Below are 115,759 nucleotides of genomic sequence, written 5' to 3' on the forward strand. Positions count from 1 at the left end.
AGGTATTTTTCAAGTGTAGGCGAACAGAATTTTGGCACCCCCCCCCCCCCAAACCAATCACTGAAAAATAAAAGCGTTGGATAAGCGAAAATTTTGGATAATAAGAAGGGATTAAGGGAAAGCCTATTAAACATCAAATTACATTAAGATTTTACAAATTAAGCACCAAAACATCATGTTTTACAAGAAATCAACAGAAAAAGCAGTCTCGACTGCGCCCCCGTATGTTTTGCGCCCCAAGCGACCGCTTAATTCGCCTTATTGTTGGACCGGCTCTGCTTGGGGGCATTGCTTTGGCGTGGCTCCCCTCCTTCCTGAGTTTAAGCCCGAATACTTCCTGTTAGGAATTACTGACTTCCAAACAGATAAGAATACAGACAAGATGCTCTTTTACCTCACAACAGTGGCAAAGATAAGTTTGGCCCAGGTTTGGAAAACAAAAGAAGCAATAACCACTGAGAAATGGCTATTGAAAGTACTAGACATTATGAAAATGGACCTACTGACACAGAAACTCGCACAAAATAGAAAGGTATCAAACACAAAATAGAAAGGAATCAGTGCAATTCAATCTGGCTAAACAATTATTCTCCTACAAAGGAAGTAGCCAGGCTTCAAAGAAGCTCTTTGATTGAGGGTGCTACTCCAGAAAACAGCCAGGCTTTGAGGCTGCAAGGCTATTCACTGCTATTCCACCTGGCCAATAAATGATTCCCATAAGCCACAGCAACGCGTGGCTGAGCAAAGCTAGTTCTCAATAAAAATGAATTAAAAAACGATACCAGTGGCAGCTGGATTCATGTAAAAGAACTCATTCTTCTAAATGAATCCCACAATAAGGGCTAGAGAGCATATAGCCCTCCAGTTGTTGCCCTAACACCAACCAAGCTAGTATCCTGAGAAGTGATGAGAGCTGAGTGAGAACTATTTCAGTGGCTGCCACTAAACGTCTGTACCCAGAAATGACATACAAAGCAACAGATCTGAAGCAATGCCTTTGCAGTGCTATTATAACAGAACCATGCTGGGAAATCAATTGTGTCTATCAAAGCAATCACACTTCTTGGATCAGAATGTCAGATTCATCATACTCTGCAAACTCATGTGCCATATTTCCCATTCACACTAGAAGGCATTGCCACTAAATCCTATGGAGGTGGTCACAGCTGGCACCACTGTACGTTCATATGAGGTTTTGCAGAACTGTCCAATAAGTATTATGTGATAATAGGTACACAAGATGTGCACTTAAAACACATAGCAATCGTAGCTTATTACCCTACATGGGATTCTTCCATTGGGAAAGACATTTATTTGAAGAAGCCAAAAACAAGTCCTCTAAAAATAAAAAGAAGCTGCAAACAGAAGTATCTGTCTTAGGGCCCTTCCATACAGCCATACCACACAGCCCTATATCCCAGAATATCAAGGCAGAAAATCCCACAGTATCTGCTTTGAACTGGCATATCTGAGTCCACACTCAGATATTCTGGGATATAGGGCTGTGTGAAGGGGCCCTAGGTTCCTTCCACACCGCTTAATAAAATCCCATATTATCTGCTTTGTGGAGCCCCAGTGGCAAAGTGCGTTAAAGCACTGAGCTGGAGACGGAAAGGTCCCAGGTTCAAACCCCGGGAGCGGCGTGAGTGGCCGCTGTTAGCTCCAGCTCTTGCCAACCTAGCAGTTCGAAAACATGCCAATGTGAGTAGATCAATAGGTACCGCTCCGGCGGGAAGGTAACAGCGCTTCATGCAGTCATGCCAGCTACATGACCTTGGAGGTGTCTACGGACAACGGCTTAGAAATGGAGATGAGCACCAACCCCCAGAGTCAGACATGACTGGACTTAACGTCAGGGGAAAACCTTTACCTTACCTATAATAATAATAATAAAAAAACTTTATTTATACCCCGCCACCATCTCCCCAACGGGGACTCGGGGCGGCTTACATGGGGCCACGCCCAAAACAATACAATGTAAACAGCAAAGAACAGCAGAACACAATACAATAAACAATACAGTAAATAATATCCATTAAAAAATAAAACAAGGAGACAATAAAAACAAGGGCAGACCACATGACCATTAAGTTAAAACTCGGGGTGAGAAAGACATAAAAATAAAAACCACAGCGAACAGGGTCATAAGGGAGTGGGGTATTCTGGAGGATAGATATTAGGGGGAGCAACGGAAAAGAAATATAAAATTGTTACTCTCCAAAAGCGCAGCGAAAGAGCCATGTTTTCAAGTCTTTCTTGAAGGCTGCTAGTGTGGGGGCTTGCCTATTATCTGCTTTGAGCTGGAATATATGGCAATGTGGACTCTGATAACCCAGTTCAAAGCAGAAATCGTGGCATTTTCTGCCTTGATATTCTGGGGGCCCGTCCACACAGCCATATAACGCAGAATATCAAGGCAGAAAATGCCACGATATCTGCTTTGAAATGGGTTACCCGAGTCTACACTGCCATATATCCCAGTTCAAAGCAGATAGTGTGGCATTTTATTCAGTTGTGTGGAAGGGGCCTGGGTTACAGGGTTGTGTGCAAGTGCTCTGAGCCCACACTGCCATATAACCCAGTTCAAAGCAGACAATGTGGGATTTTATACAGCTGTGTGAAAGGGGCCTGAGAAGCCCTTCGAGAGCGTGTGGGGGAAGCGCTTCCCTCCCTCCCTCCCTCCCTCCCTGTGTGCCCCGCCCCAAAGCCTCCTCCTCCTCCTTCCTCTTGGCCCTGGAAGTGAGACGGGGCCTCAAAAGCCTTGCAAAAAAAAACTCCAGGCAGCAGAAAGCATTGCAGAAACATCCAGGCGGCGACTGCAGAAAGAGGGCGGCGCGCGCGTGCGTGTGCCACCCTCCGCGAGCCCAATGCCTCGCCTGGGGCCATGGAGATAGATCCCAGCCAGCGCGCGACGAGGAGGGGGCGTGGCTTAGCAGGAGGGCGGGGCTTAGCGAGAGGGGGGGAGGAGGGGGGCACCTCGGCCAAACCATCTTGAGCTCCGCGAGGGAGGGAGGCAGGGAAAGAGGGAAGGAAGGAGAGAGACTCGCTGGCGGCTCGCCTGTTTCTCTCTTGTGTTGAAAGGGGGGGGGGGGTGGCTCGCGAAAGCAGCTGGGTTGCTGGCATCACGTCATCGCTTCCGCCCCGCTTCCTCCTCCTCTGACTGCTGGCGCTAAAGAATCCAACATGGAGTAAAGGCAGCGATGGGGCTCGGAGGGGGCCGCCGGCTGCTCCTCCTCCTGCTGCTGCTCCTCTTCTCGGGCCCCCGCTGCCTCCCCGCGCGCTGAGCCTCCCTCGCGCGGAAGGACAACAATCTCTCCCCTCCCGCCGCCTTTCTCCTCCTGCAACAGACGAAGCGGCCTCTCTCTCTCCACCCCCCCCCCCTTCCCTCCGTTTCCGCGCAATGTGAGGCTCGGGAGAAGAAAATGCGGGATGAGCCGCTGCCAGGAGGAGAAAATGACCGAAGACAACCACCCGGACGAGTAAGTGGAAACGAGGCGGGAAACAACACCTTTTGAGGGGAGCGTTGGGAAGGAATGGAGGGGGAGGACTCGCGACGCCCCCCCCCCCCGTCCCTCATCTTTGCGTCTTCCATTGCGCGCACGCGCCGGGCGAGGGGGGGGGAGGAAAGAGAGTTGAGGGCTTTTTTTCCGTCCGCGAGGCCTCCAAGTTGCAAGCGTCTTCTCCTCGAAAGGCCTCATGTGTGTGAAGGAGTGTGTTTTGGGGGGGGGGGGGGGGTAAACACACACACATATACACGCCCCCTTTGCCCTCACATCCGCCATTTCTTTCTTCTCTCACCCCCGTCTTCCTTCTCCCTTGTTTTTTTTCTTCTTTTCTTGAATCAGCCTCATTTGCATACCACATTTCCATTCATAAAAAAAAAACCAACCCAGGAGAGGCCCCGAGGAGTTGGCGCGCGCGAGAGGGAGGGCTTTGCTTCGCGTTCCCTGCCCTGCCCGGGGGGAGGGGGAGGGAGAGAGGTCGGTTTGGCTTTCCAGAAGGGAAGGGGAGAAGGTGCAGGAGAGGGTTAAAGGGTTAGGCGCGCGCCCAAACTTTCCTCGCAGTCAGTCGAGAGGCCCTGCGTCGCGGAAAGCGCGGAAAGGCCGAGGATTCCGTGTTGTTTGGGCCCCGCCGTGGTCTCCCTTTCTCCTGACTGGTTTCCAGGCCTCTTCGCTCTCCCCCGAGTGCGGCTTCTTGGCGGGGAAAGGCCCTGCTGGGCTGGCTGTGTCTTCTCGTTCATAAGAATTCCGCCCGTTCGGCGGCAGTGGCTCAGGCAGCTTCCCGTTATTGTCACGTGACGCTGACATTCATAAATCCGGTAACCTTCAGCCTGCTGCCTCCATTCACTGACTTACTCGCTGCCTGGCTGTCGCCGCCCTATATCCACACAGACCTATATCCCAGAAAATCAAGGCAGACAAATCTCACATGTTCTTCTTTGAACTGGAATATATGGCAGTGTGAGATTTTCTGCCTTGATCTTCTGGGGTATAGGCCTATGTGTATGTTCTCCCGCAGTGAGGACATCGGTTTCCAGGTGGAAGGCGGTTCCGGTCAGAGTTGACTTGACGGTTTCTCCCTTAAGCCCTCCATTCGTGCCTCTTCAAACTCCGCAGCACTGCTGGTCACAGCTGACCTCCAATTAGAGCGCTCAAGGGCCAGGGCTTCCCAGTTCTCAGTGTCTATGCCACAGTTTTTAAGGTTGGCTTTAAGCCCATCTTTAAATCTCTTTTCCTGCCCACCAACATTACGTTTCCCATTTTTGAGTTCGGAGTAGAGCAACTGCTTTGGGAGACTGTGATCGGGCATTCGGACAACGTGGTCAGTCCAGCGGAGTTGATGGCGTAGGAGCTTCGCTTCAGTGCTGGTGGTCTTTGCTTCTTCCAGCACACTGACATTTGTCCGTCTGTTTTCCCAAGAGATTTGCAGGATTTTTCTGAGGCAACGCTGTTGGGAATGCTCCAGGAGTTTGGTGTGATGTCTGTAGACCGTCCACGTTTCGCAGGCGTAGAGCAGGGTTGGGAGGACAATGGCTTTATAAACAAGCACCTGGTATCTCAAACACTCTCTGCTTCATTCTGAAAAATGCTGCGCTCGCAGAGCTCAGGCGGTGTTGTATTTCAGTGTCAATGTTGACTTTTGTGGAGAGGTGGCTGCCAAGGTAGTGGGAATGGTCAACGTTTTCTAATGTTACACCATTAATCTGTATTCCTGGCTTTGCAGAGGGATTAGCTGGTGCCTGTTGGAAGAGCACTTTGGTTTTCTCGATGTTCAGTAAGAGGCCAAGCTTCTCGTATGCTTCTGCGAAGGTGTTTAGAGTGGCTTGTAGGTCGTCTTCTGAGTGTGCACAGACTACGTTGTCTTCCGCATATTGGAGTTCTATAACAGATGTTGTGGTGACCTTGGTTTTGGCTCTTAGTCTGCTGAGGTTAAATAGCTTGCCATCTGTCCAATAGATGATTTCCACACCGGTGAAAAGCTTCCCATCAACAAGGTGAAGTATCATAGCGATGAAGATGGAAACTAAGGTAGGGGCAATAACACATCCCTGCTTGACACCTGATTCCACCTTAAATGGGTCACTTTGGGAGCCGTTGCTGTCCAAGACTCCCACATCTACACATGGCTATTATGTCTCCTCTCAACCTTTTTTGCAGACTAAACATACTCAGTTCTTTAAGATGCTCCTCATAGGAATTCATGGTCTACAGGACTTTGATCATTTGAGTTGCCCTCCTCTGGACACCTTCCAGCTTGTCAATATATAATCCATATAATGTGTTCTGAAACAGCCTTATAGGGCAGTGTAGTTCCAGTCTATGTTGAGGGTGTTGGGAGGCCACAAGGCTGGGTCCGGAGCTGGGCTTTTTCCAAACATGGCTCATTCCAGGCCTTTCTCTACTGGAAATGGGAAGTAGCTGGTATTTTCCTACTACCACTTTTCTCTTGTGATCTGAGACATCTATTCAGAGGATTTTGCCTGGTACACATTCAGCTGTCTGAAAATGGAGAAAGGGGAGTAAGTAATTCCTCTCAAAATGTCTTAGGCCAGGCATGGCAAACTCCCCCCCACCCCCACCCCCGTGTTTTGGACTTGAACTCCCAGAAATCCCAGCCAGTTTACCAGCTGTTAGAAATAGAAGTCGATAACACCTAGAGGACTGAAGTTTGCTCATGCCTACCTTAGGCAAATTATACCTGAGCATGAGAGAGCCCATAAAAAGACCCGTTTGCTGTACCTGCAAGAAGTTGAGGCCATCAGTTGTCACACAGTTGCCAGGGCTAGATGTTAATTGACTAAAACATCAGCCATTGATGAGGGATGATAGGAGTTGCTGCCCCCTTGGCAAGTGATCTTTTTTTGAATCTGGATTTGTCAAAATAAAAACAAAGTGGTCGTTGACCACAGTAAGGGCATTCTGTGCAACAGCAGTAACATCAAGTTTTTTGAATTTCAACTCCCAGAATTCTTGAACATTGGACAAGCTATTTTGGGCTTCTGGGAGTTGGGAGGTCCAAAGCCTGGAAGGTCTATGCATCACTGGGCCAGAATAATCATTTTCAGGCTACATTTTTTGATTCTTGAAAGATTTGGCAATTTCTTGTTACAGAGATAAACTGAAAACTGCTCCTGGAGTCACAATATGTCTGAGTTGGTTTTTTTTTTTAACTGAATATCTGAAACACCTAGAAGCCTAGCCTCGGCTAGAAAGTTGCTCTTCCCCTTTTTATTGCAGACACTTTTGATATAAGGAGAAAAATACTGTAAAGAGCAGTCCAGCTTTTTTCCACTTGGAGTAGTTGTCATTCCAGTTTGGAAGCGGGAGGATTGAAGAAAGGGTATTTGTCAGCTAAGCAACCTTTTAAAAACATCTGTTTACAGCATAGAAGGGAGGAATCACTTGGACTCCTAGATGTTTGTTGCTTGACAACAAGTTCCTGCAGTCATAAGCAGCACAATGAAGAAGACTGGGAGGGACAGACCAAAAACATCTGGAGTGTCACATACAACAGTTCTTCAAAGTCTGCCGTTTAATAGCACTGTATAACACGAATTTTGTTTTTGGGTTATAAATTTCATTTCTTAATTGGTTCTATCATAAAAACATGGAAAAAGTTTATTAAACTGCCAAAGCTTTGTTTTTGCGGGACATCCTGTAGCACATTTTGCTATCATTTTTCAGTGAATATCTCATCAAGTCTCAAGCAGTTCAACATAGTTTGTGGCAACCACAAAAACAAAGTTTCTGGAGTATAACAACTACTTTCAAAGTAAATACCTCATAAGTAAACAGGAAATATCACTTTCAAACCAGGAACAGAATTTTTTCAACTTTTGTTACATTGTGTAATATGGGACGATCATCTTTTTGAGGCATCCCTAGCAGGTCCTAGGACCAGACCCCCGCAGATCCATAGGGCCCACTGAATTTCCCACAGCTGATACATAACATGCAGTAGTGAAAATAGCTCTTTCTACTACTAGGCCTGGTAGACGATTCTAAATTGGGATGGCCAGTCTTTCAGTACAATACTCTGAATATTATTTCTGTAATAGATGCCACACATTCTTTTAAAAAAATCAAATATTCATAGTATCCACAAATTTATTCATTTCTGTTAGGTTTGAAATCTTACAGCAATGGAATATGATTTAATATTCTTGCTTTTGATGTTTGCCTGTAACCCCTCTTCTTTATTTGAAAAATTATTTCTCAAACCATTTGTCTGGAAAATTAGGAACTGGTTTCCAAAATGCTTTGGGAGTTGCAAGACATTCCATGTCAGGCAACTTGGCATAATGAAAGAAGAAATGTATTGGTATAGCTGAAGACTCTTTTCCTAATAGTGTTTTTATATTTCAGTATTAATCAGTATTATTGCTGATAATAGTTTAGATACCATTGCCCAGTTGGACAACTGACTTAAACATTTGCTACTGGATTCTGTCTGCTTAAATTCAAACCAGGGTAACTTCCTGTGTCCTGTTACATTAATCAACAAAGGGGTAATCAAGACTATTCTCTTTGGTGCATTATGTTAACCAAGGTTGAATGGGAATTAAAGCCTTAAGTCTTTAACACACAGCCCTCTGTTACCAGTACATCACGTAAATACAGTAGAGTAGGAGCCCCGGTGGCGAAGTGCATTAAAGCACTGAGCTGGAGACCGAAAGGTCCCAGGTTCAAACAGAAGCAGCGTGAGCGGCCGCTGTTAGCTCCAGCTCTTGCCAACCTAGCAGTTCGAAAACATGCCAATCTGAGTAAATCAATAGGTACTGCTCCGGCGGGAAGGTAACGGCGCTCCATGTAGTCATGCCGGCCACATGACCTCAGAGGTGTCTATGGTCAACGCCGGCTTCTTGGCTTAGAAATGGAGATGAGCACCAACCCTCAGAGTCGGTCACGACTGGACTTAACGTCAGGGGAAACCTTTACCTTTAGGAAAAACTAGGTTTTCAAATTATTTTAATATAGTTGCTTATAAGTATTGAATTAACTGATTGCTGTTAGCCTTTATTTCATTTCCTGTTTAGAAACCATTTAGTTTAGAAAACATTTTAGTGACAGTTTTCAAAAGTAAATCATACTATGAGGATTTCTAGCCTTAATGGGTTTCCCAGATATGAAAATCTTTTGTATCTTCATGTAGATGCTTATTTGGGAATATAACATGCGTTGTAATGTTACTGTATCACTGGTGATACAATTAGCTAGGATGGCTTAACACTATACAATGTGTCAGAAAGCTCAGAATAATTACAGCTCTGGAAATCCCTGGAGGCCATAAAGGTTGAGCAATCCAAAATCTAAAACTGTCCACATGAATGGCTGGGATTGTGACACCTTTGCTTTTTGATGCTTCGATGAATACAAATCCTATCTCATGCCCTACATTACTTCCAGGCTACCTAAATTACCTGCAGGCTATGTGTATATGGTGTATATATAAGCATAAATGAATGTCATCTTTGGACATGGATCCTCACCTTCGAGATATCTCATTATGAACATACGAGGTGGAGGGGTTTCAACCAGGAATGGCCCTTCCTCTCCAGTTTCATACTGTTACCTTTTTTAGTGTAGGCATTAAAATGAATTTTAACATAAATGCAACAGTTAAGTGGTTTGCTGTTGTTATGTAAATATAACTAAATAGGTTTTAGAACCTTATTAATGATTAGCTACATTTATTAACACTTTCAGTTAAATACCCTGTCTCTTGAAGTAAATCCCATCAGAATGACTGTTAAATATGCATAAGATTACACATTGTCTTGAGTAATAAGCACCATAAAGGTGTCTGAGAGGCATCCATAGGAAGATACTGGTTAATTACTTCTCTGAACATTTGCTTCATTTGTTTTTTGCTGTTGTGTGCCTTCTCTCAAGGTAACCATCATTCAGGTTTTAATTTTTGAGAACCTTAAGGTGAATACATCACAAGGTTTTGTTGGCAAGATTTGATCAGAGAAGATTCGCCATTACCTTTCTCTGAGCCCCTATTGCAAAGTTTCTTGATGTCAGGTCAGAATGATACATCCAGTCATGAAATCAATGGTGAGGGGGTAGCATAGTTGACCTCCTCCCCCGCATTAATTCTCTGTCAGAGAGGTGCTTGCTAGGGAAGGGAACATTGGTGCTTTGGTGGCCCTGAGGAAAAATACTTTTCAGTGGTGAGGGACCGATCTACTTCCTCACCACCGATCTACTTCCTCACCACTGATCTCATGCATGGCAGAACTCAACTGGGGAGTGGATGGTAGTCTCAAGGATTGAGAGCAGGGGAAAACGGGAAATCTCTTTTGGGAGATTAAACAAATAGTTATTTTTTTCAAAGTGTCCAAAGGAACAGTGGAGGTCACTGAAAGCTTATTAGTAGGACTTTGGGAAGATGATCTACAACGCTGGAGAAATATCCTGGAAATAACAAGTTGATGTTTATTTGACTGCTTAGAAGAAGAGCTGTGATTCATTTTGCCTGTGGTCTTGTCAGCTCTTGGCATAAATTGTATGTGAACCCTAAAACACTTTTTGGAACCATCTAACTTTGGCCATTGAATTGATATGGAACAGGCTCCCTACAAATGTCAAGTGAAGACTAAATGCTGAGGCCATATGCAAAAATACTTAATAAAAATTATTTAAAAAAAAGATTCCTCAAAATCTGAGTGGATGAAATCTGAGTAAATCCACAAATATGGAGGGCTGAGGATATAACCTTTTCCTTCAGCCTCCTTCTTTTGTGCCTTCTAGCAGTCTACTGCTAGCATTCAACACACACACATATATATGTATATGTATATACAGTAGAGTCTCACTTATCCAACATAAACGGGCTGGCAGAACGTTGGATAAGCGAATATGTTGGATAATAAGGAGAGATTAAGAAAAAGGCTATTAAACATCAAAATAGGTTATGATTTTACAAATTAAGCACCAAAACATCATGTTGTACAACAAATTTGACAGAAAAAGTAGTTCATTACACATTAATGATATGTAGTAATTACTGTATTTACGAATTTAGCACCAAAATATCACAATGCATTGAAAACATTGACTACAAAAATGCGTTGGATAATCCAGAATGTTGGATAAGTGAGACTCTACTGTATATATATATATGCAGTAAATCTTTCACACTTTTAAACAGTACCTGTGGTTTTAGCTGGCCTTTAATTTTGTATTTTTATTAATATGTTTGCAATGCCTTCACCTTCTGACTATGAAAGGAAGATTGTGGGAAGGTAAGGATTGCCATGTTGTGATAAGTTGTCATTTAAGATAGAAATTGCAGTTTCAGTTCAGTAGAGTACAAAGTTCAATGGGAGTGTGTTAAGGTTGTTAACTAGTTTTAGTTTGTGTGCTTATGCTACTCCTAATTTGTCTGATGTGCACATCCTCAATGACTTTTATGAAAAAGTCAATTGTTCAGTAGGAAGAGTTTTTGAACAAGTAATGTTGAATTATACACTGGCTGAGAATCATGAACAGAGCCACAGATGTAAGATTTGTGTTTGTAGCAAGTAGGTTCTTGCCCAAGGGGATTTCCCATTTGATGTAAAAGAAATATGAAAGACCAGGAGGATTTAGAGAGTCTAGTTTGGTGGCTGAAATTAGTCTTGAAATTGAATGGGAGATCACTCAAGAACCATATAAAATATATGTCTCTTGGAGCTTTTTGGAAGAACTAAAAGAGCAGGTTGTATGTGTGACAAAGAAATATCTAGGGTTAGGAGTAAAAATGCAACCCCCTTCCCCAATGCAAGATACTCCGACTTCTCTGAGAGATTTTACTTAACTTTTTTGGCAAGTAGATTTTGCACACTTCTGAGCAGTACTGTAAAGTGTGGTCATTGTTGCATGAGCTATTTAAAGTAGTAGCATTTGGGTGTCTTGTGTGTTTTTCTTACAAGTCAGGTTAATTTATAGTCCTTGGTTTGTGTTTATGTGTATTTACTGTCAGAAAGGGGAAGGTCACTTGTTTTGCACAGTATTCAGTATCCCTGTTCTAATGAAATCTCAGTCTCCGAAAGGGATTTCTGAATGCTTGAATTCACTCTTGTCATTCCAAAACAAACAGATTCATGTAATTTTTATGTCGATAAGTTCTTGTTCTTCCTACAACCTTAATGCATATTATAAAAAATAAAATGGGACTTGAGCATCCACAGAATTTGGTATCCATGAAGAGTCCTTGCAGCAAACCTCAGGGGACATCAAGGACCCACTGTAGATTTATCATGATGATGAGATAATGATGGTTGATGCCCACTGGGTTATAGAAAAATGGCCTCTCTTTAAAGTGTATTGGAAAATTGAATTTGAACTATTGTGTTCTTACATCTTTTTAAAATTTGTTTTGTGTTGTTGCTGCTGCTGCTGTTCCTTTTGACTTCTGCTTTAAGTTTCATGCACAGGTTTTATATCCAGAGTGGAAGACACATTTACCTACTGGTGTTTTTGCATTTTTATCCTAAATGTTGTCTTTCATATGTTATACTGTCAGGTTAATAAAATTTTGGTTATGTTATGACAAATTGTATAGATCCCACCATGAGTGCCTTGTGTAATGGAGGCCAATGCAGAACTATAAGAGCTAGCAAGTATCAGGAGCCCTTATTGCTAAATATTTACTGAGCTGGTTCTTCATCATAGTTCTTATGTGTCAACTAGTTTTACAAATGTTCACGACCACCGAGTTGTGGTGATGCATGTCCCTTTCAACACAGCTTTTGCAAGACTCACAATTATCTCATGGAATGTTTCCCAAGTAGTAACAGGAGTTTCTCTCATGGCTTGCTTAAATTCCTATTATGGCTTTCCTCCATCATGTTTTTAGGGTTTTTTCTGAGTGGCTATATAAAGTTGCAAATACGACTGACTCCATTTTCATTAGTGAGGTGGGTTGCACTGTATTCATTTGTCAAAAAGTCTCATTTTTAAGACTTGTGGGTTCAATCCTGTGACATTATTATAAAACATCTCTACCTGTTTGTCATGGCAATAGGTCCAATAACATAAGGTCTCGTCCTCTGAAATTGGTTGTGTACACTAAGGAGGGCCCTCAGGATGTGCGCCTAGATTTACTTCTTTTTTCAAGTGCATTGATTTTAATGGTTCCACATAGTTGGATATTTGATACCACCTGCTACCCTAACAAGCACATAGCTACCCTATGTTCCCTGGGTGCTGTGTAGCTCCATATGTTCCCTGACATCGCAGCAGTGGCAGCTTCATGTAGACTAGGTGGGTGTAATATGTACAATTCTGACAGCTCCATAACTTCATTTGAAACCCTTTCTGTATCAAACTAGGGAAGGCTGGCTGCATTTACTAGTGAAAGACTAGTGGTTTAAGGGTGATCCTGTTGCATTGTGCACATTATACTGATTAGCAACAAACTGCAGTTAGCAATTTTGGGATCAAGTTACACAGATAAACATTTCTGCCTCTTCCTGTGTCTCAGGTACATTCCCACCCTCCTGAATTCCTTGGCTTAGCTGTTGTTTAGTATTACCTGTACACTAATGTAAACCACAGCTAACACAATTAAGTTTCCTTGTAACTAGGACTTGTAAACTCTGTCCTCAACCCAGGCTTAAAAGGAAATCTCTGGCTTGCATGCAATTATTAATGTCAGGAAGGAAGCCCCTTTGAAAAGGTGAGAAGGGAAGATTTAGTAACAAAGTTGACGTCAGATTTGCAGCCCATGATGCCAGAGTCCCAGTGTTGCACGTGCTGAATTATTAGTACTGTATTATAAAAATATCAAAACTGCAGTAGATTTGTCTCAAAACCCCAAGTAGATCCCTGACTGCTGGTTTCATGTTTGTGGGGTGGCGAGGGAATTTCAGTCTTTGACTACACACTTTCCTGGAAGTAACTGAAGAGAAAGGACTGGCAGAATAAAGGTGCAGTACAGTAAGCATGATGTTGACCTACCAAAATACAATTTCCATGAATTTAGTAAAATTAACTTTTTTGGATTAAAGCACCCAGTCTCCCTGGCAACATGGTGCCTTTCCCAAGCTCTGCATTGTTTATGCTCATGCTGCATTGGGGTTAATCTTTGTCCCAATAAATAGTCACCAAAAGCAACTTTTTATTTTTTTTTATCATTGTAAGAGGTTTGTTCCAATTAAAATGTAAGTGTGTGCTTAGTGTGCTGGTTTGAGAAACTTATATCTGGACATGCATCACACAGGTTTACCTGCTAGGGACTCTGATTCAGTCCTTGTAAACTTTACTAGAAAAGCAAGTGTAAGTTGGCTTACAACTGTGTGATGTGTGAAAAAGTCCCATGTAGCTTTTTATGTGCTTATGGGTTCTGTTGCTGCACTTCATGTTGCTTTTAATTATTTGTGTGTTGGATTCTTTGAATTTTCTACTGGCAAAAATGGAACTATAGTTATTAAAATAAACAGAGTTAAAATGGTTATGTAATGCCAGTATGTTTGTCTGATATGTAGAATACTTATACAATATGCTTAGATGAAAGGGAATAGGAAAATCTTGACAGCAAGCATATTCGCCTCATCTTGGTAGTTTCATTTTTCTGTAGGCAAGTTCGCAGTACATACCATTTGCTCTGATATGGAAAGAATGAGTTTTTGTGTGTATTCCTTTGGGAATGCCTTGCTATTTATTGATTGATGAAGTTGACTTTTTGTTCTTGTGATTTGTACATAAGTCAAAAAAGCATTATAGTGATGTATGTTTTTTCTCCGTAACGGGTATTCTACTTGGTTAAGTCTAAACTAGATGTGATGTTTATTGTTTATTCATCATTACTATGACGAAAAGGAACCATATAATTACATTTGAGTATGTGTGTTTTAATTAGGCAATGAAATATTTCCTGTTCAACATTTAGTACAGAAATAGAGTTTGAATATTTCAGCTTCATGTGATTATTACTGAAATGCATTAACCAAATAGAGATAAATTGGTGGTGGTGGGGGAGGTAAAAGATTATACATTTATGTGATATTACAGACAAGCTGTTTGCACTGAAATACATAAAAAAAACCTCCCTGCACCATCCTGAGCATGTACACTCCTCTACTACCATGTCTGTATAGAGTCCAGAAGCATTAGTTTTCATATCAGGTCAACTGCAGTTAGTATGACACCTGAATCCTGGTTAGTGAATATAAGCCAGTCTCATAAACTGGTTTACATAAAATGCAGCTATACCTAACTGTAAACTATTTAGATTTCAGCAGGAGAGTAAACTGCTGGTAATTAAAGAAATGGAAGCAATCTCCTTCCATGCTCCTTATGGCCATACCTGGGCAAAGGTTCCTATACTGTAGAATTGATGCAGTTTGACACCACTATACCTGCCATAACTCAATTATATGAAATTATGAAAGTTATCATTTGGTGAAGCACCAACACTCTTTGGCAGAGAAGGCTAAAGACCTTGTGAGACTACAATTCCCATGACTATAGCATTGGGCCATGGCAGTTGAAGTGGTGTCAAAATACATTAATTCTTTTTCAAAATAGGTTTTTATTAAGTGAGTTAATAGCATACAGAATATGAGAAAGAAAAACATTTAAAAATCGGATACAGATAATATAGGTATGCCTTTTCTCGAAACCCCCTCCCCCCACCCGTGAACCCATAATTTCTGACACCACCAGTGTGAAACTAATGCCTCAAAAAAAAAAAAACTACCAGTGTCCTACATTAATAAATTCCCCTTGTCACTACTTTGAAGTCTATTTTGTCATCTTTTCTAGATATCCAAATGCAGGTCTCCATTTCTTAACAAAATCTTCATTGCTTCCTCCCCTCAAGCCATTGAATAGCTTGGCCATTTGGATATATTCTAATAATTTTTCTCTCTAGTCCTTTAGCAAAAGCTCTTTTCTCCTTTCCATGATGTTACTATTATTCTCGTTGCAACAAAAATTGCATTAATTTCACAGTATAGAAGCACCCTAAAAGATAAACATGCAAGTTGTAGTTGCAGGACCCATGACTCTCGGGCTCACTAGCATCTTATAGTTGCACTGGTCTCCCCTGTGTTGTATGCTAAACAGATGTGAAAAAGTGGAAACTTTATTTGAAATAATTTGATTAGTTTTAAAGATATCACAAGATTCCTTTTTTCCTCCTTCCCTCTTCCCCTCCCATGTTCTACCTTAGTAATTCTGAATTACCTACATACATATTCTTATTACCATCTTGAGAATGTAAGGTTTTGCTGCCTTGCTAAAAACCATTCTTAGAGAGTTCTTGGCTGAAATAGTTTAAAGGGGTGATTCCACTATCTCATATCTCTTCGGTTCATACAGCCATCTAGTTTGGCCATTATGTTGTCATACCAGCTCTTCTGCAGTACTTTAAAAGCAAGCACTGGTATGTCTTTGATGCATATGAATTCAATGTTATGTGGGTAGAAGGACATGGGGTTTTGCATTGCTTCTTGAAGCATTTTAATTTTGCCTTTTTTCCAAGCAAGAGAATGTTTAATGAATGGCTTTGTACTTTGGTTCCAGTGTTTGTCTATGCATAGCAATGGGAACAAGTACCACAAATCCAAATACATTATTTTGCTCCATATGGTTCTCAAAGATAGCTCTGCAGCATCAGTATTATCTCCCTTTCACAGACAGCACTTATTCCTTATGAAATGTTATCAATGACTTTAGAATAGCAATAACTAGCCAACTGTATTTGTCATCATGAACGCTGGCTGTGTAGAAGGAACCCTGCTGTGTTCTTCTGTCATGATACCAATTTGTACTTTTAAGGCAGGAAATGTAATCCTGGGAAACATGATTGATTTACTGCCTTGTACACAAAATAAAAAAGAAAATCCCACTCAGTTCTGCTTCAGTTGTTAGCAGTGTGCAAGAACAGGATCCACTTTCTTCCTAATACTGCACATGAAAATGTTTTTCTTCAGTATGAAAAGGTGGGGTTCTTATTCTTAATATTGCAAAGTGAAAAGTGAGCTTTGTAGTAAGGAACCGGTGGTGTGTGCCTCTGCTTAGGTTGCTATTACAATACTGTAATTGCCCATAACTTGCTGCACTGACCAGCATGCTTACCATTTAAAGGTAGACAATGATAAAATTATTATCAGGAAAAATGTAGAGTTATATCATGTCTAATGCTGAAAAGAGGGAAATTCTGTACATATATGGAGGAGGAAGGAGAGGCATGCATGTCTTGAACCAGACTTTACCTTGGTGAAAGACTTACAGCTGGTTAAAGGTTTTGCTGAACCAGAATGATGCCTCTCCTAGTCAACTGCATTCCTGGCTGTTGCAGGTGCCACCACTGATACCAGAATGGGGTGCCCACATGATCAGCAAGAAAGAGGGGAGAACATGCTGAGCCCAGGGCTGCCATGGGGCAGATTTATATCAGGCTAAACTGTCTGGTGTAGATGAGTCTTAGGTGGCACAAAAAACAAAACTTCATAAAGTTACATAGAGGTATTTAGATTTAAGCATGCTTACAAGAAATTCAACTGAAATAATTCTAATTATTTTAATTAACTGGGTTGTGGTTTGGACTAGTAGGTCTTATGTAGGGAATAGTCAAAATCCATACTCCAAAACCTCCCCATAACTTATATATGAGGTTGACTTATATATGAATATGTACAGTAATCCTTTTTTCTGAAACATTAAGGCCTAAGAACATAATTTTAAGTAGGTTGGTATTGTCATTATCCAAATTTGTGTTTGATGCAACAGATAATTTTCCTCTAGCTGATTAGCTGAAATTGTACAACTATCCTTGAGGTTATGTTTGCATGAAAAGGGAGGATTACATGATCTTTGAAGATACAGTACTTGGCTACTGACTGAGATATTGTGTACTGATGTAACAAAAAGGGAACTTCCCACTTCCATGAAGATAGCATCACAGCTTGCAGCCTCATCACTGCTACTTTAGACAATGACTCCTTCACGTTCAGAGAGAGTCAAATTTTAAAAATTACGAAATGCCCATTTTCGATGAGGTAGTAGGAATATTGGGCTGTTCAAATATAAAGGAAGATTTTTTCAGAGGAAACAAGATGAAGAGTAGTAGATCTTCCAGTGAAGAATGTGTGATAGGCCTGAGGTATTTGTGGAGCTGTTGATACAGTTCAGGGATATATTCTTTTTTCTAAAGCTCTTTTCTGACTAAGGCTTTTAAACATTCTCTCTTTACCCTCTTTATGTCCTATAGTTATCATTGGTTGAGTAGCCCTTATCTGAAATGCTTGGGACCAAAAGTATTTTGGGTTTTGGAATACCTGTATTTGTACAAACACACATAGCGAGAGATCTTTGGATCTGGGATCCAAGTCTAAACATGAAATTCATTTCTATCTCTATTATTATTGCTACTATTATTACTGCCATGTTTTCTTTCTGAAAAGAGACTAATATAATCATTATATTCATAGCTTTAAGGTAATTATATGCACAATATTTTAAATTATTTTTTGCATGAAACAATGTTTTTGCATATTGAACAATCAGAAAGCAAAGGTGCCACTATCTTAAGCCACTCGTGTGGACAATTTTAGATTTTGGATTTTCTTGGAATTCCAGATGAGGGATGCTGAACATGGACTTTATATGACCTGTACAAAGATTTATTGAGGATTCTGGATGAATGGATTCTAATCTTGGACATGCTTAAAATTTTTATATAATGTGATTTTATTTTGCAATGGTATCTGTTTTATATGAATTGTTGTTTTGTAGATTTTTTTATATGAATTGTTTTTACATTGTTTTTAGGCATTGAATTTTTGCCTATTTATTGTAAGCCGCTTTGAGTCCCCTTGGGGAGAAAGGCGGGGTAAAAGTGATGTAAATAAATAAATAAACTGGATGGTTCAGAAAGAAAGTAACTGATCTCCTTGCAATTCTGCATGTGCTATTCTCAAAATGGGCTTATGCATGTGGGTGTTAGTTGAATGGAGATGGCACAGTGTAAATCAGAATTGGCACAAAATAAAGGTATTTCCAATGTATTGGCATGGAAGACTGAAACAGTCTCAAAATGGATGGCCACTTGGGATGACCACTGTGAAGATTTCAGGCTGACCTGTTCTGGGTTCCTGGCAGATTAGATTGGCAAAGGTGGCATTCCTGAGCAGAATAAAAGTTATGAGCAGAAGGCATGATAGATCAAATTGGTGCTTTCAGTTAAAGCTTACCGAATCTGAGGAAATCCTTTCTCCCTTGCTCTCCCCTCCCACCATCACTTTTTTGGAATATTCAAAGGAATGTTCATCCTAGAGCAAGGCTTTTTTGTTAGCTCTGCTTTCAGCCTCTTTTCTTCCACAAACATGTTTTAACAGTGTAATCTTAGAGTTATTAGGGAGGCCACCGGTGGGGAAAAGGGAGAAGATTCACTGCTTGTATTAACACTTGGTAAAAGCATCTGCCTGATGATGTAGGCACTGTGAGTAAAACGTTGCACCCCAGAGCAGATCTAAAGTTACTAAGAATTCAAGTTGAGATATATAAAGCAGTACATATGCACAGAAGTCTTAAATTCAAGCAAAGCACCTAGAAGCTATGAATGCATTAAGCTTGAACTATTGGATGGCAGAATGAGTGCCCACTGCCCAGTATGCCCTGGCCTTTGACTATAGACCTGATATTTAGTGTAGTAGAGTAATAAGCGACCAAACTTTTGAAGTTTCAAACCATCCTGCTTCTTTAGCTCTAGCAGCATCAATTATTGAAAAGTTTCTCCTTGTTTTCAGTTACATTCTTGAAGAAACATTTATGAAGGAAGCTTCTGTTTGTTTTATCTCTTATGAGATATTTATTTTTAAAGCCAGAGGATTGCCAACTATAAAACAGAAATTTGGGAGCCCCGAATTTCATCTTACTACTGTATTTTTCCCCAAAATTGCAAGATTATATTTTTCTGCAAGTATTGGAATCCTTGCTTCAATTAGATGGGTGCTGGGAAGGGATGAAAACTGCATCAGCCCACTTCCCACTTAAAAGTCTAATGTGATTCTGCATTCATTTTCTCTAGAGCTGTGAGCTTTAATCAAGTACATCTTTAATCACAAATTATCATTTACCTCTCTTGATTATTCAGTTGAGCTAAAACCGAAAGCTTTAAAACTTAGAAGCAAGTAGGGTGCTGGCTATCTCTGCAAATTTAAATTGTAGGGGGAGTAGACTTTAATGGTCTTCATCTTTATTTATAATCTCCTCTTAAAGCAGATATTGTGTATTTTAGAGCAAACCCATTAAAGGTCTCCTTCTAGCAATTGGAAGCACAATTCTATGTGGAAATCAATGGCAGCACTTCCTTTTAAATGTGGATATAGTGCAGTATTGTTGCAGGTTATTTATTAAATATGAAAACTAGCTTTTCTGTCTGGGTGTAATACTAGAACAGATGGTATCCTATATATGAAGTTGATAAAAGATTTCCCTAATATTATCCCATACTTTTCAATCATAACTATGTGGAAAAAATTAATGGACTAAACTTCACATCACTTGCTTTGATAGAGAGCTCATGTGGTAAAGGCATGGGTTGTGATGATCCCTCTCCAACTTAATGTTTAAACCTGTCAAAGAAAAGGGATAGGCATGCAGGAAAAGCACAATCAATGCATCCTCAACAGATGGCCATCCAATAATAATAATAATAATAATAATAATAATAATAATAATAATAATAATAATAGCATAAACCACGGGCCATCCAGTTAAAGTTTCTTCTGCCATGCAGGAAAAGTACAAAGTAGCCCCAACAGATGGCCATCCAGCAATAATAATAATAATAATAGCAACCCCAAGAGCCATCCAGTCTATAACCAAAGCACCCCTGGAGCAGTGGGAAGAAAATAGGGTTTTGGAAGCAAGCAAGGTGAAAGGGAAAGGATATGGGTGGTGAGGAAGGTGAGGAGAAGAGGCTTTTGACAATAAGGGAGGTGGGGGGGAGGAACAGGGAACCTCTCAGTATGCTTCATGGATCCCTAAGGGCTCCGTGGAGCATACTTTGAGAACCGCTGGTGTAGGCAATGCCACCTCTCTACCAGATCAATTAAAACAATACTTTCTGTCCAGGATTATTCACCATAGGATAGTTGAAATTCAAACTTTGGATTGATGTCTCTTTGCTGTCCCTTTGACTCCCCATGGTCTGCAGAGAAGTAGAGTACTTAAACTTAAAGGTGAATCTTGTTTTTATGTGGTAGAACCATACTGGGTTTTTCTTGGTATTGGAAGAATAGCCAATATTTGTGCCTGATGTGTCCAGGATTCTCGTGTTGTGCAGTTAATGCTGAGTGTTAGAGTCAACAAAGGAAATAACATCTAACAACTTCTAAAAACAAAAATATTCTACAGTATCTCACAGAGGTATTCATACAGTGTGTGTGGACATGGAACAGGCATTTTCCACAAGTAAAACCAAGAATGGATACCCAGAGAATCTTTTGAGAAAGAACAGATCATACAAGACTGCAGTCGGCCTATATCTGAATTACATGGTACCATCAGATTAGATTTTAATCATTGAGTGAGCCATACTGAACATCTAGAGCAAAGTCCTTCAGAAGTTCCTGACACAATTTTTTTTAATTATTTGGTAGTTAGTTTAGGAAGTGTGGAGATGGTGAACAGGGATTTTTTTTTCTTTGCAGCTACTTTCATTGTGTACAATGTGAATATTTACCGTATGTTTTTTCTCATTTCTCCACCCATCCACCAAGCCTTTACCAGGAAATGGGAGTTGTGACTTCCCAGATCATGAGACCCATTCACAGGTTTGGAGATGGTAGTCAACCACCTCTCTGATTGGTGCTCATGTAACTTTTAGTCACTGTCAGGTAGAATAACATTCCTCTGTATTTACCAAAGCTGTTCCTGCTAAACGTTTAACAGCCAGAAACTTTAATTTTGTTGAGGATAACCCTAACATGCAGTGGAGGTCTTGCACAAAAGGTCAAATCAAAGACTGTGCAGATTTGTTCTGTGTTTCATTTATATGTGTAAATCCAGGATGTCAAACAAAGTATGCCAAAAAGGAGAAGTCACTTGTCACTGAATGGTGAAGGTTGGTTTGTCTGAAAGAGAAACACCTGTAAAATGCATTTCGTGTCTTAAGAAGTTTCTATTCTCAAGTCACTAGAGTTTAATACACCTGGTTTGTTTGTTGCCTGAACCTGTGTTCCCTCTGCCTTTCCTGTATTAATAAATCACAAATTCAGTAGACCTTCAATATCTGCTGGAGTTTAATTCCAGCCCCTTCCCCCTACCCGGTGGGTACTCCAATCCTGTTATGTACTGTGGTGTAGTAAAAATGCTGTCTTTATATAAGGTGGTAAAATCAAGGCTTGCCTTTGGATATTTTTAAAATCTTATCAAGCTGACTTGATAAGATTTCATGGTTGACTCCATGGATACAGAAACCATGGATATGGAGGACCAACTTTGTTGGAACTTCATCCTATCTGTTTTGAAAAGGGGCCGTTGTGCTCTCGCTGTCTCTCAACCCCCTCCCCTGCCACTTCCTGCCCAGCTTCTCCACCCACCAACCATGTGCCACTGGAGCAGGCAGTAACCATAGCAATGTAGCTTGTTTCCATGGTACAGTTCTGCAAACGTGGCTGTTTTTGTGGTTCACTTTATTAATACTACTCTTAAATCCAGAAGAGAGAGCATATCTAAATGCTTTGATGGCCAGGAGAAAAATAGATAGCTCGGTAGGCAGTGAAAGGTTAATAATTTTTACTGTTTTATAGTGTATTGTACAATTTTTATATATGCGTTTTATTGTAAGCCGCCCTGAGTCCCCTGTTGGGTGAGAAGTGCGGGATATAAATATTGTAATAAATAAATAAACAAATAAGGTTAGTTTTCCATTTTGCTGTGAGCCTCAATTTATTACTCTCTATGGATGGATAAACAGGGGAATAGCACTTTCTGTGGCTCTTTTCATGTTGGAGACTTGACAGGATTGCTTAACTTGAGACAGCATTAACATAGTACCTGACATTTCGGTCAAGACTCAACTCTGTGGACTGAGGTTAAGACAGAGATACTGAATCCTTTTCCTTTAATAGTAAAATAATCATGGCCAGCTTGCAAGTGTCTGTTCTAGGCCTGCAGGTATTGTCAGATAGTGAATTTATCTTCTCATCTATGCATCTCAAGTTGTGTTGATCCAATGTTTTCCCGGTAGCTTGCATGAGCTGACCAATAAAGGAGAAATTATCTGTAAGTTGTAGATTGCTTAAACCCCACTTTCTCTTATCTTTAAACACATAGGATCAAAAGGGATAACACCCTCTTCCCCATTAGTCCCTCTGGTGGAGCTAATTGTGATGCCAATGATTACTAGAACAAGACTTTGAGCTTCTCTCACAGATGTGTAGATTTTGAAAATTGCTTTCCAAACACCTGTTATGCCGTAGACTTCCAAGAGCATCTTTGGAGCCATTAATCAAACAGATTCATGTTTTTGCAAGTTCTTGACATGCATCTATGCAATTTTTATCTTGCTGAATTTTCATTCAGATTCCAGAGGTCAGCACTTCTGCTGTTCTAGATGCACTCCCAACACTTTTAAAAAAAAGCCATTCAGTTGAAGAACACTACCAATAAATGATTGAAAATGAATGTTAACCATTGTGTACATAGGTCATACGTAAACTATGTACATAGAGTTGTAGTAAGTTGTAGTGAGTACGTTTGTTGAGTGTATTTTTGAATTGTAGTGATTTGTTCTTAACAAATATTTTAAGTATTTTGATGTGATATATACGCTGATTGTGAATCTGAAATAGTTCAATTCTGTGCAAAGGTTCTGTGTAGGAATTTTTGACATTTCATTTGCTCAGCTATTATGTGTAGCTTGCTTTGATGTTCTGATACACCCATAAGAAAGGAGTGTGTATGTGTGGACATTTTAAACACTTATTGGAAAGATGCAAACATCTAAACAAACTGAATAGGAGTGGAGTTTACCTAAGGTTACATAAAGCTTATCAAAACAGAGAGGAAACCACGTGGGTAACATTAGCCTAAGTGGTTGTACCCTTTGAATCTGACCTACAGTCTAAGATGTCTTAGAGAGAGGATGTGAGCAGCAGAGGTCACAGACTGTTGTCATAACCTTGAAATCCAAAGGCAGCATTGTAGGCGATCAGATTGTATACATGTAGCTGGTCTAACTGTCATTCTCAATATTTCTGTGGGCTTTCTCTCAAAGCTAACTCAAGATTCAACCATTTGTAATCCATGTTCCATATGCTGTAGTTGACAGCAGTTTATCAACCTCTCTCTGACATAAATTAATATATAATTCAAGATCACATTTAGTTTTTTATTAAAAGAAGCATGACTTATCTACTCTTCTAGAAATTAATTTTGTAGAGCTGCTGAAGCAACAGCAGCTGGTACTTAAATGGTAATATTTAGAGATAACATATGTGTACAGTCCCTTGGACTGCCAAATAACTCCCTCCAAGGCCCCTTCAACACTGCCATATTACCCAGATTATCAAAGCAGATAATCCACATTATCTCCTTTGAATTGGATTATCTGAGTCTACACTGCCATATAATCCCATTCAAATCAAATAATCTGGATTTTATATGGCAGTGTAGAAGTGGCCTAAGAAGCACCTGGAAATGGTTGGGTAAGCATCTGCTTTGGTTTTGCAAAATAGGTCTTTTTAGGGTAAATTGCTTTCCTTTAGGGAATTTTTGTCTGTTTGTTTTTGTCCAGATTTGGGTGTGGGAGGAGCCTAGGAAATCTGGAAAAACTGAGAACCACATAAATAGTTTTGGGAGCCACACTTTCCTTGACCCCATTTAGAAATAAACATTTTAGCTGTCATCCCAGTAGTACCAGGAATGTGTACAGAGAAGTAATAGCTTTGAAATATATGTGTTCTCCTCAACCCATTCATGTAACCAGTAAGAAAAGCTTCATATCAATGACTTCATAAGAATAAGAAATAGAAACACGCATTTCTTACAAATTATCTTCTAGAATGGGGAGTATTTGTAATATTATCAGGAGACAGTATGACCAAAATTCTCAGCACACAGCAGAAGGGAGAACTCTTGGTGAATAAACCAGAAAGCAGTTTGAATTGTTAATCCTTCTACGTGGGAGATTGGGGAGGCTGAATATATTGTTATAATGTTTTGCAAATGGCATTGTACCAAGAGACAATTTAAAGTGGTGCAAAATGCCACCAATTGTCCTGAAAAAATATGACAAAAATAATTATTTCATTGGTAAAAATATGTCAAGTGGGTGGTATGGGAGTGGTTTTTGTGAAAAATGCTGTTGCAAAAAACACAAGCTTAGCACAATATTTCCCAGTTGTTAAATTCAACATTTATCATTATTTTCTCATGAGACTTAATAATTTAATACATTGGCCACTAGCTGAGAGTTAGTTAATGGAATATTTTAATTTTTTTTTCCGACAGCAAAATGCATTAGGGAGAGGATTTTTTGGTATGAAAGTCCTAACCCCTACATTGTTCTGACATAAATCCCTGTCACCTAAATGGGACTGATTTCCAAATAATAAAGTTATAGATAGGATTACAATCTTTTACATGATGTGGCATGGTTATAGATGTAGAAGGATATTGTTGAAAAACAAGTTTATTAACAGTTTCAAGCTTGTTGTAGATTCCCTCCCCCCTTTCCTCTCCTATCTTTAACTGGCATTTGAGAAACATCTATCATTTAGATAAGCATAGTACCTTTGATGGAGCATGTGCTTGCTGAACAAAACATACTGACATTCAGTATTTCCCTAGAAATGCTAATTTACTTGGTTTCTCTTCTTATTTCATATGTTAAAAGACGATAGGTTGATAGACTTCATGTATTTTACTCCTGGAATAAAGAAGTAATCTTATAAGTAAATAAACTTATAAGAAATCTCTGTTAACCATACATAACAATTTGTTTCCAGAGTGGGGCATTCATGATGAATCATGTTGCAAACAGCTGTTATAGAAATGGTCCAGCCATTTAGCAAATCAAAGATACACAGCTATCAATAATTTTTAAGGCATAACATTTGCATGTAACACATTATCCCAGGTGTTAATGCCAGATTTGGTACAGTGTTTGCTAATAACTGTGGTTCTCTCAATTCATGTCTTGCTATGAGTCAGTTTGCTGTGAATCAGTTAGGGTTATAACTCCTCTAATTTTATTCTTCCAGATGGATGTACAGTCAATGAATAGTAATAGTGATTATTTTTCATCAGTCGTGTGCCTGGAAATACACTGATATTTCCTGAATCTGTGAATTTTTCTAAGTGAAACTGAATAAAATAGAAGTTAGGATATGAAATAGTCCACTGATGGTTGAGAATAGAAGTTATATTAATGAAAGAGAGAGGCGTCAAGCTGGAATGCCGATATATCTATACAGAATGTTGGCTTGCATAACACATGTCTTGCAATCTGTACATTCAGTTGTTGAATGGCAGTAGTGTATATGACTAATTATTTGTCATTTGTTCATTTTATTACTTGGTGAAACAAATTATAAATCCAAAGGACTGTGTAGTCTTAATCTTCTAGTTTTAATTTTAATCCCTCTATGAGTGTAAACTTCAACCTTCAACAGGCTAATACAAACCAAGTAAATCAAATTCAGCCATGGATCCCTTGGGGGATAGGTTGGAGGGGATGATCTCTCTTTTGTATATCACAATCACAAGGCTCAATTTGGGTGCTCCATGGTATGTTGACAGCTTCAGAAGGGATCACTTGCCAGTTACACATGGTTTAATGAAGATTATCTGCTTTTATAGGATGCTTTACATTTCTTTAACATAAGACTAAAGTTGCAGATATTTTGAAAAAGCAGATTACGTGGAACATGCACATTTCCCTTTGCAGCTACTAGGGTGGTCCTGGCATGTATTTTTTTGAAGTCATGATAGTGCATTTTCCTGCCTCATTCTGAATTGAGTGCGTGTGAGTCATTTCCTGCTACTGTTGAGACATACATTTGGGCACTCCTAATCTGCAAATAACCTTTATCAGGAGAGCCTTTCCCCTTTGATCTTCTTTTTTTAAAACTGTGACCCTTATGTCTCATTCTCCACACTAGAAACATGATGTATAATACTTTGATATTTTTGTAAAAGACTACCAATTTTTCCACACAATTATCCTCATGGATTTCACCCTATCTCAGTATACATAGAATATAGCCTTTTCGTCCTGACTAACCTGTCCAACCATAATCTATAGATCATATATTTCTGCTCAGTTCTTCTTCAAGCATCTTAAGACAGGCAGTCCATCACTGGAGTTTTATGCAGTAATTCAGAAGTAAGGTTTTTTTTCTGCCCATTGTAGCCTAAGAGCTTCAAGTAATCCAATGCAATAAGACTTTATTAGCAGATATAACAAGATAGTGTAAAATGCAGTATACATTATATATTAGAAAACTTCACGTTTGTCATACGTTCAGTTTGCAGACTTCATTCAGAAACCTTGCCACTGTGAGGCAGCAGTTAAAATCTTGGGTGTTTAAAAGCATGATTACTTTGGCTGGCTCTGTTTGGGGTTTCATAAAATCTATAACTTGCAGTAGCAAGTTTGATCTTAGTTCCTGGTGGAGTGGGCAGTGCAGAAGAATATTTGGGATGGAGTCCAGCTGCCCTGAGCTGCAGGGACAGAGCCTCTTGTCGCTTGGAAGGCCATTGACTTCCTCTATGGAGCAAGGACGGAATAATATTGAATCTAGCCAGCATATAGGCTCTCCTGTATATGGGGTTAGTGAGTGCTGCAATATAAAAAGCTGGGTTTCCCTGTGTGAATGGAATTACCATGTTTGTTAGTGAACAAGATTTATTGGCCAAACTCAGCAGTTGTTGATGGTCCATTTCTAGCAACCTCTCTTTAATGAGGGTAAAAGTCTCAGTGAAAGTTAGTATGTTCAGGGAATCACTATCAATGTCCAGTTTCCCGATATTTGCTAGAACTGTTGTGCACCATTTTGAGTGGTGGAATTCGCTCAAGGTGAATTGAGTCAGTGAGTTACTGGAGCTTGCCTCATGGCTTTTAAAAAAACATAAATCTACATTTGTCCACTACAATGGAATTCCAAAAAAAAAATCACTGGATGCATTATTAAAGATATTTTAAAGAGATTCCTAGAAGATTCAACATGTTTTTTGTTTACTAAGATTTTTGTCAGATATGTTATGCTCAGAAGCACATTAACTTCATTAATTGAGGTGTACCTATATTGCTGAAAGTTTTCAAGACTATCCTTTGTTTTGCATTATGACATTTCTTGCTCTATTAGCCAGTATTTGCATCTTGTCCTTGTTGTAACTTGATCTTATTGTATCCTATTTTGTTGTAATGACCTTTAGCTATGTAGAATAAAAGAGGTCATGTCTTTCTGAAACTAGTGTGCTGCCAGAACTCCAGTGTTGTCCCTTGGAGTCTCTGTTGCATTGGGAATATTGTGGAGCCTATGCTCAGTGAGTGTTCTTATATTTTTAAAATGTGATATATATAAGAAAAGGACAGAAATATTATGTGGGCATGGAGGGAAGTGTGAATAAAAGTCACCTGCTGAAGAAAAGAGTGGCGAAGAGAATAACAACCATATTCTCTAGCAGTGTCCTGATTTACCGTATATACCCAAGTATAGACCAAGTTTTTCAGCTCTTTTTTAAGGCTGAAAAAGTGCCCCTCGGCTTATACTTGGGTGAGGGTCCTGGCAGGAAAGTGTGGGGCTTAAAGACCAGGACCCTCACCTTGAGAGAGGAGGAGAGGAAGGCCTCTCCATTCCTCTTGACACAACAGTCACGCGCCGCCCTTCTCCTCCCTCGTCCGCCACCCTTCTCCTTCTCTCTTGCTCCCAGTCATACTGGGTGCGAGAGGCATGCTCCACGGAGGCTGTGTTTGCTCCCTTCCCCCCCTTCTCTTCCCCTCCGTGGCCGCTCTGCTGCTTGCCTTCTTTGCCTGCCTGCAAAAGAGAAAGATGAGGCAAATCTTCTGAGCTCTTTCACTCCTTTTTTCTCCTTCCTTCTTTTCCTCTTCACTTCCTCTTCACTTTTCCTCATTCTCTTCCTCTCCTGTGTTGTCGCTGCTATCTTGGGTGAGAAGCAGGAGGGGAGGGTAGCGAGGGGACCAAGGCATGCTCCAGGAAGGCTGCCTTTGCTACCTCCCCCCCCCTTCCCTTCCCCTCCATTCTCCTGTGTTGTCCCTGTCATACTGGGTTGAGACAGGAGGGAAAGGGTGGGGAGCAAGGGGAGTGAAGGCATGCTCAAGGGAGGCTGCTTTTGCTCCCTCCTCCCCCCCTTTCGCTTCCCCCCTCCATTCAAAGCCTGGCTTTTTTCTCCCTGGGGGAATCCTTTGTTGAGAGGTGTTAGCTAACATCTCCCAACAAAGGATTCCCTCAGGCAGAAAAAAGCCAGGCCATGACGCTGTAAGCCCATTCAATGCTAATTAAGGTGACCAATTGCAACATTCACACTTACCTCAAGCTGACAAGAGTTCTTTCCCCACCCTGAACATTCCACAGATACATAAACCCCACTTACTGATTGATTCTTGTCTGGAATTCCCCTGCTTTTTGAGTCTTGCTCTTTATTTACTGTCCTGATTTTAGAGTTTTTTAATACTGGTAGCCAGATTTTGTTCATTTTCATGGTTTTCTCCTTTCTGTTGAAATTGTCCACATGCTTGTGGATTTCAAGATGTCCACATGCTTGTGGATTTCAAGAGAAGGCATGCTCCACGGAGGTAAGAAAAGAGTAGGAAGAGACCCCCAAAGGCCATGCAGTTCAGCCCCCTCCTGCTCCCATACAGGAAAAGCACAACAAAAGCTCCCAAAAGTGGCAACCCAGCCGATGATGATGATGATGATGATGATGTAGGAAGAGACCCCCAAAGGCCATGCAGTCCAACCCTCTCCTGCTCCCATGCAGGAAAAGCACAATAAAAGCTCCCAAAACTGGCAATCCCAGCCTATGATGATGATGATGATGATGATGTAGGAAGAGACCCCCAAAGGCCATGTAGTCCAACCCTCTCCTGCTCCCATGCAGGAAAAGCACAATAAAAGCTCCCAAAACTGGCAATCCCAGCCTATGATGATGATGATGATGATGATGATGTAGGAAGAGACCCCCAAAGGCCATGTAGTCCAACCCCTTCCTGCTTTCATGCAGAAACACCACAATAGAAGCCCCAAAAAGTGGCAACCCAGCCTCTAATAATGAACTTCCTTTTGTTGGTTTCGGCCCATCTCTCTAATCTGTTAAGATCATTTTGAATTCTGCTCCTGTCTTCTGTAGTATTAGCTATCCCTCCCAATTTGGCGACATCTGCAAACTTGATGATCATGTCTTCTAACTCTTCATCTAAGTAAAGAAAAATAAAGATGTTGTACAGAACTGGGCCCAGAACGGATGAAGAGGAACCAAAGCAAGCACTCAGGAAGGAAAAAAGGAAAGAAAGAAGCAGAGACCATTTTTATTTTTGAACGTTACCAGTAGCTGCTGTATTTCCCACCCTTGGCTTATACTCGAGTCAATAAGTTTCTCCAGTTTTTTGTGGTAAAATTAGGTGCCTCGGCTTATATTTGGGTAGGCTTATACTCGAGTATATACGGTACTTGATCCAAATGCAGCCAGATACAAAACAAGCCCTGTCCAAGCCCTGAAGGTTGTAAGCTATCTTAACGGGGAAAGCCGCCTGAAGTGCAAAGTTTATAACAGAGGCTGAGATGGAAATGGAAGGGCAGCCTGATCCAGTAGCAGATTGATGATGTGTAAAGGCAAGCATGGCACCATGAACAACATCAGGCTGTAGCAAGGGAAACAGGAATAAGCTAAAAGTAAATGCTTTCAATTGTATCCATTGATGTTGTATACACCACACTGAGATCCTTGCATATAGATCGAGATATAACTATTCTAGTAGTCATTACTTAGAATAATAGAATCATAGAATTAGAAGAGGCCACATGGGCCATCTAGTCAAATCCCTTGCCATGCAGGAAAAGTACAAACAAAACACCCCTGAAAGATGGCCATCCAACCTGTTTAAAAGCTTCCAAGGAAGAAGCTTCCATCACACTCCAAGGTAGAGAGTTCCACTGCTGAACAGCTCTTACAGTCAGGAAGTTATTCCTCTTGTTCAGGTGAAATCTCCTTTCCTGTAATTTAAACCCATTGTTCAAAGTCCTAGTTTCCAGCACAGTAGAAAACAAGCCTGCTCTACTTTTAATGTGTCACTTCCCAGCTCTGTCTCACTATGCAGTTTGCCCAGCAGTGACAAACTTGTTAATGTGTAAACAAGTAGTGAGGTGGGGTGGGGTGGGGCAAAATTTTGTAAGTTGAAAATCTGTTTGAAAGTAGGTCCCTTCCTGTAACATTGTTCATGTTTTTAAAAATGATCACTTTGCCACCACTGGGGAACCCATCTCTTAGAAACACAAGGGAATTACACTGTGGAACTTGACCCATCACGAGAGAGCCTTAACTCTGGTCTTAAAAGCACAGGGCCCCCACCACAATTGTGGAATGATATGCAATTGCTAGTGTAAGACCAGGAACTTTGGAAAAATGCAAAAGAACAGCTTCCTTTCATAATAAAGAAGTATTTTATTGTGAGTTGTGTTGGTACAGAGAAGCTTGCCAATAGCAGTTGTTAGAACATGATATTTTTTAGTATGCAAAGGTCTGGAGGGGTTTTTTTTTGTTTCATTTTCAACTGTGTTGAGGCATGCAGAGCATTTCTAAATGACAACAACATGCCCCCAGGGCATGAATCCAAAGGATATGAACAATATACAGCAGAAGAGTAGTCAAAGTTGTTTCGTACTCCTAAGACATTGTTGAAATATATTTGATGGCTGGCTCATTTCTCCTGTATAATTTTCTGGCTTGGACATTGGCAAAAACTTTACTTGAAACTCCTTCAGTGTGTTTACATTTGCTTATGCACATAACTTTTCAGTAGTCGTCTAAGTCTCAGTTCCGTTCCTGATTGCATTCGGTGGTACAAGCAACTCATAGAATTTCTTGTCTGCAAAGATACTCTTAAGAGGCAAAGGTTTCCTATACTGTATGAGTTAACTGTTTTTATATTGGACCAGCCCAAAGTCTCAGGGCTTTCATCTTATCCATCAGGTCCGATATGAATGTAGCATTTTATTTGCTTTATTATCATTCGTTCTGGTTTATTGAGTCACTGAGGTGGTTTATAGTATAAGTAAAGGTAAAGGTTTTCCCCTGACGTTAAGTCCAGTCGTGACCAACTCTGGTGGTTGGTGCTCATCTCCATTTCTAAGCTGAAGAGCTGGCGTTGTCTGTAGACACCTCCAAGGTCATGTGACCGGCATGACTGCATGGAGCGCCATTACCTTCCTGCCGGAGCGGTACCTATTGATCTACTCACATTTGCATGTTTTCGAACTGCTAGGTTGGCAGGAGCTGGGGCTAACAGCGGGCGCTCATTCCACTCCCAGGATTTGAACCTGGGACCTTTTTGTCCGTAAAGCTGTTCCTCAAATATCGAAAGGACGTCCTGGGTCTCCCAGTATCCTCATAGCGGTTAGCGTCATGGATTGTGGCCACAATAAAGCTAGCTTACCAAATGGCCAAAAAAGAACTTCCCTGTCAAGTGTCAGCTCACTTGACGAGGGCAGTGGCGACATCCCAGGCTTTTCTCAAAGGGATTCCTATCACTGACATCTGTCGGGCGGCCACTTGGGCTACTCCATTGACGTTTGCCACTCACTACAGGCTGGATGCGTTGGCAAAGAGGGATGTTGCCTTCAGCAGAGCGATGCTTTTCTCTTCCGTGGCATGACCCTGCTCCTAAGGTTAGTAGCTTGCTAGTCACCCATTTGTGTGTATTTCACAGACTACACGAAGAAGAATAACAAGTTGCTTACCTGTAACTGTGTTTCTTCGAGTGTTAGTCTGTGAAATTCACACAACACCGCCTGTCCTCCCTGCAGAGCTCATGCCTACGAGCTATAGGTCCGCTTGCGGCTATGGAACTGAGGCGAAGGCCCATCCTTGGGCATTTATAATACAAGGGGAGAGGGTGGGGCCTCTGCCAAAATCTTTCCATTTCAAAAAATGCTAGAAGGTTCCGAACGGCTGCGCAGGCGCAGACGATTACCCATTTGTGTGAATTTCACAGACTAACATTCAAAGAAACACAGTTACAGGTAAGCAACTTGTTATTCTCTATCCTTTAACTCTACGTTTGTGGCCGGATATGAAATAACCGTGTTTTTCCATTGGCTACTATAAGCCATGTGAACAAAGGAGAACAGTCTTAAATGCTTGAAAACTCAATGCTGCAGAAACTTTACAAAAAATAAATAATCAAAAGAGCATTCTTTGAACTGGAATTTCAGTAAATATTGCCAAAATGCATAAAATCCTGAAGCAATCATGTAACAGACCCATATGACTTGCAGCTAAGGTGGCTGACCTGGGTAGAAAGAACTCCACAACTAATTTTGGAAACCTGAGTTTGGAACAGTTTTTGATTAGTGTTTCTTGGACACAGCAACCATTTCCCATGCCATGTAGGGGGGAAATGAAGGGATTTTAAAAAGCCTTTTGTAATTAGACATGGGTGTGTGTTTAAAGAAATGAACATCATATCCCCCACTGAGCATGCCCAAATGTTTAGGTGCACTTAACTAAGCTCTTTGATTTCAAGCTACTGGCAGGAAATTGCTTGATAAGTGTCTGGAGACTTCTGTTATGAAGACTGGCATATACTCTTACATTCAAACAAATCCTGTCATTTGAATGTAGGATTTCCTACTCTAAAAGCTTTTGATGAGTTTTAGATCTAACGTTAGTCCCTTAACTGAGAGCAACTAAAATTGATGCGATATCCTCAATCCCAATATCATTTTAGAATTGTAATTGGGGTTGGCATGTACAAACAGGTGTATCACTATCCTTGAGGAATGCAGTGAAATTGCATGTTACAGAAAGCCTCAAGAATCTGTACAGGTGGCTTCAGGTTAAATCAATGAGCATGTTATGTATGTATCTTGAAAAGAAAGGCGTTCATTTATACAAATAGAGTAGCCAAATGGATCTGTCACTTCCCCTTTTCTTCATTGATTGGGGTTTTTTTTGCCTTTTTGTATAGAATTTGCATATGATGAATAGGAACTACTTTGTATAAAAAACCTTTTAAATTTAGTATTGGTTTGTTACACTGTAAAGGGTAAAGCTGGTTTTAAAAAATAAATCCTTAAAATCATCATTTTTAAATCTTGATAAATTGTTTAATAGTTTAGATTTTTTTCGAAGAAGAAGAAGAAGAAGTAGTAGTAGTCGTCATCGTCCCTTCGGGGTTAAGCTAGTTTAACTGTAATGTTTAATGTCCTTCATAGAACAATTCTAGGAGTAAAAAATCAAAACAGATTTCCAGCAGTTCCAGAAAAGTTGGATAAATCAGTTAATAAAGGTATTGTTATTTGCTTTTATATGTCATCACAGATGTCCTCCCAATATGCAAGACTAAACTCCCATCATCACTGAAACTCCCATCAAGACTAAACTTGTCACTGGCTGGCATGGCCAACGCATCTGGCAGATACTGGGCTGGGGACATCTTGAGCTAAACAAAAGGATCCGTAATTGATAAGCCTAAGCCAAATCAATCTCCGGTAGAATGGGAATTGTGCGTTCATCCAGCTTATGTGTCCAGCTTCCTCATTCCTCACCATTGACTGTGTGCTGAAAGCTGCAGTCTTAACAATAGCTGGACAGCCATATGCTGTTGGTCTTCCACTTATTACTACCACTCAAATAGACTTTTTTCTTCCTTGGATCTTCTTTCTTAAGCCACATATATCAAACAAGCATTAACAAAACCCAATAACAGTATTTGCCTCCATGATATTGCCTCTAACGAACCTTTTTCCTGTTAAAGAGGGGATCTTTGTAAAGGAATTGTTGGGTTGTCTTGAGTATTTGTATATCCTTAGTGACTTAGGATTCTCTACCCCAGTTTCTTAAAAATGTAGTAAAAACTAAAATCTCTTCTATGCCAGTCTGTGGCATTTATCTTCTTGCTGTTGACAAGTTTTGAGTGAAATTATACTTTAGAGGGGGGGGGGGGGGGTTGGTGTGTGTGCACACTGTGCATGTCTTCAGATCACCTGTTGACTTATGATAACCTCATGAATTTTATAGGGTTTTGTTATGCAATGGTTCCTGAGAGATAATTATTACAATTCCTTCTTCTGAAATATATACTTGACATTTTTCTTCGTGTACTCTGTGAATGCACACTAATGGAGAAGCTGCGCCTGCGCAGGTTCCGACGGAAACTCTTCCAAGCTGAAGTTCAAATTTTGGCGGTAACCACGCCCCCCTTCCCAAGGGGCATATAAGGCAGCCCCAGGCGCCCGCTCTCCAGTTCCTTTTTTTCCGCCGCAAGGTTCACTTCGGACTCTTCGCATGTCTACTACTTGTTTCAAGCGTTGCACGCAGTGTGCTGCTAAAATTCCTGACTCGGACGGCCACGCCAAGTGCCTCTTCTGTCTTGGCGAGGCTCATGTGGTCAGTACCTGCCGTTTTTGCCTAGCTCTCACGGCTCAGGCCAGAAAGAACAGAGCCGCTAGGCTTAGAGCGGCGCTCTACGAAAAATCTCTCGCGCCAGAACCGACTCCGTCGACGTCGGGTACGTCGGCGTCCTCAGCTTTGAGAGCTATGTCGGCACCACCAACTAAGCCTCCGGCAGCCAAGGCTTCCTCGGTCTCGTCCAGAGCGTCCAAGACCTCCAGGGCCGCTAAACCGGTCAAACCACCGTGTACTGTGACGACGGCGACCGTGTCGACCCGCTCCGGAAAGGTGGGACCTTCCTCGACGTCGAGCTCTCTGGCTTCGGTGACCTCGATCCGCTCTCGTATCGGTTCCCCTCCGTCCTCCTCTGCTATCAAAATAGCCTTTAAAAGGGCTCACGAGGAGTCTCGTCGAGCGCAATCCGACTCAGCTGTGGTTCCTCCCACACCTGGCAAGTCCTTGAGGGTTGCATCCAAGCAACCGCCGGCGAAGAAACGGCTAACTCAGCGCTCCTCCTCCTCGGCCTCCTCAAAGAAAGACCCGCCATCTTCCTCGACAACTTCCTCGAGAAGGTCTTCTCCTATTGTACCAGCCCAGAGGCCTAGAGATGTTTCTCAGTCTCCATTGCACCCCCTGTCTGATGGGGAGCTGCAGGACTCACCCCACCACTCTACCCAAACGGTGGTCAGGGTGCCGGTGCCGGAGCCCCTTGCGCCGCCTCGCTCGTCGCGCCAACAGCTCTTCCCTCCCACCTCGACACCGGAGCGTGGCAGACAAACGGCTCGCCTGGCTCGGGCAGCCCAGGCCTCAGCCTCTAAGGACCTTCGGCCTCCGGCCCTCTCTTCCCGCGAGGCCTTGCCTCCTCCCGAGACTGTGCTGTCTTCTCCCCCTCAGTCCCCCCAAGGGGCTGAGGAGGAAGATGTTGATGTCGACCGCCCAGACTCTGTCCTCTCGGCCTCGGTGGTCTCTCTCGGTCTCGACCTCTCTCCTCCCCACGACGCGTATGAGGCGGACCCGCCTTCTCCTACTGACAATGTTCGCGCTTTCGCTGAGCAAATGGTCAGGATGGCCGACGCCCTGGGTTTGGAGATCAAGCAAACCTCCAAAGCAGTGTCTGACCCAGTCTTCAAAAGGGTGCAGGCCCAAGCTCCGCCGGCCACGCTACTCCCCTTTCTGCCTTATCTGTTGGACGTTATCCAGGCCTCCTGGAAAAACCCTTCCTCCATTCCTCCGACCTCGAAGAGGATCGAGACTTGGTACCGTACCGACGATGATACCCTGGAGTGGCTCAAACACCATCCCGACCCTAACTCCCTGGTCGTTAAGGCCTCTCAATCCTCAGGTCGTCAGTCGAATACTCCGGCCGACAGAGAGGGGAAGCGCTTCGACGCCGTGGGTCGAAAACTTTATTCCGGAGCCCTTTTGCTTTGCCGCATGGTGAATTATGGAGCCTGCATGGGTGCCTACCAACAAATTATCTGGGAGAAGGCGCAGCCCTTCTTCGCTAAGATGTCGGACGAAGACCGCTCCGTCCTCACTACCCTCCAACAGGAGGCAGACTCGCTCGCTCACCACCAAATACAAATGGCGAAGCATACAGGTGATACTGCGGGTAAAATGATTGCCCACGCGATTTCCATTCGCCGCCACGCCTGGCTGAGGTCTTCGGGTCTCTCCTCATCTTCCAGACAGGTCATTGAGGACCTTCCCTTTGACGCGCTCGGACTGTTTCACGCCGGTACCGATGACAAACTCAAGTCTAATCATGACTTTAAAATTCTTGCGTCTAAATGTGGCGACCAACCTCAACCTCAGCGCACTCGCTGGTTCCCGCACCGTTCCCGCCGTTTCCCGCCGCAATCTTTCAGACACCATTCTTTCAGGCGGCCTTCGGGCTCGAACAATCAAGCCCATCACCAACCTCGCCGGGGACCTCATCCGCAAAAGCAACGCGGTCGATCCACCCCTGCTCCTCCGCAGCCTAATCGGCGTACCTGACGCCAACCCCTGCCAAAGCTCCTCGCCCGCTACCGTTGTAGAGCCCACGCTGCCTCGTCCCTTCGGTATCTTTGCAGACCGACTAGCCCCTTTCTACAATCAATGGGACTCTATTACTTCAGATGCATGGGTTCTCCGCATTGTCCAAGACGGCTACGCCTTAGAGTTCATGGACCTCCCTCCTACAGGTCACGTTCTCCACTCAAACCCTTCCCCAGAGATACTGGCCGAAGTCGAAGCGCTACTGGCCAAAGGCGCTATCCGTCCCTCCCCTCCCGAACTGGACCCTTTAAGTTTCTTCTCCAGATACTTTACAGTCCCGAAAAGAGGAGGCGGGCTACGCCCGATTCTGGACTTAAGGGCACTCAATATATTCATTCGCCCCTCCAAATTCAGGATGGTCTCTATTGCCTCTATCCTCCCGATGCTGCAGCGGGGAGACTACTTTGCCTCCATAGACTTACGAGACGCCTACTTCCACGTGGCAATACGAGAGGCGCACAGACGGTTCCTATGCTTCAAAGTTCTCGACCAAACCTACCAGTTTACCGTTTTGCCCTTCGGTCTCGTCACGGCCCCGAGGGTCTTCACCAAGGTTGTCGCCGCCGTAGCGGCCCACCTCAGGCTACATGGCATCACGGTCTTTCCTTATCTGGACGACTGGCTTCTCGTCGGGCCCGACCCGGTTCTTCTCCAAAATCACGTCTCTTTCACGCTGCGTCTTCTAAAATCTCTCGGCCTCCAACTCAATTCCGAGAAGTCAAATCTCTCCCCGTCAACCCGAATCCGGTTCATCGGGGCCCTCTTCGACTCCGTCGCAGAGACTGTGTCACTTCCGTTCGACAGATTCCTGGCTCTCCGCCACCATATCGCCCTTTGTCGATCTGCCCGGAGGGTCAGAGCCCGTGTCATTCAGGTCCTTCTAGGCCACATGGCCTCCACGGTTCTCACGACCCCGTTTGCCAGGCTGCGCCTTCGGACCCTGCAAAGGTGGTTTATAGACACTTTCAAACCGTTCCACCACCACAACTCCAGATACCTGTCGGTACCGTCGTCCGTCCGCCAGTCTCTCTCATGGTGGATGTCTCACCAAAACGTGTGCAAGGGCCTTCCTTTCCATCCAGCCCCGCCATCGCTAACCATAACCACAGACTCCTCCACCTACGCTTGGGGAGCCCACATGAACGGTCTAACGGTTCAAAATCTTTGGTCCCCGTCAGAGAGGGCCAACCACATAAACTTCCTCGAACTTCTCGCCATTCTCAAAGCCCTAAAAGCATTCTCCCCCCTCATCCGCCACAAGTCCATCCTCATTCAATCGGACAATCTAGTAGCAGTATTCTACATCAACAAACAGGGTGGTACGGGTTCGAGGAAACTGATGCTCCTCTCCTCTCGTCTCTGGATTTGGTGCATAGCCCACGGCGTACAGATCTCTGCAATCCACCTACCGGGCGCCCAAAACGGCTTAGCGGATGCCCTCAGCAGGATGACTTCTTCCTCTCACGAATGGAAGCTCAATCCCGAGGTCCTCGACGGTCTGTTCCGCCTCTGGGGGCGCCCTACTCTGGATCTCTTCGCGTCTCCCCACAACGCTCAGCTACCCCGCTACGGAGCGAGGCTCCCCCCGAACTCTTTCCCCGGCTGCCTAGGGGATGCCTTTCTTCTGGACTGGTCGGCGGAGATGCTTTATCTTTTTCCACCGATTCCCCTCATACCGAAAGTTCTCGAAAAACTTCTCTCGATCTCGGTCACGGCGATTCTCATAGCTCCGGCCTGGCCCCGCCAACCGTGGTATCCAGCCCTTCTTCGCCTCTCCAGAGGATCGTTTCACCCTCTGCCTCTCTCGCCGCACCTTCTCTCACGGGAGGACGGCAAAATTCTTCACCCGGACCTTTCTTCCCTTCATCTCACTGCATGGAGGATTCTTACCTAGCCTCTCTTCCGCAGAATCTGCAAGACGTCCTGCGGGCAGCCCATAAGCCGTCTACTACCAAGGCTTATTCCTACAAACTCTCTCGCTTTCATGCCTTCCTTCGATCCCGTAACGTCGACACCTTCCCGACCTCGGTATCGGTGGTCCTCGACTTCCTCATGACTCTCGTCGAGAAGAAACTTTCTCTTGCCTCTATAAAAGCTTATCTCGCAGCTCTTTCCTGGTCTTTTCAGCGCCACGGCCAGCCATCTCTTTTTTCTCACCACCTGATCAAAACCTTTCTCCGGGGCTACAATAACATCTGCCCGCCGTCGCTACCACCTACGCCGGGCTGGAGCCTCGAACTTGTACTTTCTCAACTGTCTTCTGCTCTCTTCGAACCGCTTGCCTCGACCGATCTACGCCTGCTCTCCTGGAAGTTGGCCTTTCTGGTGGCGATCACGTCGGCACGACGGCCATCCGAGCTCGCTGCCCTCAGAGTCGACGAGCCTTATCTTCGTTTCCACCATGACCGCGCTGTTCTTCGCCCGGACATTACCTTTCTTCCTAAGGTGGTGTCAGCCTTCCACCTCAACCAGGACATTGTCTTACCAGCTTTCTTCTCTAACCCCTCCTCTCCTCTCGAGCAAAAACTGCACCTTCTCGACGTTCGGAGAGCACTTCTTTTCTACAGGGACCGTACTAAGGACATTCGTAAGTCACAAAGACTCTTTGTCGCCTATGCCCAGGACAAGTTGGGTAATCCCATCTCTTCCCAAAGACTGTCCCACTGGATCGCTCAGGCCATTGAGTTGGCCTATGAACTAGCCAAGCGACCTCCCCCTCCTTCCATCCGCCCGAGGTCGACTAGGGGCCTCTCGGCGTCGACCGCCTTCCTTAGGGGTATTCCGCTTGACTCCGTATGTAAAGCGGCTATCTGGTCAAACCCTCTCACGTTTGTCTCTCACTACAGGCTGGACAGTAAGGCCCTTAAAGACTCGGCCTTTGCAAGATCAGTACTCTCATCTTGCCTCTCCTGACTCTCAGACGTTTTTTCTCTTCATATTCACCCACAGGTGACTCTCTATACCTCTCCTTCAAGTTGGACGGGGTTTTTTCCCCATACCTGCCTCTAGGGATATGTTTTTTTCCCATGATTGTATTGAGCAGTTGCTCTGTTGCTTTGTACCGCCTCGTTGGCCCTGGCGGATATGCCAAAGACCAAGATGTGTTTGTCCCTCTCCCCCTGGGAGAGCGTTTATATGCACTACGCAATTGTGTATTTTTCTCTATCATGTTTATTGAAAAATTCCTTCCATGTTATGTTCTTCTTCTATGATGCTCATGTTGCATTGCACTGGTCCTTTCGGACAATTTATTGCACTGGTCCCTTGGGACGGTTATTTTTTCTATGTCCTAATAAACATGTGTTTGGACATTCACTGATTGTCGAGTTTGCCTTGTCCCACCATCCGGGACCTTAGCGTGTTAGTCTCCATTAGTGTGCATTCACAGAGTACACGAAGAAAAAGGACAGGTTGCTCACCTGTAACCATGTTTCTTCGAGTGTACTCTGTGAATTCACACAAACCCGCCCTTCCTTCCCCTCTGGCAAACCTCTCCCTTTCTCGTTGCCTTGGCGGCGTAGGAACTGGAGAGCGGGCGCCTGGGGCTGCCTTATATGCCCCTTGGGAAGGGGGGCGTGGTTACCGCCAAAATTTGAACTTCAGCTTGGAAGAGTTTCCGTCGGAACCTGCGCAGGCGCAGCTTCTCCATTAGTGTGAATTCACAGAGTACACTCGAAGAAACATGGTTACAGGTGAGCAACCTGTCCTTATCTTCTGACTTCCTTAAATCTTGTCTCTAATATGCACATTCTAATGTGATCTCACTCCTAATCCTGACTAAATGGTGCTTTTTGGCTTTAGTTTCAAGGGATGCCTTCTTTTTTAGAAAAAGCTAGCATACTCCATATGTGTGAAACCACCTTAGGGGCTGAATTAGTGAAACCTTAGGTTGTATGCCAAACTTGTTGTTCTACATCTTTATTCTTACACTGAATTCTGTTCACACATGAGTGGAAATAGTGTTCATTTAACTTAATCAGACTTACTTTTGAATAGGGATTATTATAAATTATTCTACTTCATCCTTCAGAAGACATCCCGAAATTCGTTTGCTGTGTGCCTGGTTGAAGAGTAAGAGAAAGGGACCAATACATCCAGATAAAGTCTCACTGTTCAAAATATTATGTGATTGACTCTGCCCTCGAACCCTGGGAATTGAGAAGGCAGTGGGCCACAGTCATTCAGAGCCAGTGGAAGCAAGTGTGTTAAGTTGTTCCTAGTCCTCTGTATCAGCGTTGTCCATAAGAGGAAGACTTTACTCTGGAAAAAGGAGAAATCAGAATGGAGAGACCAGGTATACTTTGCAGCCAAATGGACAACTAAGTGAAGCTGAGTTTGTCTGGAAGAGTATAAATACCCTGTCTTTTTTTGGTCATTGCTAGAGGTTTGTCAATCTGTCTTGTATGGGGAATGAATGAGAGAACCTAGCACTGCAGCCCTGCAGGTCAGAAATGGTAAAACATGGTGGTGTTCATGTATACCTGGCTAAATTGATATTTTTTTCCATTACCATTCTGAAGCCAGTGAGAAGTACCCTGCACAGATGTATACCCCAATCCCAGCAAAGCCCTGGTGCTAGAATTCAAATTTGGAATGAGACAAGTCTATGAATAATTTAGAGCAGTGGTTCTCAACCTGTGGGTCCCCAGATGTTTTGGCCTTCAACTCCCAGAAATCCCAACAGCTGGTAAACTAGCTGGGATTTCTGGGAGTTGTAGGCCAAAACAGCTAGGTGGCCACAGGTTGAGAACCACTGATTTAGAGCGTTTGGCTGTAGCATTTTAAGTTGTGTGGTTCGGAGACAGTTGGAAATATTTTAATAAAACGAATTAAGTTGAAATAGTTCAGACAAATTAGCGAAGCAGTGAAGACTAGACTTTTTTTTGGACTAAATGCTGCTTGGGGAATTCAATGAGTTTTAGCCTGAAATTGTAATATTTCCAAGCTCTCGATGTGGTTTCAGCTCATGCTCTTCTGACTCCTATTCTGTTTCCTAGCTGCCCTTGGTCTTCTGCTAGTCTTTGCAACTTATCTTTAATTCTAGGAAACACAGTGACATAATAGACTGGGCCTGCTTTGGCTGCCACTTAAACAACTGCAAAATGTTGCTGATTTGAAAGAAGCAGAAAGATATCTAGGCTTTTTGGTCCCAAAAATCACATGTTTCTTCCTCTGCAGCAATTAAATTCTGAATTCTGGTTCCTATGAATCATGGGACTATGGTTATCAGCTTTCAGGCAAGCCATGGTGGTAATAGTCATGTAGTTGTTGCTGCGAAATGAACAATATATGTCAGTCAAATGAATTTCTCATCACTTCTGCAGCTTCCATATTTCACCAATGGGTTTATTTTCTCTTCCTTTAACTACTATGATGTTCTCCCTTCTTAAATTGTGCCATTACTTTTAGCTAACATGATTTTCTGGATTCAGATCTTTGCTTTTTCCTTGTAGTAATGAGATAAAGGATTAGATCGAGGCATTTTAAAACACCCTCTTTCCATTTTGTTAGAAGAAAGCTTATTAGCCTAGAGTCTACATTGATTAGACTGATAGTTATTTGAAAAAGATATAATTAACACTATAAAAAGTCATGAAAGTTTGTAGTTGGAGGTGTAATTAACCATAAATGTTAACCATGGTTTGAGGTTAAGTAACAGCTATCTTTAGAAACATACTGGAGAGATTTTTCTTTGTTATATGTACAGTGTGATGATATTTAATTTATTTATTTACAGTATTTTATATTACATTTTATAAAATCATGATTGGTGTTATATCTACTTGATGATTTCAGAATAGTGGGAGAATTCACAGACCTATGTCTATGCTACCTTGAGCACATTTTGATTTTTGTACTCATCTGGAGTGTAGTATCATTCTTCGTTTTCTTTTGGTGTGTCCCTCGCTCAAAAAACAGATGCCTGAAAAACTAAGTGCTGGTTTGTTTTCAAGTAAACCTCCTCACCCAAGATATGTTTGGGGGAGTATTTAATCTTCCAGAGAAGGAAGTAAACTTTTAAATAAACAGCAGACAGCTTTCAATTTTTGGTAACTTGAGAGAACACAAAATCTTTCAAACCCTTCACTCATTTTTGCCCAACTGTGCTGTTGAAACTGCTTCAAAGATGTTTCATAATTTCCCCTTTTCCACCTTGTGAAATTCAAATAAATTAAATGCAATTAGAGCTTCAAAGTCTTCTGTATTTAATAATAGTAATTGTTCCCTGTGCATCTTTCTTCATTAGTATCCCATGCTTTTGTAAACAGCAATCTGGATCTCTTCTGGTCTTTTTTTCTTTCTCTATTGGTTGTGACTAAAACTTTTGAAATGATTATATAAAGAAATTGCTGCTGTCTTCCTCTTTTATATCAGAGTTCACTGTGCTCCTTTTGATCTTATTCACTTGTATCTTTCACCAAAACCTGTCTTTTTCAGCAACAACTTTCACTACCCCACTTTATCCCCTGTAGGCTGCAGATTTAATACAGGATTAGATCAACGTTAACACACAACTGGATTTACATATATTTGCAATAGTAATGAACTATGTTTGATTCTCCTCGGGTTCTTCTCTTGGCCTATTTCAGTTAAAATCCTAGTTATGCACATTTTGCAATGTACCTCATATATATCCTTGCCACTTATTCTGTTGGCTGGTCCAAGCATGTGGAACTCACAAGTCCTTATTCTCAGCCCCTATTCTCTATCATGTTTGTTTATTCTCCTTTTCCCCATCCCAATATATATACATTCACTGGCCCTGGCTACAACACATGCCCTTGGAGCTAAATCACAGATTTGGGGAAAAGGGCAAAGTGAAATGTTTCATTTTTCTTCTCAATAGCCCCCATTCTACAATTTTCCATCTCTTTGTTTTCATTTTGGTGCGGAAAACCAGAACTGAGGCTGACTTAAGGGGGAAATGGCTGTTAGGGTGCAAACAGGGAAACATGCATTTTTAAGGAGAGTTAAGATGATCTTAAAGTCTTCTTGCCACATGCCTTTTCCCAGGTAGTGGTCCAATGCTCACAATCTAATCTCATACGTTTGAATCTTCATTAAGCCACAATTTTTGTTGTGCTGTGCATAAGCAAAGGTTGAGCATTCCTCCTTTGCTTTCTCTCCATCGCTGCCAGAAGAAGGGATTCAAAGGATATGAGAAAATGATTCAAGTGTGTTCTAACCACTCCTACCTAAATCCAGTTGTCTGGGTGACAAACAGAAATGTTGTGGGCTCATTTAGAATTTTTTTAAAATTTTATTTTGCCTTGTCAGGTCAGAGATTGTACAGATCTGGTTTGTTCCATCAGAATGGCATTGATAAACTTCATGAAGATAGTGGTTCTCCAGCTCCTTGCAACCCTTCCTTTGCAGTCACTAAGTAAAATGCCGAAGCTGTAGTTTTTAATCCTCCTTATGCAGGAAACACTGGAAAATAATGTGTGCATGTGCGCGCGCACGTGTGTGTGTATGCGCACACATGTATTTTTATTTTATTCTGCGTTTTGTTACCAGATCAAACAATACCTTGGGAAGAGGAAGATTTTTTTTTTAAGGAGGAGCTCAAGAATGAAGAGGTGTCGTTGGTCAGTTCTTCATGTAATTCATTGTGGGAATCAGGATGTTGAAATATGAGGAACGACGCAACTGGCCTATAAAATGCAGAATAGTCCTCTGATGACTCATCTAGTACAATGCAGTATATTTGTCAAGGAGACTGAATCATGCATGGGGGAAGCCACTTTTCTACTAACCAGCTGGTGCTCGAATCAACAAGGCAATCCATTTTATTGTATGGTTTATTGTGGTAGCAGTGGCAAAACGGCGCACACTGGTGTATAAAATGTAGAGGAAATGGCATCTGTTGGCAGGTAAGGTGCATTCCCCTTTTAGACTTTGCCTGCATGTCGGTGCACACGTAGTTCATCTTCCCCTCCTCCCCTGTCATTTGTCCTAGTCTTCTTTAAAATAAATCTGCAAATCCTGAGGTCTGCTGTTGTGGAAGGATGAGAGTTTCCCCCCTCTTAACATTCAGATGTTATGTTGATGAGAATGGCATATGCATGTATGACCCCTTATAACTAAAGGGATGAGGAAGAGATCAATCCTTACCTGTTCATGAACAGAGTGCATGGGGAAGAGAAAAATTGATATCTGAATAGTGATGCATGCCATTTGGGAGAATAGTTCTATTCTTAAACTGAATTAACTGGAATGCAATTAAATTATCTTTCAGCTATGAACAGAAGTCAGAATGGTTTAAGTATCAAAAAGGCTGGAGTCATGATAAATTAGCCATTGCCCCAGAATGTGTCCTGTAATTACTAAATGTAGCACTGTAATAAAAGGGAAAATCTTTTCTTAGAAGATGGCTTGCATTACTTGTTTTATACTTCACCAAACAGCATGGTGCTATTTTCAAAGAAATCGCTGTTTTTGTCTATGACAGCTTAATTTGCAGCATTAAAACAGCAATGCAAAAAATAAAAATGCAGTACATACACAAGTGGAAGTAAGTTCATGAAAGTCTGTGGTGACACTTGTATTTTGCTAAAAGCTTCATGGTTGGTTGGTTGATCTTGCAGAGCTCATAAGTGCATACTGTTCTAGAACAGCTTTCCTGTATATTACAATAAAACGTAGTGTCATGGCGATAGCTATGCCTAGAATTGAATCATGATCCAGCCACCCCAAAGCTCCCGGAGACTTTCAGAGCTCTCATGATGTGCTTTAATTTTCCTACTATCTTTTATGTTCTCATTTGGAACTGTCTTTTTCTTTCTCATTGCTATCTTGGTTGCTCATAGGCCAAAGACACATTTACTTAAAAAAAAAAGTGAATAGATGCTTTTGTCTTGTCTGCTTTTTTGGCAAACTGCTATGGCTTCCCTATTTTAAGTAGCTATTGACTAGAATTCTTAGGCTATAGTTTCCTCTTCCAGGTGTCTTTGTCAAGCTTTTTCTGGAGAAACTGACATGGTATAGTAATGCACTATCTGTATCAAAATACAATTTGTGTTTTTATAGCATACCCGTGTAAATAAGGTTTTAACAGCAAATAGCATAAATGTTATTACAAGTAAATGATCATTAGAGGATCCTGTTGTAAAAAGTCATAGGATTTCTAAGTCATTTCAGTAGAGACATTTCAGTTAATTCTGTTAAAACTAAAAGAAAAAACCTTGCATATGGAGAATTTTGTGTCTTTTAACAGATTGCTCTCTGGCATGAATGTGATTTCAATAAAGTTATCATATGGTAGGATCATCCCTATTTACTTGCTCAACCTGAAATTATCTGTCCTATATCCCTGAATTATAAAAATGAAAGGGGGAGGGGGAGAGAATGTGGTTTAGCCTGAAGATGCCTGGTTTTGATTATTTTCTTTTGAGTGTTTTCAGTCCCGTCCCTTCCTGTCTACTGTTTAGTTTTTAAAACAGCATTTATGGACTGTGAATACTCAAAAGGGGGGAAAAACCAAAAGAAAAGTGCTCAGATATCAACCTGTTATTAACAACCACTTATAATATCAATTTTAAAATATATTTCAGTGGAACTCCTTAAAAATAGTGCTTCACACAAAAACTTTATGCAGAGCTTGAATTCCTAGGACAAAAGGGCAGGTCCATATGATCAGTCATTGCCATTTTCATCCTCTTTTTATTATATATAGTAGTGACCATTTGTTACCATATGTATCCGAGGTTTCATTCATTAAAGTCACCCAGTTCCAGTCACCCTCATAAGATGACATAGTTACTTTAGCATGCTATTGTCTAATGTAGAAAAAAACTTCCTAATTACTACAAGAACAGTTCACTGATCAAAAAATGTACCAGGGAAGTGCTGCCTAAGAGGGAATGTGACTCATTTGGGAGATCTGTGACAGCAGTTGTACAATGACCAACTTTCTGTTGACTGAATTCTCCATACTTAAGCTGAGGTGGGTCTCAATGGGACTATACTTAGAACCTGCCAGAGCTTAGACCCTATTGGGATATAGCCTTCCTGTGCCCAAGGTCATCGCCTTGTCGTGGTGAGGCAGCACAGTAGGAGAAACATAGAGGAAAAAGCTATGTTTATGTGAAGAATGCAGCACCTACGTATCGCCAGGTTTTTGCTAGATTAGAAGAAAGGTTGGACATAATTGAATTGGAATGACTTCACGCTAAGTTGCCTGAGGTCATCTTAAGAGTATTAGACTTCTTTTAATTCCGAGTCTTTAGGTTCAGGATAGTAATAATTTGGAATGAAAAATATAATACACCATAAAATCAGATTAAAATATTATATGTGACCTGTAAAAGCTATGGAAATAGGCTTAATGGTCAATTTTGATATGTTCTAACAAGCTGGGAGGAGGTACTCTTGGGGGTCTGTGTAGGGGTCTGTGTCCCTTATGTCTTGATATTTCCAGAGATCATGCTAAAAAAAAAAAAGAGTTATGTAACAAACTCCATCTGGAACATGAGGGAGGAGGCATTCTTTAAAGGTTTATGGGACAAACACATAAAGGAGTTCAGATGAAAACATGTATAGTATTGCATGAAAATGGGGGAGAAATGCTGTACAGATACTTAACAATTGGAGATAGCTTTGTGCTAACCAACCAGTAAGGATTATTCATATCTTTTCCTGCCACCCGAGTGATTCTGCACATTGACCAAATTCAGCAACACAAGAACAGGATTTGGTGTCTCCCTGTAAAATCTTCCCAGAGACCAGTGGGCAAGCACCAATGCTACCAGTGGGCTTGAAGAAATAGAGAACATCCTGATGCTTCTGAAACAGCAAGAACTGAAACTGCCACCTGTTTGTCCTTCCCACGGTCAGTGGGAATATGAACACATTAATTTCTTTTTTCGAACCCTCCTCTTTAAAAGGCAATTCTGTGTGAGAGTGTAGCAAATATAAACACTGACAGGATGATTATCATACTGGGCACATTGTAAGCTGATCTGAAGTTTGAAGCTAAGCAAGGGCTGTCTTGGGAGAGATTTCTATCAGAAGTAACCTAGGCTCTCCAGGTAGGACTTGAAAAGAACTTGCCTTAAAGCTTGGTGAGCTGGCAACAACTGAGCTAGGTGAACCAGTGGTCTGCCTTTGCTTCCTGTGACAAAAAATGTGAATATGATACAAACTGAATGTTGGTTGTTTTTTTTTTAATGAAATAGGAAAATCTAAGAACTTGATGTGCTGAAATGGCCCTTCATTGGGGTTTAAGATTGTATGTGATTTAGATCATTTTAGTCTTCAGTAAAATCTATGTTTTGAAGAAGAAAAAAATGCCTCCCCTCCCCTCCCCATTCAATAAATATTACTCTTTCCAGACAATTGGATCAGTCTGGTCCACTCGTTTTACCATTACATTATGTGAATGCAGATCAGAATGTGGAACTGAATGGCATTAATGCATATTCTAACTGCAGTTTCGACCATTAATTTGCCTCTAGTGGATTCCGCCATTGTCTTTTGTCTTTTCCTTTTTAACAACCTCCACCTTTGACCTCTGACACTATAATGTTCTTTTGCTGAATGGGAGCTTTAGAGCCAGATGATTATTCTATTGTAAATTGTGAAGTCATTAAGACTACTCAATTCTTACTGCTTATTGCTCTGCCAAATGTTTTGTTCTGTGCTTGGTGTTTCTAGAGACAAGTGGGGGTGCTCGTGCTCCATGAACTAAGCAAGTAGTTATAAAGCGCTGTAAGAATGTGTGGTTTCATGCATCCATGGATCCAGATGCAACCACATCAATGCAACATAACTTGGAATATGTAAAGGCTTAGAACTCGGAATGTTTGAGAGTAGAAAACCATATGTTTCTTTTCCCCAAAGACATAGGTACTGAAATAATTTCAACAAATACTCATTTGTGTAAATGTAATAAACCTCTTCATTATGTTTTCTACTGTTTAGTCAATGAATGCATGTTTCATTTGCTAATTGGTTGGGGAAGGGAATATGGAACATACGAGGGTGTAAACTATGAGGTGGAAGGGCATATAATACATAACCAACGTATGTTGTTCCCATTTGTTTGTTTGTTTTCTGTTGCCTAACAATTAAAAGTTAATAAAATAGTTTGTAGCACAGTTATTAAGGATCAGACCAAAAGCTTGTCTAGTGCAAGGACCAATTAGATGCATTCAAGAACATTAAGTCAAGTGTCTTTCTCAGTAACTGGTACTCAAGAGATATTGAACATCCAGTTCTGAATGTTTATGTGTGTCTGTCTTGAGAAATACCCAGTGACAGTTCCATCCTCCATGGCATCTTCTTTTCCAAGGCATGCTTATTCATAACCCTGAAAATGGAGGCAGGTCTGCTAGATCTGCTAGAGTGAGAATATAGAAATATAAAAAATTAAGTTGTTCTTCCATCTTACAATAAAGAACCAGGTGTGACACGGTTGCTGGGGACAAGTCTCAGTACTATGTCTAGTCTCTAAGCAACATTTCCCCCCTTGTCACTCTTCCCTCTGCCTGGATAAATTCTATTTACAGAGAATTTGAAAAAATGCGGTAGTTTTTCCCAAAAACAAAATCTTTCTGATTTTTTTTAGCAAAACAAAGATATTAGATCCCTACAGAATCCTCCTCATGGATCTTCTTGGCAACAGAATTCACATGGGCTTTGTGTTTTAGATTTATGTTTCCTTCTATGAGTGTTTAGCAACAGGATAAAAGACCATTTAGCTATGCACTGATTTGAAGAAATATTTATTTTTACTTGTCATTAATTATGATCATTCAACATTGTTGGGTGATAACAGGTTGGATTTTGGAGAGGAAGAAATTGGTCTTTCTTTTTCATTCCTATTTTTATTTGCTTCTTAAGATAAAAACCTATAACAACCTCTGAGGATGCCTGCCACAGATGTTGGCAAAACATCAGGGAAAAAAAAGAGTCTGGAATATGGCCATACAGCCTGAAAGACTCACAGCAGCCCATCTTTATTAATGACTTGGATGGTGTAATAGAAGGCATGCTTATCAGGTTTGCAGAAAAACACCCAATTGGGAGGGATAATGAAGGCCCCAGAGGACAGGATCAGAATCCACGATGACTTTAACAGATTAGAGAGCCTGGCCAAAACTAACAAAAAGAATTTCAACTTGGAGAAATGCATGACGCTATACTTAGGCAGAAAAAAAATGAAATGCATGGATGCAAGATGGGTGACGCCTGGCTCAGCAACAGAACATGTGAAAAAGATCTTGGAGTAGACAACAAGTTAAACATGAGCCAACAATGTGATGGAGCAGCTAAAAAACCAATGAGATTTTGGGCAGTTTCAAAAGAAGTATAGTTTGTGATACTACATGACCTTATGTACTGTGATATGGCCTAAAGGCTAATTCATAAATTTACTACTACTACTACTACTACTACTATTACTACTTGACCTTATGAAACTTGTCCCTAAGTCTTTCAGACTTGTGAACACTTTGTATCTTCAAGTCAATGGTATTTCAGTCGATATCACCTTGACCTCATTTTATGCCATCATAGCTAGGATTGTGTTGTCGAAGGCTTTCATGGCCAGGACCACAGGGTTGTTGTATGTTTTCCAGGCTGTATGGCCATATTCTAGAAGTATTCTCTCATGACGTTTCGCCCACATCTATGGCAGGTATCCTCAGAGGTTGTGAGGTATGGAGAAACTAAGCAAGGAAGGTTTATATATATCTGTGGGAAGTCCAGGGTGAGGGAAGAGCTCTTGTCAATTGGAGGCCAGTGTAAATGTTGAGTTAATCACCCTAATTTGCATTGAATGGCTACATCTACTAGCTACTTTCTGCCTGGGGGCATTCTTTGTTAACTGCCCCTAGTTTCCATGTCTCAGAGTGTTGCTTCTTATTTACTGTTCTGATTTTTGAGTTTTTTAATACTGGTAGCCAGATTTTGTTCATTTTCATGGTTTCCTCCTTTCTGTTGAAGTTGTCCACATGCTTGTGAATTTCAGTAGCTTCTCTGTGTAGTCTGACATGATAATTGTTGGAGTGGTCAAGCATTTCTGTGTTCTCAAATAATATATTGTGTCCAGGTTGGTTCATCAGGTGCTCTGCTATGGCTGATTTCTCTGGTTGAGTTAGTCTGTAGTGCCTTTCATGTTCTTTCACTCGTGTTTGGGCGCTGCGTTTGGTGGTCCCTATGTAGACTTGTCCACAGCTGCATGGTATACGATAGACTCCTGCAGAGGTGAGAGGATCCCTCTTATCCTTCGCTGACCGTAGCATTTGTTGGATTTTCTTTGTGGGTCTGTAGATGGTTTGTAGGTTGTGCTTCTTCATCAGTTTGCCTATGTGGTCAGTGGTCCCCTTGATGTAAGGTAAGAACACCTTTCCTCTGGGTTGATCTTTGTCTTGACTCTCATGGCTTGTTCTTGGCCTTGCAGCTCTCCTGATGTCTGTGGTGGAGTATCCATTGGCCTGTAGAGCCCAGTTTAGGTGGTTTAGTTCACCTTGGAGGAGGTGAGGTTCACAGATTCTTTGTGCACGGTCTGTTAGGGCTTTGATTATGCTTCTTTTTTGACTTGGTGATGGTTGGATAGCTAGGATTGACCTAGAATAGCATTTCCTCTGCTCCTTTCCCTGTCATGTTTCAGATTCACTTATGATAATTGGAGCCCCTCATGGTGCAGTGGGTTAAACTGCTGAGCTGCTAGGCTTGCTGAGCGAAAGGTTGGTGGTTCAAATCCGGGGAGCGGAGTGAGCTCCCGCTGTTAACCCCAATTTCTGCCAACCTAGCAGTTTGAAAACATGCAAATATGAGTAGATCAATAGGTTCTACTTCTGCAGTCATGCTGGCCACATGACCTAGGAGGTGCCTACGGACAACCCCGGCTCTTTGGCTTAGAAATGGAGATGAGCACCAATCCCCAGAGTTGGACATGACTAGACTTAATGTCAGGGGAAACCTTTACCTTAATCTTAAATTTTTGGACTACAAACAGCAAGCTCTAGCAAAATTTAACCAGCATTTATCGTTCACAGCACTACTGGGATGATCCTAGTTGAGGCCCTTTATTATTTGGACCTATTGTATCAAGAGTGTTGACTTCAAATTGTTTTATTAATTACCTATATCACCGATCTATATCATTTTATTTGTTCCATCTACTCCAAGCATAGTCCATTTATCTCAGAATGTCATGGAAGGTATTCTTAGCAGTTGGACTCAGGCTTTGGATCTTCTTCGAGTGGGAGGCCCTTCTTATCCCCTTTTCATTAGCTTTCTGGCAGATGTTGAAGTTTTTTGTTTAAAACTAACATCTGTTTTCTGTTTATTTTATTTTGCTCTTGAGTTGTTTGGATAATGGTTTTTAATACTGCTGGTCTTAATTAGGATACTTTAATGTCAATATTGTTGTTTTTAGATACTGATTTTTAGTGTAATGCTTTGGATTTGGCTTATGTTAATTTACTTCAGTATATACAGTAACCAGAGTTGGACAGCTTTATCTCAAATTACAGTTTTATGTAAATATTCAAAAACATTTGACCTACTGATGCCTCAATTAATGTAATTTTATTGGTGTCTATTTTTATTTTTATATTTGAAATTTATCAGTAGCTGCTGCATTTCCCATCCTTGTCTGATGATGATGATGATGATGATGATGATGATGATGATGATGATGATGATAATCTTTATTTATAGACCGCCCTATCTCCCCGAAGGGACTCAGAGCGATTTCCAACAATATGGCAACCATTCAGTGCCAAAAGAACATCATACAAACAGTTTATGTCATGACAAGGCACTTTAGACAAAAAAATCTACCTAACTGTAACTTAATAACAAAATGTCAACAAATCAAATAAAGACTAATAAAATAAGAAATAAAAATAAAATAAGAACATTATGAAATACAGAAATCCTGATAGAATACACTAAAAATAAAATATAAAACCAAATACATCTGAGCTCTTATATTGAGTCAGTAAGTTTTCCTAGGTTTTTTTGTGGTAAAATTCAGTGCCACAGCTTGTATTCGATTTGGCTTATACTCAAGTATATACGGAAAGTAGTTGGTTGTGAATCTTAGTACAAATTTGGAAATCTGAGCCAACATGAATTTTAAACTTACAGTTTAAAATACATCTGCTTTAAGCAACAATTCTATAACTGCTTATCTGGCAATAAGCCACACTAAACTCACAATAAACAAATAAGATTCCACTGCTGGTGATCTTGATCAAGCCAACACCTTCACAATCCTACATCTACAATGTAGGAATGAACTCTGCTGAGTTATCAAACAAGCCTGTTGTAAAAATAACAAAGTTCTTTGTCGGTACTAAGGATTAACCTATTTCTGATCTAAGACAGAAAAGAAGAAGTACTTTAAATCACATAATGCTTAGTCAAATTATGAACTTCACTGACATAGAAGTTAGCTCCAGCTTCTGCCAACCTAGCAGTTCGAAAACATGCCAATGTGAGTAGATCAATAGGTACCACTCCGGCTGGAAGGTAACGGTGCTCCATGCAGTCATGCCGGCCACATGACCTTGGAGGTGTCTACGGACAACGCAGGCTCTTCGGGTTAGAAATGGAGATGAGCACCAACCCACAGAGTCAGACATGACTGGACTTAACGTCAGGGAAAACCTTTACCTTATGTAGTGTACCTATGAATTTGGATGATGCAGTATTCATCCTGAAATACAGATCTAAAAGGAAGTCCATTTGAGCCCTCTTTTGCTTTCCTGCTGATCTTCATGGGACTATTCACTTTGCTATTAGAAAAAAATAAGAATTTTGTCCTGGGTTAGATGAATACAAATGTGAAAAGATGGCAGACGAAAGGGCTGGCCCCATTGCCAGATGGCCCCATATTTTGAAGATGTGCACTTTCCCAATGTTCTTGCTGCTGCCAATATAAATTGAATTAAATAGCTAAAACTGGTAATTATTAGCACAAGAGTGAATTGCACATAGGAAATATTACCATTAGTATGGGTGAGTAGTTGGGCTTACTGGTGAATGAACTGACACATTCAAAGACATTTATCTCTAGCAGTTCTGTTTTGGAAAATTGATACAGGAAACAATAAGGTAGGGTTTATGATTTTTCAGTATAACAGCAAGGACTCTTGTCACTGTGAAATTGGCATATCCTTTTATTTTAAGAAATGATGTAATGCAGAAGACAACCTGCATTATTGCTTTATGTTTCAGTTTAGTAGCATTGAGGACACAATGGAACATTTTGGAAAGGTATAGTGGCAAAGACCTATGCCATTTCTTTTATAAGGAACTGAGGTCCTAGCTACATTCTGGAATAGTGTCGCTTCTCTGTTCTTGTTCTCACACAAAATTTGCAATGACTTGTGTAAACTAACCTTTGTGCCGGCAGTAAATTTCACCAGTAGTAAACTCTTTCTTTCTGGTGTCTGAATTTGAGGCTATTCTTTACATAGGATGGGAAATGATAGAATCATATGAGGGACCTTTGCTTAAAAGAAGCCTCTCCTTTTTCGATGAGTTGCTTTACATATGAAAAAGCTGACAGAAACAGATCTAGGTGGCTTTCTTAAGATCATTTAGTTGGTTCAAACACTGTTCTACTTCGATCTATGTCTCTAAGTCATAGTTGAGAGTTGATCAGGAATGGTCAAAGAATTGGTAAAAGGAATTCAGGGAAAATGTGGTGAAGTCATAGATGTGTAATGGATTTTGTTAAACATTACTGCCAAAAGGTTGGCTTTATTTGTGGTAATTGAAATAAAAATGTGGCAAATTACAAGCTGAACTGTTGTTCAAAGGCACATTGAAACAACCATGTCTTCAAGTCTTTACGGAATGTAGATAAGGTGAGGGCTAGTCTGATCTCCCAGGGGAAGGGAGTTCCAGAGCCGGGGGGGCACCACTGAGAAGGCCTTCTCCCTCGTCCCCACCAACTGCGCTTGTGACAGAGGTGGGAGTGAGAGAAGGGCCTCCTCGGCAGATCTAAGAGCTCACGCCGGTTTGTAGGGGAAGACACGGTCACAAAGATAAGCAGGACCCGAACCATTAAGGGCTTTGTAAGTCATAATATGCACTTTGAATTGGGACCGGAAAATTATTGGCAGCCAGTGGAGCTGCTTCAGAAGAGGCATTGTACGCTCCCTGTAACTAACTAGCTTCTGTTAGCAACTTATCTGCCGACCTTTGCACCACTTGCAATTTCCAGCTGTCTTCAAAGGCAGCCCCACATAGAGCACATTATAGTAGTCTAATCTAGACATAGCTAAGGTGTGGACCACCGTGGCCAAGTCAGACTTCTTCAGGTATGGTCGCAGCTGGCCCAAAAGTTTTAACTCTGCAAAAGCCCTCCCAGCCACCAACAACAACTGAGCATCATGTGTGAGCACAGTCTAGGAGAATCCCCAGACTGCAGAACTGTGTCTTCAGGGGGAGTATAACCCCATTGAGCACAGGTTGTCACCCTATACCCGGATCAGCCCCACGACTGACCAGGAGGACTCTTGTCTTGTATGCATTAAGCTTCACCTTGTTAGCCCTCATCCAGTCCATCACACTGGCTCAGGATCTGGGAGGCTTCCTTGGAGTTAGGTGGAAAAGAATAATAGAGTTGAGTGTCATCTGCATAGAGATGGCATGAACTCCAAAACTCTGGATGACCTCACTCAGCTATTTCATGTAGATGTTGAAAAGCAAGGGGGAAAGAACAGAACCTTTCGGAACCCCACAGGTCAAAGGCCAGGGGTCCAAGCAGGTGTCCCCCAGCTTCACCAACTGGGTGCGACCCTTCAGGAAGGAGTGGAGCCACTGTAGAGTTACCCTGTTTCCCCGAAAATAAGACAGGGTCTTATATTAATTTTTGCTCCCAAAGATGCACTAGGTCTTATTTTCAGGGGATGTCTTATTTTTCCATGAAGAAGAGCTCATATTTATTGTTGAACAACAAAATGAACATTTATTATATACTGTAAGGTAGTTGTCATCACAAACCAGCATAACCAGACAAACTATGAATCCTATCAAGAATCAAGAATCAAGTAGTGCAGTGGCTAACAATGGAAATGGACTCAGCCCAAAAGGACATTCAGCTACTGATCTACATAGAGGCTAAAGAAAAGTCTGAAGCTGCAGAATGTATATAATAGAAACAAGGAATGTGGAAAGAATAATTTTTTTAAAGCTGGATCTCACAAAACAAAAAATGGAATACATAGACATAGCCATACTCGATGTAAGCAAGCTAAAGTGGGCATGAATTGGACTTTTTTATTCAAAAAATGACAGTTTTAATAAAATGTTAATATATAATGTAAATCTTCATATATTTTTAAAGGAATTCAGTATTTTACAGTATAGTACTCTAGTTCAGTGAAAGGAAGTTACACTTTAAAAAAAAAAAAGGAATATCCTGTCACTTTGCCATTGCTAATAGATTGCTTGTATTGACATTTCCATCTTGATATATTTTTAGCAGTTTCAAAACATGCACTCTCCCTTTAAGAGTGAATGCTCAGAGAAGCTCATATGAAAGTTTCTCTTTGAGTTAGCACACTTTTAAAAATTGTAATAAAAACTTCTAATTAAGGCAATATGACCTAGGAATTTTTAAAATTTGAAGTTGTGATTGGAGATCAGGGAAAGTGACAGAAGTTGATCAGAAAAGATCAGGAAGATGAGTGACAAAATTGCACACATGAATTACACAACGTTGTGAATTTCTTGAAAGGCATTGTTAATGTAAGACCACAATTTATATGATACTGAATTCATTTATTTTAAACTTCAAATTCCATCAAATGCACAGTTTAAGTTAGAAGTGGACATCAAAGGACATGAAATGCTTTGTGTTTTATAAGTAAAAACACAACATTTAATTAGATGAAAAAAGAGAAAAACATACTTTATCCAAGGATATCATGCCATATGTTATACATGGAGAACCAGTGTGGTGAAGCACTTCGATAGAATATGACTCTGGAGACGAGAGTTCAAATCAATGGCCGTGAAGCTCACTAGCTGACCCTGGACAAGTCCACTCTTTCAGCTTCCAAGGAAGGCAAAGGCAAACCCCCGTTATGAATCAATCTTGCCACAAAAAATCCTATTATAGTTCACCTTAGGGTTACCATAAGTGAGAAACAACTTGAAGGCACGGAACAGTAATACCTGGCCTTGCTTTGCAGAGAGAATGCAGCTTCTTTGTAGTCTCTGTGAATCACACAACTGGGTATTTTGCTCCTACACAGAGCACTGTTTGGAACCTTCTAGAATCACTAGTCAGAAAGGTTTTATTGGTAACCCCGCCCACCATCCTGAAACTATATAAGGCTCACTACTTCACTGTGCCAAAGAAGGACAGAGGCCTCAGTTCGATCCTGGATGTGCAATTCGTAAACACTTTCATAAAGACAAAGAGGTTTTGAATTATGTTGGTATCGCCCATACTGCCTTTACTCCAACATGGCAATTGGTTTGTTATGTTGTACTTAAAAGGCACCTACTTCCATATTGGGATACATCTGAGATTTATGGCCTTTTGTGTTGGGAACCACATGTACTAATTCCAGGTCTTGCCCTCGCGTTTGTCAACTGCACCAAGGGTGTTTACGAAGGTAATGGCAGAGATAGCTGCATATGTCAAAACCAGCAAATTCACAGTGTACCCCTAACTCAACGACTGACTTCTTGTTGCTTGGTCTGTGACATATCTACAGGAGAACATAGACTTCACACTTCATCTTTTACGAGACCTTGATTTCATGATCAATCTGGAAAAATCCACTTGACGCCCACCTGCTCAATCCAATTTATTGAATCCATCTTCGACTCTCAACAAGGTCTTCCTTCCCGAGGACATATTCTTGAACATGTGCAAGGCAATCACTCATTGCCACCTCCTCAGGAAGATCAAAACCAAAGACATTCAGATTGCTCTGGGACACACGGCCTCCACCACGGCGGACAGACCCTTAGCATGCCTACATATGTGCTCATTCCAGCAGTAGTTCCTCGACACTTTTGATCCCTTTTAGGAGCCTCAAGGCAGGCGCCTCTCAATCCCAGACCAGGTTTGCGATTTCCTCCACTGGTTGACTGTCAGACAGAACGTATGTGTCAGCATGCCATTTCGGTCTCTCAGTCACTGTGGACACATCGATGGATGCATCGGTCCAGCTCACTACTACAACTGACTTTGGAGCTTTGGGAGTAGTGCATACAGCGAAACATCTTCCCTTTCACTGTTCGCCTCTCAGGGGAGGACAACTTACTGGCAGATTTCTTGAGCAGAACACCTACTGCATGTCATGAGGGTGCTCCACTCACCCTCCCTGCTCTGCCTCTTTGACACCTTGGACCAGATAGATTGGGACTACTGGTGTTTCCGCAAAGACTATTGAAATTGATAGTATCCACCATTAATTTGTGTTACAAGCTCACTGGAAAGTGACCACCGGGCCACGTTAAAGCCCATGGGATTAGCCTCTGCTTCTACTACTTTTTAAAAAGGGATCCCATTAGAAGCCATTTGTAAGGTGGCTATGTGGAGTATTCAGTCTACTTTTGTGTCACTACCGATCAGATGCTAGATTCTTGAAGGATCCATGCCTTGGTCGCTCTGTACTCTTGTCATAAGTTATGTGATGCCCCTCGCCTTTCTTGGGACAGCTTTGAGGATAACTTGTGTTGTCTTTCTCTTGTATAGCTTTCACCCTTTACAGTATTCTACCTACTCCGTAATGTTCAGTGGCCAGACATTCTTAAACAAACAAATGATTTTCCTGACTGTACAAGTTTGCTTTGTTTGAATGTAGTCATGCTCTGTGTGATGCTCATTGAGCATATTATGTGTGGATACACATGACTTTGATTCCTGCTCAAATGACTGGAAAGAGTCTGGTGTCATTTTTCAAGATTTTTATTACTATAAAGCCTGTCAAAACATACTCATGCAAGCTTTGATGATGGTACATGGGTTGTATAATACATTGTACATTGTTTCATTGGACTCTTTACAGTGTTTTGGATATGAGTACACCATTTATAGTGAATAAACCTCTTTGATTTCATACCAGAGGCGATGATCTGCTGTGTGCCATGACTCCCACCCCTGATAACTTCTACTTGCTAGTCACCTGATTGTGTGATTCACACTAACCACTAAGAACGGACAGATTTCTTACCTGTAACTATTTCTTTCAAGTGGACATGGCAGAATATTGGGGATTAGAGCAGGGGGTCCCCAAACTATGACCCGGGGGCCACATGCAGCCCATCGAAGCCATTTATCTGGCACCCGCAGCGGCAGCTCCCTCCTCCACCGAGGAAGGTGCGTGCAGCGTGAGGGAGGAGAGAAAGGCGTGCGCCTTTCCAACCTCCTCCCTCACCCAGTGCACACCTTCCAAAGCTTTGCTTGTTTATAATGGTATTTTAATTATTATTTAATTATTATTACGGTGTACTTTGCTAGAGCTTTTTTTTTTTTTTTTTAGACTTTGGACTTTTTTTTTTGTATATGATCTTTATTCAAAGTTTTATATATAGAAAAATGAAAAAAAAAGAAACATCTATATATGTATCTTGATAAGAAAATAGTGTTTTTCCATCGAAAGTGGGAGAACATTTATTTTTGTTAGAAAGTAGGAAAAGAGAGTAGAGAGGAGATAAAAAAATAAAAGATAAAATAAAATTAAAGCTAATTTTAAAAAAAAAGGAAAAATGTTGACTTCCATCTTCCTTTGACTGGTTCTACAAAAAAAAAAAAATTCTGATAGTCAATCAAAACCATATCCCCTTTGTCCTTATCCGATTCTAAGATTGAATTTATTCAGCAGATGGGATTAAATTTTATTTATCTTTGCTAGAGCTTTTGATGCACAAAGACAGAAGAGGGTTGGACTAAATAGCACAAGGGGTCTCTTCCAACCAGGGCCGGTTTGATCTATGAGGCCCGTTAAGCTGTGGCCTCGGGCGCATGACGCTAGGGGGCGCTGTCGACGCCGCGACAGCGCCCCGTAGTGCCGCCGCTGCCGCGCCGCGCCAAACGGCAAAGCGCGGAAGTTGCTGGATGCAGGCGCAGATCGGCTGGGCGCACGCAGCGTGGGAGGCGGGGCCAGGGTTGGCCCCGCCTCCCACCCAGCGTCCCCTGACGCCGCCTCCCACGCTGCGTGGGAGGCGGGGCCAGGGAACACTGGGCGGGAGGCGGGAGGCGGGGCTGGAAAAGGCCAGACGGGCGAGGGTGTGTAGCGCGGGAAGCGGGGCCAACCCTGGCTCCGCCTCCCGCGCCACTCACCCTGACCCCGCCTCCCACACAGCGTGGGAGGCAGGGCCAGGGGACGCTGGGCGGGAGGCGGGGCCCGCCGGCCCCGTGGGAGACACATGGCCCCGCTTACTATTATAAATTTTCTCCGGCCAGCCCTGCTTCCAACCTTCATTATTATTATTATTATTAATATTATTGACACAAAGACACAGTATAACACAGCAAACGAGATATATATGCTGGATTTCGAATCACAAGTCAAATACTTCCCAAATGTTTAGAACTGTATGATATATATTATTATTATTATTATTATTATTTATTTATTTATTTATTTATTTGGAGCCCCTGGTGGTGCAGTGGATTAAAGCCTTGTGACTTGAAGGTTGGGTTGCTGACTGCCAAGTTCGAATCCAACACAGGGAGAGCGCAGATGAGTTCCCTCTCTCAGCTCCATGCGGGGACATGAGAGAAGCCTCCCACAAGGATGGTAAAAACAGCAAAGCATCCAGGCATCTCCTGGGCAACGTCCTTGCAGACAGCCACTTCTCTCACACCAGAAGCGACTTGCAGTTTCTCAAGTTGCTCCTGACACAAAAAACATTATTATTAACAACATTGAGGCTGGGTGGCCATCTGTCAGGGTGCTTTGTTTGTGCTTTTGGTGCACAAAGGCAGAAGGGGGTTGAACTAAATGACCCAAGGGGTCTCTTCCAACCCCCTTTATTATTTTTATGATGATGATGATGATGATTATTATTATTATTATTATTAACATTGAGGCTGTATTTGTTCTCGTTTTGTTTTTTTACTTCAAAATAAGATATGTGAAGTGTGCATAGGAATCTGTTCATAGTTTTTGTTTTTTGTTTTGTTTTTAAACTATAGTCAGGCCCTCCAATGGTCTGAGGGACCGTGAACTGGCCCCCTGTTTAAAAAGTTTGGGGACCCATGGATTAGAGACAGGATTAGGATTTTTCCTTGGTGACAATATTTGTGCCACAGGACTTTTGTTGGATGCCTTCTCCATGTAGCCTTCAGCTACATAGCCTTGATTAGCATCACTTCATAATCCCTTCAAATGTGGTTTACAACTCCTACTAATTTCTATTCCCCCCCCCCCATATTTTATGTAAAAATAGTCTTTACGCAGTTAAGCATCACATGCTTTTGTGGTATGAGCTTTTGTGATTTTGTTCTATTGTCAAAAATTGGGTGAAAACCCAAATATCTTCATATAGAGGAAGATGGAGCACTTCTGCTATAGAAACATGCACAAAAAGAACTTGGATCTGCATTTTAACAAATTCAAATATGATGATGATAATGATGGATTCTTTTTTCCTGCTCAGAGTAAGAACAAGTATCTCCTTAAGAATGTCCGGATGTGGTTTTATGACATGTCCTTCAGCTTTAACTAGATGTGTTCATCCATAGCCCAAATTTACCTTGGGATTTCTGGTATATCTATAATTTTGGCTCTGGTGGCAGAGAACATCTGTTATTAATATCTTCTTCTGTAGAACCTAGCTAGTTTTTCTCTAGATCTAGGTAAGCAGATACTACAATCTGTGGAATATGCTATCCAATCTGATGGTCTCTTCTTGTTGTCTGTTACAGTGACAGCTATATTGTGAGAGTCAAAGCTGTGGTTATGACCCGAGATGACTCCAGCGGAGGATGGTTGCCACAAGAAGGAGGTGGTCTTAGTAGAGTTGGTGTCTGCAAGGTCATGTGCCCAGAGGGCAATGGAAGAAGTGGGTTTCTGATCCATGGAGAAAGGCAGAAAGACAAACTGGTAACTTATTCTAATTTGGTGTCTGCTTTCTGTTCATTATACACATACACATATACAGCCAACTTCACTACCAGCACAAAACCAGCTTTATTCACATTCCACAAGATCACGCATGGCACATGACGAGGTAGGAGGGAGATATGCCTTTCTCCCCACTTGAAGGAACATTTTCTGTGGATTCCCAGAAATAGTCACTGAATCTCCTGTTTTGACACGTTTTTACTCTACAAAGTGAAATTGACACTTTTTTTCCAAAAAAAAGTCCTGCAGCATAGCAGGATAGTTCCTGCCAGTCACGTTGTACTGAGTAATTCAAGCTTTTAAAATGGCAGTGAATTATTTATGCCCCCTTCTGTTGGAGGTATAAGCTGGTGAAACAAAAATGCTAGGATAATTTATCTTTCCAATTGACATTCTGCTACTTACTATAGCTGTTTATAGAACCAAGAGTTCCTGCTTCTTTGTACAAAATAAAATAGGAAGGGATGCATGACTTTTAAATCACAATGCTAGAAAGATCCCATCTAGCTGCTAAAACTAAGTGCTACTAACAGATTTACTCCAACAGAAGTGTCCAGCAAAGACCCTTGAGTTACTTTTAATCACACTATTCTTAACCAAAGACATCATTATTTTACAGTGACATTAGGTCCTACTTCAAGGTTGTACCCTTGGGTATTGGGGTCTGCAGCCAAATGTTGCAGCATGAAATATAGGAGTCACTGATACTCCGTTCCTCTCCCGTTCCTGCCAGTTGGCACATCTTCCTCACCCTCAACAGACACTAAGCATTATCTAGTCATTGAGCATTATCAGTTTTTGCTGAACAGTTTTTATCGTTCTTCCTTGTTAACGTTTCTGCAGAATTGCTGTTTACCCTTAAAATGTACAATTTGTCATAAGCAAAAACCATAAGGTTGCCCCATGCTATAGAGATGTTTTTTTAAAAAAAAAAAAAGACTTGTTTATTTTATTGCCTTGGTCTCTCAAAGAAATTTGGAGCAGAATACATGTAATTTTCCCACTTGATCCTTACAACAATCTAATGAAGTATGGTAGCCTGGTTCCCTAGTCCAAATGCACCCAGTTACTGTGTTGAGTAGATATTTGATCTCAGGTCTCCTGGTCCAATATCTCTTATTAAATGGGGAAAATAAACCAAGCTTTACATTCAGCATGTGTATGATTGTTTAGTTTACATAGGATCAGTTCATCTATGTCAGCATATATTTAATGTTACTATGTACAGCAAGGTTATTGCATTTTCATTAATTTTACAAGATCCTCTCCCCTACCACCTGCATTGGTGTAAGCAAGCAGATTATTAATATACTGAACAAAATAAGAGTGCAACTTTTGGGGGGAAATTTTGGCCCTCAAGAGAATTTAAGCTCTGCTCTAGACAGATTACAAAATGTAGTATATAATGTAAGAATGCTTTCCGTTTTCAGTGCAGCAGAAAATGTTTTAAAGAATTTTCATTTCACTCAACAGTTTTTCCTGACATCTTATAGAGAGCACTTGCAAACAAATAGTTGAAATTGCAAAGTGGGGAATTGACAGAACAATTGCAGACAGTTCTTTCTTTCTTTTTTCTTTTCTTTTTTTCTGTTTTTTTTTTTTAGCGTGCAAAAAAAGAAATGTGAATTATGTTAACTAACCCATGCCCTTCAATTATAAACATTATTTGACCTCTTTGTACTTTTGATCCCAGGTGGTATTGGAATGCTATGTGAAAAAAGACCTTGTCTATACTAAAGCAAACCCCACGTTTCACCACTGGAAAGTTGACAACAGAAAGTTTGGGCTCACTTTTCTAAGTCCTGCGGATGCACGTGCATTTGATAGAGGGGTGAGAAAAGCCATTGAAGATCTCATGGAAGGTACGACATTTAAGAGTTGTTGTTGCTTTTTATTTTTGAGGACTGAGGCAAAATAACTCTAAGTTACCTCTACGCTGCTAACCTATTTTAATCTGTTGCATGTAGAAATGTCCTTGAATATTATTTAGAAGTTGTGGATAATGTAAAAATTAGTAACTTGGTTGTTGACTGCAATATCATATAGAAATCACAGTTCTTGCAGAATTGTTCTGGCTGCCAATATACTTCCAATCTGAACTCAGGGTATTTTTGATTAAATTTAAAGCTCTAAATGCATTCCAAACTCATTTCCACCAATATCCTTATCTGAAATGTTTATGACCAGAAGTATTTTGTATTTCTTTTTTTCAGATTTTGGAATACAGTAGGTCTACATATTTCTCGAGAGATCATTCTGGGACCCTTTGCATAATACAATTTTCATGTAATATCTGGAACCCTTCCCCTGTCTCCCCCTTCCTCCCTTTCCACAGCTGGTATGCTGCTGAAAACTGAAAATACTGTGCAGTATCCAGATAAAATACCCGCTGCTAACCTTCTGCCCCTTGGAAGGGAGAGTAGTTGCAGGGAAGACTCATATGTTGGGGCGTAGTCAGCCAGTGCTGAGTGCCCACAAGTAACCCCCTTCCCAGATGTCAAATCTGGCGGGAAACTTAGTTGTGTGGGGTCAGTACACTCTCCAGCAAGATCTGTCTTCTGCAGATAAAGGCAAGCAAAGCTCAGTTGAATTTCTGTTCCTCTGTGAAGAAGCCCATCAGGCTTCAGTCACTTCACTCCACTGATGGAATTTCTTATCAGATGGAATTCTATGGCTTCTCTCAGCAGGGAAAGAAAGCAAATGTATATGACTCCGTGAGGCTGGGCTTCCCACCAACTTTGACACTGGGGAGGGGGCTGCTTTCAGAGGTCCATACTGCCCTTGCATTCATGGACATACGGATGCTTCATGTATAACTGAAAACGCGAAAAGCAAAGTCGCATCATGCAGAATATTATTAATAATTTTGTGCATAAAACAAAACTTTTGTACATGGAACCATCAGAAAGCAAAAGTGTCATAATCTTAGCTACTCATGTGGGCAGTTTAGGATTTCAGATTTCTGGAAAAGGAATGCTCAACGTGGGTTTATTTTACCTGTACACTATAGTGAGATCTTTTCATATATAGCGACAGGAAGTTGCTGCTTACGGTGAGAGAAATGAGGCCGAACTTTGTGAAAGTCACCCACTGCATGACTATCAGCCTCCTCCCAGTAGACTCAGGTCAAGGAGGAGCTTCATGAGAACCACCACTCCTCTTGATGTTCCCCCAGCAACAGCAAGGGTGTCCCTCTGGGCAGCTAAACCAGGCAATCCCAACTGGATGGCCCCCCCATGAGGGTCTGTCTCCAGGGGCAAACAAAGAATGGGCAACTTGGAAATCCCTAAATAGACTGAGAAGTGGAGTGGGCAGATCAAAAGACAACCTGACAAGATGGCACTCCCTGGAGGAATCCTCCACCTTGTGTGACTGTGGAGCTGAACAAAACAACCCCTCATATGTATGCTTGCCCACAATGCCCTGCCTCATGCACGGAGGAGGAGTTGTTTAAAGCTACGGACAATGCGATTGCTGTTGCCCACTTTTGGGCTAAAATTATTTAGCTGTTTGTGATTCCTTTATTTTATTGCTTTTAAACATATTTATTATGCAATGCTTTTGACACGAAATAAATAAAATAAATATAGGGTGAGATGGAAATGTTTAAATAAAGACATTCATTAATATATTTTTATTTCCTTCCTCTACCCTTGAGGTTGGGTATTTTTACACCCTGAACACTGAATTTCCCAACCTTCCACTGAAATCTGTTTCTTGAGTCAAAATCTTACTCTTTGTATCAACTTATATTAGGGACATTTTGATTCAACTTTTTTTCTGTTTTTGCTGGTTGACACTGAAGAAATCCTTCTGTATTGTGACTCCAATTGTATAATCTGATACTGAATCGTTTTAAAGAAATCTAGCTCATGACTTTTTAATTTGCTTTCAAATCAGTGTTTCAATTGTCCTTTCTCTTGATTAAAGCATTCGAGATTTGAACCCCTAGATTAAGTTACAAATTTGTTTTATTGAGAACTTGTTTGTTGATTTGATTTTTTTTTCTTTTTAGTTTTTTAATAATTCTTACTGTTGGTGCAAGAACTAAAGTTCAGATTTTTATAGCAACTGACTTAGTTACTTTTTTCTAACTTCCATAGTATGACTAGTCCTAATTTTGAAACAACTTCCTTTACCATTTTAAATGATCTGTTTGGGAATTCACAAGAATATTCAGATAAAATTAATTGCTCCTGTGAAAACACAAAAAATGTTGACTTCAATACAGAAGGATATACACATCAGTTCCCAAGTATGCAGCTGGGGTCTTCGTGTAGCTCCTTCTCTCCTCCCCCCTCCTCCCGAGCACCCAAATATGGACGCCCCCACATCAGCAGTTGTCTTATGAAATGTGGCAAGTTTAAAATGGGACTTACAAAACAGACTGCCAAAAACAAAGTGAAATCCCAGATGTGCATGCATACTTCTTTGCACCTGTGTAATAAAGCTGCTTCCTGGATTGTGCATAACAACAGCATACATTTCAAAATGTCTTTCCAGGATCTACAACTTCATCCTCAACAATCCACAATGAGACTGAGGTTGGAGATGATGACGTCTTTACAGTAAGTATCATTCACTTGAAATTGTCTGCTGAATGTTTTCCTTCTTTTCTGCAAAAGACTTTAGGGCCTAAAGAGCTGTGGCAAAATGTGCATCACTTTTCAGAGATAAGATCATACTCAATATAGCCTACAGAATACTAATATTAAGGTAAAATTTTAAAAAGAACAGTAGGTAGTAAAAGAGTGCTATGAAAATATAAGAGACAACAAAGAATAGAAGCATCATAAAGGCAACAAAATGCATCAGCACAGGCTCTGACTTACAAAAAATATCCTGTTAAAATGAAGTTGCAGATCTGGATCCTAATGAACCATTTGTAGGTTATTCAGTTGTTTAAAATGTAATAGTGTCATATCTAGATCATATATATGCCTCTCTTATTTCCCTCAACCACACGTTTGTTAATGAAGGCGTAACAAGGCAGAAAAGACATACAATTCATTTCAACTAAATTGTGAGTTGATTAGCAGTCATGTGTTCAAAAAGCTTGCCCTTCCCTCTGCAAAAAAAAAAAAAAGGTGGGGGAGAAATGAATTTTAAAAAGTCAATTTCAGTTGACTTTTGATGAAGGCCTCAGAAAGAATCAGGGCCTTGATGTCTTTCAAGGAGACATTTGCCACTCTGTTGAGTCTTATAACTCAATTCTGTCTGACAGATTTAATCAGCCAGACTACAGATTGGGCCCATAGAGTGCTGGTGGCTTCATTATTCCATATTCAGGATTCCCAGCTTGTAAAATATTTATATAAATGGACTCAATGAGTACCAGGACAGTTTGTATTACAACATTTTATAATGATTGATTGATTGTGACCCTGAACTCACAGTTTGGAAATAGAGCTCCTGAGGGGATGCAATAATACAAATCAGTATTTGTACATTCAGAATTATGCAAATAAAAATTGAACACATGTCTTGGGAAATCAGTTTTCTAATCTTTGAACAAGAACTCTGATGTGCCTGGCCACACATATGCTTTAAATATATTGAATAATGTAGGTAGAGGAGGAGGAGTTAAAGTAACCAACATTTTTTTAGAGTTGAAAATTGCAATGTCTGTTCAGTATTGATTGCTGTATTTAGGCAAAAAATATAACTATGTGAATGATATCTCATCAAGAATTTGCAGGGGATATATGATGAGAAACAGGTGGGAAGGTTATGGGGAAATGCACGGGGCCAGATCTTTTGACCAAGGGAACAAACATCCTCAATCTGAAAAACATAATAACGTTGCTCTGGGCTTTGATGCTTTTTCCTGGAGCAACTGTGACCAGAGCCTTTGTGACAGTTGGCATGTTGTTTTCATCTGTTCTCTTGTCATAGTTATAAGACAAACAACAGCAGGCAGGGTTAAAAGGTGACTTCCTCTCCTCCAGAGCAAAACTATCATTAGCAGCTGCTTCCCAGTTACCTGCCAGAAGTGATTTATAGATTCCATGATGGAGAGGGAAGCAGAGCAGGGGAGGGAGTGCTGCTGTGCTGGAGATGAAATGGATTACTTGTCTACAGCCCAATAAAGAGTGCCTCGAGACCATCTCTGTTGTGTGGATCAGCACCCTGGGGTGGTGTGTTGCTTTGAAATATCAAAGCATCACTAGCCATTTGTCCCATGTGTCCACTTAGAACACAGTTGGAAATACGTATAATGTGATGGCCTTGCTTACTAATCTAGACTGTTCACTTCCTGACTGTCCCAAACACAGAAATTCTATGTCCTCTTTAGAGTGCTTCTGTCTCACAATGAAGTGCATACATTTGAGTCATACTGGTGTCTGTGGGGCAGTATGTAATAGAATTTACATACTTAAGTGTTGATTTACCATGTCCCCTTTGGTAAGTGGCTGTACTTTATTTGGGAAAAACAATTGGTTTAATGTCAGTGCTTAACTCTTCTTCCCCCCCCCTCCCTACAATGTTTATGAAATCTGAGGGACTTAAAAGGACTCAGCTGTGGATTCCAAAGATACAGATTCCCATTAGGAGGTGTCTCGCTATGTAATGTAATTTTACCTTAGGTCTAGGGCCTCATTACAACCCCTAAATGTTTTCCATATGCTTGAAAGCAAATTTCTCCACTCGCTGCACACTGAGCACTAGTTCTTCTCTAGAGAAAATTTGAGTAAAGCCAGTCGTTCATGGCTTTGCCTTGCCAGTAACCTGTAATTGTTCTTGGCCTTCACTTAATTAATCCACCTTCTTCACAGTTGCTTTCCTTTGGATGAGTAGAAGTACCACTAAGTCATAATGTAATGCATTCTTCTCCACAGTATCTAACTCTGTGCAACTTTTAATAGGGGACTCTGACACCAAGTTGCAACTCTTAATGATGCACTGTTTCATGGTTGTTGCAATAGGACAAAAGTAAACCTTGACCAAAAAAAAGGCCATTACTAGCCTGTGTCTGTGTGTGTGTTTCTCTGTGCTGACAAACCACAGATCAGTTTTTGGGAACTCAAAAACTTAACAGGGCAGAACGTCCTGCCCTTGTGACTACAGATGCTGGTTTTGATGGTGTAAGTTGGGGGTGTATCTTCTTTGTAGGCTTTTGAAATGATATGACTCTTCTCTCTCAAAGGATAAAATGTTACCTCGTGAAAACAAATCCATATCTGGGGTGTTGTGTGGTTTCCAGGCTATATGGCCATGTTCTCCTAATGTTTAGTCTGCATCTGTGGCTATCATTTTCAGAGGATCACAACCACAGGTGCAGGCGAAACATCAGGAGAAAATGCTCCTAGAACACGGCCGTACAACCCGGAAACAACACAAGACCTAGTGATTCCAACTGTGAAAGCCTTTGACAGTACATATCTGATTGAAGTGAGATTTGGGGAACTATGCCATTATGATCAAAGATCATTAAAACAGCTTCCTGTAACTGCATTATTCCATGTCAAAATGCAAGCATTTATTTAACGTTATTGGCTTCCTGCTCTTCAAAGTACTTCTTTGATAACTTTGAATATGTTTCGGTTTTGTCCAGTAGACTATCACAACTTTTTGTCACTCCCAAACTGGAAAGAGTAGCCAGAAAAGGTTATGCACAAAGTACAGATCTGTGTGTCACCTCCACACCATCTCCACACCTTCCATGCATCCTTCTGCCTGACCATTTAGTGTATTGATTAGTTCTGCTGCTAATGTTTCTTCCTAGTGTGAATAGTTTTAGACTGTGCAGTTCTTTAAGAATAGGTACTCAGCATAGGCCTTCCTTTATCTGAGTTGCAAGCTGGCAAGTTGCTTGAATTAGAATCACCAGTTTGCTATGTAATGATAGGCTTCTGCTGTGATGGATTGTTCCCGGCACAGTTTGTCTCTACTAGCCTGCAGCCTCTATTTGCTACTTCGGGAGGGGTGTTCCCTAAGAAGTGGTAGAGTGAACCAGTTGTTAACCTGTGGTCTACAAACCACTGGCAGGCTACATAAGAGGGCCACAAAGACAAGAAAAAAAGCATATGGAGCTGTGTACTAAACAAACAGTGTGCACACTCTCAACTCCGCTGTGTAATATCCATAGCCCTGGGAAGCAAACAAATTAACAAAAAACACTGAGAGCCTGCCTCCCAGTGACCTCCCAGCTCTTCTCTGTTGGTCCCTACCCTTAGTCTCAGGGGTGGCAGCCAATGAAAGGTAACGAGGGAGATAAAGTCTGTGCCTTGGCCCTCTTTGACATTATAGCACAGTCCCTTGTCTGTCTATGAGGCCCTTGGCGGTGGGTAATAAAGAAACAGTGAAGCCTGGTTTTGTAACGTTTTTCAGTGGCTGATGTGGATGCATAGCATTCAGTCTCCCCCTGCCTCACGTTTCTCCTCAACTGCCAGGCAACATGGAAAGCGCAGGAGTGGGAGCTGACTTCAACATTTTCCTTATGAAGGAAGCGAGAAAACAGGCAGACAAGAAAAGAAAAGGTGGGAGGTGGGCTGGATTCAGTTGAGGAGAGCGAGAATGAAGGGGCCAGCCTCAGTAGGCAAAAGAACGTTTATCCTCTCCCCCAATTCCCTGACCGCTCACAACCCTTTAGAAGATAGATGGCTGGGCAGGTGGTGGGCACTGCCTTGGGGCATGTGTAACTTGCTGCCTTCTCTCTTGACTCAGAATCACTTTGTCTGTTTTCTGGTGTTATCTCTCTCCTACCCAGTTGATATCTCATTTTTTTCTCTCCCCCCCCCCCCCAACAAAAATACTCCTTTATCTTGACCACAACCTGTTTCAGATGTACTGTATTTTTAGGCTACTTGTGTGGCAGCTCACAGTCCATACCGATATACAAGGGACTTATTAGAAATAATTGGGTGAAAGAGTGGGGGGAATCGTGGCAGGGCAGTCTGTTGTGCAAATTTTTCTGCCTCATTCATAATCTCTTCTGGCCATAAAACTTTAATGCAGGTACGAGATTGGGAAAGCTGTAAAACTCAATTTTCAGTAGTTTTGTAATATGTGGATTTTATCAGCACATTTAATATTTCTCTAGATAAGACATAGATATATCTAGAATGATGATTTTCCCAGGTACATTACATATCTAATTGCTTGGACCATGTATAGCACATGAGTAAGACTTATGATTATATATGGATCCTGCAAATAAAATCACACATCCTTTTGTCTGCATAGTCAGCATAAATAATGTAAAATGCAAAAAACATGCACAGTCTCCTTTCTTCCCACATCATCCCTCTATAAACAAAATTGAGAAACCAGATCTCTTCCCACTAACTCCTTCATGAAACCTTTGGCCTACTTTTGTCTCCCTTAAGAGTGTCAAGCATTTTAGAGCCACGCTGTTAAATGCGCATAGGAGAATGTGTGTGCCTACACTTGATTTTTCTTTTTCTTTGTTAGCAATCAATTTACATCTGCTTCTTTAACCTGAGAGGGAGAGAAAGATTTCATTTTTATAAACAGCATCTTAGTTCATTTTATAGGACATACAGAATTTAATTACAGTGTTCCTATGGAGAGCAGTACAAATACTGAAAAACGAGTAAGATTTTGGAGCACTCAGTGGTACAATGTGTTAAACCCTTGTGCCGGCAGGACTGCTAACCAACAGGTTGGCAGTTCGAATCCAGGGAGAGCAGGTGAGCTCCCTGTGTCAGCTCCAGCTTCCCATGCGAGGTCATGAGAGAAGCCTCCCACAGGATGGTAAAACATCAAGTATCCAGGCATCCTCTGGGCGACGTCCTTGAAGATGGCCAATTCTCTCACACCAGAAGCGACTTGCTGTTTTTCAAGTTGCTCCTGACGTGGAAAAAAAGTAAGATTTTGAAGTCTGATTGAAGAACAAAATGCAGTGATTCCTTAACGTTAAAGGCTGCACAACACATGATGGGATAAGAAAATTGCTCCTGCAAGTTTGTCATCTGCTGGTGTAGATTGGTGCAGTAGGTAGGTGATTAATGAGAGGCAAACCTTCGCTTCACTTCAAATGTAACTTCTAAATATATGTCAAGTTGGAAAGGAGAAATTAGGTTGTGGCACTGAGATCAGCAACGTTTAATCTATTTCAAGGATGTGAAAGATTCTTGCTTGCAACCAAGGTTATTTTCACTTTTGAGACTGCACTCCCAAGTATTTATTAACCACCTTGAGAGATCTTAGCTCTGGTGCAAAACCAAGATGCCAAAAGGAAGGGAGCATTCATCATGTTTCTGTAATAAATGAAATTTTAATCAATCTAATTGCTGAAAGTTAATACAGTAGAGTTTCACTTATCCAACATAAACGGGCCAGCAGAACGTTGGATAAGCGAATATGTTGGATTTTTTTTCGTGTCAGGAGAAACCGGAGTCGCTTCTGGAGTGAGAGAATTGGCCGTCTGCAAGGACGTTGCCCAGGGGACACCCAGATGTTTTGATGTTTTTACCATCCTTGTGGGAGGCTTCTCTCATGTCCCCGCATGGAGCTGGAGCTGACAGAGGGAGCTCAGCCGTGCTCTCCTCGGGTGGGATTCGAACCTGGCAGCTTTCAGGTCAGCAACCCAACCTTCAAGTGACGAGGCTTTAGTCCACTACGCCATCGGGGGCTCCTAATATGTTGGATAATAAGGAGGGATTAAGGAAAAGCCTATTAAAAATCAAATTAGATTATGATTTTACAAATTAAGCACCAAAACATCATGTTATACAACAAATTTGACAAAAAAGTAGTTCAATACGCAGTAATGTTATGTTGTAATTACTGTATTTACGAATTTAGCACCAAAATATCACGATATATTGAAAACAATGATTACAAAAATGCGTTGGATAATCCAGAACATTGGATAAGTGAGTGTTGGATAAGTGAGACTCTACTGTAATAGGCAGTTTCTTAAAACTTAATGTAAGAATTTCTAATTATTTATTTATTGGATGGCCCAAAATTCAGTGTGTGCAAAATACATCCAGTGTTATCTAATCTGGGACAGCATTTTCCAGTGCTGAGTTTTTTTTTCCAAATTCACCCTCAAGCCTTTCTCCCTCCACCAAAAAAAATTATGAAATGTGTAAGTTTTTCCTCCAAAAACATATCACCAACCAAAAAAACCTGTAAATTTCACAGTGAGGAGAAAAAAAATGGTTTTCTGAAAGACACATTGGAGGATGAATGTAATCAGGATTTACAACTCTAATGTGTGAAGTTTCCCTAGAAACAGAAAAAAGAGTGAGTCTTGTGGCTTATTAAAGACTTAGTAATATGTTTAATTTTACATGCTCTTTTGTGCAGTGTAGTCTACTCAGCCCACTTTATTAGACACATCATAAAAACTTAAGTTACATCAAATATGCTAGTCTTCAGTATGACAGGGGGCAGCTGACCTCTTAAATCAACACTGGTGCCTTTCCCTCTCTATGGAACAATCTTTGACTTATTCAGAGTTCATATCAAAATTCCTAATTCTGCCCTCTGTCTCTCTCCCAAAAAACCCTGCCCTTTCTATATATAAGAGGTCAACTTATGCATGAGTATATACAGTAATTAGCAAATACATGATAATCATAAGGTAAATCCCAGGGTCTGTATTGTGATAATACAGTTAAGTCAACCAAACAGGTGAGTAATTCTGTGTGCAATCTTTTAACACTAAACCATAGGTTTCTTTCATCAGGCAAGGATGAAGAGCAGTGGTTCTCTACCTTTGGGCCTTCAGGTGTTTTGGACTTCAACTCCCACACTTCCTAACAGCTGATAAACTGGCTGGGATTTCTGGGAGTTGAAGTCCAAAACACCTGGAGGCCCAAAGGTAGGGAACCACTGATGTAGAGAGATAGCTTGGGATTTTAAAAGACAATTGAGTGTTGCTGTCTTAAATTGAGAACCATGTAATGTTGATCTTTTTTTTAATTAACTTTTCATTCAAAGCTACCAGGGTGTGGCCTGATAAATCCTATTTGATAGTCTACATTTCATTGCAAGGCAACATAACTAGCTGTGTGTGTGACTGTAATGTTGTCATTCCTCCAAATCCCTTTTGCTTTTTTAAATAGAATGCTGTGCCTTTTGTTCAACTTATTAATAAAGGCAATATGGTCTCAATCAGCATTGTTTTTCTTATCAAATGCCTAGGCGAAACAAATGTTACTAAATGGGAGGCAGCATTTTGTTTGTTAAGACAGGAAATAGTTTACATTCTAATAGTTGACATTTTTTAATGGGTGACTGTGCCCAAATTAATAGTTTTGTCCTGAAACACAGCAGGGCAGAAGTAGAGGGATAAATGATGTTTTCATTTATACTTTAAAACTTACATTCTTGATTCTTTTTATTTTTCATCTCAGGGAGAGAGAAGGAATATACAAGCATATTTGGAATGTGTCATTTTTTTGTGGTTTATGCCAAATGCACATGCAACCTGACAAGTATGTGCAAATGTTTCATGCTCAACCTCTAACATCCTCCAAATTTCAACATTATTGATCCATGTGAGCTGCTCTGAGTCTGAGGGAGAGAGGGTGGGGTATAAAACAAAGTAAATAAATAAATTTGAATGAACAGTTGTAGAAATGTTGGAGTTTATTTACTTTGTTTCCTGTTTGTACTTAAACTTGGCATGGGGAAAGAGATGCTTTGGGGGGAGAAACACCAACATGCAGTGATTAACTTTGCTAACAATCAGGATAGGACGCAATACGTTGCTAGCTTTGTCTCATTCGTTTTTATGCATTACAAAGAGATAATATTTATGCAGAACAGCTTAGCAATCTTCAATGGATTGTGACAAACAGGCTTAGCAAAAAGGTGCCTGTCCTGACACTGCCAATTTGTCGTTGGTGGTTGTATTCTGAAATTGTACTGCTAATCACAGAAATGACACTATCGTGGAAATTTCAGCAAACATAAACCTTTGCCTAGAATTGAGGAGCATAGTTGCTCAGTTCGAATAGCTATAGACACAGTTGGAATTGCTTGGATGCTTCTCTTCTTAGGTTCTAAGAATATCAAACCCAGATCCTAGCATCAAGCAACACTTTCTTTGGAAGACCCATACATGTGGTTTACATACATAAATCAATTTCTTGCTGCCCTCTCAAGACTGGGACTTAAGCCTGTTCACAATGTCATGAATGAACTGATGCAACTAAAACCATTCAGTTATACTGCACCTTTAAAAGATAACTATTACCAATAAAATCTCCAAATTGAAAGCAATTTAAAGACATAACCAGGAGGGTGGGATACAAAAACCCGTCCATCAGCCAATCAGTTGCCAAAGACCACTTAAATTAAAATCCCATCTGGCAAAAGAACAGTAGGGTGGTGCCAGTCTAATTTGCACAGTTAAAGCTTGCATCAACTGTGTCCGTTCCTTTGACTTCATTAACAAATACCTTGTTTACATCCTGTTTGGATTACTCTACATAGGGCTACCTCTGAAAAATGCTTGGAAACTTTGTTAGTCCACAGAGATGGGCCTTGCTGGAATGGGACTTTTCACAGTGGCTCTGTTGCTTCCTGGAAAGACAAACCCAGAAGGTAGTTTTGTGTACTCCTCTTTGATCTCTTGGCTTTGGCCTTTGGGACCTCTTGGGGTTCTATTTGTTAGAAGCAAGGAGGCATTGTAAAGTAATGAGTGAGAGGGGGAACACTAGAGAGCATGCCTGCTCTTTGGTTTCACCTGACTGTTTTTTCTTTTTCTTTGATCTATGTACTTAAGCCATTTTGTTTCCTGACTGCTTGCTTGCACAGAGGGTGTTCCCTCTTCTCTCAAGGTTAGTTGGCATTTTGTCTGGGAAGGGAGTTCTAGCATTATAACGAAGACAGCTTTTAGGGGATCTTCTAACAAGGTCTTTCTTCTTGCCTATCCTAAGATAGATAATTTACCTTACAAGAGAATCCTGAGTCATTTCTCCTGTTTCTACCACAATCTCATATTGCACAGACTCTGTTGCACTCTGTTACAGATACCAAATATTCCTACACTATTTTGTCCCCCATGTTATTTATCATCTACATGGGGGAGGTTATCCAGAGTGGTTCCGGTATCAGTATGCCATTGACAATGAGCTCTGTTGCTCTTCTTTGTAAATGGAAAAAGGAGTCATTCATTAATGCAGTGATTCTCAACCTGTGGGTCCCAAGATGTTTTGACCTTCAACTCCCAGAAATCCTATCAGCTGGTAAACTGGCTGAGATTTCTGGGAGTCGTAGGCCAAAACACCTGGGGACCCACAGGCTGAGAACCACTGTATTAATGGGTCAATTCCTGTTGCCACCCAGGCTAGGAAAGATACTCTGTTACTTTAAAAAAAACTATCCTCACCTCCTCTTCTGTTTTTTTTTTTTCTTACCTCACAGGAAAATCAGGTGCCCATCTTCTCCATTTACTCTGGCCTTATTTTTCCTTTTATATGCAGAAAAAGAAACAAAAACCCCTTAACATTTGGTTTCCCACATTAGTTTTTCTCCCTCACTAATTCTCATTATCTTTTTATTGTTTTTCTCCTTCTTTTGTACCTTTCTTTCAAATGTGCCTTAGGAATGGTGAAGGTTAAAGCGCACACACACACCTTATTGCAATGACTGCCTCCTCCGGAGCTGCCTATGCTAATGAAGCCATTCAATCGGTTTATATTGAAACAGATCTCCCTTGTACCTCCAACTTACAACAGCTGAGGCCCTGGAATCAGTTTCCATTCAGCAACAATTAGAAATAGAAGTTTTAACCTCTGAGGGGGCTGCCCAGACAAGATGTCAGCCCTTATACACAGTGTTTTACTGTTTTAAATGGGGTATGATATTTGTTTTTAAGTGTGTTTTTACAATAGTTTGTTTTACTATATTTTCTATTATATGTGGCATTAATCTTGCCATTATGTAAGACTGCTCTGGGTCCCCCTGGGGGAGAAGAGAGGTATATAAAATAAATAAATAAATAAATAAATATAGGACTGGATTATTGTGCATTTTCCAGGCTGTTTGGCCATGTTCCAAAAGATTCTCTCCTAACAGACATCCTCAGAGGTTGTGAGATATATTGGAAAACTAAGCAAGGGAGGTTTATATATCTGTGGAAGGTCCAGGATGGGAGAAAGAACTCTTGTCTGTTGGAGGCCAGTGTGAATGTTATAATTAATCACCTTGATTAGCATTAATGGCCTTGCAAGCTTCATTCCCGCCTGGGGGAATTATTTGTTCTGAGGTATTAGCTGCCCCTGATTGATTCATGCCTGTAATTCCTCTGTTTTTGAGTATTGTTCTTTATTTACTGTTCTGATTTTAAAGTTTTTTTAATACTAGTAGCCAGATTTTGTTCATTTTCATGGTTTCCTCCTTTCTGTTGAAATTGTCCACATGCTTGTGCATTTCAGTGGCTTCTCTGTGTAGTCTGACATGATAGTTGTTAGAGTGATCCAGCATTTCTGTGTTCTCAAATAATATACTGTGTCCAGGTTGGTTCATCAAGTGGCTGACTTCCCTGGTTGAGTTAATCTGCAATGCCTTTCATGTTCCTTGATTCGTGTTTGGGCGATGCTGCATTTGGTGGTCCCTATGTAGACTTGTCTAAAGCTGCATGGTATATAGTAGACTCCTGCAGAGGTGAGAGGATCCCTCTTGTCCTTCGCTGAACGTAGCATTTGTTGGATTTTCTTAGTGGGTCTGTAGATAGTTTGTAGGTTGTATTTCATCATCAGCTTCCCTATGAGGTTAGTGATTCCCTTGATGTATGGTAAGGACACTTTTCCTCTGGGTAGATCTTTGTCTTTACTCTCATGGCTTATTCTTGGCCTTGCAGCTCTTCTGATGTGTGTAGTGGAGTATGCATTGGCCTGTAGAACCCAGTTAAGGCGTTTTAGTTCATCTTTGGGGAGGTGCCATTCACAGATTCTTTTTGCACTGTCTGCCAGGGCTTTTTGCTTCTTTTTTGACTTGGGTAATGGTTGGAGTTTTTATGAAGGTATCTGTGTGTGTAGGTTTTCTGTAAACTGCTATTTCTAGATGTTCTAGTTATCTGCAAACCCAATCAACAATTGGGCCACACATCCCCGTATCCTTTTCTGAATGTAGCATTTGTTGAATTTTCTTGGTGGGTCAGTATTGTTTGTAGGTTGTGTTTCTTCATCACCTTCCCTATGCTGTCAGTGATTCCCTTGATGTATGGTAAGAACACTTTTCCTCTAAGTTTTATAGATGCCAGTTACTTTGAGCAAAGCAAATACCGTCCTTGGGGCAGTGCTTATGTCTTTTATTGTGACCATGCCCTTATTTGATTAAAAGTTTTTTGGATTATGAAAATTTCCTGAAGGTAGCAAAGGAAATGAAATGAAGAATCCAACCTCCCCCCACTAGTTGTGCTGTCTGGAAAAAATTCCGATATGACATAGAAAAAAGTAGGAAGCATTCTCAACACCTACAGTGCAAGCTTAGATCTCATCTAATGAGGACTTGGCCACTTTAATTAAACTGAACCCTCAACATGTTATCTGTATGCAGATGTTCAACTCTATCACTCCTTTCCAACTGCTACTAAGAAGGCTGTTCAGGTCCTGAACCGGTGCTTGGCAGCTGTGACGGTCTGGATGAGGGTGAACACATTGAAATTGAATCCAGACAAAACAGAAGTACTCCTAGCCAAACAGGAGGTTTAGGTTACAACCTGTGTTGGATGGGGTTACACTCCCCCTGAAGACTCAGGTTCGCAGTCTGGGGGTTTTCCTGGACTCATTGCTGAGCCTGGAAGCCCAGGTTCCAGCAGTGACCGGGGGAACTTTTGCACAATTAAAACTTGTGCGTCAGTTGCGCCCATACCTTGGGAAGTCAGACTTGGCTATGGAAGTCCACGCTCTGGTTACATTCCAAGTAGACTACTGCAACGCGCTCTATGTGGGGTTGCCTTTGAAGACTGTTCAGAAGCTTCAAATGGTCCAACGGGCGGCAGCCAGATTGGTCACCAGAGCACAGGGAGCATACAACCCCCCCTGTGTCAGCTCCACTGGGTGCCAGTCTGCTACTGAGCATAATTCAAAGTGCTGGCTTTAGCCTACAAAGCCCTAAATTGTTCTGGCCCAGCTTACCTTTCCGAATGTATCTTCCCCCTATGAATCATCTCAGAGTTTAAAATCATCTGGGGAGGCCCTGCTCTCGGTCCTGCCTTCTTCACAGGCGTGACTGGCAGGGACGAGAGACAGGGCCTTCTCAGTGGTGGTCCCTCAGATGTGGAACTCACTCCCTAAGGAGATTAGATCAGCCCCCTCCCTCCTGATTTTCCATAAAAAAGTGAAGACATGGCTTTGTGACCAAGCCTTTGGAGAACTGGTGTAATAAATAGATACAAAAAGATGTGTAATGACTATTGGAATGGACCGGACTATGTTTGTGGATCAAGTGATTAATTGTGTTAAGGTAAAGGTTTCCCCTGACGTTAAGTCCAGTCGTGTCCGACTCTGGGGGTTGATGCTCATCTGCATTTCTAAGCTGAAGAGCCAGCGTTGTCCGTAGACATGGTCATGTGGCTAGCATGACTGCATGGAACGCCGTTACCTTCCCACCGGAGCGGTACCTATTGATCTACTCACATTTGCATGTTTTCAAACTGCTAGGTTGGCAGAAGCTGGAGCTAACTGCGGGTGCTCACTCCGCTCCCCGGATTTGAACCTGGGACCTTTCGGTTTACAAGTTCAGCAGCTCAGCACTTTAACACACTGAGCCACCAGAGGCTCCGGTCCATGTTTGTGGATCAAGTGATTAATTGTATTAGTATTGCTCTAAATGTTTTTTAATTGTTTTAATTGCATTTTATATCTGTATTTTAAATGTTTTTTTAATTATACACTGTTTTTAAAGGCATTGAATAATTGCCTTCGGGGTTGAGAAAGGCAGGATACAAATGTTATAAATAAATAAATGTCCATGTTATACAGGACTCAGATATTGCTTCTCTGTATAAATGAGCCCGAGAAACTCATCTGGGTTAGATGAGGAGGAATGAGCAGACATTGGTGAACAAGAAAAAACAACATGAAAGAGACTTCCATTTAGATTACTTTTTCCTCTCTTATCTGAAGCATTAAAGCCCTTGGATTGCAGAAGGCTGAGACTGATTCTATCCCCAATAGGAATACTCTGCTGTCTGATAACACATCGCAGACAACACTGTGTTTTCTAAAATTAAAGCCTATGTTCATACTTCCTCTCCCCCTCCTGATTTCAAGGATTCATCTCTACTTAAATCAGAATGAGACTTGCGTAGGAAAGATGTAAAAATAGCACAAAAGTACACACCCAGGATCCTGAGGCAATGGAATTTCTCAACTCCCCTCTTATTTATGACCCAGTTTCTGCTGTCCTCACAGGTGCTCTGCCACCCAGACTAGGCGATTCATCTCTTAAGGATCCAAATGAGAAGATGACAGATGTAGCTCTTAAATGCTCCTATTAGAGCCTCAGCCCTCTCTATCCCATTCAGGCATCTATATTTACCCTGATATCAAGATGAGCCATGCTCTGGATTCAGGATATTTTTACCAACCGTGATTTAGATCCAAAATCCCTGTATAGGTAAATGTCATGTCTAAAGATCTGTAACCTCTTAGCTATCATAGCAGATAGTACTAGAGACTCATGATTGTTTTTAGCACGCTCTATCTCTGCGTCCATAATAGCAAGAAAATCAGTGTGGCTTAGGCACTGGAATTGTGACATACAATACAGAGCAAATCTAGCCTCAGTCCACTTCATTGGTAATTTGCCCTTTGGGGAGGTGATCTTAAACACAACCTCATAGAAACCAAACATAAGAGGAAGTCCCCTCAATCAGGAAGTTCACCACCAAGCAATAAAAACATCAGATAGGAGGAAGCCTATCTGCCCATCAGTGACAAAAAGGCCTCTACTTCAGATGGATGAGGCTACCTGCCCACCAAACAGGAGTAAGGCTATCTGCCTTCATAATTGCCTGGAAAGCTTCTGCATCTGTGGTCACTAGACACTTTAAACTATTCAAATTTGTCTCAACCAAAGCCTCATTTGGTAGAAGAGTACCACATTAAAACAAGGAGTTCTACATTAAAATTAACTATCTCCCACCTCCCACATTATTGCGCATGTCTGCTTGGATAGATCCCAGTAATTGGAAAGGCTCCTTCTGTTTTGGTTGAGAAACGTCCATTGCAGAACTTATGAAGGCTCATTCTTAGCAAGGAGAAGGAACCATCAACTTCTCACTAGGTGGCAAGACCTTGCCCTTTGTGGACATAGAGTCTTATATTCTTTCCTGTATCTCAGCTTGTGAAGAAACTGAAGTGGAATGAAATGAGGACCTATAAAGACTCATCTTAAGTAAAGCAATATCTTACATATCCTTGGCAGCAACAGGAATTAAACATGAATGAAGGGCTCCTTGGTAAGAATGGACCTTCACAGTAAGAGCTGTCTTAGTCTTAAACGACTATCTGTCATCAGTAAAGGACTGGATGAGGGCCAACAAATTGAAGATTAATTTAGACAAGACAAACATAGTTTTGGTCAGTAGAATGGAGATTCAGCCCGTGCTGCATGTGGTTACACTCCCTCAAAGACACAGGTTCATAATTTTGGTCCTGAGCCTGGAAGGTTAGATCCTGGTAGTGGCAAGGAGTTTCTTTGCACAGTTAAGACATACACCAGCTGCACATGCTCCTTGAGTTGTCAGATCTGGCCATGGTTCTATAAAACTTAGTTACATGCTCTTTGGATTACTGTAACATGCTCTATGTGGGATTGCCTTTGAAGAGTGTTCAGAGAATGATCCAAAGAGCTGCAGCCAAATTGTTGAACTGGAGCTGGCTACAGGAAGCACACAACTCCCTCTTTACTTTAGCTCCACTGGCTGCCAGTCCATTTCCAGGCACAATTCAGAGTGCTGATGATGGCCTGTAAAGGCCTATATGGCTGGGTCCAGGTTATTTGAAGGACCATACCAACCTTTTATGAGCCATCAGAGCTCTATGATAAAATTGAGAGGCCCTTCTCTCTGTCTTCCCACCTTTTCAGATTCATTTGGGATACGCCCAGACATTGTCCATCCTTCCTTAAGGCAGCCAGGATGGCTCCATCCTTGTTTTCCTTTTCTAGCAAGTTACAATGTTCTTTTCCCATCAGCCTTTTACAAATGCTTTTAATGGTGTGCCATTCCCTTTTATGGTTTGTATATTGCCTTGTAGTGATTCTAGGTTGTAATCCATCTTGAGTCCCATTATTTGGAGGAAGCTGAGGTATAAATGAGTGTTGTTGTTGTATTCTTAGAACTACTGAGAAGACCTTGTTGCATGTTCTCACCAGAAATATCTGTGAGGATGGTGGGCTTCTATACACATGTTCCAGAGGCTTGAATGGCAAGTTGAATGTATGCTTTGTCTGGATCTCCTAAAGATAGATTACAAATTGGCTAACTGCAAGACAGTTTCAAAATGAAAATAATGTATTATTGCAGGGGGGGGGGGGGGAGAGAATGCATTACAAGTAAGGGGAGTTAAATCAACATCTAGCATGTGTGTTTGGAGCTATACTACTTTGACTGCAGTGTGAAAGGCAATGAAATGGGACACAATAGAAATCCTCCCTTGTGTGTGAGTTAACATTTTATTTTCCGTTAGATCAATTAGTGAACCACTTTGTTTTTCTTTCTTTCTTTCAGCAGTGCTCACAGTTAAATCCTACTATGCCAGATTGCCATAGGTCTGGTTTCCATTTCTTTTCTGTGTTCTTCATCTCTTGAATATTTGCAGAGGATCCACCACTTTGGCCTATAGCATGGCAGCCCTTATGGACAGTGGTTGCTAGTAATTTTTAGATGTAGCACATGGTGTGTCAAGGAATCTTGTATATCCCCATTCTCTCAGCCCTCAAAGATGCTATTTCTCCTAATTTGGGAGAGTGGCAATGATAATTGAAACCATTCCAAGATTCATAAGTGTTTTAGAGACATCCAACATGGTGGTCTCATTTTTCCATTAGGACTCTTTCATGCAGCACAGAACATGAATTTGTGTATGTTTCTCAGTATACGTGATACTCCAAAATGATTTGCATGTGCAAAAGTGATTCTGGTCAGTTAAAATGAGAATTCACTGCATGTGCTTACACACTTTATAGCTGCCCTAAATGTTCAGTTATGCCCTCATTTGCTCTTTGAGGGTTGTTTTATATACTGATGCTTTGCTTTCCTGTTTGTGTGCTTTCTTAAGTTTGCTGGAGTAATTTAGGCCAACTGTGTAGCTTTGTGTCTTGTTTCTTAATTGTGTATGGCACCAATCCAGCATCCAGTTGTGTCCATGAATTTTATGGGGAGTGGTTTCCTGCTCCCACATGTAGCCCCCATTCTCTCCTTCTCTCTTCTGTTCCCAGATCTCCACACTGATTGAAAATGGTCTGGCAGGTTTTTCAGCCCTCTATTGAAGGCATACAGAGGATGTGTGAAAATGAGTGCCTGCCTCCTCAGAGATGCACGGACTGTGTTTATCTGAAGGAGCTAGATATGTTTAGCTTGCAGAAAAGGCAAAGAGGGGGACATGACGGCCATATTTAAATGTTTGAAAGGATATCACATTGTTGAGAGGGCAAGCTTGTTTTTCTGCTGCTCTGGAGACTAGGATACGGAGCCATGGATTCAAATTGCAGGAAAAAAAATTCCACCTAACATTAGAAAGATGGATGCAGGACTTCTTGGCTGTAAGAACTGTTTGGCAGTGGGATATGCTGCCTTGGAGTGTAGTAGAGTCTCTGAAGATTTTTAAGCAGAGGCTGGATGGCCAGCTGTCTGGAATGCATTGATTGGATATGCCTGCATAGCTGGAGGTTGGAATAGATGGCCCTTGTGGTCTCTTCCAGCCCTGTGATGAATGCAAAAACCTAGCTGAATCCTGGCCTTGGTCTATATAATGGTTGTGGTAAACAATTGTATATTATTTAAACAATCTTACTTAAACCCCACAAGACAACCTGATGCCAGTTTTTAGTGGAACAATTATAGTGTAGATTTTATTGATTGAAAATATGTGAATTGATGTAAATACTTACCAGAATATGACATGCATATGCAGTATGGCCTTCATATCTGTGGGAAATAGTTTTCTGAACTTACTAATGAAACTGAATTCAGTGGGTGATAGAGTGAACCCTACTAAAATGATGAATTTCCACCAGAAGATCCTACAATATTGCCCTAAGGGAGCTTTCAAATTCCTAGAGTGGTGTGCTCTCTGGGAATTTGTTAGGTCCTGCAAGGCAACCCAAACTTGAAAGGGAACGTACCCTGAATTGTCTCAAAGACCTAGAATACTTGGTAGAGATTACATATTTTGTCGGATGCAAGTAGGTAAAACACTGGGAACCAGTCCTGTGGGTAGGGGCTATACAGTAATTATAAGAAATCCTAAGAGTTAATTCCTTGCTCCTGGAAAGTTAGTTGCTGTGCAAAATTTAGACACAGCATTAAAAATTTATGCATACAAAGAAATAGTTTGCATTGCTCTTAATGAATTTGTGGAATGTGATTCCACATATCTGTGTCCAGGAAGGAAGGAAGGAAGGTGTAGAGCACTTGGACAAAACAGAGAAGGGATTTCATTCAGTAATGTGCATTTGTGGTGTTGCTACACAACATCATGTTCTGTCCCTGAAAGTGATGCATTGGGCAGGCCAAGCTTAGCATGTAAGCTCAGTGGCCTTGGCCGACTGACAAAGAAATGATTGACAACTTCCTGTTCACAAAGTAAAAAGGGAATCGCCTTGCGACCTGCAATGCAAGACATTAGCAATACTGTGATTGAATCCATAGAGGGATCTGGAGTTACTCTCTGAAATTGTTCCTGGCTTCTTTATAATTTCCTTAAACTATTTAGATACATTCAGATCTGATTTTGAGCTGTTCGCTGTCCCAATTCACAGGGGAGATGTGCTTGAAATCCCAGAAGTACAGTATATAACATTTTATTAACATGCTTTAAGTCCTTTTCCCCTCCTCCTCCTCCTCCTTTTCCCCCCATTGCAATTGAAACAAGAAGGCAATTAGTCAGCTGGAGACATGCAACAGACAAACTAGAGGAATAACGAAATGGAGGTCTAGCTAAGAACAGAGTAACAGCTTCTTACAATCCTGGCTACCTCCCAGCTCTAGGAGCCTGACCTTCTAGTAGTAGGCTTGCTTTCCTGTTTCATTTACTAATTAGTTTTCCTACAGAGGGAAGTACTTTTTCCATAGGTAAGCTGCTGGACAGTGAAAGAGTCTTGGGGAAAAGATGTTCTGGCCCATGTTGACCAGACTTCCCCAGTCTCTTGCTCTCCTGGTGCATTGACTGGTGTTGAATGAGCTGGAACAAAAAAACCAAAAGACAGGAATGAGCAATCATTGCCATAAAATCCACCCTTAATGTTGCTGCCAACACTTTTGGATTTCTTGGGGAGGCATAAGTAAAATTTTGCTTTAAGCAAGCTGCCCACTTCCTGTTTGCCATGCTTACAAAAAGAGTTCAGCATCCCAAAACTCCATTCTAGTTGCAGGGAATGCTCATCTTGTTTTAAAGAGAGAGTAACATTGTTTTGCCTTCACTGCAGCTCTAAGTGAGGGAGCAGTGGGGACAATTGGAAACAGCCAAAGTGGTGAGGATAATTGTAGACTACAGGCCCACACCTCTGTTAGTCATTCTAGACAGGTGCACTAGCTGCATCAATCTAGAGTAACTGTGATCCAAAATGGAGAGATGGGACTCTTAAAGCAAGATGGAATAACAACCTTGAAAAAGGAGAAGACTGTTCTCTGGAAACAGACTCCCTTCTCTCTCTCTCTCTGAAGCCTCCTTTTCCATTCCCCACCCTGAAAGACTAAGATGACAGGTGAAGCATTTGCATTTGTTTGAAATTAGAAGCATTTAAGTGCAAAATTTGTGTTGAAATATATTGTGTAGATCAACATGCCCCACATTCAGACTTTGCTATTTACAGCTTTTTAAATTCCTCCCGACTTCAGCTGCGCATTCATGAGCTTATGCTTAAGAGTTAAAAGAAAGGATATTGCAGGCAGAGACTTCTCAGAGCAGACAAACGATATTTTAAGAAGTCAGATGGGGTCACTTATTTGTAGTTATGACTGTCCACCCTTATTTTAGATGGAATCTTTCACCAAAATAGAACTCTCAACAGCTGATGCAACTAAAACTTTCAAAATATTTTTACAAAATATGTCCAACTTTGTATAAAAGTATTAAAACATTTATACATGTCAAGTTTCTTCTTTTGCAGAAGACAGCAAAGTGGCATATAAGAACTAAATGAATCTATGTTGAAAATGCTAGATTGTCCTATAAAAACTGAGTCCTTCCCAGATCCGTCCCGAGGTAATTTTCGGGAGTAGGCGACCGGAATTTTGGTGCTCCTCCTGAATTTTGGTGCCCCCCCCAAACAAATTGCCGATAAATACCGGCGGTGGGGCAGCGGCAGAAGGTCCAGCCCTCCTGCTCTCCCTCGCTGTCCGAGGACTCCTCGCCCGCCACCCACCCGTCTATGGGCCTGTGCGTGTGTGCAGGCCTTCCAATCGACCGCACGGTTGATTGGAAGGCCTGTGCACACGCACAGGCCCATCGACCAAAAAGCATGGTTTTTGGGCCTGTGCGAGTGCGCAGGCCTTCCAATCGACTGCGCAGTCGATTGGAAGGCCTGCGCACACGCACAGGCCCATCGACGGGCGGACGGTGGGCGAGGAGTCCTCGGACAACGAGGGAGAGCAGGAGGGCAGCCGTATGGATGGGTGGCTGGGCCTTCTGCCGCCGCCGCCGCCTCAACAGCACCCCCGCATGGTCTGCGCCACAGGCGACCGCCTAAATCCCCTCATTGTTGGACCGCCTCTGGTCCTTCCCTAACCATAAGCCAAGCCAAAGGTAGTTTTCAAAAATGTGGGCCATGCAACACTGTATTAATGGGATAGAGTTTACCTGCAGGAGATCAGGATTTTGTCTCAGAACTTCAGAAACAGCACTTGTATAATTAACTTCACTTTTCTCATTTGTTACTAACAGAATGCTACAGACAGCTCTTCTAATTCTTCTCAGAAGAGAGAACAGCCTTTGCGAACATTAGCCTCACCTCCATCCTGTGAACATCACAGAATTTGCACGCGTGGTCATATTCATGACCAGTTTAGTCCTGACCACTACCATCTAGAACAAGTGAGTCTTCCTCCTTCTCCCCCTTTTTGTTCTACTTCCCATTTTCAGAGTGGGAATCCTATTTATTTTTTAAATGTCCTTAGGCTTTCCAGAAGTCAAGCATTATCAGTATAGTTATATGAATTTCTATCAGGAGTGATCATAGAATCATAGAGTTGGAAGAGACCTCACGGGCCATCCAGTCCAACCCCCTGCCAAGAAGCAGGAAAAACACATTCAAAGCACCCCCGACAGGTGGCCAACAAGCCTCTGCTTAAAAGTCTCCAAAAAATGATGATGATAAGGACCCTCAACTACCATGGATGGCATTGATGTGGCTGGTCTTCAGAAAACAAAACCAGACTATTCCTGTTAGGTTGCTGTACACAAGTAGCCAAATATTTATCCAACGTGATGACTTCATGTTAGGGAGAGAGTTCATACATGAGAGTGAGTAGCTCCCCAATACCACCAAAGTACACTGCTTCCTTGACGTTTATAGGGTTTGTATTATATGAAGAAACATAATCATTGAACTGCCTGTACCAGAATTTACTGGTACGCCAACGCCTTAAATCAAGAAACAGTTTTCTAAGATCTACAGAGATACTCGCAGGAACACCACAGCAAGTGAGAGTCCAAAAGTGAAAGGCTAGAATCCGAAACCAAGTTTTTAACTTGGTGTTTTTAAGTGCATTACAACTATACCCTCGATTTCGCTTCTGATACGATAGATAAATAAATAACCAGAACTTACTGAGAATTTTAGCTGCTCCGTTCATGGGAATAGTTATTAGCAGTATCCATGTACAGGGCAATTCCCATTGGGTTTTCTCTGGATACAGCTGAAAGTTTCTGGAGAGACTGAGGAATATGGGTTATATGTATGAATCAGCCCCTGAGGTACTTTGGATCTGCTATTCTTTACTGAGTAGATTTGCAGCTACATGTGTCATAACTTATCCCTTCAATTATTTAAAGTAAAAAATAGAAATGGGCAGAGTCTTCTATTAGGGACATTAGAGTAATAGCAAAAATGACACCATGGGCATCAGGTTTCACATTGTCCAGAATTCTTCATTAGGAAAATTGGAAAATATGATAAAGAACAAAAAGTCTAAAAACGAGTGGATGGACCATTCTAAAACACATGTTATATTATGTATTGTTATGTTATGTTATATTTATTATAACAATATACTTGTTGAAATAACGTGAGCTTTTTGTCATTCTCCTTCAATAGTCAATCTCACGGCCATATCGGCATGTCAGCTTCCCAGATGATGATGAAGAAATAGTTCGGATTAATCCACGGGAAAAGATCTGGGTGACTGGTTATGAGGACTACCGCCACACCCCTATGCGAGGAAAGTACATTGATCCGGATGATGGGGACTCCTATGTGCGGTTTGCCAAAACTGAAGCCTCCAAACACGATTACAATTACCCCTATGTAGGCAACTCTGACTTTGAGCCCAGTGAAGACATTAAGGGTGCAGTGATAAAGACTCAGCCTGCCAGGTGCAAATCACGGCGGCGGAAGGAGGATGGGGAGAGATCGCGGTGCGTCTATTGTAGGGACATCTTCAATCACGAAGAGAACCGGAGGGGTCAGTGCCAAGACGCCCCAGATCGGGTGAGAAGCTGCATCCGCCGAGTCAGCTGTATGTGGTGCGCAGACAGTATGCTCTATCACTGTATGTCTGATCCGGAAGGAGACTATACAGACCCTTGTTCTTGCGACACCAGTGATGAAAAGTTTTGCCTCCGGTGGTTGGCCCTTATCGCATTGTCCTTTATCGCTCCTTGTATGTGCTGTTACTTGCCCCTCCGGGCTTGTTATCACTGTGGGGTCATGTGCAGGTGCTGTGGTGGGAAACACAAGGCAGCCGGATGACAATCCTTCAAGCTCCATTGAAGAACTTGGCCTTTTCTCCTTTGCCCTAAGGAGCATCTTGGTCTGGAGCATTCTCAGATTTTGCATACATCCCTGACACAGCCTGGGAGGGAGTCTGCCAACATCCAGAAACCAGTTGGGTGGCTGATACTTTTCCCCCTCCCATGTGGCTGCTATGCATTGATTACTCACTGAATTTTAACAGACTAATGTGCAGCATAGACTTTTGTATTATTGATCTGTAATCAACCAGAATGTCTTGTACATGTTTATACCTTCCTTCCCTCTCCTGCCCACCGAGACACGAATGGTTGACTATGGTGGACTTCAGGACATCTCACAGTGATCCCTGTATTTAGCAAACTATTCGTGCATGTGAAAGTATGGTATAATGGAGCGAAATCCCATTTTTGAGTGTGTGCAATTTGCAGCCAGTTAGAGAGGGAGAGTGATTGTGTGTGTGGTAGAACATGTGTGCGTGTGTCTACAGAAGATATGCTAGTAAGAAATGTGTACCATGACACAGTATTGCTGACAATCTCTATTGAAAGAATTCATGCAGACTGCAGTTTCTTGAGTGTCTGCCAATTATCTTGACAGTTGTTTTGAGTGGTTTTCTGTTCGTCAAATATTTGAGTGGAATGTAGGAAACAAGCCTTAGTATCATATATAATATTTGAGGATCTGAGAAGTCTCAGATCAGTTTTACACAAGAAGGGAAATTTTCAATAAGTGTCTTTTCTATTCCTCACCCTTATTCTTTCATCACTTGACATTAGAAAACAGCATTAGTGTTGATGTTCTTCATGATGATCATAGACTGTGCCTACAGTGTTTCCATCTGAAACAAAGGGGAATTCGACATGTTATTAAATTGACATGTATGCCTGTATATTTATGGTGTTACCTTGACATATATAAGAGGAAAGTTCTCTTTTTATATCTCAAACCATGTCGAGATCATTTGTACAAAGGATGGGGAAGAGCCCTCCATTTCCCGCACATGGTGGGGGCATTTCTGGGATGGATCCAGGCCAATCCAGAACTATAGGGAAGCCTCTGCTGCAAAGAAACATGTTTTGGTTTGCCTTTTGTTGTTGCCTTGGAGGCCTTTGAGCATATGTGGGTGCTTTGAAACTTCTCCTCATGGAATGAAATAAACCCCTGCTTGCATCTGGGATTGTCCAAGTTGAGTGAGGATCTGCCATGGCATTCAGCAGGCAGTCAACCACAGGCAGGAGGAATATGGCCTTTTAAAAATTATGGTTCAGTTTCCCACCACAGAAGGTAATATCTTTCTTCATGGAGAAGTGAAATTGTGTTTTCTTCTTCCAACAGCAGGTCCAGAGGAGCCTAGTGCCACTTTTCTTAAGCTGGTTCATTGCAGTGATCCTCCTCCAGGCAGCCTGCTGAGCTGAAGGGGTAACTGAGTAAGGAGATGACAATTTTACCAGTCCTTTTTTAAAAAATCAAAAATAAAGCTCCGAGGTGAGACTATAGGTTAAGGAATGTGGTATAGAAAGATTTTCCCATGTGGGCAGAAAGTCCCTCACATCTCTCAAGCTTCTGAACCTACAAAGTAGATAACATTTGCACTGTGAGCAACTTCTAGTAAGGCCACACCCAGGTTCAAGTTCTTGTGTTCCCAGTAATGCCCAGATAGAAAGCTACAAGTAATCAAGCTGAAAGATGGGTGTTGTGGTTTTACAGGGTTTTCCTTTGGCCTGAACTGACACCCACAGCAATGTCTGCTGTGCAGACTACCACAGGTTCAAGCAGGATGTCAGCATACAACCATATGGTTTTCTACTCTCAATTGCACTGAATCAGCATATTTTGGGAAAGCCTAGAGGAGAGATGGCCTGGGTCAAAGTTGGATGAATCCCAGGCACCCTGCTGCCTTGAAAGAAGACACGGGTGTATTTTCCAGCCCTATAGAGAGAACCCTATTGAAAGCATTAAACATCCTGACATAGTGCAGATTGTTCGTTTCAGCAGAACTTTGTTGTGCATTAAGCATGTCTGCTTTGCAGGGCCTGCGTCTAAGAGGCTTCTTTATTTTGCTGTGAAATGTGCACCACAAGATGAGAAATACCTTTTGTGTAAGTTTGATTGTTTCTGTTTTAAGCCATGTCTTGCATACAAGGCTTGTAATTAGCTGGGGAAATAATATTTTTCTAATATATGACATGGAATAGGGAAAGGATTTTTTTATTCAGAGGACTAGCATAGAGCAGGTAAGCTATAATATAGCATAGTACAATCTGAATATTATTCCAAGGCAGCTAGGCACTGGCTCGCAAGAACTGGCACCGCTGATCCTGCCATAGTTTGTTTCTGCAGCCGGCTGCCAGTGAGCGCACGCCCTTGCCCCCCTCCCTTCTTATTGCACATTGATACGAGTCTTAAAAGAAAAGGAAGTGAATTTTATTTTTGCCAAATAGAGAAACAAATAATAACGTGCTTGCCACCCTTTTCCATGTGGATAGGGCCGGCCAGCTCCTTCTGGGGTTCTCATAGCTTTTATCAGATCCAACTACATATGCAACACTAAATGTGTGTGCAAGTGTGTGTGTATGTGTATGTGATGTTATAGTAAAATTCTGGAGCTCCAGCACATCTGGTTATACTCAGGCGCTGACTTCATGACTAGATGGAGGACCTTTTTCTCTTTCTAACTATCCACTTGGACCCATTGCAGTATGCATTGGACCAGTCCAGAAATATGTGGGCCTGGCAGTGAGCAGTCCTGGAGACCTTTTCCAAAACCAGACCACCTTTTATCCCTCCCACTCCACTTGCCACCTGTCATGTTTCTCTCCTCAACTCAGAGGAACTTCATGGATAGCCTGGGGAGAAGGAGAAAAACATTGTTTTGGTGCCTGTTAGGGAAATGGTTGCATCACTCCAAAGGGATCTTTAGCAGACCTCTCCTCGCACTGCCTTTGCCACTTGGGAGCTGCCAAACTGAGGGCCTTTTCCAAGGATTGCTATCCACTTTAGGCCCCAAAGTGGCCTGTACTCTAGCGCCTTCCCCGTGGGGAAATTCTGTGGTCTAGGAAAAACTGCAGTATGCCTCCTCTTAGGTGAAATGAAGCCTAGAAAAGAGCACATTGCTATAACTCCCAGATCACCCAAGTAAAGCCAGGAGGATACTGCACGTGATTAGACAATAGATGAGGATCTCTAGGTAGATCTCTTAGGTGGTTTATATTACATAAGTAGAGGTTTCTGGTTCCCAATTTTATATGACAATATAATAATTCCCTTCCCTGCTTAAAAAAGAAAAGAAAAGAAAAAGATGTTGCTAAAATTGAAAGCTTGAGACTTAAGAGGTCAGGGTTTGGATCCCTGCTCAGCCATGGTACTCCCTTGGGGCAAATTCATTTTATGTCAACCTTAGAGGAAGGTTATGGCATCTGAAATTTTACCAAGAAAAGTCCTATGATATGGTCACTTTAGTGTCACTGTAAATCAGAAATGACTTGAAGGCACACAATAAGGTAAACTCCCAAGTTATATTTTGTATGAAAAGGCATGTGAGCCCAGTTCTGGTCCCTCCCGAGTTCAGCATATGTTGAGAATCAGCCTGCATCTTAACTCTTTAATATGTGCTCAAATAATGATTCTGCTCCTGCCTTCAGTTGGTAGAAACTCAGGGTTACAGGAAGAAACCAGGTAGATCCTCCAAGCCTAAGCTCTGCCCATTTTTGCATACATTGTGCAGAATAAGGCAGTAAAAGTCTAAACTATACCACTTTAGACTGCAGGTAGATTCATAGTATCCTTTCTGGGTGGTTTTTTTTTAATCTTCATTTTATTTGTAGCAAGCTGGCAGATCAGAGAGGCTGAACACAAGCTTCTATTTAATGTGCTAGCTTATTAAGCATTACATTTTTTTTAAATGCCTTTCCTCCAACCACAGGTTGCAATTATATAATCCAGAATTGTTCATAATGTCTAGATTTGTTATTCGGTCTCCATTGTTCAAAGCTGGTATTCAAGATTTGGGATTTGTCTGTAACATATACACATATGTGACGTAGACTTCAGTGTTATAGTAATTGTTCGATATTGCATTGGTGAAAACAGTGCTAAATTTTAAGGGAAATATTTCATTCTGTTTGAGCTATTATTTTCAATTCATGGTAAACTCATGGGAATATTAGACATTTTTGTGCCTGATAGCAAATGACAAATCTCTAAAGGGTGACTAGTAATCATCAAGCCAGCCTCAAGATTAAAAAAAATGATGGAATATATATTTGGGGGGATATTGTCCCACTTCTTTAAAATTTCTGCAAAATCTTTTCCCTCTACAAGCACAACACTACAGAAGAGATGTTAAGAATTGCCAGGTCTCTATATTCAAGTGATCCTATTTATTTTGCTAATCTGAAGCCTTGCTGTATCTCAAATTCCTCTTCTCCCTGCCTTTATTTTAAATGATATTTTAGTTGTCCCATGTTTGTTCTTCTGTGCGTGTCTTTCAACTTTGGTTTTGGCTTCTTCATTAAGGGAGCAGCGAAGTGGGCACAAGAGTAAAAAGGGGGGCTGGGAGGGGGAAGATTTTTGTAAATATTTCCCATTCTTCACACTGCAGTTGAACAGTGTGTGTAGTTTTCCTCCTGTCAGCTTTTCAGTACTGACATTACCATCTGAGAAATTATTCAGATTTTTATTTTTGTATCTGTGGTAACAATCCATTAACCTAAAGGTGTTTATTTCCCCCAGTCATTACATTTTTTTCAAGCTATTGCTCACATTAACAAATTTAAGTGCCTGAAGCAGACTTCCATTATGTATCTGTATACTAAAAGTTAAAAACTCTGTTGTATTGATTTTTATAAGCCTTTTTACCTCTGTGTAAAGAATATATATACAAGTGTATGATGTACATTTTAGTTCTTGACTTCTTTTTTATTGTTTCTAATATGTATGATCATTGTAGCTATTGCTTTAAAATGTACCATGTAAATATAAATACATCATATCAAAAGAAAAGGTGCTTTGACAGTCTAAAACTGGAAGGCCTGGCTAACAACAAATAACAAGTGATGCCTCTGTGTATGAAGTGCCATGAACTATCTCCTTACTGGAAGGAAGTTGATGTAAACTGTTCTTGAGACACTAGAGTCCCCTTCCCTACATATATCTATATCTATCTGCCAGAGTTCACACTTTTTCCTTTCTGAGATCTCATATTGAGACATGTGGATGCATAAACTAGTCCATCATTCAAAGTGTTGACGAAATTGCATTTTCCTAGCCTTTAAATACTGTTTTGTCCCTACAAATATCTCTGCCAGAAACGATGTTAATTTGCTATTTTTTATATTTGTGAAGTAATGGTTGCATACAGAATGGGGGACGCCTGGCTCGAAATCAGTACATGTGAAAAAGATCTTTGAGTCCTCATGGGGAACAAGTTAGACATGAGTCAACAATGTGATGTGGCACCTAAATCAGCCAGTGGGATTTTGGCCAGCATAAATAGGAGTGTAGTGTCTAGATCAGTGGTTCTCAACTTGTGGGTCCCCAGGTGTTTTGGCCTACAACTCCCAGAAATTTCAGCCAGTTTACCAGCTGTTAGGGTTTCTGGAAGTTGAAGGCCAAAACATCTGGGGACACACAGATTAAGAACCACTGGTCTAGATCTAGAGAAGTCATGCTGCCCTGGTCAGACCACACCTGGAATACTGTGTCCAATTCTGGACACCACAATTGAAGGAAGATGTTGACAAACTAGAATGTGTCCAGAGGAGAGCGACTAAAATGATCAAGCGTCTGAAGAACTGGGTCTGTTTAGCCTGCAAAAAGGAAGGTTGAGATGAGACATGGTTGACATGTTAAATATTTGAAAGGATGTCATAAGGAAGACATCCTGCTGCCCTGGAGACTAGGACTCGGAGCAATGGGTTCAAATTACAGGAAAATAAATTACAGTTGAACATGAGGAAGAACTTCCTGACCCTAAGAGCTGTTCAACAGTGGAACTATCTGCCTTGGAGTGTGGAAAAGCTCTTTCCTTGGAGGTTTTTAAATAGGCTGGATGGCCATATGTCCAGGGTAATTTGATTGTGCTTTTCCTGCATGGCAGAATGGGGTTGGACTAGATGGCCCATGTGATCTCTTTCAACTTTATGATTCTATTCTCTTCAAATATCTAAAGAAGTCTCACAGACACAAAGGTGCAGGTTTGTTCTCTGCTGCCCCAGGAGATAGAACCAAATCTAATGGTTTTAAGTTACAAGGGGGTAGATTTGGATTCAGTGTTAGAAGAAACACCTTGACAGTAAGAACAGTTTGGCACTAAAATCCATTGCCATGATACATCCGCCTCTGTCCCCCAAACCATTTAAAGAACTCTTCCCAATTTTCAGTCTGGCAACCCAACTACGGCAGGCATACACAGCTATGTTTTCATGCCTGCTCACATGTGAAATCACCTGTTGATCTCTGATGATCCCCATTTTGCTCTTTCTTTGGCACACTCAAACAGATCCATCAAAAAAGCAGCAAAAGCCGTTGTCAAAGGACTTGTAAATTATTATTGAACAATTAGTAGACATAAGCCTATTAACCTATAATCCTTGTGGCATTTGGTCTTATTAACCTATAATCCTTCTAACACATTCATAATGATTACCAGTAAAGCCCAAGACACTGAATAACTAGAATGCCCTTTTCCTGTGCCCTTTCTCCCTTACCTGTTTTAATAGTAAGCACCATTAGCAAACTTGGAAATAATACAAATAATAACACAATACCCTTAGAGAATAAAATGAGCATAATGCTATTTTTTTTTCAAAGTAATGAAAGAATGTAGCATATTTTTTCTTTTTGGTGCAAGGTGTCATATTTATTTGTTTCTAGCTTCCTTCCCTGGCATTGCCCGCGTTATTTGAAAAAGTCAGTTTTTAATTGTACAAAATGCATAAGGTTGTGGATTAATTACAACTGACATCATGTCAGGTTAACCCCGAGAAAGTCCATCAGTAGTTAAAGTTTGTTATGTTGGGCAAATCTACTCTAGATGCATCATCGGTGGAATTCAGTGTGCTCTGTGACTGTAGGGTAAACTACAACTCACACTAAGGTGAGTCAGTCTCCTCAAACCCTTCCAGCAGGTTTAGTCATGGGGGTTCTGTGTGCCAAGTTTGGTCCATCATCGGTGGAGGTCAGTTTCTCCAGTAATCAATTTTTGGCATATCAGGTATGTGTGCCAAGTTTGCTCCAGCGCCATTGGTGTTTGGGTTTACAGTGCTCTCTGGATGTAGGTGAACTGCAACTCCCCCCAATCAAGGTGAATTTTCCCCAAAGACCTCCAGTATTTTTTGCTGGTCATGGGGGCTCTGTGTGCCAAGTTAGTTCCAGGTCCATCGTTGGTGGAGTTCAGAGTGCTCACTGATTGGAGATGAACTATAAATCCCAGTACCTACAACTCCAAAATGTCCAGGCCAATTCCCCTCAAACCCACCGGTACTCAAATTTGGGCATATCGGGCATTTATTTATTTATTTCCAGCGTTTATATCCCACCCTTTTCACCCGAAGGGACTCAGGGCAGCTTACAACAATGGCAACAATTCGATGCCTACACAAAGTCGATATCAAACAATACATAAAATCAGTTAAGACTATTAAATACAATATAAAATACAATGTATAAATTTAAAAACATATGATCAGATCCATTCGTACAAAAAACCTCATGCTATATCCATAAGTCAACTTGGCATGCATGCCAAGTTACAGGCTGACAAATTCTCCAGTTTGTCAAAAAAAAACTCAGTATTGTTTTTTTGTAAATTTTTAGTTAAGAACATGGATTTCTCTTTATTTGTTTTAAATCCTGCCATAGATCCATACCTATCAATAGTTTCTATTAAGTGCTGAATGCTCCTTATTGGGTCTTCTATGATACACACCATGTCATCGGCATAAGCCTTAGCTTTACATTCTTGTCTTATTTCAAAATCTACAAGTAATTAAGTGAGTGAAGGTCTTTGAACAATGGGGGGAGGATTTGGTCCAATTCATATGAAATGGGGGGAAAGCTAAAATTGCATACAGGAAGTTAATAAATGCTAAAGACAAAGGCTGAGCACTCCCAGATCTTAGGTATTATTATGAAGCAGCAGGCTTCAGCTGGATAAAAGAATTGATTAGAATAGAAAATTGTGCTTTACTTAATGTAGAACAGTGGTTGCCAACCTGTGGTCCGTGGACCACTACTGGTCCCCAAGAACAGAAAACGGAATGTTGGTGGACAGAAAAGAGATTTAAAGATGAGCTTAAAGCTAACCTTAACTACAGCATGGACACCTAGAACTGGGAAGCCCTGGCCGCTGAGCACTCTAGCTGGTGGTCAGCTATGACCAGCAGTACTGTGGAATTTGAAGAAGCACGAATGGATGGTGAAGGGGAGAAATGTGTCAAGAGGAAGGTGCATCAAGCCAACCCTGATCGGGACTGCCTTCCACCTGGGAACCGATGGCCTCACTGGAAGAACATGCAGGTCAAGAATAGGAGTCTACAGTCACCTATGTATCCACTGCCAAGACACTACACTTGGAAGGCCATCATACTCTGACAATGAGGGATCGCCCAAGTAAGTAAGTAAGTAAGTTGTTTATTCAATTCCAAAGTTGGAGTGTGCGGTAAAGAGGTAGTAAAGACATGCAACAACTGGCTAATCCCCAGGATAGAATGCAGAGAAGAAATCATAAAAATATAAGCTGGTCCTAAGCATACATATCTGCCCTCCGAAGCAAAGTGTACAACTCAACATTCTGTATAAGGCCTAATTAATTAAAAGTTCTTTGTTTTCCAAGGGTGCCCAGAAAACCCTGCTTTGGGCTTTTCTCTATTTCTTGAACCTTTCTTGAAAGCAATGTATCAGGTCTTCTGGTATAGAAGAAAATAGTAGCAGTACAAACCATGCAGTGTATTCATCCCAAGGAGATATCTTTCCTCCTATTGCCTCCCATTTACATTGGGAAACCACAGAAGTAAATACTTGCTTCAAATATAATGCCATTAAATGCTTTTATTGTTTGGATGGCACAAGTGAAAATAAATATAAGAATGCTTGGCTTCAGACCAAAAGCAAGATATTTTCAAGGGTGGAAACTATGTGTGTATTTTTGGTGCACTAGCTTTGCATCTCTCAGAATTTTTAGACCTCCCGCACCCTGCATTGCTGGACACCAAGGCTCCACCATTCATCTGATTTTGTCAATCTCTGACTGGTGACAAACTTTAAACAATATGGCAGACCCATGGTCTGGCTGCTTTGCTCTGATCCTAAAGATAGAGCAACCTAAGTTTGGGATTACAATGTGAAAACATGGGCCAATCGCATGCCCGCACTCTTGTAAAATGAAGCCTGTCATCTGCTTCCCTTTCCACCATTCGTAGACTGGAAATATTTCATCACTGGAATAGCGTATTACAATAGTACTGTTCTATTTTGGCTTTAACACAAAAGATAACAAAAATCAGTTTCCCATGGCCAAGCAAGTAGCGTTTCATCTTTGCATAATCCAATTCCAAGCCTACTTACACCACAGCTTTCCACATACTCATTGTCCTCTGTCATATGTTGTTCCCCTTAATAAAGAATTAGAGTTGTCAAGTGTCTATCAGTATAGAATATAAATGGGGTCACATCAGGTTTCCACATGTTCACAAAACCAAATTTACAAAATCACAGAAATGTACAATGAAACAAACGGAAGGAAGGAAGGAAGGAAGGAAGGAAGGAAGGAAGGAAGGAAGGAAGGAAGGAAGGAAGGAAGGAAGGAAGGAAGGAAGGAAGGAAGGAAGGAAGGAAGGAAGGAAGGTCTCTATAAGCTTCCAGGGCTCTTGCCATTAAGCAATGTTTATTAGTCCCCTGCCCCACACCAAAGAACATGAGGGAGTGTACTTCCATGATCATCACGTCAGCTTTGGAGACAATCTCTAGAATCCCTGCTAGTTGATTTGATGCTACATTGGTATAACAGTACACAATTATTAGGTATTGATAAAATTGAAGCATCCTCTGATGCAGGTGAAACTTCAGGAGAAAATGCTGCTAGAATATGGCCCCACAGCCCGGAAACCACACAACAGCTCCAATAAAATGGAGTCAATTTATATGTAATTTAATGTGAAATATATACATATTTGATTTTGAAAAATATAATTTGCTTCTTGTTATAATTACTGTTATCTATGCATTCTCCCCTTTTTGTTTAACAGCTCCTGAAGAAAGCCATAGAAAAATTTCTAGGATTAAACGCATGGAGTTATTTTCAAAAGCATAACCATTACATTCTCTAATACTCTGGTCTCTTGGTCTGCCTTCTGTATCACACCTATTGGGTGTTACCAGTTTTGAGATAAAAGCAGGGTATAAATAAATATAGGAAATGTAAGTACAACAGCAATCACACCAGTCCTCTTTGCTTTTACCCTTTCTGAAAACTGAGCCAGGGCTTGAAATTATCTTTCATGTGTTATTTTTTGGATTAATTGAGATATCTGGAATTCTATTGGTGACCTGCACTAGAATTAAATGCCTATATGTTTTCTTTTGGATGTTTTGCAAGATGTTATTTACAAGTTCCTTGTGAAATGCTCAGTACACATGAACACACACACAGAAAGACAACTGTTGAGTGCTATTGGCAATGAGAGGGGAAGTAACCAGGCCACTGTCCCAGATCTTTCAGCTGTGAAAGAGTGGCCTCATTCTTGTCTAGCCACCCCGAGTCCCTTTGGAGAGATAGTGGCAGGGTAGAAATAAAGAATATTATTATTATTATTATTATTATTATTATTATTATTATTATTATTTTCCCAGATGCAGTCAGATGCTGCTAAGTCCCCTCCTGCTCCTTCCCCTTCACCTCATAGCAGTGCCCACAAAGTTATGGCTGACCTGAGAGGCACAGGTGGAGTATAAGGCCGGTCAGTCCAGGATCTCAGCAATCGGCTGGAAATGTTATTTCTTTCACAGGAAACAAATATTTACTACTTCCTTGTACTCATTAGTGGTGGTGGGGATGCTTTTGGTTGGCATATGGAAAGGATTCCCTCCAGATTTTACTACATTCTTAGTTATTTGGATTTCCTCCAGAAAGATAATATAACAAATATCAAATTAGCAATGTTATGTATTTATACCATGAATGGTAATGAGTTGGGGGTTGTCAAAATGAGTTTTAAAACAAATGACTTTAAAATAATAACTTTCTTATCTCAGGGTGGACTAACAGATATGGTGAGTGATTTCAGTTCCGCTAAAACCACGAGGTTTGGGGGCATGGTGTGTCTAGCTTTCCAGAAGACCAAATCAGACATAGACGTGTAGAAGGCAAATCCAGAGGTCTTTTCTCAATGGCCGAAGAGGATGTCAGCAGAGAAAGCACTCCAATTGTGAATACAGAACATTTTTTTCCTTTGTCAGCTATTCAAGAAACCTGCACCAGCTTCTGATTGGCTCAGAAACTGTCCAGCTAGGATCTGTGTCCTGAGTGGCTTAAAACTCCATTGGATATCATCACTGGTTGGTTTTTTGTGCTGGTGGGAAATTCAATAAACTCTCATTGGAGCATTTGAAGTGTCAGCCCATTTATTAATCCGCTTCCGAGAGGAGCATGATCCAAAACGAATGTGGTGTGGCATTAGGTAATGAGTCCATGGTGGCCTTAATAGGTTGACTCCAATGGAAACAATAGGGTTACTTCAAAGTACATGGAGGATGCCTGAGAATGATGACCATTTCAATAGGTGAGGCTGGCTTGAGGCATGGGAGACAAGCTGTCCCCATTGATATCTTAGATAATATCAAGGAAACCAGGAAACAGATCCAGAAATGCTGACACACATTTATTGTGAGCTCCCTTAATGTCTTCTAATTAATTGTGAGGGGATTATGGCAATTACAAGAAAGGGGTGGGGGTCTGTGTATGATCAGAAGCATTCCAGAAACAACTCATGCCAAGGTTACTCTTAGACAAAAGGCATGTGCGCTCGCTAATTATACCTTGCTTAATTTGGGGTCCAATTTGTTGATATGAGATAGAGCTGCCAAAACACATTGTCACAGTTCCTATTTGTTCATGTAACTATCAGGACAGAAAACTTACAGAAAGACACATTGGGCAACCCCTATGTTCGCAAATCAATTCACACAACAGTAATGTATTGCTTTAATGTTATTTGCTACATATTGTTGCTGATCTTGATTGTTAATGTTTTGCAATGAATCATCATGTTAAACCAATACAGGCTGAGCATCTCTTATTGGGAATTCTGGAATCCAAAATACTCCCAAATCCAAAATTGTCCTCGTGATTGGCCGAAATAGTAACACTTTTGCTGATGGTTCAATATATACACAACTATGTGAATAAAATTACCTTCAGGCTATGTGTAGGAACCATAAATGGGTTTGACATTTAGACTTGAATGAGATATCTTATTAGGTATGTATATGTAACAACAAGGATTTCAAAATCTGAAAACAATCCAAAACATTTTAGACAAGGGATGCTCAACCTGCCTTTAAAACTTTGTCAAAGTGGGTGGAAAAAAACTTGATGACAAACCACCAAATTATTACTTTGACTAAAGAGCTGGTGACATTCATGTGATGTTTTGCAGAACAGATGGTTCCAGAGAGCTTGATAAAATGTTGCCTACTTTTTATTTACAAGTTGCATATATATTGCACATTAACTCCCAGAGATCTTCTGCTCAGGCTTCCCTCCCACAAAGCAACTGCTTCCCTTCTGTCTGCCTCTTGTCCTGGCTCCACCTTCCTGCTTAACTGACCTCCCAGAAAGTTTCATTCTAAGATGTGGCAACCCCCTTACAGAAGTGTCTCCACATCTCTCTTTTTTAAAAACCAATAATGGTAAGAACGATAGCAACAGTTGATGATGATGTAAACACTCGCCAGTGGTGTTTCATTTCACAACTTCCATTGAGAATGTCTGTCTTCCTGTGGTTCAGTTTCTATTACCCCATTTACTTGAATCTAATGCTCACCTTTTTGGCTAAATTACCTTGCCAAAATTAAGGTGCACATTAGATTCACGTCATACGGTGAGCTTAGTGCTGAGCCAGAGCAAAAGGGGAAGCAGCTTCAGGAACTGCTCCTGGAGCTCCTATTTGAGGGACACCATCTCTAATTTGACTGCCTTGGCTCAATGCTATGCCATCCTGGGATTTGTGCTTTGGTGAGGCATCCACATTCTTTGGTAGAGAAGGCTCAAGACCTTGTACAACTACAGCTCCGACTATTCCATAGCACTGAACCATGTGAATTAAAGTGGATTCATTCCACACCATAAATGCACCCTAAGGTTTTATTTTCCATTGCTTGAAGTTTTGGTGTTCTAGCACTTACTTTTGTTTGATTAAATTCTAAGCAAGCTACACCTGTAATGCACACCTTTTTTGACCAAATGACAGAGAGTTCCATTTTTGCTGCCATGCATTACATTCAGCAACAAAAAAAAATTGGTTTCAGGATTTTCAAAATTAAGGTGTGTATTAGATTTGAGTAAATACAGGTAATGTACCAATTTTGGGTTCTTGGTTGTTCACATTGTCTTCTCTCTCTCTCTCTTGCATGTGCAGTTGTTGCTCTACTGCGGTGTTGTCATTCCCCATTAGGCGTCACTTCTGGTGACCTCAGTGTCATGAATACTTTTTAAACATTAAAAAGCATTTTAAAAGTTCTTTTATTTCATTTACATTGAGGCAGAGTATGCCACAGAGCAATACAGAGAAAGAAAGTAGACACACAAACTATATAACTACATTGGGTATATAAACAAAGGGAATTATGTTTTACTCAACATTCACACACAAATAAACATTCATTCATCATCATGCATACATTACTATTTCTTTTTCCGTCTCCTAGAAAAGAGACCCCGAAGTAGGCCAGATTGCATTCCCTATAAATCTGCCATTCTGCAAATACACCATCTTCCTCCGTCCCTTGGAGAACATAGGCAAGTGGACCAGACTCCTCCAATCTGCCACAATTTTGGAATAGTAAAGTGTCTACTATATAGCATATTTTTTCTGTTGTTGCCCCCAAAATTGTAAATGAATGATGGGTGTTTTCCAGCTAAAACATTTTGACTCCATCAATTCCTGGACAGATGTTGACTTTCCTTCTTTAAGTGATAACTGGTTTTCCTTCTTAAGTAAGGAGCCTTGTTTGCTTCCTTAACTTAACTTGGAAGAGCCATTGTCTTTGGTGATGTAAACATGTTGATTTCCACCAAGAGTTAATCATTTGTCTCTGGTTGTAAGTGTCAGCAGTTCAGCAACTTTAATTACAGTTCATGAATTTTCCTTTTGTAATTTTCCAGGCTTCATTTCTTAGGCTTGCATCTCTAGTCTCTATAGACCCCAACCATCCTTCTTTCATACAATTTCAATCAAACAATACATCATATTTGTGATATTAGGTTATCTTATATATTTACACTATGCTGTGTGTATTTTCCCTCTTGAAGCCAGACTCAAGTTCTTCCGAACCCACCTCAATTGAGGTACCGGGTGATATTTTGCTTGAAAGAGGGTTCCACAAACTTTAATTTAAAAAATATGTGTTGTTTTTAACTGACAAGTTGCATACATGCATATTAAGCATTGACTTCTGCCCAGGTCGCTTTCCCACATATGTTTGCTTTTGCCTGCCTCTTGTCCTGGCTTCACCTTTCAGTACTGACCTCCCAGAGTGTTGCAGATGTCCCCTACAGGTTATCATCACAGCTGGAACCTCATGACTGAGTTAGCACCATCTTGATGTCTGTGATATACAAATGAACGATATGAACAAACTTGTACACACCTTAAATGTGTGAAATCATTTAGCTGTGAAACCAACTCTCTAATATCTCAGGGAACTGACCACACAGGTTAGTTAGACCAGAGAATAACAGAGGTCTAATTCCTTTTATAACTCTGAGTTAAGAGTAGACTGTGTGTTGATTTACTGTTCGACAATTGAGTTAATGGGTCTACTCTAATTGGGATTAACCCACACTTCCTATGGATAGAGAAGTTTCTTCTATCAGTAGAATCACAGGTCCATATACCCTGCCATATACAATCCAGTTTATCAAATTGAAATGGGTTATATGTAGGTTCATATAATCCAGTGCAAAGTAGATAATGTGGATTAGCTGCTTTGATAATTTGGATTATATGGCAGTATATAAGGGCCCATAGAATCTTCTTGGAAAATTTCAAGAGGCATCTATTCCAGCATTCTGTCATGCAAAAATACACAACTAAAGCACTCTTGAAATATGCCTATTCAACCTCTGTAAGCAGTTCTTACAGTAAATAATTTCAAATAAATAAATCCTTTTCCTTGTGAATTGAATCTATTGGTTAATGCTCTAGTTTTCAGGGCAGCATAAAACAAGTCTGCTCCATCTTCTACATCAGTGGTTCTCAACCTGGGATCCCCAGATGTTTTGGCTTCAATTCCCAGAAATCCTAACAGCTGATAAACTAGCTGGGATTTCTGGGAGTTGTAGGTCAAAAACATCTGGGACCCCAGGTTGAGAATCACTGTTCTACATGACATCGCTTCATATATTTCAAGATCACTATCATGTCACCTCTCAGCTTTCTCTTTTCTAAGCTAAACATAATCAATACCGAAAAGGTTTGGTTTCCAAATCTTTGATCATATTGATTGCCATTTTTCTGGATATATTCCAACTTTTGTCAATGCCCTTTTTGAACTGTGGTGCCCTGAACTGAGACAAATGACCCCTCCTTAGAAGTAATCCTATTGGCATTATGGCCAATAAAGAGAACTGTTCAATCACAACAACAGGATTTCCATACCTAGGCAGATTCTAGCTGCTGTCATTCCAGCAAGAGGTGGCTGAAAAGAAAGGGAACGACTGAGAGACTTTCACACAGTTGTATAAAATTCACATTGAACTGGATTATATGGCAGTGTTGGCTCAGATAATCCAGTTCAAAGCAGATCTTGTGGATTATCTGCCTTGATATTCAGGGTTATATGGCTGTGTGGAAGGGCTTCTTCAAAGTCTTCTCCCAAACTCTGGGAGAAGTGAATGTGCCTCCAGCCACTAAAACCATGGTTCTCTTCTGTTTGTTCCACCGTCTTTAAATTGATGTTTGAATGTTCATATTATGTGTCTGGAGTTAGGCTTTTATTCATTGAAACCCACTCTGAGAGCTGCATTTGGCTTGTAATACAGTACAAAAAGTCAAGAAGACAAGAACCGTATTTACTTGAATCTAACGCTTAGCTTTTTTGACTAAATTACCTTTCCAAAATTAGGGTGCGCATTAGATTTGTGTAATATGGTAAATAATTTTGGGATTTCAGAGTTTTGAAAATTGAGGTGCTCATTATATCTGATAGCGCATTAGACTACAGTTAATACAGGTAATTGGTAGAATTAGGCTTTTCAGAAATGAGGTTTAAGAAGTTTAAAGGGAACTGTGATGTCTACTTCATTAACTGAACCTAGGGTGCATTGACAGTGTGGAATTCGTGCAGTTTGACACCACTTTAACTGACACAGCTCAATGCTATGAAACCATGGGAGTTGTAGTTTTATAAGGTCTTTATAAAGTCTGATCAAGAGTGTGGTGCTTCCCCAAACTACATCTGTAGCACTGAGCCATGTCGGCTAAAGGGGTGTCAAACTGCATTAATTCTACAGTATATGGCTATCTGTCAAGAGTGCTTTGATTGTGTGTTTCTGCACAGCTGGAAGTAGTTGGATTGGATGCCCCTTGTGGTTTCTTCCAACTTTATTTATTTACTATATCTATATCCCACTCCTCTCACTCTGGAGGGAACTCAGAGTGGCTCACAACATACATGATTCTATATGCACTCTTAAAGAAGTAGTTTAAGGATGATGAGGTAAATAATACTGTACACATGAGCAGAAAGAAGACTTGCTTTCAGTCTCTCTCCCTAAAAAGGGAAAAGCAGTTACAGTAGAGTCTCACTTATCCAACCTTTGCTTATCCAATGTTATCCAATCCTCCTGCCTGGACCCACAGCTGTTTCTCTAGGCAGCAAGGACTGAACCTTTTATGGATTTAACTTCTAACAAAGTCGTTACCATAAATTCATTTTATGCAATCTTTATTTGTAGTCAATTTTTTAGTAGTCCATGTTTTTGTAGTCAATGTTTTCAATACATTGCGATGTTTTGGTGCTCGGTTTGTAAATACAGTAATTACTACATAACCTTAATGTGTATTTTTAAAATAATTTTTATTATGTTATATGTGATATGTACAGTTAAAGCGAGGAAAACATTAGTGTAGGGATAGTGGAGTAGAGAAAAAAGAGAAAATAAGTATGGAAAAAAGAACAGAGGGAGAAGAAAATAAAAATAAAAATGAGAATAATTTTTTTTAAAAGATAAAAAATATATATAGTAAGTAGTAACAAAAAGGGGGAGAACCAATCCCACCCCCTTAAAAAAAAAAGACTTCCCATGGTCTTCTTTGGGGTCTGTTGTTCATGGAGTTTATCAATGTTCATTCTCCTTCCAATCTAGCCGTCTTGATATTAAAAAGTTTTTTCATACATCGGATAAGTCTATTTTTAGAGTGTAACCACCCTTTCGAATAAAATCTCTGAAGCCTAACCAATCTGTTCTTCCCTTTTCATTTCTAAGCTTTTGAATTAAACTGTCCATTTAAATGTCAAATAGCCTTAAGATCCAATCTTGAATAGTGTAATTGAACTGCTTTTTCTGTTTATTTGTTGTAAAACATGATGGTTTGGTGCTTAATTTGTAAAATCATAAGGTAGTTTGACGTTTAATTGGCTTTTCCTTAATCCTTATTATCCAATGTTTTCGCTTATCCAACATTCTGCTGGCCCGTTTATGTTGGATAAGTGAGACTCTACTGTAATGTGTTTGTGCGTGTGCTTATAAACACAAACACACAGGCACCTCCTATTCCTTCATATGGAGCTTCATATAGGGAACTGAAATCCATATACCCATAATTTAATGACATTCTTTTTAAAATTTATTTGAAATCTTATATTTTCAGAAGATCTTTGATGTGGCTCACACCGGCAATAACTTCTTTAAAAAACCATAAACCAGAGGCAGGCTGCATTTTCCATCAACACCAGTGACTATGTCCACTGGTCAAAAAAGATGTGAGTTGTATTCTGGAGCATTTGGCTGGGTTGCCTATTCTGGCCATAAACATTAACAGATTGCCAGACATCCCCCACGCTCTTGATTTTTATTTCAAATGTGGAGGGAAAGCTGTTTGGGAAGCTGCCTTGAAGGAGTGTCTGATTGCATCTCACTCCTGGGGCAGAGATATAACTATTGAATCCATCTCTCAAGACATCTGGCTTACCTTTTTCAAGAGCCTATGATCTGCATTCTTCTTTCAGTCGGTGCTGCAATTTGTGTCCTGTCTGCTCTTCTCTATTCGTGGTTGCTCCTTCTGCAGACTGCAAAATAGCTGCCTGTGAAAATAAGTCAAGACAATTCTCTAATCTGCCCATTGCTATGCTATCCACATCACAACGGGAATATTCTACATACAGCATCATTTTTCTCCTTTAACATTGCAGCTCTTAGTGTTGTGGGATTTATTTCAGCTTTGTTACACTCAAAGCAATTGATGGACATTTTCCCTGTTTTTATTGATAGTCAGAAAATTAAAATTAAAACTAGTACAAGTTTCCATATTTCTATCTAGGCAACCCTTTTTCTTCATCCAGTTAATTATTGGAGAAGATGTCCATTCAGGTGTAATAACTGTATGCCACCAGTGATAATCCGCTTGCTTTAAACAAGAGATGGCAAAGGTTAATTGGAATCTGTCTATAGGAGATTACTTACACAGGTGCACCTGATCAGGTGAGCTAGGAAAGTTTCAGTAAGCTTCTTTTGTAGACTTATTTTCAAAGCTGTTACATCTTGTTGCATTTGATTGCACTGTGGGTGTTCTGACAGCCACTTGGATGCTTATACATTTAATCATTATATATTGAATATTATCCTTATGATTTTAATATCGACATTTTGCTGTGTTTTAAAGTGGGATATAGATATAGTAAATAAATAGAGTTGGAAGAAACCACAAGGGCCATCCAATCCAACTACTTCCTGCTGTGCAGGAACACACAGTCAAAAACACCAACTATAGACAACTCACAAATATACAAATTAAAATAATGCTTTCTTATTTGTTGTCAGGTAACATCTAAAAAGGAAATCTGCTGTAAAAATAAAAATGTGATACATAACATGAGGCAGCACCAAATTGTGTCTCACATTGGCGCAGGCTTCATTCAGGTCCAGCCCTGTATGGTTTTCACTTCACTTCACAATATTTCTTAATTAGTCGCTCTCCACCAGAGTGCTCCGAACGACTTACAATTTAAAATATCATTCCACAATATAAAAAACATTCAACATAAAAACATTCAACATAAAAACATTCAACAGTGACTATTTGGCAAATTAGATCTGATTTACTTAAATGCACAAACAAACAGCCAAGTCTTGAGCGCTTTTAGGTTTTGCTCCCTAAGGCAAAGGAAAAAGTGATAACCCTCCTACATTCAACATATAGAAACTGAAAAAAAATCAGTCAGAACCTCAGGAATTGGATAGTGTCTCCCACTATGCCCAAGGTAAGAAATTAATTGAAAAGGCCCAAGATAGGTATGCACAGCTCTGTCCTCCAACAGAAAGATGTAGCTAAGAAATTGAGGGAAAGGGTCAAAAGAAAGATTGCCTTGCTCCAGTATCTCCTGATTGAGGCAGCTGCCTCGGTCTCCTCAAACAGTGGCATTATCTGCAAGAGTGACAGCATATCCTAGGATGCTAGTGCTGGCCATATAAAGTGGGAAACAGGGATGACAACTGAGACAAGAGATACCTTTTTGTTGAGACTTCAGCTAGGATAAGGAGTTCTGTGCCCAGTGAGCTTCCACTAAAATAAATCAGCCAGGACACAGAACAAGCACTCCAGGTTGAAGGCAAAGTTAAGGAGGTTTATTAGTTTGGCCAAAAGGGATGCAATTACCAGCAAAGCCCTTCAAAAAGTACAAGCACAGAAAAATACAAGACATTTTATGCAGTTCTGACAGCTATTCAGACTTCCTGACCTCCCTCTGATTGGCTGAAAAAACGTGCTAGCTAGGATCCACACAGGGATTGGCTGAAGGTTTCTCTGCCATCACTGTCAGAAAGAGGAGATCCCCATGGCAGAAAGAAGAACAGCTGATGGTTAGTTAATCTAATGGTCCAGTTTGTTGCAAAAATGCCCCCTCCCCAAGCCGAGAGGATGCAAAACTGGGGGAACTAATAATATGTGTATGCAGATGATTCCTTGATTAACTTATTGTCTAGTTCTGCAGAGACAAAGATGTTAAACTCAGAAGACCAAGAGTGACAAACCTAAATAACCAGGGGCCCAGCTGCCTACTCAGAAGGCTAATGCATTCATATTTATTTAGCCTTCTATTTCATGAGAATGACAAGCCTCTAGCCTTGTTTAAACAGGAAAACATCTTAAGCTCATATTGGTGACAAAAAGATCATCTGTCTCACATAAAGGGTTTGATTTTATTTGGCTTGGGAGATCACTAGAAATACCTTTGTTAATTATATAGTGATCTCAGTTCCCAGGAACTTATACAAACAGAGGGCACAGGGACAGCAGGTGTCTTCAGGACACATTTGATACGAGTTTATACGTTTAAGAATTAATACAGTACACAAGCAATAAACATTACACAAAAAGTATTATTTATTATTATTTATTTACAGCATTTATATTCTGCCCTTCTCACCCCGAAGGGGACTCAGGGCGGATCACATTACACATATAGGCAAACATTCAATGCTTTTTAACATAGAACAAAGACAAGACAAACATGGCTCCGAGCAGGCCTCGAACTCATGACCTCCTGGTCAGAGTGATTCATTGCAGTGATTCATTGCAGCTGCTCTCCAGCCTGCGCCACAGCCCGAGCCAATACATGTATTAAAGGGTTTAGATTTGATAAGAGTTTGGGGGTACAGCTGCTGCTGGGTCCTACCAGAACCTCCAGCAGCTTTGACATTGCAAAACTTTGAAACCACTAAAAATGTTTTCAAAATAAAGAAAAATATTTCTTGCTTGAAGTCTTCTTTTGTTCATAAAAGCTTTGGAGAGGGCCATGGCTTGACAACATTTTTACTCCAGTCATCAAGAAAGATTGAAGGAGGGTAGAATATACCAGCGCCTAAGAGCACCTGGGGAGTTCATCATTACTTGAACCATGAGTTCCCAGCAAACATATTTGGTCACCACCATGATACACTGCACCAGTTCTCAAAGGCCATCTTTCTTTCAAAAATTCAAACACTCCCTAAGCCCTGTTAAATGAAGCTTAACTCAGACCCTTGTGTTCTGAACACATGCTATTTATATTCAAAACAACAAATACAGCAGCTTAGAAGATGATCTAAATATATAGAACACGAGGCCAGCATGCTTTGCAGACACTTTTAGATAAAGTCTCGCCTGCTTAGGACTCTCCCTCCCCTACTGCTATCTAAAACTGGTTAATGTAGCTAAAACTCAAATAAGACCCGAGAGAACCAGGCCTTCTTTGCCCCCTCTGCCCATCTGAAGTGCTTTCCCCGAGGCGCTGTCTTTGTTTATCCTGCACAACTTCCTTCCTTCTTTCCTCCCTTCAGTCTCCGTCCTCTGCTCTCCTTCCCCTGGGGCTATGTCTGATAGACCAGCCAGGAACCATGCGCTTCTGCCCCAGAAGCATAGATAAAGGCTTCCTCCCACTGTGTCCAGCGAGGGAAGGATGTAAGCCCTCTATGGTGATCTTAAACAATGCTGCTATTCATTGTTTTGCAGTTCTGGGAAATATGTTTAAGTTCAGCTTGCAAAATTAGCTACTCCTAGAGTAAGCCACAGCTGCTGCCTATCGGTCCCATTGCACTGCCCCCAAAATGCCGCAATTCGCATTACAGGCAATTAGTCTTTCAACATATGGGCCTTCCATTATGTTTGTGGCCCTGTTGCTATGAATATATGCATATGTATATACAAGAGAGAAGGGGAATGCACAGAGAGAAAGCTTTCTTCAGCAGCTCATTCCTCTTGAAAACAAGTTAGAAGCTGTATGGGACACTGCTGCAAGGCACTGAACCTATTAGGATTCTTTTAAGAAATAACTATTTTATTTAAGAGCATCCATGTTCACAGTTGCTGCTTCTTATCCTTCCAAAAGTTTTCCCAGCTCATACTCCCAGATTCAGCAGAAAATCTGTGTGAAGTATCTGTTGAGTTTGGGAATGGGAGCAGATCACCGTTTGTAAGGCAAAGTGACTTTGCAAAGTTTCAGGGTGGGCAGCATTATACAAAGCTTCCCCTCCTCTTTTACTTTTCTTTTTAGCGGACATTGGTGTGGGCATCTTGGTGGTAGGGTTTGTGGCATTTCCAAAAGAGATTGGAAAAGTTCTTGTTTGGAATAATTCCTCAGCTAACATGACCAAAGGCTGGGAGATTTGGGGAATTCTAATATAAATGGGTAAATTTTCCAGGTCCTCTTCCCAGGCAGCAAAAGAATTATACATTAAGGCCTTTGTGCTAATTCTGCAATTTATAATACACCACTTTTCCCCTGATCCCAAACTTGTAGTACAGAAGTGCTCCCTCTTATCTCTATATGTAAAAGTGTGTGTATGTGTGTATAGTATGTACGTATGTTTGTCCAGAAGGAAAAGAAAGCAGAAAAGGTATGGGGGGGGGGGGGGGGAGAAAGAGAAAGGAAACCAAGGAAAAGGAAAAAAGAAGGGACGAAGGGAGGATGAGAGAAAAAGGAAGAAGGAAGGGAGAGAGGAAGGGAAACTGTATGAGGGAAAGCAAGGGAGGAAGACAGAATCTGCCCACCATTGCTATAGAGGGCCTTCTTGTAGCTGGAGAAGGGAGAAAGCAGGTGAGCATTGGTCTCAATGACACCCAGGTAACAGTGGGAGAAGACTTTTTATTGCTCCCCCCCCTTCCCAAACAGGCTTCTGTGAGTATGGGGACCCAAAGAAAAGGCTATTAAGATCTCAAAACACAATACGGGTAGTGAAGGAGAATATGATGCTTTAGACAGGGAAGATTCAACTGTTGTTATACTCAGTATTGTTTGCACGTTTTTTCTAAAATTGAGACCTAGCATGTGTTCATGTTGCTTCCTGTTTGCTGGGACCATCCCTGTTCCTATATATTCATTTGCAATTTGAATTTAGTCACTCTATGTTGCAGCAACAAGGTATCTTTTTGAAAAGCAAATGTTACAGAGCCTCTCTTGCATTATGAAACTTTATATAATTGTAAGTAATCCTACTTACCAGCAAGTTTTATTTCTCTGCTGGATCATCATCATCATAGGCAATTCCCCGTGATCAAGTAATTATTGCCTTCCAAATGTAGGGTCTTGGCGGTGGGTCTGTAGGTGACTGTAGATACCTATTCTTGACCTACATGTTCTTTCGCAGTGAGGACATTGATTTCCAGATAGAAGGCAGTACTGACACGGGTTGGCTTGATGTGCCTTCCTCTTGACACATTTTTCCCTTTCGCCCTCCATTCGTGCCTCTTTGAATTACATAACACTGCTGTAACAGCTGACCTAGTAGAACGCTCGAGGACCAGGGCTTCCCAGTTCTTGGTGTCTATGCCACATTTTTTAAAGTTGTCTTTAAGCCAATCTTTAAATATATTTTCCTGTCCACCAATCTTGTTTTCTGTTCTTGAGTTGAGCATATAGTAACTGCTTTGGGAGACAATGATCGAGCATTCGGAAAACGTGGTCAGTCCAGCGAAGTTGATGGCAGAGGATCATAGCTTCAGTGCTGGTGCTCTTTGCTTCTTCTTGCACACTGACATTTGTCCGTCTGTCTTCTAAAGAGATTTGCAGAATGTTTTGGAGGCGCTAATGGAATCGTTTCAGAAGTTGGGCGTGATATCTGTAGGCGGTTCATGTTTCACAGGTGTATAACAGGGTTGGGAGGACAATAGCTTTATAAATATGCAGAAGCGGCCCCAGGTAATTTCGCCTTGTAGGCGAACCTAGTGGCCGCGCCCCCCCGAAGGCCCCGCACGTACCAGCAGCGGTGGGGGGAACCATCGGCTCCCACCCCGTCGGCCAAAATGGCCGATGGGACTCTTCTGCGCGTGCGGGACTCATGCCTGGCTCCTGTGCACAGGGCTTCCATCGCTCGCGCGGACGGGTGGCTTGGGTGCCTTACCCATGCTGCGAGATCGAGGGACTCTCTGCGCATGCGCGGTAGGGTCCCATCGCCCAAAAAAGGCAATGGGACCTTCCCGCGCATTCGCAGAGAGTCCCTCGATCTCGCAGCACGGGTAAGGCACGCAGCATGCCTTACGTCACTGCGCTAGCAAGTGAGCGACCCCTGCACATGCACGGAAGGGTCCCATCAGCCATTTTGGGCGATGCGACCCTTCCGCGCATGCACATGGATTCTACTGCGGAAAAATGGAAGAGAGGTGGCGGTGGGTGCCAGCGGGGCCGTGGCGGCACCACATTTCCACAGGGGCACCTCAAGTGCGCCCCCTGTTGGTGTGCACCAACGTCAGCCGCCTACTTAGCCTCGCCGTTGGACCGCCTCTGTAAATATGCATCTTGGTATCCCTACTAATGTCCTGCTTTTCACAGTGAGGACATACATTTCCAGAAGGAAGGCGGTCCCATCAAGTGTTTGCCTGACATGCATTCCTCTTGGCACATTTCTCCCTTTTGCTCTCTATTTTTGCCTCTCCTATTTTTCCTATTCCCCAGACATGGGGATTGCAACTTGATAGACTGCAACTAACAAAATGACTTGTACTCATTAACAAAGGCAATCAAGCTTTTGCAACAAAGGATGAAAAGTTCTTCATATTTCCATGATAGACCAGGGAGTTCTTTGAATATTCACTACTGCTGATGTACTGAAACAGAATTACTGTAGATCAAAACATTGCTTTCAACCTCTTTGTCTTCCCTCTTTCCTTCCTTCCTTCTCCCCATCCCCAAATTTGAGACTATTCCCAACTGTACTTTGCTCAGTCTTTCCCTCCAAATCAGTGCGAGTTTAATTTGGCAAGCTGTTTTTATACATGGTGGGCAGCTGGGATTCTAGCTGGGATTCCCTCCACTGTTCCTCCCTCTTTACTGTCCCAGTCATCCTGCCTTGTGCAGATGTGAGTCTGTCTCGGAGATAATTACTTTACCAGACAAGTCTGAAGAAAACAGACCATTCATATCCTTGAAACCAATACTAAAACATAGAGCAGGAAGAAGCGGTAACTTTCAGAGCACTTCTCTCTCCTCATTTCTGATAACAGAGTGTGCAGATTTGGATGAGACCACAGCCCAAGTATTACTGCCATTTTTGGCAATTAAAAAATCTATCATTGTCATAGAATGAACACTTCTCCTGGATATATACGCCCTGCCTCCCTAGTGAAATGGCATACCAAAAAGAAAAAAAAAATACAGATAATTGTCAGAAATAAGAATGCTGTCCATAAACTTCTTGGAAAACATGTAGGAAATCTACTGGGATGAAGAGGTATATGTAATCAGGGCAGAACAGACAGAATTTGACTACATAGTGCCTACATTTTAATTTTATGGTCTCATATATTTATTAAAAAGTGCCAAATGTTTGTCCGTTCCTTTGCCAGAACACCAGGATTAGATCTGAATGGGCATTTGAGGTATCATCCTGCTTGCATGCTGGTTTACAAGTAAAAGGACCACTAGAGAAGTTTTAGATTGAAAGTGAATGCTAAACATCCAGGGAGGGGTCTTGAAACACTTTTGAAAACAGCCAGCACTCACCCTCCTGTCCATATGTGCGCTAGAATGTTATGGACATACAGTGGGCCTATGGTATCAGTAGGGGTTTTGGTTCCAGGACCTTCAGTGGATACCGAATCCCTTAGATATTCAAGTTCCAATGGTGTAGTAAAATGGTGTTTTAATTAAAACTGTAAAATCAAAGTTTGAGGTTTCCGTTTAAAATTTTCTTTTCAAGCCATTGATGGTGGAATCCATGGATGCAAAACCTACGCACACAGAGGGCTGTCTGTACATTTATTTTTCACTTTGAACTCAAATAAACCTCAACAGCTACAGTTCTTCAAATATTTCTTTGCTATTAAATTCCATGGAACTTTATGGGATTTATTTCTAAGTAGATTGAGGAGGGGGCAACTTTGTTTTCTGCTGCTCTGGAGACTAGGTCATGAAGCAATGGATTCAAACTGCAGGAAAAGAGATTCCACCTAAACATTAGAGAACCTCCTGACAGAAAGAGCTATTTGGTAATGGAAAATGCAGTCTCGGAGTGCAGTGGAATCTCCTTCTCTGGGGGTTTTTAAGCACAGGCTGGATGGCCATCTGTCAGGAGTGTCTTGATTGTGTGTTCCTTCCACAGATTGT

At 41.2% G+C, this 115,759-nt stretch overlaps 1 protein-coding gene across 2 annotated transcripts; it reads left to right on the plus strand.

Moving 5' to 3' along the window:
* Nucleotides 1-2,965: 2,965 nt before the first annotated feature.
* Nucleotides 2,966-94,246, plus strand: spred2 (sprouty related EVH1 domain containing 2). 2 transcript variants are annotated; one of them, XM_008114818.3, is made up of 6 exons: nt 2,966-3,479; nt 61,978-62,155; nt 63,870-64,038; nt 66,680-66,744; nt 87,217-87,366; nt 88,589-94,246. In XM_008114818.3, exons 1-6 carry the CDS (start codon nt 3,430-3,432, stop codon nt 89,240-89,242), a joined length of 1,266 nt encoding a protein of 421 aa, XP_008113025.1. In that variant the 5' UTR covers nt 2,966-3,429; the 3' UTR covers nt 89,243-94,246. The 2 variants fall into 2 exon arrangements, with proteins under 2 accessions (XP_008113025.1, XP_008113032.1); XM_008114825.3 differs by lacking the exon at nt 2,966-3,479 and adding an exon at nt 44,687-44,992.
* Nucleotides 94,247-115,759: the final 21,513 nt, after the last annotated feature.

Source organism: Anolis carolinensis, chromosome 1 (genome assembly GCF_035594765.1).
Source record: "Anolis carolinensis isolate JA03-04 chromosome 1, rAnoCar3.1.pri, whole genome shotgun sequence".
In the NCBI taxonomy this organism is placed as follows: Eukaryota; Metazoa; Chordata; class Lepidosauria; order Squamata; family Dactyloidae; genus Anolis; species Anolis carolinensis.

Excerpts from the sequence above, each read along its gene's own strand:
- spred2 (XM_008114818.3), top strand. The coding sequence starts at position 3,430 with ATGAGCCGCTGCCAGGAGGAGAAAATGACCGAAGACAACCACCCGGAC. Across the intron at positions 62,156-63,869 it reads AAAGGCAGAAAGACAAACTG|GTGGTATTGGAATGCTATGT; the intron begins GTAACTTATTCT and ends TTTTGATCCCAG. Across the intron at positions 66,745-87,216 it reads GAGATGATGACGTCTTTACA|AATGCTACAGACAGCTCTTC; the intron begins GTAAGTATCATT and ends TGTTACTAACAG.